This window comes from Cibotium barometz, chromosome 54, assembly GCF_041138505.1.
Source record: "Cibotium barometz isolate CiBa-2024 chromosome 54, ASM4113850v1, whole genome shotgun sequence".
Lineage (NCBI taxonomy): Eukaryota > Viridiplantae > Streptophyta > Polypodiopsida > Cyatheales > Cibotiaceae > Cibotium > Cibotium barometz.
This window is the reverse complement of record NC_141099.1, coordinates 8,575,110-8,719,288: the sequence shown is the minus strand read 5'-3', so window position 1 is coordinate 8,719,288 and position 144,179 is coordinate 8,575,110. Positions and strand designations below refer to the sequence as shown.

At 44.4% G+C, this 144,179-nt stretch overlaps 1 protein-coding gene across 2 annotated transcripts; it reads left to right on the top strand.

The window, feature by feature from the left end:
• Nucleotides 1-39,156: 39,156 nt before the first annotated feature.
• Nucleotides 39,157-132,379, top strand: LOC147607828 (uncharacterized). Of its 2 annotated transcripts, XR_015264638.1 has the most exons (4): nucleotides 39,159-39,835; nucleotides 57,193-57,294; nucleotides 131,258-131,465; nucleotides 132,249-132,379. XR_015264638.1 is itself a non-coding variant. In XM_086790085.1 (3 exons), exons 1-3 carry the CDS (start codon nucleotides 39,358-39,360, stop codon nucleotides 131,263-131,265), a joined length of 588 nt encoding a protein of 195 aa, XP_086646211.1. In that variant the 5' UTR covers nucleotides 39,157-39,357; the 3' UTR covers nucleotides 131,266-131,712. The 2 variants fall into 2 exon arrangements, 1 of the variants encoding a protein (XP_086646211.1); XM_086790085.1 differs by lacking the exon at nucleotides 132,249-132,379 and having other exon boundaries at nucleotides 39,157-39,835; nucleotides 131,258-131,712.
• Nucleotides 132,380-144,179: the final 11,800 nt, after the last annotated feature.

The following is a 144,179-nucleotide window of genomic DNA, read 5'->3' as shown; positions in this document are numbered from 1 at the left end:
AAGAAATCCTTAGCATTCACACTAGTACTAAGAGCATTCACACTAGTACTACGAGCCCCACACAACATGAAATTTTTGATCAACTTTGCTAGTAGACAACTCAATCATGCTGAGCAAAACTAAGAGGGAGTTCCTTACTATGGTGTATGCTATGAAAAAGCTTCAACACTATTTGCTGGCTAATAAATTCATGTGTCAAGACCATCAAGGTCTCCTTTACTTGTGGGGTAAACAAACCTTTTACATGATGAGAGGTCACATCACTAGGTGGCTTTTGATTCTAAAGGAGTTTGCTTTTATAATTATAGTGAAAAACGAATCCACCCATGTGCATGCGGACCATTTGTCAAGAATTACAAATGGTGTGAACCTCCAGTGAGTGGATGATGATCCAAATGCTCGTTTTTTTTCAAGTGGATATTTTTTTGAATGGAGATTTTCCATTGTCAATGTTTCAACCAATGGGTTTCCCCTTGATCTTGAAATGACCAAGGATAGATCACGATAAATCAAGAAAATATCTGATTTTCTGAATCTGAATCGGAATTCTAAATTGTACCTGTTCTCATTTCTTGAATTGTTCTTGACCTCATTTTTGCTTTGCTCTTGGCATACCTATGGTGGAAACCTGAAGAAGAAATTCATATATACAACCTACCTTGCAATCCACACTAGTCTATTTGAAAAAGACCCTTGGATTTATTCAGCAAACTAACAAAGGGCATATGTACAATATGTACAACATTCATAGGGATTAGATTTTCTTACATCAGTGAAAATGCAAATCATTGAAGACCTCATTCAGGCACTACCCTTAACTTCTAGGCAAAAAGGCAAAAACTAACAAACAATATGAAAGAAAGCCAAAAGCTAGGCATGCTTTCACGAATTGGGGCATCAAAACTTCTTATGGGACAATTGACTCTCTAAGAAAACCTCAAAGATTTGAACCACTGAAGCCCCTACACAAAAGAAAATGGTGCTCTGGTGGAGAGCGCTTTCAGTGATTAGGATATCAAAACTTCTTAAGGGATAACTCCCTCTCCAAAAAAAACCTCAAAGTTTCCAAGCAGTGAAACCCCCAACACTCAACAAATAGCTTTCTCTGAACAAATAGCTTAACAGATAGTTTCTCTAAACAAATAGTTTCCAAGCAGTGAAACCCCTAGCACTTAACAAATAGCTTTTCCTAAACACCCATAACATTTTTTGGAGAGCTTAGTCATGTAAAAGTATCTATACACATATGTAAAGCATGTTTACATAGACACTTTTGACTACTTCATCATGCCCATTGGGAGCTACCAATCTCAAGATATGGTCTCGACAAAAGAAGGATAATTTTTTTTTTGTAAGGGGCTTAGCTTTCTATGCCTAGCCTAAAAAGGTTCCTCTGGCTCCCTAATCCATGGTTAGCTTTTGTACCATGTTTTATGTCCCTATGGACTACAAGATGCATGCCAAATTTGACCCTCTTTCTAACAACAATTGGCAATAGCCAGAGCATGGGGTTGTAGAAATGGCCCACTAATTCTAAAAAATTGGACCAAATAGGGCTACTTTTCCATGCTTGAGAGAAAATGAGGAGCTTTTGGCATCACTTAACCCCATGCACATGCACATGCTATCACCCTATTGTTTTCTACACATATCAAGTTTTGGTTGATTCTGACCACCACCACCAGCGGGGGCATGCTAGATGGGTTCCAAATAGACACCTACCATTAATAAGAGGCTAGTTTGGGCTTTTAATTTTCCACACCTAGCCTAAAGAAGACATCAAATGCAATTAGCTGGTTGCATGGCTGGGCAGGCATGAAGAGGTGCTGAGACTTGCTACCTACCCACCATTCCGGCCTCATATTACATACACTAGAGGCTAAATCTTCTCAATTTTCCATATCTACTATTTTGAACAGTCAAAAGTGGTCTGATTTGAACATGGCTTTAGAGCTGTGTAATATGCATCTTTTACCACCTTAATAGATACCTTAATAGATTCTAACCATCGAAAGATAATGTTATCACCAAGGTAGACGGTCTGCGGGACTTTGTCTCTCTACAATGATTTTTTTTTGGTTGCATGCATATCAGGTTTCCATATCTGGCATCTTCCCCAACTCAACATCATGCATAGCTTCACTCATGTGTGCAAAAGTATCTATATTATAGACATTACAAATCACATCTTATTCTAACATTGTTTGGCATGTTTTTAGGAGTTTTGAAGTGACCTTCTAGCTAAGATTGTGCAACCCAAACTCAGAAGACCTAAAATATGTCCACCTGGCCCAGAAGAGGCCTTATGCTCCTTGGTTTTAACAAATGCTCATGCATAGGTCTTCGTCTACCTATAATTCATTGCCATATCATTTTTTGACCCATTCTATTAACTAACCACCTAGGATAGCATAAGGGTTCCTAGTACTTAATCTCAAATTTAAGTAACAAACACAGTTCATGGAGTTCTTTTATTTTTTGCGCCTAGTAAATGAGGCCTAGATGGCATCTATTTTTATTTTCTATGCTTGGTCAGATGACATCTATTTTGAGCATGGCTTCACATAGTGATCAATAGTTGCCTAGCCTACCCACATGTCAAACCTTCGCCCACTTTGGCATAATTTGTCTTTTTATTTTCCATGCAAGTAGTCAAGGAGGTCTTTTTATTTTTCATGCCTAGTTAAATGAGGCCCTAGATGGCATCTGTTTTCGGCATGGCTTTACACAAGGGTGGGGTCAATAGTTGCCTAGCCTACCCACATGTCAAACCCTACCCACTATGGCATAATTTGTCACCTTTTCTAGCTTTCCCTTGCTGCAAAAGTTTTGTATGCTAGACTTAGACATCCATAAATTTCTCCACTTGGAATTTAGAAGGGCATAGATGGGTATAGAGGTCGCTCCATCAAGGCTCATAGGTATCCCCACCCTCAACTAAATTTAGATTATGAATGGTGGTACACCATGCCCCGGCCCATTTATGACACTTTGCTTGAAATTGGGCTGGATATGGTTCGTTGGTTTCCCCACCTAGAGATGGGTATAGAGGTCGCTCTAGTTAAAGTGTACCAAATCCCCTCACATTTTGACATCAACATATATCAATATCGGCAAGTCAAAGGGGCCCATAGTCGACACTAATTCAATAGCCTGGACTCCACTTGAAGATTTTGTACATGTTTTTTTCTCATCTCATGGCTCACAAATATGTCAAGTTTCTACCCAATCTGGCAAAGGTGGGGAGGTGAGGTCCACATAAAGTAGCCCAATAGCTAAAATTGGGTGAGAATGACAAAAAAATCATGGTTCATTAGTACTTTTATGCTTGAACTAAGTCTAGCATACATCTACACTATTCCCTTACTTTTGGAAATTTTTGAGCTTTTGGAGCCTTTTATCGAGGTTTATTTATGCTATTTTGGCTCAATAAGCAAGTTATTGAAAAAACTCACATGTTGACCAATTATTTTAAGCATAGAACTTTACCTTGTCATGATTTTCATGGCTATTCACATTGGATCCATTTGAAGACACCAAATACTTTCTATATATATTGAGAAAATTTGTTTAATGCATATTAATTCATGCCCACTACCATGGGCATGAATTAATATGGAGGAAAACCTTAGCTAAAGCTAAGGAAGGGTACTAAGATCAAGTTGAAGATGGAGAAGAAAAACATTTTCAAAGACATCGAAGGCAAAAAGCACTATGGTTGTCTTATTCCAACGAAGAACACTCATATATATTTTGGGCATTTTATTTACAATGCCATCACTCATACACATGGAAGACGTTTATTGGGTTGCACTCAGCACACTCATGCTATTTGGTACCAAGAAAGCAATGACTACATGAATGCCTTACCGTTGAGATCATGTCGTGGAGGCACAACTATGATGTCATTGCCTTCGTTTTGACAGTTCCCAAAAATTCTATAGCTCTTTCTTCAGACGAGGTTATGTAGGGTTCATTCGGATCGACATCAGTGGGCTTTCTTGGATGATTATGGGATTTGCCTCCCCATCTTCTCGGTTGGTTCCAAGGTGGTCATTTCTATCCTCCAACTGTCCATCTTCTTCCTCTGGTTGGTCGTCTTTCTTTTCGGACTCACCAAGAAAATACCTTGCACATTCTCCTTCTATGTAATGATCTCAAAAGAAAACCTTTCTAATGTCAGAGATATCAACAAGGTTGGGAGTCTTAAAGCATTTCCAAACTGCCCGAGCCCTGCCAGAATCCATGCTATTGGTGGCTTTAGGAATTATCCACTGTGCACTCGGGAAATACTTCCCGCTTCTCATCATTCAGGAGTGTAAGATCCCTATCCCACCGCACAAGAATTCAGGGGTGCTAGCAGCGGAAGTAGCACTTCTTGTGCGGGGCAGGGTCCCACACTCGGGGCCTCGCCCACGGATATCCGGACAAGAGACTAATCCATCGGTTTTTCAAAAACCAAACCCGAAAAAACTTCCTTTTCTCGGAAAGCACGGGCGATTCCACTAGGATAACTTTTGCCTAACGTAGTCAAAAGCCTTAATTAACTGAGCTCATCTGACCGAACCCGTAAGTCCCATAGTTAGATCAGGGAAAAAGATTGTACTTGGATCATAGAGACCAACGCTTTTTTCCTCATTGAGAGGCACAGCCGTTGATTCTTTTCCATAGAACAATTTTTGTCCGGAATTTAATTCATCTATCGAACTAAACGGAAATTTAGTCTCGATTTACGGATCAGTCCAGCCTAACCCCATCTAGTCCCATGGGTTAGCCAACCACCCAACCACTGTAGTGATGGGATCCAATTAGGAATTTGGTTAGGTTTTGTCCCAGGTACCAGGGAAAAGAGTTCCCAGGCCTCTTAGTCAAATGTTCATGCAAACATAAAACTAGTCACACCACTTACACACCCAATATGAAATTGCCTTTTTCTCAGCATCAGCTATCTTTAAAACAATCCTTTAATGAAACCATTGTGTCACTGATCACAATCCTCAAAATCTCTAGTTGAATCCTTATTTCCAATCATTCCTTCATCGGTGTACTTACGGCATCACTGGCAACCAGAACGCTCACCACCTGTTCACACAGGGGCCTTTTCGATAGTTCCTAGTTCATAGTAACCGGCAATATATTCACATAACAAAATGGAATCTCCGTGGAAGATCAGCAAGATCAACCAACAGATCCATATAAAAGAGTCATGGACTCATGCGTTGAGGACCAGCAAGGTCAATCATCCAGATCCATGCTCGGTTTCAGAAAACAACTCTTACTCCTTGATTCAATATCTTCCACAATGCATGTGTGGGTATCTTCGATGACCCAGAGCCCAAGCATCGTATGGTCAGCACTCTCTAGGATCCTTCGCGCAGGTCACCTAGCGCTTCACTCATAGGCCGCTTCCTTGGTCCCTCATCCACCATACCGGAAGCTCACCATTTAAATCGAACCGAGACTGGTCAAGACCTCGATCGACCATGCTACGTGAGACGTCCTCCGTTGACTCTCCGTCAGGTGTTGCAACTTTATCAGTTAGCTCTCCACCCACGACCTTAATCACAAGATGGTCAAAATGCTTCCCCAGCATTCTTGACATAAAACAGTCATTTACAAATAGGTCACAAATACAATTTCTATAATGAACTCTCGTCTTTCCTCATTATCCCTCATCAGTCCACATTACTTATTCCACATTCCATTCATATGTGTACTCATTGTCATCCAATCATATCATTTTCCATCTTATCACCTCAGATTCATTCACATCACATATAATTTATTCACATCCCAATTCTCATGTCATCACATCTCATCCATTCACTCATATCAATGTCACATCATTTCACATACACATTCGCATTCATTATTCTACATACATATCCACATTCGTACATCCACATCCATACATCCACTTTCACATCCGCATTCATACATACACATCCATATCCACATCCATACATCCACATCTCCATTCACATTCATACATCCACATCCACATTCACATCCACATCCACATCCACATCTACATTCATACATCCATATCCACATCCACATCCACATCCATACATCCATTTCCACATCCACATCCACATCCATACATCCATTTACACATCCACATTCATACATCCATATCCACATCCACATTCATACATCCACATCCCCATTCACATTCATACATCCACATCCCCATTCACATTCATACATCCACATCCACATCCACATCTACATTCATACATCCACACATCCCCATTCACATTCATACATCCACATCCACATCCACATCCATACATCCATTTCCACATCCATACATCCATACATCCACATCCACATCATCCATTCATTCATCTACATCAACCCACATCATTCACACATCAAACCACATCATCGATACATCAATCTACATTAACCTACATCATTCACACGTCAAACCACATCATCCATTCACATCTGATTCACATGCCGTCATTCATTCACATCCCTTATCATTTATTCATATCACGATTCACATTCCTTCACATCCTATACCATTCATTCACATCCTAATTCACATCCATTCATCCATCTACATCAACCCACATCATTCACACATCAAACCACATCATCGATACATCAATCTACATTAACCTACATCATTCACACGTCAAACCACATCATCCATTCACATCCGATTCACATGCCGTCATTCATTCACATCCCTTATCATTCATTCATATCACGATTCACATTCCTTTACATCCTATACCATTCATTCACATCCTAATTCACAGGACATCACATCCATTCATCCATTTTCATTTATCTGATTCATATCACTTCCATCCATCCATTTACATCTATCTGATTCCTATCACATCTCATCACATCTATTTATAGAATGTAAGAGAATTCACATTCATTCACATTCATCCATTTTCATTTATCTGATTCATATCACTTTCATCCATCCATTTTCATTTATAGATTCACATTCATTCACATCCTAATTCACAGGACATCACATCCATTCATCCATTTCCATTTATCTGATTCATATCACTTCCATCCATCCATTTACATTTATCTGATTCCTATCACATCTCATCACATCTATTTATAGAATGTAAGAAAATTTTAATTTTTTAACATAAAGATTCTTTACGCATCTAATTAGGCATAAAGATAACTTTAGTAGGAATAACAATTTATAAAAATCCTTTTATGCATCTATTTAGGCATAAATTCAATTTTAAGAAAAATAACACTTTCAAATTAAAAATAAACCTTTTATGCATTTTACTATGCATAAATTCCATTTTAATGAGAATAACACTTTCAAAATAAAAATAAATCTTTTGTGCATTTTACTATGCGTAAATTCCATTTTAATGAGAATAACACTTTCAAAATAACACTTTTATGAGAATAACACTTTCAAAATAAAAATAAATCTTTTATGCATCTATCTATGCATAAATTCAATTTCAATGAAAATAATACTTTCGAAATAAAAATAAATCTTTTATGCATCTTTCTATGCATAAAATCAAAATTGATGAAAATAACTCTTTTGAATTAAAAATAAAATTCTTTATGCATCTATTTATGCGTAAAGTCAAAATTGATGAAAATAACTCTTTTGAATTAAAAATAAAATTCTTTATGCATAAAATCAAAATTGATGAAAATAACTCTTTTGAAATAAAAATAGATTTCGTTATGCATCTTTCTATGCATAAAATCAAAATTGATGAGAATAACACTTTTGGATTAAAATAATTTCTTTATACATCTTTCCATGCATAAATCCAATTTAGTAGGAATTACACTTTTAGAATAAAAGAATTTCTCTTATGCATCTAATTTATGCATAAAATCATTTATGATGAAAATCACACTTTTAATATAAAAATTATCTTTTATGCATATGTTTATGCATACAAATCATTTATGAGATAAAAATCACTCTTTTAATATAAAAGAATTTCTTTTATGCATCCATTTATGCATAAAAATCATTTATGATAAAAATCACACTTTTAATATAAAAATTATCTTTTATGCATATGTTTATGCATACAAATCATTTATGATAAAAATCACTCTTTTAATATAAAAGAATTTCTTTTATGTATCCATTTATGTATAAAAATCATTTATGGTGAAAATCGCAATCATTTATGATGAAAATCACTCTTTTAATATAAAAGAATTTCTTTTATGCATCCATTTATGCATAAAAATCATTTATGATGAATATAACACTTTTATATATTTTTATTTCAAAACTGTTATTCTCATCAAAATTGATTTTTTACATAGAAAGATGCATAAAGGATTTATTTTCATTTGAAAAGTGTTATTTTCATTAAAATTGATTTTATGCCTAGAAAGATGCATAAAGGATTTAATTTTATTTCAAAAGTGTTATTTTTCTTAAATTTGAATTTATGCATAAATAGATGCATAAAGGAATTTTTATAAAAGTGTTATTCCCACTGAAGTTGATTTTTATGCATAAATAGATGCGTGAAGAATCTTTATATCAAAAATTAGAATTCTCTTAAATTCTATGAATAGAGGTGATGAGATGTGAGGTGAATAGATGTGATGAGATGTGATCTGAATCAGATAGATATGAATGGATGGATGGATGTGATGTGAATAAAGGTGATGAGATGTGAGGTGAATAGATGTGATGAGATGTGATGTGAATCAGATAGATGTTAATGGATGGATGGATGTGATGTGAACAGAGGTGATGAGATGTAAGGTGAATAGATGTGATAAGATGTGATGTGAATCAGATAGATGTGAATGGATGGATGGATGCAATGTGAATAGAGGTGATGAGACATGAGGTGAATAGATGTGATGAGATGTGATGTGAATCAGATAGATGTGAATGGATGCGATGTGAATAGAGGTGATGAGATGTGAGGTAAATAGATGTGATGAGATGTGATGTGAATCAAATAGATGTGAATGGATGGATGGATGTGATGTGAATAGAGGTGATGATACGTGAGGTGAATAGAGGTGATGAGACGTGAGGTGAATAGATGTGATGAGATGTGATGTGAATCAGATAGATGTGAATGGATGGATGGATGTGATGTGAATAGAGGTGATGAGATGTGAGGTGAATAGATGTGATGAGATAAGTTGTAAATGTATAAGTGAAGAATGGATGTGATGTGAATAGATGTGATGAGATGTGAGGTGAATAGATGTGATGAGATAAGTTGTAAATGTATAAGTGAAGAATGGATGTGAATGTATATGTGAACGAATTGATGTGGATATGTATGTGAAAGAAGGGATGTGGATGTGTATGTGAAAGAATGTGATGTGGATGTGTATGTGTATGTGAAAGAATGTGATGTGAATGTGTATATGAAGAATGGATGTGAATGAGTATGTGAAAGAATGGATATAGATTGTGTATGTGAAAGAATGTGATGTGATGGAAAGAGATGTGATGTGTCATAAATATATGTGAATGTGAATGTGATGGATATGAATGAATGTGAATGAGAATGTGAATGTGATGGATATAAATGAATGTGAATGTGAATGTGATAGATATGAATGAATGTGATGTGATGGGATGTGAATCGCGAGATAGATGTGAATGAATGAGATGTGAGGTAAAATGAATGAGATGTGATGTGAGTGAATGTGATGTGGTCTGAATGGAAGAGATGTGAATGAATGTGATGTGATGAGATGTGGATATGGGTAGATGCGAGTGGATGAGATCTGATGCGGATAAATGAGAAAAGATGTGATGAAATGGAAAATGATGTGATGAGAATGGGAATACATATGAAATAAATGAGAATTGATGTGGAACAATGTGGAAAGACGAGAGTTTGTTATAGAAACTGTATTTATGACCTGTTTTGAAATGACTGTTTTATGTTAAGAATGTTGGGGAAGCATTTTGACCGTCTTGTGAATGAGGTCATGGAGAGCTAATCTGATAAAGTTGCAACAGCTGACGGAGAGTCAATGGAGGACATCTCGCATAGCAAGGTCGACAGAGGTCTTGACCAACCTCGGTTCGATTAAAACGGTGAGCTTCCGGTACGATGGATGAGGGACCAAGGAAGCGGCCTATGAGTGAACCGCTAGGTCACCTGCGAAAAATCCTAAAGGGTTCTGACCATACGGTGGCGCTCGGGCTCTGGGTCACCGACGATACCCATGCGTGCGTCGAGGAAGATATTGGAACAAGGAGTAAGAGTTGTTTTTTGAATTCGGACATAGATCTGGTTGATTGACCTTGCTGGTCCTCAACGGATGAGTCCATGGCTCTTTTATATGGATCCGTTGGTTGATCTTGGTGATCTTCAACGGAGATTCCATTTTGATATGTGAATATATTGCCAGTTACTATGAGCTAGGAACTATCAAAAAGGCCCCTAAGTGGACATGTGTTGAGCGTTCTGGTTGCCAATGATTCCATAGGTACACCGATGAAGGAAAAATTAGAAATTAGGATTCAATCGGATAGGAGTATTATGATCAGTGACACTATGGTTTCATTAAATGATTGTTTTAAAGATCGCTGATTTTAAAGATTGTTTCATTAAATGATTGTTTTAAAGACAGCTAATTTTGTGAAAAAGGAAATTTCATATTGGGTGTGTAAGTGGTGTGACTAATTTTAAGTTTGCATGAATATCCAGCTAGGGGGCCTGGGAACTCTTTTCCCTTGTACCCGGGATAAAACCTAACCAAATTCCTAATTGGATCCCATCACTACAATGGTTGGGCAATTGGCTGGGCAATTGGCTTAACCCATGGGACTGATGGGGTTAGGCTCGACTGATGGATCCCTAAAATGAGACTCAATTCTGTTATTGCATGATAGATGAAGTAAATCCCGGATAAACATTGTTCTATGGAAAAGAATCAATGGATGTGCCTCTTAATGAGAAAAAAACAACGTTGGTCTCTATGATCCAAGTGCAATCTTTTCCTTGATCAGACTTTGATACTTACGGGTTCTGTCAGATCAGTTCACATAGTTAAGGCTTTTGACTACGTTAGAGTAAAAGTTATCCTAGAGGAATCGCCCGTGCTTTCCAGGCAAGGGAAGTTTTTCCAGGTTTGGTTTTGGAAGAACCAAGGGATTAGTCTCTTTTTCGGATATCCATGGGCAAGGCCCTGAGTGAAGGACCCTCCCCGCACAAGAAGTGCTACTTCCGCTTCTAGTACCCCTGAATTCGCGTGGTGGGGGCAGGGATCTCATAGCTGGTATCAGAGCAAATTGGCTAATGTGGATCAACCAAGAAGCCAAAAGTGTCAAAATTTTATGAAGAAGTAAAAGGTTGTAATTGTGTGATGAAATTCATACAAATTGATATTAAGACTAAAATTCATAACCAAAGGGTCGTACATTCAAGATATGAAGTAATAGTGTCCAAAGCTACAACTTGGGCGGGTGTCCGTAATGGTGTGATAGAGTAATTATGGCGATTCCCGCTTCAAGAGAGTGTGGTAGAAAGTTAGGATGAAGTCCTAAAGTGATGTACTTCATGGATATATTATGAGATTAGTCATTGTAATAGCATTAGGCCTCTTATGAGCCTAAAGTGCCCGGACGGCCACGGTTTAAGTGAGTGTGAACACTAATGGCCATGTATATAAGTGAATTTCTCTCATAATACAACATACTCTCATGCAATTGAATCTTGCTCTTGGTAATCCTCTTGCTAATCTCTCTCCCTAATGCATGCTAGTGAGTGTGTGTGAGTGAAGTGAGGTGAGAGGAGGGACGAGGACCCATAGTGCAATGTGGCGGTGTGACAATGCTCGTGCGAGATGCGGTGGAATTGCTTCCAAGGAGTTGTAGAGCTTGGAGACCTCAAAGGTTACGAGCTCAGCCATTGGAAAGATCCTCACAATAGTTGCGGTTCACCAGGTAATCTCTTTTTGGATGTGTTTCAAGGAGGGTTAGGGTGAGCCATAACATGCGAAGGAGGAAATAGACAAGCTCATTGCTACAGATTTCATCTATGAAATCAAACATACGGATTGGTTATCACCAATTGTAATAGTGTCAAAAAAGAATGAAAAACTTAGGGTATGTGTTGATCCTTAAAAAGGTCAACGCAGCTACTAGGAAAAAGACCATTATCCACTACCCTATACGGAACATGTTTTGGAAAGAGTGGCTAGTGAAGAAGCTTACAGCTTCTTGGATGGATTCTTTAGCTACAATCAGGTGTCCATAGCACTAGAGGACCAGCATAAGACAGCTTTCAATAGGGGACATTTGCATACAAGGTTATGCCCTTCGGTCTCACTAATGCCCCAACAACATTTCAATGATTAATGTGCACAACCTTCAAAGACTACTTACATAAGTGGTTGGAGGTATTCATTGATGATGATCTATGTGCACACTCTCGATGGGCGGATCTAGTTTACTTATTGAAAGTGTTCAAGCAATGTCAATTATATCATATATCCCTGAACCCTTTAAAGTGTCAGTTTTGGGTCAAACATGGTGTGATACTGGGACACATTGTCTCAAAGAACGGTATATCCATGGATGATGATAGCAAGGTCAAGTTGATATTGGAGCTGCCACTGCCTATTAGTTACAAAGATGTGCAAAAATTTATGGGCCATGTGGGGTATTACCACCACTTCATAATTTTCTATGCTGAAATTTCTAGACCTTGTACAAGCTACTCATTGTCTTTGAATGGTCTGAGGAATTCCAAGAAGCATATGATTGACTAAAGCAAGCATTGGCTAGCGCACCAATTCTACGACCCTCCAATTGGGATCTCATATTTCATGTGCATATTGATATATCAAACTTTGCTATTGGATGCGTACTAGCCTGGCTTGGTGAGTTCAAATTGGACTATCCAGTCTGCTTCACCAGTCGTAAATGACGCAGAGGTGAACTACACCTTCACAGAGAGGGAAGGATTGGCCATGGTTTAAACCATCAAGAAGTATCAATATTACCTATTGGCCAACAAATTCGTATTCTTCGTGGACCATCAAGCCTTATTATTCGACTTTACAATCACGGTAAGAAAAGGAACACAACATGTGTTATAGCCGATCATATGTCAAGAATTCCAAATGGGGAAACAGCAAAACTGTTGTTGAAGATTATCTCCCTGATTCTTGTTTGGGCATGGTACCCAAATGGAGCGAGGAAATATTAGATTATCTAGCTCGTGATTTTTTGCAGACCTTTGAACAAAAATAAAATGTGGCGGCTTATCAGCTTATTGCACCTTATCAATTGATTGCGGGAGAACTATAAGCTAAGAAAAGATAATGTGCTAAGAAGATGTGTGAGAGAAGATGAGTTCGTCTCACGATTTTGGATGAAGCTTATTCAGGGATAGGAGGCGGGCATTTTGCTGGAGAGATCACAGCTCGCAAAGTACTTCAAGTAGGACTATGGTGGCCTACATTTTTTGAAGACGCCATAGAATTTGCCAAAAGGTGCAAAGAATATCAGCGTTTCGCTATCCCACAACAAAAGGACAAGATGTCGCTCACCCCTATTATTGTTGTAAGACAACCATTCAAAAAATGGAGAGTAGATTTTGTTGGACCTACTAGTCCAGCAGCACATCCATCCCAAGCCCTATATGTGATCGTGGACACAGACTATTTCACAAAATGGGCAGAAGCTAGAGCCTCAAAGTGAGCTGATGCACGAACAACAACAAAATTCTTATACGAGTAAATTATCTCGAGGTTTGGTTGCCCATTAGAATTAGTTAGTGATCACGGCTCACATTTTATTAATGAGGTGATTGATCATTTACTTGTTGTTGCGGGATTCTTAGTGGTCCATCAAAAATAATCACCTTATTTATTATCCACAGACCAATGGTCAAGCAAAGAGTACAAACAAAATTTTGTGTACTATCTTGACAAAAAACTTAGAAGCAAGTCGAATAGACTGGGAAAATAAGCTGACAGAGCAACCCTATGGGCATATCAAACATCATATAAGAAGGTAGCAAACGGGATACACTCCCTTTCGTCTAGCTTATGGTGTTGAGGCAGTAATGCCTATGGAATACCTAGTCATGAGATTAAGGTACAAGAACGTCTGATGGAGAATGCATTAGTTGAAAGGCTAATTGACTTAGAGAAGCTTGATGAGACCAAGCTAATAGCATCACATGGTCAAGAAACTACGCAGGAAACATTGGTTTGACAAAAATCTAAAACAAAAAGAAGTGGAAACGGGAGACCTTGTCCTCATCTATGGTGTAGGAAGCACCACGAAAAAGAAACTCAAATACAGAGGCTAGGACCATAGATGAGGACAAGGTCCTCATCTATGGTGTAGGAAGCACCACGAAAAAGAAACTCAAATACAGAGGCTGGGACCATTTCGAGTGTCTGAGAGAGATCACACCTCAGGGGTCAGTTTGAATTGAGATGATTGATGGCATACAGATGGAGGGTTACGTCAATGGAGGTAAACTCAAAAAATATTTTGGACCACTGACCCAAGACATGCTCTTGCAAGAACATCTCTTAAAACAACAGAAACAGCTCGCGAAGGAAAAAATCCAGCAAGCTCAACAAGAGGCTAAGGCAAGGGAGGCCAAAGCTAAACAATTACTCTAGAAGAGACTGATACATATCAACATGGCTTCCTTAACTCTCTCAGATGAAGAGGAACTGAACATTGAGCCAGCATAACAACTCAAGGTGGGACTTACTACAGGTAAAGGCCATGCAACAAGCATTGCACTAATAGATACGAGATCAAGTCATATCTTGATCTCATATGAAACTTGGGTAGCATTAGATAGACCACGCCTTGAACCCACTAATGCGCAAGTACACTGTGTGCACTTAATAACTACGAGAGCTGAGGAATTTTTAAGTATTAACATTTCCAACAGAAATAATTCCTTGGACGCGAAGGTGTTTGTCATGCCTGCAGGTTCCATGGAAGAGGAAATGATTCTAGGATGATCTTGGATCTGCGCCAGCAAATGCAATATCTAATGGGAAGAGAGGACAACATTGTTGAAAGAGGGCAACAAGGTCATGTCCATACCCTTATGGAGCTTGACAAACAAATGGAAATAGATCATGATTGATGAAAAAAATAACCGAATACAGTGACATTACCTCATAAAACAGAACAAGCATCAGTCCCACAAAACTCACACAAACAATACCCAAAATCTCAGGGTAGACAAAAGTGGGTGCCCAAGATTCAACTGAAAAACCAACCCCACAAGAAGAAGATGAATAATATGGGGATAGCAAGAAAAATCTATAAAGAAATCAAAAGTCAGACCTGGCTTACACAAACAAATTGGCAGGACTCCAAGCATCCCAATAGCCCACAAGGGTTCCATAAGCAATGAGTCCAAAAAGACTTACTACGAGCACAAGGATACTACCAAGGCAATACGACAATATGGGTACCCAAACCCCACCCAATGGCCAACACCACAAGCAATTCAATTCACAAAGGAAAGAGTAGTGAAATCATACAACATCAACTCCCAACCCATGCGGGAACCTCGCCAACCTTTGTGTGGAGGAAAAAGACAACTCAACAAAATGGGTTGGGAATTGCCAAAACAATAACAGTAGCCACTTTAGTCACAGAACTGAATAGGGAACGTAAAGGTAGAAACAAAGAAGTTCAGCAAAGGGATAGATAAAAGCCCTCAACCACAGGACCCAGTAACAACATTGTTCAGTTGGGTGAAAGGAAGATTTAAAAATTCCCACATAGAACTAATACGACTGCATTAACAAATACCTAGAAGTGCCCAGGTGTCACCTTGGTTTTTGTGGCAATAAAAAATGAAGGTATCCAATGGTTGCACAATGGGTACAAGGTAAGAAGGGTATCATTCACTCATTATGTGCATGTTGGAATGCTTGAGCACGAAGAAAAAATAGAAGGTATCAATCTTGTGCATTCATGATTCAAAAATGTTCACACCATGAACAAGTTCAAAAAAAAAATCACGTCGTGAACCAATTCAAAAATGTTCATGCCATTAACCAGTTCAAAAAGAGTTATTCTAATATTTCTTCATGGTATGCTCACATGCAGTCGGCACCTTAAAACAATGAAAGAAAAAATGAAAAACCAATAAAATAACAATCTGCACCTTCACTAAGGTTTCACATGATTATCACCCTGTAGTTTCACAAAACCTGAGGTTTGCAAAACTATAGTTTCACAAAACATAACTTCACGGAACCTCACTGTTTCACAGAACCTCACCGGTTCACGAAATATAACTTCACGGAACCTCACTGGTTCATGAAACCTAACTTCACGAAACCTCACTATTTCACAAAACCTCACCAATTCATGAAACACAACTTCACGAAACCCAATTTCACGAAACCTCACCATTTCATGGGACCTAACTTCCCGAAACCTCACCATTTCATGGGACCTAACTTCACGAAACCTAACTTCACAAAACCCACTTCACGTAACTGTAACTTCACGGAGCCTAACTTCACAACCTACAGGTTCACGAAACCACTCAGACCCTGCACCTTCATGCCACAGCTTTCACCTGTCTATTAACACACCCTGTGATTATTCCTACACACACACTTCTCATTTCAACTAACCGATTACCCATTAACCAAAAAAAAAAGGAAATGGAAATGGTACTGACCCCACTAGTCAGAAGACTGATGTGCTGTTCATGTACGGATGTCGGCCTTGGAGTAAGAAGCTATCAAGACCCCAGCTTCCCCTCAAGCCAGTGCCACTGGATCCCCAGCAAGTCAGAAAAAGAAACCAATGCGGGTCCCGAAGCTAAATTTTTTTGGGCCCTTATGCCCAAGCCTTCCATGGGGCCATCATCAGCAAAGAAGCCCTTACGACCCATGGAAAGGTAGCCCTATATTACTACAGCCCAGAGTGCCTCCAAATTCTGGAAGAGGCTGAAGTAAAAGTGAAGTTGGAAAAGGTAGGCTTGAGGAGAATGGCACAAATACTCCTAAGAAGCATCGACACGGAACTCTGTGTGTCGAATACATCAAGACCTACAACAAGGGCACCAAACGGAGAACTATCACAAGGCTGACGGCACTATATGATCACAGAAAAGCTCATACAAGATGCTATGTAGCTCCCGCCAGTAGTCAAGGTCCACGCCCACACGTTCGACAAAATGCCTTTAGACGCAATGCTAAAGAAAAGTTCTTACAACTCCAATGGGGCCAAGTACGAGAACATCCGTGATGACGCTACAGAAAAAGCTTGCAGGGCCATGTCATTAATGATGCAGGTCAAGCCCGTGGATAGATATAACAGGGTTCCTTATTGCTAAGGTACGTGAGGAGAAAGAGGAGGACTGGGCCTACTATATCCATAGAGAGATGGAGAACTATTTGAAGGCCCACCAATCCAAGATTTGCAAACCGTACTTGCTCACCCAAGTTCTTAATCACGTGGCAAAAAGGCCTCTCCCAGAGCCTAAACCAGCAGAGCACCTGCAAGCTACTGCCAAAGCAGCCAACACTGACAGTTGAAGACATGCAAGAGGGGCAAGTTGTCTTAATGGAGACCCAGGCAATAATGAAGGAAATCAAGAAGGGGAGAAAGAAGAAGATAGAGAAGAAAATGAGGGGGATCATCCCAGATATAGCTGCCAAATCACTCGCAAAGATTAGAGGCAGAAGTGGCACAGGAAATCCGCACATACAAAGAAGCATTGCAAGAGACCACAATTAGCCAAGCCACACAGGAGCCCATGCAGTAAGTTACTCCCCTGACAAATCACGGACCTATCCCCACTCAAAGATTCATCTCGGGTAGACACACCAATAGAGAGAATGCTCGAACAAGAAGCATCAGTACACAGGCTAAGGAAACACAAGGCGTTGAGGCGGCAACGTCTCAAGTACATGAAACACCAGCCCACGACGATTCAAAAAAAAAGACAAAAAAGTGTAGAGCCCTCAAGCAAGGGCGGAATGGGTAAATTAGCCATTGACCCTGAGGAGACAAGCCAAAACATGCCAGTGTGGGCCCCACAACCCGGATCTAGCCTGTTTAGTCGTCTAATAGAAACCTTTAGTAGAGCTACACGCTCTGAACATGTGACAAGCGAAGTAAATGAGGAAGGAGGGGTAGTAGATTCGCCATTCACATCTTATGTAGACCCTACCCTCCCAAAGAGTGTCCATGTGGATATTCTACCCACTTCGTTTAATGAGGGCCCTACTGAGCTACCACATTCCGATGCTCTTCCTAAAGTAGAGGTCCTTAGAAGCCAATCCATAAGAAGTGACATTGCGTCCACTTCAAGAGAACCGTTTGGCACACCAAGTCTAGATGGGATATTTCTCAATGAAAATTGGGAATATGATCTACACACAGAGACTCTAACGGACCTATACACGGGTTACACATACCATGTAGGTTGGTTAGAAGTCCTACGATCTACATCTAGCGCCACTAATCTAGAGGAGCAACAACACATGATATGTGAGGTGATTCATAGAATTATCCAATTTGAGAGGCAAAATAGGGGAGTGAACCTAGTTTCCACTGGCCCTATGAGATTTTTGGATACGGGCAAGGCCAAACAACCAACCCTATCACAATTGGAGACTCCCTCGGTGAGTCCCATAGACCCTTCGTATGTTGTTTTGCCTAGAGTCTCAATGCAGGTTGAGCCCACGAGTAGTAACTTTAGCTTTCCAACCTTAGCTCAACTTTCCATTAGGGAATCCGCAATGCCTACCCCAATGATGAGCATAGCTGAAAGTGCACCTGTTACCGCTGTAGTTAGTACGACACTGCTACCTAGTGGAACAATACCTACAGCAGTGCATGCCAGTGCCTATCAACCATATGTACCTATCGCTACTCATGCTCATGTAGCTCCTACGCCTCTTAGTATGCCAATGGCATATGCTCCACGACCACCTTATCATAACCATTATCCAAGGGGAGCTAGGCCTAGTCACATATCATGTCCTACGTCATTTGCCAACATACTCAGACCAACGCCAACTCCTATCAGCCAGGCTATCCCAGAAGTGCCTCAACCAGTTATGCCTGCTCACCTAGGTGATCTTGCAGCGTTTGCTCAGACGATCGGAAGATCTATTGCGGAAAACATGCGGGGTATGCCTGAGAGAGAACCTAGAAGCAAGGCAGTACAAGTGGCTAAGCTCACTCAAAACTTCAGTGGTAACGAGGATGTTAGGAAGCACATTGAAGTCTTTGAACACGTGTGTGATTCCTTGGAAGAGCACAATGAGCTGCATAAGTGTAAAGCCTTAGGCTTAACCTTGAGTGGGAAGGCCGGAGATTGGTATCGAACCTTAAGGGTTGAAGAGCGCACTCACTACCCCACTCTCAAGAGATTGTTCTTGAAAGAATACATACGCGAGGGTGTGCTTTGGGGGGTAGCATCTCAACTCCAAAAAGCTGAACGCGAGGAAGGGGAGTCAGTGAGAGACTTTATAAGTCGATTGAAGCATCTAAATTCTCGCTGCACTCCCGACGAGCGCTTCAATAATAACCAACTGCTCGATAGATTCATTCGAGGATTGCGCCACGAGGACATTTACAATGGCCTAGTCATTAGAGGTCTTACAATGTGGGAAGCAGTCACTGCCAATGCAATCCAGTTAGAAGACAACTTGATGATTGCAGGTAAAAAGGTGTCTTCAGAAACAAAATCCGTTAGTTCGCAAGTATCTGGCACGAGCCAATGACGGTAAAACCTATTGCCAAGGAGCCCAAGATATCTGAAATGTCTGTGACCGACCTTACTAAGGCTCTCCAAGAATACTTTAGGGGTAATCGAGCTCCTCAGAATAGCCATATGTACCCAAGGAGAGAGCAACAATGGTGTTCGGTGTGCTTAGGACCACATAGCACGAGTGAATGTCCCACATTCAGAGTTAAATTCAATGGGAATTACAATGCATGTGGTAAGTATGGCCATCAATCTAAGGATTGCCTAGTACTTAAGCGAATGTTGGCAAACCAGGCACCACTAGCTTGGTCAAATACACCTCAAGTACCCGCGCTAATGCCTGCACAACCTGTCGAGCAACCGTCACAGCACATAGTTCTAAGGAATCCGAATGTAGTCCAGTCTGTGCCGTTACCACCGCCAGTGCTAGGACCACAACCTCCACATCCAAGGATTACCCCTGTAAACCAGATGGGTTGTGAGTCACATAGTGCATGTGGGGATTATGAAGAGAAGATAGACCCCACTGCTCCATACGGGATTGATACGTTTGAAATGATTCCCCAGTACTACATGGAGGATCATTTCGGGCAAGTTAAGCCTGTATATCAAGCGGCTGCTCTCGCCACAAGAGGGCAAAACCTTAATACCTTGGCGAGGAGACCATCTCTTCAATGCTACGAGTGTGGTGGACCGCATCGTGTAGCAGAGTGCCCTAATAGGCTACAGAAGATCGCTACTCATATGCAACCAAATCAAGGGAGCACATCGGGAATGCCGGTACTTACATGTAATCATTGTGGCATAGATCATTTGATCGCTCAATGTCCACATAATCCTAATGCACCCAAGATTACGCCACTGAATTTGGTTGAGGTCACCAACCAAGCACGAGGAGCCACACCCGTTGTACCCGCGAATGTAGTTACACGGTCAATGCTTCAAAATCAAAACTACATTCTTGAAGAGAGGGATACTGCATCAATCGCTCAGGCAAAGAAAAAGAAAACATGGCGGAAGAGATCGCTTAATGCCACGAGCTCCAAGCCTAGTTCAAAGACTAACATAGGGACAGGAGACGACCCCGTGTATATGAATGATCCTGAAGATGATTCCGATTCAATAGAAACCATGGGGACCAAAGCCACTACCTTAAGGGAGGAACCCACTCGGGAGCTCAATGAAGGAGAATCAAGCGAGTACATAAATAAGGGAAAACAGAAGGAAACTTCCTCGATCCCACAACCAAGTCAGTTAATGCCCTCTCGACCACCCAAACTGACTGCTGAGACTCCCCAAGACAAGCCACGTGGGCCAAAAACCCTCAAGAAAAAGATTAGAACTTACCCAAACCCAGTTGAGGAGATTGAACAAGTGCAACACTTAAGGGGTTTGGTGGAAGAAACACAAAGAGAACTGGAGCCAAACCCGAGAAAAATCAAAATTCCAGACACAGTGTTTCCTACGCAAGTTCAGCCTCACCGGAACCATAAACCGTTAGCTATACCTAGTATCATTCGGGAAGAAAGTGAGGATAGGACATCCGGAAGTGGGCAAACACCCTTCTTGCTGGAAAGAATGTTTAGTGAGGGAATGCCTGACCCCATTGAAGAGGAAGTGATTCCATCTTCACCAGTCCCTAGTCAAGGGGCGATGTCTCGAAAAGTACCGTTGAATGTGTCTAAGCTAATGGATTTCATGTCCTCTGAGATCAGAACCACGATCATATCCAAATTATACGGAGATCCTGAGCTATTCCTAGCTCTTCGGGCATTTCTCAATGGAGAACTAAAGGCGGGGCTACCACAATTTGCAAATATGGATAGACCCGACACGCTTCAAGATGAAGGGGAGCATTGGGATCTACAACCCAACTTTGATAAAGATTCGGTCGTGGAAATACCTGTGAACAAGTTGGGACAGTACTTTGAAGGTGACGAATCTAATGCTTCCCTCCCCATTACTACCAAGGGATTAACTCTAAAGGGAATCCTTGATGGTGGTGCTGGAGTGAGCATTGTGACTAAAAACTGTTGGGAATCTATGGGAAGGCCTCACCTCGAAGTCACAAACATAGTGGTTAAGATGGCAAATGGAACCATAGCTAAATCTATTGGAATGTTAAGGGACCTTAAGATCAAGGTCCTGGGATACAAGGTAAAACATACCTTCATTGTAATGGATTTCTCCAAGCATCCTATGTCATATCAAATGATCTTAGGACGTCCTTTCATGAGGGAAGCACAAATGGTATATGACTGGTCGAAAAACCATGTCTACCTACAATTCCAGGACTCTGTCATTCGAGTTGATCTTGAGAATGGTGATGCACATCCTTTAGGAAGCAAGGTTATCATTGATAATCGATCGGATACCACTATTCACTCCGCCCCATTAAGGTATTGCTATACATGCAAAAAAGAGACTGATGATGGGAAAGATTCTCCTTATATGGATGTCCTACCAGGTATGACTGAGTCGGATAACGTGGATTGGGTACACCTAGCGGCAACCATAGACACATGGGGGAATAGAGGCACAAGCTGGGTAACGCCTGAGGGGCAAGATATGCCACCGTTAGTGCCAATAAACATGATAGGTGTTATGCACTTGACTCCTGATGGCGAGAACGTGGCAAACTCCACCGACACTGAAAGTAGCGAAGACTCTGACCCATGTAACTCTGAGTATGAATCTCAAGAAGAAACTGACCCTGAGCTTGATGGGGGAAATGAATCAAATATTCACCCAAATGGGGAAGCAAGGTGCTCAAGGCCTAGGACAGTGACCTCCTGCAGTTCATCCGAAAGTGAAGATCGACCAAGTGAGTTCGAATCTGATAGAAACAAAAATCAAAAACTTGGTAAGAAGAAAACGAGACATAAGCGCCAACGCTATCGAGCTAATGTACAAACTGCAATAAACAAGGAGCGATCCACTGCAGAATGGCTTAGTTATGTAGGAGCCATTGATGCTCATCGAAAGATAGCGGATAATTGGGGACAATACCTCCAAAGTGTCATGTGGTGTATTCCGCAAACTCATGACGTCGCCCAATTAGAAATCGAAGACAAGCCGAAACTCAGTCGTACTGCAAGAAGGCGGCAAAACCAAGAGTTGGCTCAACAACAAAAGGAAGCGGAATTGAAAGAAAAAAGCCTGGCACAACAAGAACCAGTAGACTTACACCCCGCACCCGAGCATTTCAAATCATTCACCACAGGGGAACGTAAAGTAGTCTACACAAAAGCCCAACGAACGCCTACCAATGGGAGTAGCGGTGTCTACGATGGCCCTGCGGTAGTCAAGGAGATAGACTTAGCAGATCCGGGTGAGGAGTCTAAACCAGTTTTTATTGCTCAAGACCTCACCAAGGCGGGAGAAGCTGCACTTACGAAGCTTCTTAAGGAATTCAAGGATATATTTGCCTGGACATATCATGATATGAAGGGTGTTCCACCCTCGGTGGTGCAACACACGATTCCAATGATTAGCACTGCTAAACCAGTCCAGCAACGTCCCTACCCATGAATCCTAAGTACGCAAAGATTGTACAAGAGAAAATTGAAAAGCTGGTAAAATGTGGATTCATATACCCAATTGAGCACTCAAAATGGGTTTCTCTGATAGTCATCGTGCCAAAGAAGAATGGGAAACTCAGAGTGTGCGTTGATCTCAAAAAGGTTAATGCAGCCACCAGAAGGGATCATTACCCCTTGCCATATTCTAAACATGTGCTTGAAAGAGTGAGAGGCAAGGAGGCATATAGCTTTTTAGATGGGTACTCGGGTTACAATCAGATCACAATTGCAGTCGAGGACCAAGCTAAAACAGCATTTATCACGGAGTTTGGAGTGTTTGCCTTTTGCGTCATGGCCTTTGGCTTGACCAATGCACCTGCAACATTCCAACGATTGATAAACACGACCTTTAAGAAATATCTAAGGGACTTCTGTGAAGCTTTCTTAGACGATCTTTGTGTTCATTCCTCTTGGGATGAGCACTTGATGTGTTTACGAAAAATATTTGAAAGGTGTAGATTATATCGCATCTCCTTGAATCCTTTCAAATGCCAATTCTGGGTTAAACACGGAGTTATCTTAGGGCATATAGTGTCCAAAAATGGGATTTCCACTGACGAGAGTAAAATCAAGGTCATTCTGGAATTACCCCCACCCACCAACTACAAGGGAGTCCAACGCTTTATGGGCCACGTTGGTTATTATCGAAGGTTTATTCTCTTCTTCGCCGAGATAGCTCGACCATTGTATAAGCTTCTCATCGAGTTTATTTGGACCGAAGAATGTGACCGTGCCTATGAGCTATTAAAGAAGGCCTTGGCGAGTGCTCCAATCTTGAGAATGCCTAACTGGGATTTACTCTTCCATGTGCATATTGATGCATCAAACTTTGCTATTGGGTGTGTTTTAACTCAACCTGGAGAACACAAGCTAGACTACCCCATTAGCTTTGCCAATCGGCCAGTTGAACGATGCTGAGATGAACTACACCACTACGGAGCGAGAAGGGTTGGCAATGATATATGCAGTAAGGAAATTTCGTTATTACCTCCTTGCCACCAAGTTTGTTTTCTATGTAGATCATCAAGCATTGTTGTATCTGGTAAACAAACCATGCTCCATAGGAAGAATCACACGATGGCTATTGATTCTTCTTGAATTTAATTTCACTGTTGTTGTGAGACCTGGCAAAAAACATGTTATGGCTGATCATTTGTCTCGCATACCTAATGGTGAGGCTCCTCTACGGGGGTTGATGATGACTTACCGGACACTTCCCTGTTCATGGTTGAGACAATGCCTGAATGGAGTGAGAAGATTGTTAACTTTTTGGTTAATGGCTTTCCACCCAAGGAGCTTTGTAAAGATCTAGCTCGAAAGCTGATCAAAGAATGCAAACCCTATTGCCTGATAGCCGGGACTCTTTATAAAAGAGAAAAAGATGACGTTCTTAGGCGTTGTGCCCGAGAGGATGAGTATCTATACATTTTGCAAGAGGCACATATGGGCGTAGCCGGTGGTCACTTCTCAGGAGACTCAACTGCGCGAAAGATCTTACAATCAGGGTATTGGTGGCCCACTATGTTCCAAGACGCATCACTCTTTGTGAAGGGTTGCGATGAATGCCAATGATATAAGAAACCCCAGAGGAAAGATCAGATGCCCCTACATCCGATCAAAGTAAACCAACCATTTGAAAAGTGGGGTTTAGACTTTGTAGGTCCAATTAGTCCAGCGGCCCGAAACACACAATCTCGCTATATTATTGTGGCCACTGACTATATGACCAAATGGGCTGAAGCGAAAGCGACACGTAAGGCAGATGCGAGGACAACAGCCAAGTTCCTCTTTGAAAATATAATCACACGATTCGGTTGTCCTTTTGAACTTGTGAGCGACAATGGTACGCATTTTATAAATGAAGTGATTAAGGAGCTCACAACAAATTTCATGATATCCCATCATAAATCTACTCATTACTATCCGCAAGCGAATGGCCAAGCCGAGAGTACCAACAAGACTTTAATCTCTATTTTGACAAAGACAGTTGAAGCTCATCGCACGGATTGGGATCTAAAGCTTACGATAGCTTTATGGGCCTATCGTACTACGTACAAAGTGGCTATTAATTGCACACCATTCAAAATGGTATATGGCCAAGAAGCAGTCATGCCGTGGGAATTTGTCATTCCTAGTCTTCGTGTTGCTACTCAAGAGGGTTGGGATGGTAATCCCTTAGTAGAGCGCCTATATATCCTTGAGCGGCTAAACGAAGAAAGACAATTGGCTGTATACAATGCCCTTGTGGAGAAGGATAGAAGGAAAAAATGGTTTGATCACCATCTAAAGGACAAGGACATCAAGGTTGGGGATAAAGTCCTGATGTATGGAGTGCGAAACGAAAAGAAGAAGCTCAAATATGCTGGTAAGGGACCATAGTATGTGAAATTACCCCGCAAGGTACCATCAGAGTGGAGACTCTCGACGGAGTTGAAACCATTGGATTCCTTAATGGGAGTAAATTCAAACGATACTATGACCCCCTGAGCCAGGAGGAGTTACATGCAATCCATCAAAAGAAGGCAGCTAAAGAACAAGCTGAGCTTAAAAAGATACAAGCGAGAGTTGAAGCCAAAGAATGTCAACAGCGTGCTAGGAGACAACGAGAAGCCAACTTGGGAATTACGCAAGTATTTTTCGAGGAAGCAGAAGAGGATGCACTAGAATCTGACCCACCTCTAAGATACCCAATTGAGTTACAGAGTCCTTACGGGGAGGTGCTGTATAATGCATTATTGGATACAGGAGCTCAACACAATTTGCTATCATATGGCGTGTGGTGTCAAATGGGAAAACCACCTTTCAAGAGTTCTATCCAAGTTCAAGGAATCAACAAGAAGAAAACCCCTGTCTCAGGAATTCTGCACACTCCGGTTGCCTATGACAAGGGAACCATAATTCAAAGCTTTTTGGTTATGCCTGCTGGTACCATGGAAGGGACTGTAATCTTAGGGCGCAAATGGATGATGGCCACCAAGTGCAATATCGATTGGGCAACCAGACAAGTCACAACGCAAGAACCAACACTAGGTCTGACCGCTCAAAATCCCGTACCCAAGTCATCCACTCAAATATTAGATAATGAAAAATCACAAAGTCCAGTGGCAAAACCATCTTTGATTGTAGGCCACCCCTCTAACGCTTCAACGCCAAGAGTGGAAACAGGCAAGGTGGTCCCTAAAGCTTCGCTTACTATGCCAAAGAGTACATACAAATGGGTCCCCAAAGCTTCGTTAACAGCTACTTCCCCTGCTCAATCTCGTTCAGCCACCAAGAAGCCTCGTAAAAGGAAAGCAGCTACCCACCCGAGAAAGGGCAATGTAACATCGCGATGGATCCCTAAAAAATTATTAGTAGCCCAAGGGTACTACGAGGGAAATGACCAGATTTGGGTCCCTAAACATAAGCTAAATCCCTCTACATCACCTGTAAAACCTTGCAAACCAATTGTTGCCACCCCAACGATAATTCAAGATCGTGGTAAGGGAAAGGTAACAGAGTGCTCCACACCACTTCTTCCAGAGTTAGTTTGGATTCCCAAACAATATCGATCATTACCACCTAGCTCAGGAAGGGGGGAGCCACATGAAGCTTCTAGCTCCTCATGCCAGGCACACGCTGATATAGAAGTTTCTACATGCTCTACACCTACTCTTGCCAACACCCAACAAAAAACCGATGAGTCTACGTCTCCCCTTGTAATAGTATCATCGGAAACCATTTCCTCCATTCATCAATGGGAGCGTACACTACCATCTCTGCAATTGGATGTGGCCATAAGGGTCATAAAAAGCTATCTGCCCACATCACAACCTATGACCCGCTGGACAAATTGGTTCCAAGAGGCATTGCAAATAATATGATCTACCCAAGGAAAGAGGGAGCATGTACTCACGCTCGACATTCTAATGCTTCCTCCTTATAACCTTCTCCCCTGACCATGTAATTGCCAAATTCAAGGGGATGTATATATATAGCTTCATACATTTTTTTTTAAAAAAAACAAAGAAAAGAAAACAAAAAATAGTAAAAAGAGCAAGAGCACAAAAACAAGAGAAATATCCGTATACAATCAAGAACTAGATTGTCCTGTCATAAACCTACTGATGCTATATCTGTGTTTGCAGATATGGCAGATGCCCAATCATCATACACTTCATCCACTCCTACCTTTGGTGAGAGGTATCATCTGTACCTTTCTCAGATATTCCACACGTGCTATCCTGTAATTGAAACTGAATGGGATCATATAGATGTACTAGCCAGAGAGGAAAATATTGAGGAATTAGAATGGCTAATTCGCTTATTGACCATGACTGACCCCTACTCCGTAGAGGACATATCCCCGATAGCCCAATGCTTTCCTTTTCCACAAGATGACTATCCTTGCATGGTTACATTTTTGATGAGTTTATGTGGATGGGAAAATGAAAAGGAAATATCTAACAATGATGAATGGACAGATGAAACTCATGGCACTACTGAGGTTGACTTTATTTGTTTGGATGATGCGGATAGAGGCTTAGCCGTAGGGCTAGAGCCAGGACTCTACAACATCCTCTTACCGTATCCTCAGTAGTAGTATGGTGACTGGTAGGTAGGTTAGCGTTTTCAAGTTTTTTCTAGTTTAGATTCCTTAAACAAGTCTTGAAATTTTCACGCTGATGTGCCTCTCGAGGTATAGTGCTTGTTAGTTGATTGTACAGGTTGAAAAGTTTGAGGTGGGTTCGCTTTCAAGTCCTGAGACTGCCGCAACGTTCATCAAAATATATCTACATCAAATTGCAAGCTGTCTCGTCAAATCAAGGAGATCTCCAATTACAGGTGTAATTCTTCCATACCCACTCTCTTTCGTTTTTACTGTTCAATCAATTGCATAAACTATAATGCATGACCACATGGAAATTGTCAATGTACTACTTAGTTTTTGAAGTTGCTTGCATGCTAGTGTAAATCATTAATGAGCTTAACTTTATTGGAAATATTCCTAGGTAGTATGACGTCTTTAGTTAACCTTGGAAGACGATTGTCTTAGGTCTAGGGTCAAACCATCTTAATGTTTGACACCTGGCCATGTGTGTGTTGACCTCTAGGACATAGCTATTACCCCTTTGTCGAAAGGATGCAAGACAAATTATAGTTCAGGAGCGAAGATCAAAAGAAATAGATTATTAAAAAAAAAGCCTACAATAAATGGCAATACAAGTCTATAATGTGCTTTAATGTTGGCCTATCGCCTTATTGATACTTGGTAGGCGAGGAGTATTCTACTCCAGACCGATGCCTTGGTTGGTAGGGGGTAGCCTTGCCTAAAGTGAGCTAATAGATTCCTGGATAATGCCTTGTGTTAAACATGGTACCAGGATCGATGTTAGTTTTGCCTTAGGAAGGTCGCCATTGTGTGTAAAAATTGTCACGTGCATTTTAAAATTAAAAAAAAAGACAAAAAGCTCCTGTAACTCTGATGTTTCTTGTGTCCCTAGGCTTGTGGTATTAACTTGTTCTTAGAGTAGACACAGTGTGGTCATCTGTTTATTTATTAAGCTTGGTTATTTTCCTTGACTTAGGCCAGTTATAAAAACCTTGATTAACCTTTGACACCTTGCTTACTCTTGATTTACTTTCAATAATTTTAAACTCCTGTTAATTTGCTACACTAGCTCATTCATGTGACCCTTAAACTAAGTTCTCATAGCAACATCCATTGTGGTCTAACATGCTTGAATTTATACACTTTATATCTTTTGAATTCCAGCATACTTTCACTCTACTTCCCTGTTTTGCAGACGGTCAACAACAACCCTCTCGAGCTTACCATACCATAGCTTCCGAGGACGGAATCTACATTAGGAAGGGGGGCATGTTAACCTATGACGGACATTGAGACGTACTATGTTTTACGTCATTAATTTAAATATTCTGAGTCATGGGCCGGGCTTGTCGGCACCATATGTTAAGGATGAAGAGATTGGGTGATCGTCGATGAGAGGCGCACCTTGAATATTAGTAGGATAAGGGTTAGGATCGGCCGGCCATGTATGGGCGCCCAAGTGTGAACGGCCAAGTCACCTATAAGAGTCAAATGTAACCCTAAAATCTTCATTCTCATGTGTTGTGAATACAAGAGTGCTCTTGCCTTATCTCCTTGGTTTCCTTCTCCTGCGTGTGTGTGAGAGAGAGAGAGAGAGAGAGTGAGAGAGCGATCGAGCGCACTGTGTAGCGGCACGACGGCGGCGGCGAGGCGGTAGAGCGGCGACGGCGGCTCCTCCTTCACGGCTGCGACGCGGGAATCCTTCAAGGCAGCGGTTGAGCGGTGAGTGACACACCCTTTGGCATTCTGTTTGAGCTTCCTTCCCTGGTTGTATGCTTGTAGCCATTCGTGGCTCGCATACGGTGTCTGGCAAGTCCCCAGCTATCTACGACCTGTGCGGCAAAAGCGCACATAATGCATTGTAGTCACAATTTAGTTTAAGAATATGTAAGGAGAACTTCTAACTTTTGAATTCATAAATTTATGATCTATTGAGGGAAATGTTTCTGTAAGTATTGATGCATATGTGTGTGTAACAACATTCTCATTCAAAATTTGTGTCACCATGATACTAATGGAAATTCCCTAAATTTATACCCGCCAATTGTTGGAGTACCACAAAAAAAAAATTTCCTTTTACAATGCATCAAATGGCTCCAACCAATCTGCTTCCTATTTGTAGAATGATTCTTTTCCAAATTCCCCAAAACTCTCTCTCAATTACTATGGTTACACAGTACATCTTGAATTTCATCCAAGGATGGGAAACTAATGGTTTTATTAAGCCCAAAACTAGGAAGACTTTATTGATATTGAGAAATCGATCTTGCAAAGGCGAAGGGGGGCCATAACTCGTGTGTGTGTGTGTGCGCACGCCTACTCGCACGTCATTTATGTGGTGGTTCTAGGGGCCACAAATCAAAGGTTAAATGATCCAAAGGTGAAAGAGAAACGTTCAATAACAAGGCATGTGGGCAGGTGCATATGCAAACACTCTCGGTAGGTGCACATGCAAACACTATATGAATATCTTTGAAGAAGACTATTCTCCTCTCCCACAAGTAGACGATACTTGAAGGTATGGGTCCTGGTAGGCAACCCATAGTACAAACTCACAAGAACAACAAAAGCACAAAAAAAAACATCAAAACCACCTTCGAAAAGCCCATACAAATAGGGGAGCAAATTGAATGTGTTAGCTTGCCCAATAAGGGCAATGCTAACAAAGGTCAAAAAGTAGATTCTAGAATAATGCAATCAATAAGGTGTCATGATGATGTTTGAGCCCACATGGGGTGTCACGTTGCACAAGAAGTTGAAGGAGTGTGAAATGTGGAGAGATTCACGGAGATGATTGAGGGCTATACTTGGCCCTCTTTGATGTATCCACTTGGCAATTTAAGAGCCTCTAAATGTGTGTGTCTTTAAGTCATTAGAGATGCTTTGATTAGTACCTTGTTGTTTACATTCCAATTAGTCAATTCATCATATCTTTATCATGAAGGAGGTCATTTGCTTCATCCTCCCTAGCTAGGTTATTTAAGTTGGCATCATTAGAGCTTAGGCTAGGTCTAGATAAGGCTAAGGGTGTTTTCAAAAATTAGTAGAGTTTTTGCTTTATTATAAAGATAATCATTTGTTTCGTCCTCCCTAACTAAGTTTCTTAAGTTGGTATTAAAGCTTAGGCTAGCTCTAGATAAGGCTAGGGTGTTTTCAAAAATTAGCACAAGTAATTAAGGTTAATATTAGGTCTCCTTTAATATTAATAAGTGTTTAATGAGTGATTATTAGAGGTCTAATTAGACTTTTTGAGTGTTTGTATACATAGAGAGAGAGAGAGAGAGAGAGAGAGAGAGAGAGAGAGAGAGAGATCTAAGCAAAGTAGGAGAAAAATCTCGCTTGGTACTAAAAACGCTTGGTACTAAAAAGCAAGGACTCATTTGGAAGGGGGTATCTCTGAGATCAGCTCAACAACTCAAAGTGTGGGTTTTCCTTGATCTTCGACATCGATAGTTTGGATAGAAAGAGAACATAACATTGATGCAAGCTTGTAGTGGTAGAAAAACGGAACTTTATCAACAAAGGCACCCTTCTCCCACGGCCGATCACAACATAACAAAGGGGCAACCTCAATCAATGCCAAGACTCTACCCAACACTGTGCTCTTGAAATTTAAATCACAAGGAAGGCTTGAAATAAAGAAGAAATGGATATTTACACCCAGCTTGTGTATACAACTCACACAGACCACCCCTAACAATTTGTACAAGTGTGCACATCCACTGTAGTCATTGTTGAGAATCAAACCTAGGACCTTTGGGATAACACATATCCTCTTCTACTAGCTAAGCTTCTTTTGTGGTTGCACATGTTTATCACAAGGAAGACTTGAAATAAAGAAGAAATGGATATTTACACCCAGCTTGTGTATACAACTCACACCACAGACCACCCCTAACAATTTGTACAAGTGTGCACATCCACTGTAGTCACTGAGAATCAAACCTAGGACCTTTGGGATAACACATATCCTCTTCTACTAGCTAAGCTCCTTTTGTGGTTGCGCATGTTTTCATTTAAACTACCCCAAAACAAGAGGTGCACAATGTATCTTAATGCAACTTCTATGATAAAGTCTTTGGTCATGGATCTTAACGGCTTCATCAACATCGACGACGTCATTGAGATATGAAATTTTTTTTATCAAAGAATTTTCTATCTACATTTTCAATTGTTTTCACAAATAAATAACCTTGTGACTAGAGAGTACATCTCCCAAAGTTTTTGAGTTTCGTGTCTCGACCATGAAAGTAAAAAAAGGATGTAATAAATCATATATATATTTGTGTGTGTAGAGAGTGTGTGGCTCTCAGGCTCACCACATGAGCAAGTGAAGTGGTAAAGCATTGCTTGTAACTCATAGATGTGCAAGAGATAACTCCCACTTCTAGCTCATCACAGTCCTAATTCTCAGTTCTAGATCATCACTAGTTAGGCTAATGTGATGGTGGCCTCGAATTAGTAGGACTTGTGCTCGGTGAGATATAGCAAACACAAGATCAAGGGATCGTGTTGAGAAATTGATCTTACATAGGGGAAGGGGGAGCATAACCCTTGTGTGTAAAAGTGTGCACATTTATGTGGTAGTCTAAAGGGCCACAAATTAAAGGTTAAATGATCCAAATGTGAAAGAGAGATGGCGATTATCAAAGGTCAAAAATTAGGTTCTAGAATGATGTAATCAATGAGGTGTCAGGGGGATGTCGTAGCCTCCATGGGGTGTCACATGACACAAGAGAGAATCAAGGACTATGGAAAGATTCATCGAGATGGACTTAGAAAGATGATTAAGGAATGTACTTGGCCCTCTTTGATGTATCCTTATGACTATTTAATAGCCTCAAGATAATGAAAAATGTGTGTGTGTGTGTGCGCGCGTGTGTGCGTGTATCATCGAGTCATTAGTGATGCTTTGATTAGTGCCTTGTGGTTTATAATGTAATCAATTTCTAATCTCTTCATTATTAAGGTGCTCCTTTGCTTCAATACTCCGCTAGGTTTCTTAAGTAACTGTTCTTAATACCAATAGCTACATAAAGCTATTGGTATTAAAATAATTATTATTTGTTAATACCATTATAATTATTCTAATACCAATAGCTATGTAAAGCTATTGATATTAGAATAATTATTCTAATACCAATAGCTATGTAAAACTATTGATATTAGAATAATTATTGTTAACACCATTTTGGGTTAACTAGACGTTGTTCACTATCGTACAAGAGAGTGAGGAATAAGTGTCATGAAAAGTCACTATAAAAGTTGTAATCTTTCAAAAAAAGAAAGCTAGACACACACCCAAACTCAAATAGTTATTGATATTAGAATAATTATTGTTAACACCATTTTGGGTTAACTAGACGTTGTTCACTATCGTACAAGAGAGTGAGGAATAAGTGTCATGAAAAGTCACTATAAAAGTTGTAATCTTTCAAAAAAAGAAAGCTAGACACACACCCAAACTCAAATAGTTAACTTAGGAGTTGTGAGTACCCAAGTGTGAATAAGGAGCGAGTTGTATATAATTCATTATGTCATAATGAATGAACACAAACCCCCTTTTAATAAACAATTTTCTAAGCTTTTTGCTCGTCTTTGTGTGTGTTTTAGAGGGAGTTAAGAGTAGAGGTTAGTTTACTTAATACATGTCCCTATCTATGCTTTGTGTGAGAGAGGGTTGAGAGAGTAGAGGTTAGTTTGTTTAGTACATGTTCCTATCTATGCTTTGTGTGAGAAAGAGTAGATAGTGAGAAGAGAGAGTTCTCGTAGGAGTTGAAACAACTTCCTTGGTGACAGTAAGGAAAAGAGAGCTTGAAGGAGAGGAGCTAACAACCACCAGATCCAAGCTTGGATGGTTTCAAGATACCCAAGCTTGAAGGCAGGGTAAGTTTTTCGTGACCATTGTGTTACTTGTTTGTGCTCTTTACCTATGAATGAGGGAGTTATGGAGGGAGCTAAAACGGGCCATGACATTTTTTTCGTATTATTACTGGGGAGGAAATCTTGCTTCCTCCACTCTTTTTCTGCTCCCTAATTTCTCTTAGCCATTGTTTTTTAAGCAATGTTATGTAGGTTGATGAGAGGATGAGGTTGAGTGTCTAGAGAGAGAGAGAGAAAAAAACAATGGATGTTTTTATGTTTTTTTTGTGTTGTTTAGTTTTATGACTACTTGGGTTTTAGAGGAAGTGCCCTAGAATTAGGGTTTGCTTGGATTTTCTCCTCAATATGCATGCATGGACACATGCCCATAGACTTCATTGATCATGTGATGCATTGATTTCATAAAGGGAATTGCATATACCAACAAATGGATCATTAAAGTCAAATTGCCCTTCTCTTTTTGGGGTTTCTTTGTGCAGTTGGCATTGATTTGTTTCCACATGAAGCTGTGGGGATTGAAGACATCAAGAAGCTCAATTGTATTCCCAAATAACCTCTTCTACGACATTAGCTTCGTATGTTAAATGATCATGGCATGTAACTATAAGTGCTGATTGTAAGTGGATTCACATATACCTTCAAGTTCATGTTTCACAACTCACACACACTTGTACTCACATCTCAATTCTTAGTAATTAAGTGACGTGTGAGGGTACCTCAACATTTGGAGAAAAAGCCGCGGGGAGCATGTCTTGAATCCGCCTTTTCATGAGTGCCTTAGAAAAGCGATAAGGTGGAGGATTAGGTACTGGTGGTAAAGAAATGGCCCCAACTTGTCCCTAGTTTCGACCTAGGTACGAGGGTGGGAAGAGCTTGGTCGGGAGGTCGGCAAACTTCAACGCTCTTCTTGACTTTCAAGTGCCTATTGTGGATGCATTTTATTGGGCAAGGATCTGGCAAGTAGGGAATTTAGTATTGCAATTAATTTCGCTTAGATTTAATTGCAAAAACAAAGGAGGTGCTGCCAATTTTTTTGCAAAACACTTATGCAAGGCACTTAAGGTTACATGTGGATGCCAAGTTGCAACAAATTGATGAGATTCATATCTTCAAATAAGGGTCTAAGACATTGCCAATGCAAAAGGGAAGTGAGGATTGATTTGGAGAGAAGTTTGACAGTTTTTTGCTGTGGCACTAAACCTTGATTCAGTTTGAGGGGGTTAGGGCTACTTCCAAGATGTTTGCATAGCCTCATTCTGCTCTCCAAGGGCTACGTTTGGAGCCCTCAAGTGTTTGATTTGGACTCCGTTTACTTCTCCAATTGGTAAGTTTACTCGCAGGACAAGAAGGCTGCCCAATCAAAAACAGCACATCATTTTGGCAAAGTGAGCATAGGGCTAGGTTCCCCATACCCTAAGCTTCCTATCTAGCCTTAGATCTTCCCATTCGGACACCGAAGCCATATGCTATATCCATTTTTCCACTGGATACCCTGTTTCTACAAAAATTAGGGTTTTTGGACTTAATCTTTTGATAATCAAGATTACACAAGCCTTTGCTTTCTTTTCATGTTCTAATCCTAGGCTAATCTCTCATGCTTTCCTTAATCCTAGGCTCTTTCATGGGTGAAGTATACCATCAAGGACTCATATCAAAGTAACATGCTCATGCATGAGCCATATATGTTGGAGCCAAAAAAAAACATATGTATGGATGCAAACTGCCCTCAATACCCTCAAATCAAGCCATATCATGTACTCCATAATGGCATATGCACTTCATAAAGATTCCACGCGTATTGCATGCAAAACCAAAAGGTATAGGGCTGTCCAAATAGTGATTTTTAAAAATTCCAGTAACCCTTAATCACTGTTTTTATACACCAATTGATTCCTCAAAGGTAGCACCCGGATCAAAAGGCAAACCAAGAGACCAACAATCAAGCTTCCTCAAGCACAAGTAACCACCCGGATCAAAAGGATAGTTACTATAATTTCCATTCCACATAGCTTGACTACCACATATATCGAGGTCAGGAAAGCGTACCAGTATATCCATCAATCCGGAGCATAAATGTAATGTACCATGCGCAAGAGTATTTCCTCCATCCAAAGACAATACACCAAAACCATGGCGTGCCACATAGTTTTGCACCATGCATCTCATATGACAAGGAATGCATCCAAAAGTGAATGCCCCAATCCCATAAGCCATATAATCACTTTGGCATCCACAAAACCTGAAAAATGCATGCCTCAAACTCCATGTTCGTATGAACTTTATTGTCATCTTCAAAATCCCCTTGAAGATCTCCCCACTACAAAGCATAAAACATGCATCCTCATAATGAATATCTTCATTACCAAGGCTACCATCATCCACATCTTCATAGACATCCTCATCCTTATTATGATGAATGGTAGTACCATGATCATCAAAATCAACCACCAAAATATCATCAAAACATGTGTGAACAATCTCATCATTATGAGAAGATTCTTCTTTATTTGCGTCATGATTCAAGTCCTCTAAGCCTTCATAGTCAAATAATTGATAGTCATATGTCTTCCAAACCGGACTCGAGAATGGTTCATACGATGCATTTTCACAAACCTTCCATGAGCCACTAAAAACATCACCTAATGGATGATCATCCAAAACATGGCCCATCACTTGCAACAAATGAGTTGTCATTCCATTCATCACCAACAAACAAGTACTCATCCAAAATGTCATCAATGACCATGTTCTCATAACCTCGTGGCATCATGTCATAAGCTGAAAATTCCTCAATCAAAGCACTTATGAAAGCTGTCCAATTATAACCTTTTTCAGCTTGTGTATTCCCTTTGACCACGGACACATTGGTGACTTGTCGATAAAGTATTAGCAACCAAGTATCTTTATCTACTTGCTATCCAGAAATTACAGCAAGCATGCCCTCCAATTCAACAGTCATAATATGTGCATAAAGGCCCACATAGTCACACTCCATACATTGGTCAAATTGAAAAGAGATCGGAGGTCCTCCATTGCTTTTGGGCAAAGCCCAAATCTAGTAACATTGAGTGTATAATAGGTCTTCTATCCCCACTCAAAGCAATAGGGAAACCAAGAGTCGGCACCAACAATTCACATACATTGATCCTTCTTATCTTTGCTTTACTTGTAATAGCTTCACCATCAAACATTGTGCATTGCCTTTCTCTAATCATTCCTTTTCAAGAGAAGAGTGTTTGAAAATGTAGCTCATTAATAGACAAGGGTGAAGAGTATCTTTGATTGCACATATGCATTGAAGAAGAACCATAAATAGGCATACTTGATCCATATGCATCAACTTATTGCATTTGCATACCAAATACATTTGCCAAATCCTCGTTGTCATGCACGCCTTCATAAAAAGAATCATGATGACCATGAATATCATAGTCATAGGCATATGCATCATGGTCATCATAGGCATAGGCATGGTTATCATAAGCATATGTATTGCCACCAAAATTCACACCATCCCAATATCCATGAAAATCATAAGCATGATCTGCCCCTGAATCATTGATGAAATGGCCACCCAAGTCATTAGAATGATGACCTTGCAAACTTGGAGAAGTATTCCAGTTGTCCAATTCTTCTCTTAAGCTAGTGAATCCTACCTTCATCTCAACAAATCCATCATGCAAGGTGTCATTGACCTTTCTGAAATTTTGAGCCAAGCGGTTAAAGAATCTTTCCTTTCTTGCATCATCTTGAGATTTTTGACCAAGGCTCTCCATAAGCTTTAACATTTGGCTCATAGTGTTGTGTTGGTCAAGATACATGTTCTCCATCAATTACACAATCCCTAGATTCTCCATGGACCCTTGAGGTAAGTTTGACCCTTGATGCAAGTCAACATTACCTTGCACGTGCTCTTGAACATCTTGCCTTGTTTCCGGAACACCACCCTCATGCTCAACTACTTCCTTGAAAGTAGCCTTGACCTTTGACTTGGATGCCATTGGAAAATGACCAATTTCAAGTTGGATATGTTCTTGAACTCCAATTTACAAGCTCTTTAGCTCTATGGAGAGGCAATGATGTGTGAAACACCCGTGTATGATCAATTTGACCACGGTCAATGTGTAAGTACTCTCTATTTTGACTTCTTTGAAAAGTCACCCAGTGAGTAGATTACCACTTTGACCAAGCAAATGGGGTCCAAATCTTAAAGTTTTTAGCTTGTTGGAACGAAAGAAGAGTGTACTATGTAGCTATGGTGCCAAAATAGGTTCAGTCCAAAAACCCTAATTTTTGTAGAAACAAGGTATCTAGTGGAAAAATGGATATAGCAGATAGCTCCGGTGTCCGAATGGGAAGATCTAAGGCTAGATAGGAAGCTTAGGGTATGGGGAACCTAGTCCTATGCTCACTTTGCCAAAATGATGTGCTGTTTTTGACTGGCCAGCCTTCTTGTCCTACGGGTAAACTTGCCAATTGGAGAAGTAAACGGAGTCTGAATCGAACACTTGAGGGCTCCAAACGTAGCCCTTGGAGAGTAGAATGAGGCTACGCAAACACCTTGAAAGTAGCCCTAACCCCCTCAGACTGAATTAGGGTTTAGTGCCACAATAGAAAATTGTCAAACTTCTCTCCAAATCAATCCTGACTTCCCTTTTGCATTGGCAATGTCTTATACCTTATTTGAAGGCATGAATCTCATCACTTTGCAACTTGGCATCCACATGTAATCTCAAGTGCCTTGCATAAGTGTTTTGCAAAAATTTTGGCAGCACCTCCTTTGTTTTGGCAATTAAATCTCAATATCAAATCAAGCGAAATCAATTGCAATATTGAATTCCCTGTTTGCCAAATCCTTGCCCAATAAAATGCATCCACAATAGGCACTCGAAAGTCGATAAAGAGCATTGAAGCTGGCCGATATCCCGGCCAAGCTCTTCCCACCCTCGTACCTAGGTCGAAATTAGGTACAAGTTGGGGCCATTTCTTCACCAGTACTTAATCCTCCACCTTACCGCTTTTCCAAGGCACTCATGGCAAGGCGGATTCAAGACATGCTCCCCTCCAAATGCCGAGGTACCCTCACACATCACTTGATTACTAAGAATTAAGATGTGAGTACAAGTGTGTGTGAGTTGTGAAACATGAACTTGAAGGTATATGTGAATCCACTTACAATCTGCACTTATAGTTGCATGCCATGATCATCCAACATACAAAGTTAATGTCCTAGAAGAGGTTATTTGGGAATACAATTGAGCTTCTTGATGTCTTCAATTCCCATAGCTTCATGTGGAAACAAATCAATGCCAATTGTACAAAGAAACCCCAAAAGAGAAGGGTAATTTGAAGTCAATGATCGAGTTGTGGGTATATGTAATTTCCTTGATGAAATCAATGCATCACATGATCAATGAAGTCTATAGGCATGTGTCCATGCATGCATATTGAAGAGAAAACCCTAGAGCGACTCAATCAAGCAGAGGCAGAGAGAGAACCTACCCAACAATTGTGTTCGCGACGGCAAGAACAAGAACAAACGCCTGGATCTTGAAGAAGGGGACATAAATTGCACTGTATATGAGGCGCAGGTCTTCCATAAATGATGGCAGCAGCCCGTACAACTGTGGCGAGGAGGGCGGAAACGCTCATCCAAAGGGGCGGCCTCTTTGCATGCTGCCTCAGAACCACACACTCTCAGAGCCTTTGGGAGGAGCTTCTGGGGCGAAAACTCGAGCCCGCTGCGGCGAAACAGCTCGAGGAGGCCTTCTTGGAGTACAGGGTAAAAAAAGCCGTCCCCTCTTGGCTTCCTTTTCTCCCAAATTCCTCCTTCTGGATCCCTTCCTCTGAAGAGACCATCAAAAACCTCCAAGTCCTGGCCGAACGCATCAAGGTCTCCAAGCCTGCCCGCAAGGAGCGAGTTAACATCTACAAATCGCCCTCAGATCAAGGGAAAGGCGGCACCATCTCAAAAATCGCAGAATGGAGCCTGATTCAGCAGACAGATAAGCTCTTGTCTGGTGCAGATTTTGGGGAAGCCCCCGCTCAAGATGCTCTGTTCCAACCCCCGGCTGAGAAAGGTAGCTTAATTCTCTGTTTAATTGTGTCTATAGTGTGGAAATTCTGCATTTAAAACTGTGGTAAGATGGCATTTGTTGCAGCATATTGTATTAAGATGCCACATTTTGCGTATGCTGTTGTATTATGTGATGTATCACGAGATTTTACAAATGTTTTTTAGCTGTTGTTTTGTGCTCAGCTGCCATTCGTGCTGTATATCTCATGCTGAGAGGACTGAGAATGCCATACTTTGCACTTGCTATTATACTTAATGCGTAAAGTTTTTTTATATTGTGCTCAATACGGCTCCCGGCAAATCAATCATCAAACTTGCATGTCATCATGCAATATTATTTATATGCGTAATATTCATTTGTGGTTGGCTGAGCGGCGCGGTTAACTTGCCAAATTTACATGTTATTATACAACATCATCAACATGCATAAGAGGTACATTGGATGTACGTGTGAGGTTACGTGCTTATCCATAAGGAAAATTAGATGTTGATAGTATGCTTAAAAGAGTATCTTTAAGCCTAAAATCTGTACTATATTCTCGTAATGTGGGCCAATCATTTCAAGCCAACTATAAGCTCTAGAGTGTGCATATTTGAACCTTGTATTCTCCATTGTGGTATTGTTGAAGTATTTCTTGCCATGCTTGCATTATGTCAAGCTTTATGTAAACACCATGTTGATGTTTACTAGTCATCTAGACATGCCATTGTGTTTGGTGTTGGGATTATATCATTTTTATTGATTCTCATCATTAACACCAAATCCAGGGAATTCTATACATGCTTGGATTTTTCAAAGGTTAACTTGTTGGACCTGGACTTATTCTACATCTGCACACTCAAGTGGAAAATGAAGACAAACGTCATGTTGATGGAACTATGATGTTTGCTATTCACCTAGACATGCCATTGTGTTTTCTGCTGTGATTATATCATGTTCAACATTAACACCATATCTAGGGAATTCTACAGATGCTTGGATTCTTTGAAGGTTGTCCTAGAGTTATTATGCATCTGCACACTCAAGTGGAAAAAGAAGACAGGCTCTTGTGTTTAGACTCGTTATATTTGCAACTTCATAGGTAGATTAAGAGGGTGAAGAAGCAATTGCTAGAAGTCTGACATGAGGTCCAACTAAAAGGGGAGAGTTTGTTTGGGGTCACTTCGTGGGGTGAGGTTGCCACAATACCTCATTATCGTTCCTCGATGTAGTTTGTTGATCTACCAATACCTCCATTTTTTTTGGAAGGGGGAGGGGGGGGGGGTTGTGAAGGGATGTTATGTTAGGGACTATATTAGGGGTCTCCATGGCCTTGCTTAGGTGATATGAAAATTGCTCAGGGGGGTTCGGAACCTTGGAGGAGTTCAATTTTGTGGTCCTCCGGTCTAGATGGGGGAAGCTTAGGAGGCAGGTTGTCCCAAAGAAAAATCTTTTGGAGCCGGTCATGGAAGGCCTTGTACTTCTCTGAAGCACTCGTAACTGTTTGGGTGGTTTGAACATAGATCACTGTAGAGTGTGCACCTTTTTGAATCTCTTGTTTAGCCTGGATATGGCTAATAACCGGAAAATTAGGTATCCCTGGTTCGCACTTAATGATCACGGGAGCCTTTGGCACATTTTAGATAATCCGGAACGTATGTTGTTCCTAGTCAATGTCTAGGGTAAACTTGTGAAACCACTGGATCCATAAGATGATGTTTGCACCTACGAGAGGGGCAACCATGAAATCGCGCACTAATTTTGTGCCGTGGATGACTAATTTAGCACGACAACCTTCAAACTTGATGCTCATTGTCATACTTGTGCTAAGTCCATCCACTTTCTTATCTACCGAGGTCAACAAACGAGCTCGCTGAGCGACCTATTATGAGACCACGTCCTCTATACCGCGGTGTCAAACATGACGACGACTCTCTGGCCACCTATGTAGTCAAATGTCTTGAGCAATTCATTTTGCTCATGCTCTTGGTCTAGGATTTATATGTATGACAAATTGGCATCTGTAATTCCCTGGACAAGATACGTTGGATTTTATCAATGGCTTTATATGAAAATATGTCAGATTCTAAGTAGTGAGATTCTTGAGTTCTTTCTCGGAATTATATGCTTGTTTCTTTATCTAGTCACAGATGCATGTATTTAGTGGCCAACATGCCTATAACTATGTCTTCTATGAGTGAATGCCTTTACCTATGATCTTTTTGGCCGAAATGCCTATAATTACATTTTTCTTTGAAGCTTGTCACCGTCAAGAAGGGTGTTACACAAAAGAAATCATCGAGTGTCTTACTTTCCATATAGCAAAAGCTCGGGTCTACGTAGTCTCAATAGATCACATGGATTTGTGAGGGTTGATTGAGGAGCCAATGATTTTGTTGGGATTGGGTGAAAGATCATGTGGAGAGTGTCACAAATCCATAATCTCCTCGGCTTCAGATTAAACCTTGTGCATGTACATGGCCATTTATGGGTCACCATTTGACATGTGTGCGTGGCATACCAGGTGTTCTGTTGACATGTACTATGGATGGATCGTGGGGAGCCCATTGACATGGCAGGACGTAATTTTAGGCATCATTAGTAGATGGGACTTCTTTCCTTGATGAGCTCAAATTGAAAGCATAAGTGCTTGTGAATTTGATTTTGATTTCTATCTCTGGTTTTGAATTCTTGGACAATGTTCAAAAGCGTGTGATGTCTAGACAATGTGGCGCCCTGAATGGACAAGTGTTGCATCACTTGTTTGCCTAATGGGACATTTGATGGGTTTGTCCGGCAGACACCAAATGTCCACTCTCCTAGGCGGACAAAACTCGAAAGCCCCAAAATTTGGGCTTTGGGCGTAGGAAATCACCTTATGACTTAAGGATCCAACTCAGGGGACACATGGCACTACTTCCCACACCAAATCACCCCATGCTATCACCACTTTATATTCTCTCTCCTCTCTCTAGAAAAAAGAAAAAAATTCGTATTTCTCTTTTTCTTGGCTAAGAAAACTGATTTTGAGAGTTTTTACTCATATCTTATGAAGGAAAAACCTGTTTGAAGTGCTGAAAAACCCTAGATCTATAGCTATAGGCTACTACAATCAATTATCTTCATCCTACTCTTGATGGGGATCTACTTTTATATCTCCAAAGCTACTGGAAAACTGTTTTTTACAATCCATTACTGGCTATTTTCAGCTGTTGTTTGACATCTTTTTGATTGTGTGTGCCGCTCACATAGAGAGGAACACTATCATGTGCTGCTGTCCAAGAATTAGGGTCTGCAAACCCTAATTTCAGACGTGCAAATTTTGCAACAGCTCTTAAATCTTGAGGAATCACTGCTGAAATATTGGCAAGAATCAAAACTTTAACCTTGCCATTCAATTTCATGTGTTTCAGGTACACGATGAAGGCGAAACAATGATTCTACTCTTAGTTGGAAGAGTTCTTTGGGCAAATGAAATGTATATTGATATGCCTAAGTGCAAAAGGCCATTGACAAGATGTTCATAGGTGTGAAGCTTCACTTGAGCCTTTGCCATGGGTAAGGCGGTGAATGAATTTAAAACTGCTTGAGCGTCTCAGTTTGACGGATTCATACGTGATTATCTGAAAGGTGTTTTGGGTCTGTGTACATATGGGTTGCATGGTTTGCGAATAAGCTTTGCCCTGAATGCCTTGGCAAATGTATAGACCGGATGGTTTCGCAGTGAGCTGGTATGCGTGTCGTTTTTTTTTTGGGAGCAAATGCTGGAGATTTGGAAGTTTTCTATTGCAATAGTGTGGTGTGCGGGTGGTTGCTAAATGCAGGGCACCGATGGCAACTGTCATGTTTGGTAAGTTGATGCTGCTGACTATGAGCTGTGGGCAGATATTGCATTCATCTGGAAGTCATGGGCGCGGCACGTTAACCCGAAGCATAAGGAAGCAAGGGGCTTCTTAGTGTGTGGCCATCCTTAAGGCTTTAAAAACTAAATAAATAATACACCACAAGTGGCCAGCTTGTAGCTACGTGGAGATTTTGTTGGCTGCCAGCTTGACCATCTCGAAGGTTGGCGAACAGAGAGGTGGCCGCTTCGAAAACGTGAAGTCGGGGGTGTAAAGTAGAGAGGGATCGCCTTGCTGAGGCGTAGCAGACCTGAGAGGAGTTGAGGTCGCAGGAGAGACACAGCCGCCTTGTGAAAAGAGGGAGCCGCCTGTGTGCGAGAAGACGAAGTCCTGGTGATAGGCAGAGACAGAGTCGGCTGGAGTGGTCGCCGTGTGAAGAAGGGGAGGTCTCTGGGGTAGCGCAGGCGGAGCCAGTAGAGAAACGCAGAGAAGGCTGGCGAGTATGTGAGCTGGAGTTGCCGCATGGAGATGCGAAGGCTCTCGGGTATGTGAAGGGGGCTCTGGATGGTTCTGTGTGTGGGAGAAGAAAGAATTAGGGTTAGGTTAAGAGTTCATGTGGGAGACATACACAGAGAAACAACAAGGGAGAGAGAGAGAGTTGTGGGGATAAGTCAACTCATAAGGCATGAGTGTGTGACTCCCCTATCACACATGTATATTGCACTAGTACACATAGTGCACTTAGTACATTAAAAGTACTAAGTGTACTATGTACTATAACTTATGGGCTTGTACACACTATAAGGGTGGGCATAACGCCTTTACCCCAACAACCTCCCACTTAAAGGCAAAGTGCCCTTAAGTAAAGGAAAAGAAAAAATCAGCATGTACATGATAATATACAAGGCCAAATCAAGGCTGAAACTGGCCTCATCCAATGCCCATCAAGTGTCTGCAATGAGCAAACCGCTCTGGAGGCAAACTCTTCGTCAACAGATGAGCCGGGTTGTCATCCGTATGAATCTTAACAAGCTGAATTTGCTTGTTCTCTATCACCTCTCTGATGAAGTGATACTTCACATCCACATGCTTCGTCTTTGCATGAAAGACAGGGTTCTTTGCCAATTGGATGGCACTCTGACTGTCACAATGCAACAATGGAATATCCCCTGTATAGCCCAAATCAACCACTAACCGAGATAGCCATAATGCCTCCTTGCAAGCCTCTGTGGCTGCAATATACTCGGCTTCTGTAGTAGATAAGGCAGTGCACTTCTGCATCCTGGATATCCATGACACAGCACCTCCTGTGAATGTAAACACATAACCGGTAGTAGACTTCCGGTTATCTGGATGATCGGCATAATCCGAATCCGTGTAACCATGCACTAATGCATCCTGTTTGCCAAAGCAAATGCACATATCCTGTGTGCCCTTCAGGTATCTCATGACACCTTTCACTGCTTCCCAATGCTTCTTGCCAGGGTTGGCCATGTATCTAGAAACCACTCCCACTGCAAATGCAATGTCCGGCCTAGTAGCAACCATGGCATACATGAGACTGCCACAAGCTGAAGCATACGGAATCTTGGCCATATCAGCCCTGTCTCTATCTGACTGTGGGCTGTCCATAGCACTGAGTTTCACATATGGAGGCAAAGGAGTACTAGTCTTCTTCCCCCCGTCCATATTGAACCTCTGTAAGACTTTGCCAATGTATTCCTTCTGAGACAAATACAACACATGCTGATTTCTGTCCCGAAGTATCCGCATACCCAAGATGTGATTTGCATCACCCAAATCCTTCATATCAAAGGTTTGATGCAGCCTCTGCTTCAAGGCATCCATCTCTTTACGAGATTTCCCGGCAATCAACATATCATCAACATACAAGATGAGGATCAATAGACTGCCATCCAAAGCTTTCTTGGTATACAAGCAGTGATCTATGTCACTTCTCCTGAATTTCTGAGATTTCATGAATGTATCAAATTTATGATACCATTCTCTTGGTGCCTGTTTGAGCCCATAAAGACTCTTTTTCAGCTTGCATACAAGCTTCTCCTTTCCACTCACTGCATAACCCTCTGGCTGCTGCATATATATCTCCTCATGGAGATCACCGTGAAGAAAAGCAGTCTTCACATCCATCTGAATCAAGTCCAGATCATCATGCGCAACCAAAGCCAACACAGCTCTAAGTGTGGTCATTTTGACCACTGGAGAGAAGATCTCATCAAAGTCCACACCATATTCCTGCTTGAAGCCCTTAGCCACTAACCTGGCTTTGTATCTTGGCTTTGCATCTGGTGCAACTTTGAGCCTGTATACCCACTTGCATGGCAAAACCTTCTTGCCTGCAGGCAAATGCACCAACTTCCAAGTTCCATTTTTGTGCAGAGAATCCATCTCTGACTTCATGGCACGCTCCCATAGAGCTTTGTCTGCCCTCTGTAAAGCCTCCTTATAACATGAGGGCTCCCCACAGTCAGTGAGCATCAAATAGTCAACCCCTGGAACAAACCTGTCAGGGGCTCTGGAGGGTCTTGTGGACCTCCGTACCCAATGACCATCATTTGTAGGTTGCTGTCCAGCCTGCATATCACCCATTGGTGGCTCCTGTTCCATGCCATAAGGCTGAAAAATCATGCCCGGTATATCCTCTAACTGTGGTATATCCATAGGGATATCTTCTGCCATCTCTGGCTGTCCATTTGGAGCATTTTCAGCACCATTTAAGGGCTGGTTTTCCTGCTGTAATGGCTGATTTACAGCCCTTGGTTGTTGTCCATGATGTCCATCATCATCAAAGATGACTCTGCCAGGCTCTTGTTGCCTTGCAGGCTCCTTATACATGCATGTTTCATCAAAAATGACATCATTGCTGCGTATAATCTTTCTATTCACGGGATCCCAAAGTCTATACCCCATTTCACCTCTGTCACCATATCCTAGGAATATGCATTTGTGAGACTTAGGATCAAGTTTGGTGCGCATTTCCCTGCGTATGTGCACGTACGCAACGCAACCAAACACTCTCAAGTGCTTGTATGACGGAGGCTTCCCTGTCCATACTTCTTCTGGCACTTTCCCACCAAGCCTCGTGTTAGGTGACCTGTTTATAAGGTGAACGGCTGTCATAACAGCTTCAGCCCAAAAACCATGAGGTAATGCAGCATGTGACAACATAGAACGGACCTTCTCCTGTATGGTCCTGTTCATCCTCTCTGCTGTCCCGTTTTGTGGAGGATCGTAAGGAGTAGAGAGCTTCCTCTTGATGCCTTTAGCATCACAAAAGTCCTGAAACTGTTTGGACATATACTCTCCACCATTGTCGGAACGCAAAGCCTTCAGTGTTTTGCCAGTTTGATTCTCAACATGAGCAACAAACTTCTGAAACACTGAGAATGTATCACTCTTCAAACGAAGAGGATAAACCCACACCTTGCGTGTGGCATCATCAATAAAAGACACAAAGTATTTTGCCCCTCCCAAAGAAAGCTGAGGCATCTCACATACATCTGTATGCACAAGCTCTAACTGAGCATCTTTCTGTCCAAGAGCTTTCTTGTGGGGGCACTGTAGTTGCCTACCATATATACAATGCTCACAAAACTGAAAACTTGAAAACTTTAGAGAAGGCAAGTAACCCAAACGAGACAATTGCTCCATTTCCTTGACACTCATGTGTCCCAACCGGCTATGCCACATAGAGATTTCCGGCAGCTCGGTTGCATTTACATTAGCATGGTGACAAACACCTGCATGCATAAAGTAAAGAGTGTCCACCTTAGAGCCTCTGGCAACAACCAGTGAGCCCTTACTAATTTTCCACTTTCCACTACCAAATGTGGTAACATAATCAGTATCATCAAGCTGTCCAGTAGAAAGCAGATTCTTCTTGATCTCAGGCACATGCCTGACATCATGGAGCATAAGCTGTGAGCCATCTGAAAACACAAGCCTCACATCACCTCTGCCAAGAATCTTGCATGCATGGTTATCACCCAAATAAACCACTCCTTCATTGCCAGCAGTATGCCTGACAAACAAGTCTCTGTAACCTGTGACATGAAAGGAGGCACCTGAATCAATGATCCATGAGTGCATACCATGACCACCTGTAAGAAGTGAATGGGCAGCAAGTGAAGAAGTAAATAGGACCTCATCCTCACTGCCACCTGCATGTGACACATTGATTTCTTCAATCTTGACTCCACTTTTGCCCTTTGGCTTTACATCTTTGGCTTCATCTTTCTCTTTGTCTTTGCCTTTTCCCTTTTCCTTTTGATCATTTTTCCATTTGTAGCATTGCTTTTTAATGTGTCCCTTCTTGCCACAATAATGGCATTCCAAATCCTTTTTGGAGCGAGACTTGCTCCTTCCCCTTTCTTGGCTTTTTCCCCTTTGTTGGGATCTCCCACGTGCATTCATTGCATTGGACTTTCCAACAGAGTTGTTTTTCCTGTTCATCTCTTCTTGAAGAAGAGCATCCTCAACATCTGCATATGACAGCATAGCATGCGAATTGCTAGTGGCTGTCCTGAATGTGTCCCAACTCTCTGGCAAAGTGCATAACAGAAAAGTGGCTTTGAACTCATCGTCCATTGCCAACTTTTGATTAATGACCTGGCTGACAATACCATTAAACTCATTTAGATGGGCTGTCATAGACGCCCCTTCCTTCATCTGAAGACCTATGAGTTTCTTCAACCAATACACTTTGCTTGAGGCACTTTGCTGGGCATACAAGTCCTGCAATCTCTGCCACATTCCCCAAGCTGTCTTCTCTTCTCGAATGCTGAAAAGTAACGAGTCTGACACAGACAACATGATAGTAGATCTTGCCAGCTCATCCATATCTTCCCATTCTTCAGCAGTAAGAGAAGCGGGCATCACACCCCTTTCTTTGATAGTCTTGTGCTGCTTTTTCTGGAGCAACACATTGTAGCACTGGGTTTGCCAAATATCATAATTATGCGAGCCTTCAAGCTTCTTGATGTGAAGCAATGAAGAGCTCTCACCTGTGGTTGCCATAGCAATATGCAACCTGTCAATGCCTGACTCCCTGCAAAATGTGCAAACACTGCACCAAAAGCACACAAAGTGCTCACAGTTGTTCTCCCAAGCTTTATCTCCCACTGCGGAAGCACAAATGTAACTTTTCTCCCACTTTATGTGATGAAAACACCAAAATCTGGTTGCTGCAGATTTTGGACGGCACCTTAAATGTTCTCTTTAGCCCTTCCAAAGTACTGTACAACAGTACCAATTGCTCACAAATGATGTACCAAACCTGTACCGGCAAGTCGCCCAGCGTTTGTTCGCCAACGCTCACTTCGCCGTCTCCACCAACAGCGCTAGAACTCCACGCTTCGACTGCTAATGACGGGCACCCGCCTGCTTCTTCACTTGGTTAGCTACGCCTGACTCCTTATCTGCCTGGCTGCTGTGACCCTGATCCAGGCTGCTCACGCTGAAGGGCCTTTTGGTCGCTTCTGGCTTTTCACACACAGGCTAATGGGAGAGTCGAGCTGCTGGCTGCCTTGCACACAGAGCAGTTGTGTAGGAGAAGGAAGAATCCCCTACGAGTCAATGATTCAGCACTCGAGAACAAACCCTAAACCAGGGCTCTGATACCAGTTGTGTGGGAGAAGAAAGAATTAGGGTTAGGTTAAGAGTTCATGTGGGAGACATACACAGAGAAACAACAAGGGAGAGAGAGAGAGTTGTGGGGATAAGTCAACTCATAAGGCATGAGTGTGTGACTCCCCTATCACACATGTATATTGCACTAGTACACATAGTGCACTTAGTACATTTAAAGTACTAAGTGTACTATGTACTATAACTTATGGGCTTGTACACACTATAAGGGTGGGCATAACGCCTTTACCCCAACATTCTGCAGACAGGCACAAAGCTAGAGAAGCTGCAGGCTTCAGGGTGCGTAGAGAAGGCTGGCTGCAGGCGCCGACCATGGGGACTCTGGAGTGATTGAAGAGAGACGGGCTCGTGTGGGCGAGCTGAGGGCTGGTAGCCGCCAGGTGCGAGAGTAGAAAAAAGCCGCCGTGTACCAGGCGGGTGATCATAGCAGCGTGGAGAGCTCACGACTCAGGGGAGCAGTCGCCTTGTATAAGAGGGTCGCCCTGGTGATAGCTGCAGAGGGAGACAGTGGGGTTGGTACGATGTGAAGAAGCCACCTTTGGAGGGATGGGCAAGCGAATTGGCTACGAGAAGCTGACGGCGACTTGGGAAGAGCTGGATGTGAGAGAGGGCTGCTGTTGGCAGTGACTGAAGTTGAAGGAGAAGCTGGAAGCACAGAGAGGGAGAGAGGGCTCATGTGTGGGGTGTTTTGCTGATTAGCTGCGGTTGGTATCTCAGGGCAGCTCGAGGGCAAAGGTGATGTGTTTTTGAGGAAGGGTGAGAGAGGGATTGGCCAAGATTAATAGGGACAGCTGGGTGAGTATACATCCTTGTGTTGATGTGAGGGTCGTGTATGTGAGAAGGTTGTGTGAGTGAAGCTTCTGTGTCGGAAGAAGCTGAATGAAGTGTTGATTGGGAATCAAAGATGAAAGACACTTGTGATGTGTCTGGTTATGTTGTTGTGTTGGTATCCTGTGTGTGTTGATTTGCAGGAGAAGGCGTGATTGACGTGTTTTGGTGGTGTAGTCCACGGGTTTACACTCTCACAGCGCACTTTGTGCCAGCCTTTGATTACCTCGTCACGCACACGGTGGAAGTGTATGTGTTGTTGGGTGTTTACTTGGTTTATGGTGCCCCTGTTTTGGCTGTTCTTTTTGGTGTGGGTGGGTGGAGAACTGTGAGAAAGTGTTCCAGCCGGTGGCTGGTGGTGCCCCCGTTCGTATTGTTATTCAAAGTTTGGGAGGTGAAGGGCTATAGAGGCAGTGGTTCTTTTTTCTTTTTTTCACCTCACAGTGATCACATGGGGATGGGATCCCATGGTGCTCTCACTGTGATGAAGGGCTGAGGGGTGCTAGTCATTTGGAAGATATTGTTTGCTATTGTCTTCACTTGCCTTTTGGAAAGAATTGGTAGTTTGACAAGGCTAGGCCTTGGGCTGCGCACTGATGATGCTTGATGTATTTCACTCCTTAATGGTAATGAAAATGCTAGTTTAAGGGGGGAGACCAGCCCATCTTCTGGTCCCTAATGTTGTGCAAATGTGTCATGATGGAAAGAAGCAAATCTTCGGGTATATATTTGTGAAATGATGTTTCGATGCTTATGCTGAATTCAGTGGCTAATTACAGTGTTTAAGTGCAAATACTCTTGGTCTATGCTTCTGGTTTGCTACAAAGAGGTTTTCCTAAGGTGTAGCAACAAGGAGTACCAAGGTCCAAGAGGATCCTAGCTCGGGCTTGGGTTTGGATTACCCTAAGGAGATCTCTTGTGATCATTTTCATCAACAAAACTCCACCATTTGGTTATTGTTGGCTCTTGTGTCCATCTCTGGAATATCCTTTGAGTATATGGGCTTGCATTTTGGCAAAAAGTTTTGGATTTATCAGACATACATTTGGCTCTTGTGCCTATGCTCTAGATATCAATGATTCTGCATTGGTCAATTGTAGCCCAATAATTGTTATGTCTTATATCTTGCAAAGCAAAGCACTCTTGAAATGTTATAGCTGTGGCTTCTCAAAGCTATGGTCGAATCTTTAAAGTTGAGGACAACTTTTGAGAAGTTGGGGGGATGTCACTAGTGCAGATGCTTCCTTGCTTTCAAGTGCGGTAGGGCTTTGGAGGACACTGGGATGCCCTTGTGATTGTGGATGTACATGCTTGGGAATGGGGGGTTTATCTAGTACAAGAACCATGGCGCCCATAGCCTGGCATTGCTCTCAGATCAGGACCTTGGACAAAGAGAATGGTTATGCTGGGTTTTGTTCGCGTGGGAGGCAAGGTTGGCAAGCCCTGAAGATTTGGGGGAGCTTTGAGCCTCTTATTAGGCTTTCTACACTCTTTTATCGTGTGGGTGGACAAGTTATAAGTTGGCCCCTTGTATTCTAAAGCTTTCGTGCTCATTTAAGCAGGATGGACATTTCATAAGCTGGCACCCGTGTTTAATGAGTTTCACATTCAAAATTGCAATAAAGGTTGACATCTCAGGTTTGGGTGTCTATGGACAACGAAAAGGCCAAGAATTTAAACATGGGCTTCAGTTTTGGGCACTAGACAGGTTGTCGAGTTTTCTACCAGCCCTCCTAGCACTTGGCAAAGATTGTTGAGCACGGTTTTCTTTAATTGAAGGATAATAAACTTTAGAAGAGGCATGCTTTCATTGTTACTACCTTCTACAGTTCTTAGTGGGCTGCTAAGCGAGGCTTTCATAGGTGCAAGGTGGGATGGAGGGGGCGCAGAAAATGTGCAGGAGGGGGGAAGAGGCCAGGGAGTGCACGCAGGAAGGAGGGAAAAAATTAGCAGAAGTAGGAAGGTGGGTGATGGCTGCTATGCAGGGAGCTATAGCTCGATGTATAGCTGATTTTTTAGTTGAGTCGCCTTCTAACAGCTTCTCTGAGCCTTAGCTAATGTAGGCTGCCAAAGCCTTATATTCTGTGCTGCCATCTGCAGGTACTGGGACCCATAACTCTTCTTCAACTTGGCGTTTCAAAGTTCAACTCGCTCTTTAGTTATACATCATCACAGACACGGTTTCTCTCCTGGCTATTGGGCAGCATTTTCTCTCTTTAGCAAAGAACAAATGCATAGGAGATTAACTCAGTTCGTGAATATTGGGAAGCCATGGACAATAGAAGCAAAAGGCAAACATGCCATTATGAAGTATTTTAACAATCACGACAAGATAGAAGTCCTTAAACAATCTAGATCTCTCAAAGGTACAAAGCAGTGGATTACAGATGAGCTCACACACACACAGTTGAAAGAAAAGAGAGGAGAATTACCTAAAGTCAAAGCTGCTAGAGAAGCAGGGAAATGGGCTGTCTACTTTGAAGGGCGAGCTATCATTGAGGAGTTCTGTACTCCACGGCCTCCTCGATGACCCTAGTTCTACAGCAGTATGCTTGCTTAGTTCATTTTTTGACTTGGTGCCTTGAGCACATTTTAGTGCATATGTGCACAACCTGAAGTGGAATGTATGGAATTGATCATAGTTGTCTGCGGGACACGCACCGCACCACAAGTATGTAAAAACCAACACGAAACAGGACGGGCGTACGGTACAAGATCTAGGATGTTTTTTTTCCTGCTGTCGTACAATCCATTTCGTACTGTGGATCGTTTCGTTTCGTACCTAGTTGGTACGGCACTATCAAAAAGGACTTTTTTCCAGAAATTTTTTTTTGGGCCGCTTTTTCTCACCATTTTTGCCAACCGTTTTTTCTGCCCAGTCGTTTATGGCTGTTTGCTTTGCCATTTGGGCCTTGGCCTTGGCCCTTAAGGCTTGGCTATATAAGCTCTCTCAAGCGCTCTCTCTCTCTCTCTCTCTCTCGCTCTCTCATTACACTCGGGTCCTTTTTGATCACGAGCTTTACCTTGTTTACTCCAACCACATCTACCATCAACTCTAGGATGTGGAACCTACTGTCCCCCTACCCACCCTCACATCACAGCTCACCACCATACTCCACACATCTGCCACCGCTTCTTTCATTTGCACGCGGCGGTCTACCTCCAAGCCACCTTGCGGTTCCACGCCCCAGAACTGTTGGTATGATGAACGAATGTTGGGCCATATGCTCCCGTCTTAAGCATGAGGTACGGATTGGGCAAATCACGAAGCGCCAGGCGCAACGGATTTCTCAACGGCTCACCCAATGCAAGAAATGGGAGTTCTATGCTCGGAAAGAGGATGAGTTAGACTGACTTTTCTTAGGCCCAAACTGCAAAGAGGCATGGAGGAAACTCTGAGAACATCACCCTCCCACACCTATCACTTGCTCGGACACATGGCACTCCTATGCATGTTCTCTCTACCATATCCCCCATCAGCCACCCCTACCTCCACCACCAGATCCTTATCCCACCACCACCACCTTCTTCACAAAGGGCATGGTCCTCAAGGCCATTCGCAGACTACGCGATGGGCGAGCCCAAGATCATGAGGGACTCACTACCCAGTACATCTCGCATGCCGATGATACCCTGGTGCCCCTACTAGCCTACATGTTCAATAGAGCCCTTTGTGAATGATTTCCACCCTCTTGGTCCACCAACACCATTACCCCCATCCTCAGAGCCGGAGATCCACTTGATCCTAATAATTACAAGACGATTATGATTGGCCACACATTGGCCAAACTCTATGGATCAGTGCTAGAGGCGGAGCTTAGTTCATTTGCAGAGAGCCAGGGATGCAGAGCCTCAGGACAGGCTGGCTTTCGGAGGAGCTACTCTACCCTTGACCACATCTTCACCCTCCGTGCCATCATCGAGGAGGGTAGAGCACGACATCAGAAGATTTACTGTTGCTTTGTGGATTTCCGCAAAGCTTTTGATACTGTACCCCGAGCCCGCCTCCTACACTGTCTACAGGTGACAGGAGTCCCATCTAACATGGTTTGGAGCATCATCGCCCTCTACGAGTCCGTCACTGGACGAGTGAGATCCCCAAGAGGTACATCACAAGAGATTTCCAGCACTATTGGGGTGAAACAGGGCTGCCCTCTATCACCCACTCTTCTCGGCCTCTACATTGATGAGATCTCGAGCTTCATTGACGGATTAGGCGGGCTGGTCCCACACTGGTAGGCATATTGATCCCCATACTACTTTATGCAGATCACATCGTCCTCCTCTCAGACTCAGCCGAGGGGCTTCAAAGACAGCTGGATGCCTTACAGGACTTTTGCACTCAATGGGACCTCTCTGTTAACCTTGGTAAAACCAAGGTAATGGTCTTCAATACCTCTTGCTTCTTCACATCTAGATTGAGCTTCACATATAGAGGGGATCGTGTGGAGATTGTCTCACCCTATGTCTACCTTGGTGTCACTTTTAGTGGCCCATGCTTCACCATGCTTCCCGCGACACATGCTAGAGTGACACGGGGATATGCAGCCTTGAGCTTACTTGAGTAGGCACATTTCCAGGAGCCCAGGATGAAGGGCTGGTTTTTTGACACCCTCGTCACACCAGCCTTGATATATGGAGGAGCCTTCTGGGGGCGAGATTTATGTGATGAGGATTGGCAGCGAGTTGAGAGGCCCCAGGTCATGATGTTCTCCTGTATGATCCGTAGCACCAGGTCATGATGTTCTCTTGTATGATCCGTAGCAAACCATGAGTCCCACACCATTATCCAGGTAGAGTTTGCTGTAGCCCCGATGGTAGTGGATGCACTCTTCATTGCATCAGTCACATGGATTTCCATAAGTACCCGTCTCAGTATATGGGCTCCGCATGGACCGCCTACCTCCCCTCCAATACAATTTGGACTCCCCTTTTCTCCAGCTCTCTCACAAGGATATCAACCGGGTTATGCGGGTAGATCTTCTCAGCCTCTACACCTATTGCACATGGATCACACCTCGAGAGCTCTCCCCACGAAGATGCACTTGTACAGAGATCACTTCCTCACACTCACTGAGGATGGATTCATCCAGCAGTTGGGCTACTTGAGTGTTCACATGTCCCATTGCGATTGGCCGGATACGGGTTTCATCCCACCGCCTCAGAGTGGAGAATGGTAGAGCTGAGCGCATCTTCAAAGCTGGGAAGCTCATACGGAGACCCAGAGAGGAGAGGATCTGTTGACTATGCCACATAGAGGTTGAGACAGAGGAGCATTACATATGCCGTTGCCCAGTATACTATGAGATATGCGGGAGGTTTCATTGTCTATTTTGTGAGGGATTTGGTCCACTTTCCAAGATCATTGACTTCCACGACCAGTGTTGCCTAGGCCTCTTCCTGCTTGAGCTCCGCAGACACAGGGACACCTTGAGAGAGCTTTGGCCCCTCCACGAGCTGCTCTGGACCTACCTCGACCGAGAGGAGTTACCTCGGACCGAGCCTTTGCACTCCAGTGTGCCCGACACCCCCGGCCGTCGGCCACGTTCACTCATCAGCTCCAGATCCAAGACATGCTCCACCGCCATCGAGCTACCTTTCCACGTGACATAGCTGAGGGAGACCTCTCGGCCATACTAATTAGCCCCATGCTTGATATTTTGGAGAGTGGTATACCATCTACTCGGAGATGATGCTGCTCTCATGTTTCGATGTTCTTAGTATTCCATGATGACTTGGGTCCCATCTCTCTCTTTCCTCTCTCTCAAGCTCTCTAGGGCCTACTACGTAGGCTCTCCCTCTCTCTGCCCCTCTCAAGCTCTCTATATCTACTACCTAGTCTCTCTCTCTCTCTCTCTCTCTCTCTCTCTCTCTCTCTTTGGCAATGAGGTACGGACTCCAGAGAAAAGGAAAAGGATGAGGCTTTTGCCTTATATACCACCACGGGCGACAAACCTTCTGGTAATTTTGGGTCATGGAAATGGACGAGGGCAATGTCCTTAGTGAGGGCAGTTTCGGGTGGGCCTTTGATGATGGGAGTGCCTCTAGTCCCTAGTGATTCCTCTGAGGAGGAGGACCAGAGTCTAGTCTAAACATTTTTGTACTTAGTGTTGTGAGTAGTCACTACACACTTTTTTGTATGTACTATTGTAGGCCACGAGCCACGTCTCTTATTTATGGCATGCTGCACGCATATGTTCACCATTCATGACTCTTTGTACTAGTGGTTTAACTTGTTTCTAGAATCTAGTTTATGACAACTTCTCTAGACTTTGCATCTCTAAATGTGTACAAATATCTATTTTTCAAGTGTTTCTTAAAGTGGACCTTACCTCAATCGAACTTGTTTTTCAAAATTGAAAAGTTTTGTACCGGTATTGTTTTTTAGTACCTGACAACTATGGAATTGATGTACTTGTTTTGTCCCATACACCATTGGTGGACGTTAACCTCTCTCTCTCTCTCTCTCTCTCTCTCTCTCTCGCTCTCTCGCTCGCTCTACCATATGTGTTTCTTTTTTCATGTCTCCGTATGTGCTCGTCCTTAGTCTCCTAGACCTTTGGGTCTTTTGTAGACGTTTAATACAATCTTTCTCATGGTCGCTCCCCCCTTCCACCCCCGCCTCCCCTCTCCCCAACACACACAACGCGTGCGCGCGCTCATCACGATAGAACACCAGAAGCTATATCTCTTATGGTTAATGGACATAATGAACAAGACACCAAGCTCCCTCTCTCAATTTTGTACACTTCTCCATCATCCCTTGAACGGGCTTTTCCTGATTGCAAAGAAGTTCCACTTCTTAGGAGACACCTCTCTCTTAATTTAATTTATCAGTCACAATATAATCAAAATCCCCCCTTAGGATTTCACATTTTGATTGTCCAAGCTTGTCTCCAAGTTGTTTGGCTGCCTTCGCATCCATGTGTTACCAGTTCTCTTGATCTCTAAAGAGGAAATTGTATTAAAATCTTTTTTTATTACCTCATTTTGTGTCCTATATTGAGAAACTCATAAATATTTGTTAAATTCAAATATTTCCAGGTACGATTGTTGAAATTGCATTAGCGAAGGATGGTGATGACGAGGATGACCACACTGATAGTGAGGAAGAACTTGAAGTCATTGATCAAACAAAACCAGAGGGTAATAGATCTTTGATCTTCTTCACTATATTATGTACAAAGTCTGTGTATCAAATCTACTTTTCTGATGCCAAACTGTACCGATACTCTTATTGCTGAAAACAGTGCATTAATGACAGCCAGACAATTAGCTTTCTGGTGTGTTTTAAGAATCGTGTGCTCAAATCTCAAGTTTTCAGTAACAAAATGTTTGCGGTGGACCCCTTCACATAGATGTAAGTTGATTAGGGTGGGTTCGGAACTGCCCACCTGTCTGGGGGGTGAACGCTGATAGTTTTGTTGAGCTGGAAGGAGAAAATGCAGTAGGTAGATCTAGAATAAGTCACTTTACCGTATAATGTTGGACATAAGCTTCATCGAATGCCTGTACTGGACCTGGACCTATCACATGCACAGCATGTGGACATGCTCAATCCCCAGTTTTAGGCTGTGATTAGGCACTTTTTGGGGAAGTAAACAACTAGGATTAATGATAGGTATTTTACCCAAGGCAGTAAGAAGAAGCTGGAGGACGTAACCTGGCAGTTTGGCATTTTACGGGTATTTTTTGTCATTTATTTGTCCAAGGACTTGGCCGACATGAGTTGCGTTGGCCGACTGTAGCATGGGGGTTTCTTATTTATATGATCCCAGGTTTGTGGGACAGGTCATAGGCTTAGGCGTTTCCTTTTGGAGGCCATGTTGGCTAGGATCTATATACATCTTGGTACGTATATACAGAAAACACTGTTTTGGCAGCATCTCTCTCTCTTCTCTCTGTTCATCTTTGCCATCTTTGCGATTTGCACAGTTTTTAAGACAGGCAGTTCTTCTACATGTTACACTGGTATCAGAGCTTGGTAGAAGTCCTAGAGGTGTTGAGTGCAGATTCATGCAAGGAGGGATCATAGCTGCATTGTACATGGAATGTCCTTTCATCTTGAGCATAGCTAGTAGTCCCAGACGAACAGATCTGGAATGAGGATTGGGGATCAGGCTTTTGCTGCTTAGGGCAAAGGTAAAGGAAAGGTATCCAATGTCAATGGCTACAAGGGCAAAGGTGGGACAGCTGCCTCTTCTCGCAAGGATGTAGACAAGGGTGACAATGGGAAGCCCAAGAAGGGCAAATGTAATTACCACCTGAAGCCACGGCACTACATAAATGAGTGTAGGAAAAGGCTTGCAAAAGAGGAGAAGAAAGATTCCGGCATGTTTGTGGCCGATGCATAAGCACCAAGTGCTGACAAAAAGGAATCAGCTCCTCTTGTAGGAGCAAAGACACAAGCTCATCAAAAGAAAAGGCATTTGCATTACCTTTCATGAGCAACCAAGTGTAGTAGCAAAGCCTCATCAATGTTGGCAAGTTGTTTTCGAAGGTCTTTCATCCTTTGTGAGCTACTCATCCATAGAGTCACCCTCATTCATATATGCAAAATGTCGAGCCGCTTTTTTAGGTAGGCCACATGAGCCTCGTTGCGCACCTGATATAGTGTTGCAAGGGCATCCCATGCTAATTGAGTAGTGACACATGAACGGACGTGTGGTATGATGCTCCTCTTTAGTGAGAGCAATGAGGGCATATGCATGTGCATCTCTAGAATCCCGTTGTCTTTGATTTGCAATAGGAGCTGCGGGTGCTTGTATGACTAATGTGATACAGTGATTGTAATACGTCATGTGGAAGTAGTAGGAGTAGGCTATTGCACTGCAGACATTGGACGTTCTTTCTCTTGTAACTATTTCCAAAAGCCCCTTTGCTACTAGTAGATGCCTCATCATATAGGACCACAACGGGTAGTTAGTCCTGTCGAGCCTATATTCGGCAGCAAGCATCCCAAACACATCATTGCCGGCCATACTGTCTGCAAGTGTACTCAATTCAAAAGATGCAAAACCCCCCAAATACTGCAAGTGTGTTTGCTACTGATTGTAATGTGTAGCGCTCTCTGAAAACGTGCAAATGAATGTATTGAGAGGAGTACAGGCATAGAGGATAAACTTTTTTTTTAAATATGCTTGGTTTAGCTTTGTTTTGGGACAGGCTGCAAAATTTGCAGAGGTCTTTTGGAGGCCCAAACGAACTCTGTTTTTGACGTTCTTCAGCTTGAGATACTCGGGATGATGAGGAATCCAATGATGTAAAATTTTTTAGGCTAGAAAACTGGCTCTGCACAGGCCGTGCCGCCAATTGATCTAGGCGGTAAGGGCAGCTAGTGCTTATTTGGGCCGAGCTGCCACTGTATGGGTGGAGCTGGCCAAATCAAAAATTTGATTTGGGGGGGTCTAATTGGATTGTCGGTGAGCTGTTGTGTGTATACGCCTTCTTAGAGCGGTGGGAGGAGAGGGTGGCAAAGAGGATGATGGGTGGCGGTTTTTCAACAGTTCGTATGCCTCACAAAGGGGCTAGGGTTCCTTGCTAAGGGGCCCTTATGCACCACAATCAAGGCCTCCCAAGAGACCAAGATGGCCCACGTGCAGGATGAGAAAAGCCACAAAGTTTTTTTTGGTACTTGACGAAGAAACGAACTACTCCACTTAGGTTGGTGAAGAAGAAGAGATCCCTGGACGCCAATGCTTTGATACCAAATGTTGGAGTAGAAGATGTAGCCAAGTACAAGAAACCACAGAGAGAGAGAGAGTAAGCCATACTGGTGAGAGTACATGAAGAGGCACACAACTCAATGTAATAGATAATGTACAAAGTAGTAAACCCTATAAGTGAAATAAGGCTGGTTCACATGCATAAGTGCTTGGGAGAAAAAACTCCTCTTATGGAGAGTAAAAAGTGCCCCGGCAAGTCCTAGAGTGTTCACACACCACTCCTCATGACATCCATTGCCTTTGCACAGGTTTGGACAGCGATTGAGCTACCAGTAGATGTCTCAGTCATTAGCGCAACGAATTCTGGGTTGCTAGCAGCGGAAGTAGAACTTCTTGCGCGGGGCAGGGTCCCTCACTCGAGGCCTCACCCACGGATATCCGGACAAGAGATTAATCCCTCGGTTCTTCTAAAACTGAACCCGGAAAAACTTCCCTCGCCCAGAAAGCACGGGCGATTCCTCCAGGATATTTTTACTCTAACGTAGTCAAGAGCCTTTAACTAACTGAACTGATCCGACCGAACCGATAAGTCCCATGGTCAGATCAAGGAAAGAACTTGCATTTGGATCATAGAGACCAACGCTTTTTTCCTCATTGAGAGGCACAGCCGTTGATTCTTTTCCATAGAACAATTTTTATCTGCGATTTACTTTATCTATCGTACCATAACAGAATTGAGTCTCATTTTAGGGATCCATCTGTTACGACCCTGTGTTTTTCTCTGGACAAGATGCAGGTGTGCACGGGGACATGGTGGACAGTGTGAATGGCATCAGGTGGGAGTGAAGATGGAAGCCCATGTGTGGATAACCCCATGTGTGAAAGGGGGCAAAGAGACATTAATTAAAAAGGTTTTATAACCTTTGGTGGCCATAAAGTTAATGTTTTAAAGGTTTCAAAACCTTAGGAGGCCACTAAGCAATATTTAGAGGTTACTCCACTTTTGGAGGCGCTGGTCTCTCTCTTGCTTTTGGGGAGGCGTGCAACTTCTCATGCGTGGAAGGGAGGAGAAGTGGGTCGACTGCATGTTTGCTGCAGGTACAGGCTGCGCATATCAGGCTGCTGCTGGTACAGGCGGCGCAGGCAGGTCTGTACGACTGTACGGACAGCTGTACGGACAGGACAGAAACTGGCGCTGGACAGTTCTGCTACAGGCGGCGCTGGCCAGATTTGGTTGTGCAGGTACAGGCGCATACAGGCAGGTGTACGACTGCAAGTACAGCTGTACGATTGCAGGTACAGCTGTACGACTGCATGCACAGGTGTACAGACAGGTACAGCTGGTACAGGCGGCTGCTGTACGACAGCTAATACAGGTGGCAGTTGCACACTATTGGGTACGGGTGGCTGCTGATGTTGACCTGTTCGGAAAGGTGGCTGCAGGCGTGTGCTTTTTGGAGGACACTGTGTTTCTACAGAAAGCTAGTGCTGTTTTTCCATGAACATAGACATCATGACGATGGCGTTCAACTGATGGAATTTTCAGCCTTTCTATGCTTTGATTCGGGACTGTTTTGGGACAGTTTATGGGCTGTTTTTGCTTGGTTGCAAATTCAGCAATGTACTTGGGTTTTTGGCTGCAAGTACAAGGTCATTTGGTTATGTTTCTTGGCATGGGAGTGATGCAAGCTCGCATGGCTGCGTGCTCATGGAGCAGATTGCTTTCTTCTTGCTAGAAAGGAACAGTGGGACCTACAGTATGGGCATCTCTATGTTGCCAGAAGTTTCAAAGGGAAACAGGCCTAAGGGTTTCATGTGGAAACAGGTCGTAGGTTTCTCGAGGAAACATGTTTTTGGGTTTCTCCAGGAGATAGGTCACATGCAGGCATAAGGTACAGGAATGGACACATGTTTGGTACAGCCTTGCTACTAATTGGGCAAGGGTCAGGGAATCCATGACAGAGATGGATAGTACCTTTGGAAGGTAGAGAGGGTTGGTACAGGTGTGTCGACTGTATGGTATGCTGTGCTGTGATACTCTTTTGAGAGACAGTTTGGGAGTCTGTGATGTGATGCAGAAGCACTGGATGTGTCAGGGTGTGATGCTGTTCATAGTGTGAGAGGCTATGGATGGTTGTGGCAGCCTTGATCATGGGAGAAAGCTTCTGTATGCAGACTCAATGTGAGAGAGTCTTTCGATGTGAACAATGGCTGGATTTATTTGTGGATGCCGTGTGGACAAGAAGCCAGATGCAGGTTCTTTGCAGGCTTCAGGAGTTCTACTGGGACGGCTGAGTTCCCAGCCTTATATTGTAATCAAAGCTCTTAAAATCAATTAAAGAAATACCGCAAGGGGCGCCACTGCGATTTGGGGCCAATCGGTGTCCGTGTACTGTTTGCAGGAGCACTCTAGCTTCCCCTGTTTGTTTTCCTTTTCTAGGTCCTCAATGGTGTTGAAGTGTTTTATGTGCAAATGTTTGTTCCACCGCCCTTTGGTTTCTGAAGGCCGGTTTACAAGGTTCCGTTGCCGGGACACATCGTCGACTTTCTCAAGGAGGCGAGTCCGTGGTTGCTTTGGTCGGGACAATCGCCAACTTTCCTAAGGGGGTGAGCTCGTGGTTGTCTCATGAGAGTCACATCAAAAGCTTCAACATGAGGAAAGTGAAAAGGAAGTGCAGGACACAGTACAGGATTTTGTGTCTTTGCCTATATGAGGTGAAGAGCAAGAGCTGAAGATGAAGTTCAGGAGAAAAGACACCAAGGACAAGAAGTAGTCGGCCAGGAACAAGAAGCAGTTGAAGTGTTATGGTGCAGGAGATGCGCTGAAGGCTATGGCTTTCGACAGTTTGTCACCAGTGGTATCTTCATAGAGGCTTCATGGGTTCGGAAGACAGTTAGTGGTGATCTACTATGCTTCATCGAGGACTTGTGCTTATCACTTGGGTGGATTGCAAGCAGGTTTTGGGTGCCTGAGGATGTATCAGTTGAGGCTCAGATGGGAGTGGAGGAACTTGACGAGGTTCTTATTCCTGAGCATATTCTGGCACATTAGGTACAGGGTAAAGTTTTCGTCGCTATCCTGTGAAGTTCAAGAGCTGTTCACTGATGGATACGAAGCGGATGGAGGAGGTTCACTGATGGATGCGAAGTGGATGGAGGAGGGTGACTTAGCAGATTCACCTCAAGAGTTGCAGCTTTATCTTGATGCCTTTGAGTTGGAGTCGACTCTTGTTACGGCTCATTCAGGTTCAGCAGAGCATAGGTCTGGAGCATTACCTGATGCTCGAGAGGGGGGTTAGCACCTCCGCTCCCTTGTTACAGACAGGCTCATTTGTTATCTAGGAGTCGCTTGGTGACATCTTTGTATTCACCCGAAGGTACTGAGGCTGACAGTACATCTGCTTATGGGACTTCTATGATCTTGTGTTCTAGACACATGAGATGGTAAAGTTGGGTATGGTTCACAGTCGCGCGCACCTTGAACTCTAACTGCAACTATGGATAACTCTATGGGGGGGCATAAGTCTTGCGAGCAGTCCTAGAGTTGGTTTGGTTCATGGAAATATGGATCGAACTCTATTTGCGCATGTATGCATACACTTTTTGAGGTAGAGGTATTTTTGTATTCTGGTGCCATTGGATCCTGGTATCATTGAGAATACATTGGGAAATACTCTGCATTGTGTCATGTGCTGCATGTATGTTGGTATGATACATCAAGTGCTTTATTATGTTCATGGGTGTGACTCCTGCGGGATGGCCATGATACATATGTGGGAAAGTACTTGGTAGATGTAGTGTTTGGATGCATTGAGTGCTTGCATATGCTCATGTTGTACCTTCAGTCTTGGGTCCTGCGGGATGCCCATGGGCGTAAGGCTTGCGAGCAGCCCTTAGACTGTTACTTTGGAATAGGTAGAGCATCTTGAGGAGCATATTGTTTGCGAATGCATATGTGTGTCATGCATATGTGTGCCATATGTAGAATGATGCATGGATTTGTTTTTGGCTAACACAGTTAACGTGTTTCCATTTGGTTTTAGACTTTTGCTGTAGGTTCTAAAGGAACAAGCAAGAGGACAGTGTGGCTTATTGTGCAGGATGATTGTTCTATCATCCAGATGCATTGGAAGGCCATTGTTTTTCCCATATGGGGTATCTTTGCTCATGCGATGCTTTACTGTGCCATTGAGTGCAATCGAGGACGCTTGCCATTTTTCAAGAGGGGGGTATGTTACGACCCTGTGTTTTTCTCTGGACAAGATGCAGGTGTGCACGGGGACATGGTGGACAGTGTGAATGGCATCAGGTGGGAGTGAAGATGGAAGCCCATGTGTGGATAACCCCATGTGTGAAAGGGGGCAAAGAGACATTAATTAAAAAGGTTTTATAACCTTTGGTGGCCATAAAGTTAATGTTTTAAAGGTTTCAAAACCTTAGGAGGCCACTAAGCAATATTTAGAGGTTACTCCACTTTTGGAGGCGCTGGTCTCTCTCTTGCTTCTCTCTCTTGCTTTTGGGGAGGCGTGCAACTTCTCATGCGTGGAAGGGAGGAGAAGTGGGTCGACTGCATGTTTGCTGCAGGTACAGGCTGCGCATATCAGGCTGCTGCTGGTACAGGCGGCGCAGGCAGGTCTGTACGACTGTACGGACAGCTGTACGGACAGGACAGAAACTGGCGCTGGACAGTTCTGCTACAGGCGGCGCTGGCCAGATTTGGTTGTGCAGGTACAGGCGCATACAGGCAGGTGTACGACTGCAAGTACAGCTGTACGATTGCAGGTACAGCTGTACGACTGCATGCACAGGTGTACGGACAGGTACAGCTGGTACAGGCGGCTGCTGTACGACAGCTAATACAGGTGGCAGTTGCACACTATTGGGTACGGGTGGCTGCTGATGTTGACCTGTTCGGAAAGGTGGCTGCAGGCGTGTGCTTTTTGGAGGACACTGTGTTTCTACAGAACGCTAGTGCTGTTTTTCCATGAACATAGACATCATGACGATGGCGTTCAACTGATGGAATTTTCAGCCTTTCTATGCTTTGATTCGGGATTGTTTTGGGACAGTTTATGGGCTGTTTTTGCTTGGTTGCAAATTCAGCAATGTACTTGGGTTTTTGGCTGCAAGTACAAGGTCATTTGGTTATGTTTCTTGGCATGGGAGTGATGCAAGCTCGCATGGCTGCGTGCTCATGGAGCAGATTGCTTTCTTCTTGCTAGAAAGGAACAGTGGGACCTACAGTATGGGCATCTCTATGTTGCCAGAAGTTTCAAAGGGAAACAGGCCTAAGGGTTTCATGTGGAAACAGGTCGTAGGTTTCTCGAGGAAACATGTTTTTGGGTTTCTCCAGGAGATAGGTCACATGCAGGCAGAAGGTACAGGAATGGACACATGTTTGGTACAGCCTTGCTACTAATTGGGCAAGGGTCAGGGAATCCATGACAGAGATGGATAGTACCTTTGGAAGGTAGAGAGGGTTGGTACAGGTGTGTCGACTGTATGGTATGCTGTGTTGTGATACTCTTTTGAGAGACATTTTGGGAGTCTGTGATGTGATGCAGAAGCACTGGATGTGTCAGGGTGTGATGCTGTTCATAGTGTGAGAGGCTATGGATGGTTGTGGCAGCCTTGATCATGGGAGAAAGCTTCTGTATGCAGACTCAATGTGAGAGAGTCTTTCGATGTGAACAATGGCTGGATTTATTTGTGGATGCCGTGTGGACAAGAAGCCAGATGCAGGTTCTTTGCAGGCTTCAGGAGTTCTACTGGGACGGCTGAGTTCCCAGCCTTATATTGTAATCAAAGCTCTTAAAATCAATTAAAGAAATACCGCAAGGGGCGCCACTGCGATTTGGGGCCAATCGGTGTCCGTGTACTGTTTGCAGGAGCACTCTAGCTCCCCCTGTTTGTTTTCCTTTTCTAGGTCCTCAATGGTGTTGAAGTGTTTTATGTGCAAATGTTTGTTCCACCGCCCTTTGGTTTCTGAAGGCCGGTTTACAAGGTTCCGTTGCCGGGACACATCGTCGACTTTCTCAAGGAGGCGAGTCCGTGGTTGCTTTGGTCGGGACAATCGCCAACTTTCCTAAGGGGGTGAGCTCGTGGCTGTCTCATGAGAGTCACATCAAAAGCTTCAACATGAGGAAAGTGAAAAGGAAGTGCAGGACACAGTACAGGATTTTGTGTCTTTGCCTATATGAGGTGAAGAGCAAGAGCTGAAGATGAAGTTCAGGAGAAAAGACACCAAGGACAAGAAGTAGTCGGCCAGGAACAAGAAGCAGTTGAAGTGTTATGGTGCAGGAGATGCGCTGAAGGCTATGGCTTTCGACAGTTTGTCACCAGTGGTATCTTCATAGAGGCTTCATGGGTTCGGAAGACAGTTAGTGGTGATCTACTATGCTTCATCGAGGACTTGTGCTTATCACTTGGGTGGAGTGCAAGCAGGTTTTGGGTGCCTGAGGATGTATCAGTTGAGGCTCAGATGGGAGTGGAGGAACTTGACGAGGTTCTTATTCCTGAGCATATTCTGGCACATTAGGTACAGGGTAAAGTTTTCGTCGCTATCCTGTGAAGTTCAAGAGCTGTTCACTGATGGATACGAAGCGGATGGAGGAGGTTCACTGATGGATGCGAAGTGGATGGAGGAGGGTGACTTAGCAGATTCACCTCAAGAGTTGCAGCTTTATCTTGATGCCTTTGAGTTGGAGTCGACTCTTGTTACGGCTCATTCAGGTTCAGCAGAGCATAGGTCTGGAGCATTACCTGATGCTCGAGAGGGGGGTTAGCACCTCCGCTCCCTTGTTACAGACAGGCTCATTTGTTATCTAGGAGTCGCTTGGTGACATCTTTGTATTCACCCGAAGGTACTGAGGCTGACAGTACATCTGCTTATGGGACTTCTATGATCTTGTGTTCTAGACACATGAGATGGTAAAGTTGGGTATGGTTCACAGTCGCGCGCACCTTGAACTCTAACTGCAACTATGGATAACTCTATGGGGGGGCATAAGTCTTGCGAGCAGTCCTAGAGTTGGTTTGGTTCATGGAAATATGGATCGAACTCTATTTGCGCATGTATGCATACACTTTTTGAGGTAGAGGTATTTTTGTATTCTGGTGCCATTGGATCCTGGTATCATTGAGAATACATTGGGAAATACTCTGCATTGTGTCATGTGCTGCATGTATGTTGGTATGATACATCAAGTGCTTTATTATGTTCATGGGTGTGACTCCTGCGGGATGGCCATGATACATATGTGGGAAAGTACTTGGTAGATGTAGTGTTTGGATGCATTGAGTGCTTGCATATGCTCATGTTGTACCTTCAGTCTTGGGTCCTGCGGGATGCCCATGGGCGTAAGGCTTGCGAGCAGCCCTTAGACTGTTACTTTGGAATAGGTAGAGCATCTTGAGGAGCATATTGTTTGCGAATGCATATGTGTGTCATGCATATGTGTGCCATATGTAGAATGATGCATGGATTTGTTTTTGGCTAACACAGTTAACGTGTTTCCATTTGGTTTTAGACTTTTGCTGTAGGTTCTAAAGGAACAAGCAAGAGGACAGTGTGGCTTATTGTGCAGGATGATTGTTCTATCATCCAGATGCATTGGAAGGCCATTGTTTTTCCCATATGGGGTATCTTTGCTCATGCGATGCTTTACTGTGCCATTGAGTGCAATCGAGGACGCTTGCCATTTTTCAAGAGGGGGGTATGTTACGACCCTGTGTTTTTCTCTGGACAAGATGCAGGTGTGCACGGGGACATGGTGGACAGTGTGAATGGCATCAGGTGGGAGTGAAGATGGAAGCCCATGTGTGGATAACCCCATGTGTGAAAGGGGGCAAAGAGACATTAATTAAAAAGGTTTTATAACCTTTGGTGGCCATAAAGTTAATGTTTTAAAGGTTTCAAAACCTTAGGAGGCCACTAAGCAATATTTAGAGGTTACTCCACTTTTGGAGGCGCTGGTCTCTCTCTTGCTTTTGGGGAGGCGTGCAACTTCTCATGCGTGGAAGGGAGGAGAAGTGGGTCGACTGCATGTTTGCTGCAGGTACAGGCTGCGCATATCAGGCTGCTGCTGGTACAGGCGGCGCAGGCAGGTCTGTACGACTGTACGGACAGCTGTACGGACAGGACAGAAACTGGCGCTGGACAGTTCTGCTACAGGCGGCGCTGGCCAGATTTGGTTGTGCAGGTACAGGCGCATACAGGCAGGTGTACGACTGCAAGTACAGCTGTACGATTGCAGGTACAGCTGTACGACTGCATGCACAGGTGTACAGACAGGTACAGCTGGTACAGGCGGCTGCTGTACGACAGCTAATACAGGTGGCAGTTGCACACTATTGGGTACGGGTGGCTGCTGATGTTGACCTGTTCGGAAAGGTGGCTGCAGGCGTGTGCTTTTTGGAGGACACTGTGTTTCTACAGAAAGCTAGTGCTGTTTTTCCATGAACATAGACATCATGACGATGGCGTTCAACTGATGGAATTTTCAGCCTTTCTATGCTTTGATTCGGGACTGTTTTGGGACAGTTTATGGGCTGTTTTTGCTTGGTTGCAAATTCAGCAATGTACTTGGGTTTTTGGCTGCAAGTACAAGGTCATTTGGTTATGTTTCTTGGCATGGGAGTGATGCAAGCTCGCATGGCTGCGTGCTCATGGAGCAGATTGCTTTCTTCTTGCTAGAAAGGAACAGTGGGACCTACAGTATGGGCATCTCTATGTTGCCAGAAGTTTCAAAGGGAAACAGGCCTAAGGGTTTCATGTGGAAACAGGTCGTAGGTTTCTCGAGGAAACATGTTTTTGGGTTTCTCCAGGAGATAGGTCACATGCAGGCAGAAGGTACAGGAATGGACACATGTTTGGTACAGCCTTGCTACTAATTGGGCAAGGGTCAGGGAATCCATGACAGAGATGGATAGTACCTTTGGAAGGTAGAGAGGGTTGGTACAGGTGTGTCGACTGTATGGTATGCTGTGCTGTGATACTCTTTTGAGAGACAGTTTGGGAGTCTGTGATGTGATGCAGAAGCACTGGATGTGTCAGGGTGTGATGCTGTTCATAGTGTGAGAGGCTATGGATGGTTGTGGCAGCCTTGATCATGGGAGAAAGCTTCTGTATGCAGACTCAATGTGAGAGAGTCTTTCGATGTGAACAATGGCTGGATTTATTTGTGGATGCCGTGTGGACAAGAAGCCAGATGCAGGTTCTTTGCAGGCTTCAGGAGTTCTACTGGGACGGCTGAGTTCCCAGCCTTATATTGTAATCAAAGCTCTTAAAATCAATTAAAGAAATACCGCAAGGGGCGCCACTGCGATTTGGGGCCAATCGGTGTCCGTGTACTGTTTGCAGGAGCACTCTAGCTTCCCCTGTTTGTTTTCCTTTTCTAGGTCCTCAATGGTGTTGAAGTGTTTTATGTGCAAATGTTTGTTCCACCGCCCTTTGGTTTCTGAAGGCCGGTTTACAAGGTTCCGTTGCCGGGACACATCGTCGACTTTCTCAAGGAGGCGAGTCCGTGGTTGCTTTGGTCGGGACAATCGCCAACTTTCCTAAGGGGGTGAGCTCGTGGCTGTCTCATGAGAGTCACATCAAAAGCTTCAACATGAGGAAAGTGAAAAGGAAGTGCAGGACACAGTACAGGATTTTGTGTCTTTGCCTATATGAGGTGAAGAGCAAGAGCTGAAGATGAAGTTCAGGAGAAAAGACACCAAGGACAAGAAGTAGTCGGCCAGGAACAAGAAGCAGTTGAAGTGTTATGGTGCAGGAGATGCGCTGAAGGCTATGGCTTTCGACAGTTTGTCACCAGTGGTATCTTCATAGAGGCTTCATGGGTTCGGAAGACAGTTAGTGGTGATCTACTATGCTTCATCGAGGACTTGTGCTTATCACTTGGGTGGAGTGCAAGCAGGTTTTGGGTGCCTGAGGATGTATCAGTTGAGGCTCAGATGGGAGTGGAGGAACTTGACGAGGTTCTTATTCCTGAGCATATTCTGGCACATTAGGTACAGGGTAAAGTTTTCGTCGCTATCCTGTGAAGTTCAAGAGCTGTTCACTGATGGATACGAAGCGGATGGAGGAGGTTCATTGATGGATGCGAAGTGGATGGAGGAGGGTGACTTAGCAGATTCACCTCAAGAGTTGCAGCTTTATCTTGATGCCTTTGAGTTGGAGTCGACTCTTGTTACGGCTCATTCAGGTTCAGCAGAGCATAGGTCTGGAGCATTACCTGATGCTCGAGAGGGGGGTTAGCACCTCCGCTCCCTTGTTACAGACAGGCTCATTTGTTATCTAGGAGTCGCTTGGTGACATCTTTGTATTCACCCGAAGGTACTGAGGCTGACAGTACATCTGCTTATGGGACTTCTATGATCTTGTGTTCTAGACACATGAGATGGTAAAGTTGGGTATGGTTCACAGTCGCGCGCACCTTGAACTCTAACTGCAACTATGGATAACTCTATGGGGGGGCATAAGTCTTGCGAGCAGTCCTAGAGTTGGTTTGGTTCATGGAAATATGGATCGAACTCTATTTGCGCATGTATGCATACACTTTTTGAGGTAGAGGTATTTTTGTATTCTGGTGCCATTGGATCCTGGTATCATTGAGAATACATTGGGAAATACTCTGCATTGTGTCATGTGCTGCATGTATGTTGGTATGATACATCAAGTGCTTTATTATGTTCATGGGTGTGACTCCTGCGGGATGGCCATGATACATATGTGGGAAAGTACTTGGTAGATGTAGTGTTTGGATGCATTGAGTGCTTGCATATGCTCATGTTGTACCTTCAGTCTTGGGTCCTGCGGGATGCCCATGGGCGTAAGGCTTGCGAGCAGCCCTTAGACTGTTACTTTGGAATAGGTAGAGCATCTTGAGGAGCATATTGTTTGCGAATGCATATGTGTGTCATGCATATGTGTGCCATATGTAGAATGATGCATGGATTTGTTTTTGGCTAACACAGTTAACGTGTTTCCATTTGGTTTTAGACTTTTGCTGTAGGTTCTAAAGGAACAAGCAAGAGGACAGTGTGGCTTATTGTGCAGGATGATTGTTCTATCATCCAGATGCATTGGAAGGCCATTGTTTTTCCCATATGGGGTATCTTTGCTCATGCGATGCTTTACTGTGCCATTGAGTGCAATCGAGGACGCTTGCCATTTTTCAAGAGGGGGGTATGTTACGACCCTGTGTTTTTCTCTGGACAAGATGCAGGTGTGCACGGGGACATGGTGGACAGTGTGAATGGCATCAGGTGGGAGTGAAGATGGAAGCCCATGTGTGGATAACCCCATGTGTGAAAGGGGGCAAAGAGACATTAATTAAAAAGGTTTTATAACCTTTGGTGGCCATAAAGTTAATGTTTTAAAGGTTTCAAAACCTTAGGAGGCCACTAAGCAATATTTAGAGGTTACTCCACTTTTGGAGGCGCTGGTCTCTCTCTTGCTTTTGGGGAGGCGTGCAACTTCTCATGCGTGGAAGGGAGGAGAAGTGGGTCGACTGCATGTTTGCTGCAGGTACAGGCTGCGCATATCAGGCTGCTGCTGGTACAGGCGGCGCAGGCAGGTCTGTACGACTGTACGGACAGCTGTACGGACAGGACAGAAACTGGCGCTGGACAGTTCTGCTACAGGCGGCGCTGGCCAGATTTGGTTGTGCAGGTACAGGCGCATACAGGCAGGTGTACGACTGCAAGTACAGCTGTACGATTGCAGGTACAGCTGTACGACTGCAGGCACAGGTGTACGGACAGGTACAGCTGGTACAGGCGGCTGCTGTACGACAGCTAATACAGGTGGCAGTTGCACACTATTGGGTACGGGTGGCTGCTGATGTTGACCTGTTCGGAAAGGTGGCTGCAGGCGTGTGCTTTTTGGAGGACACTGTGTTTCTACAGAACGCTAGTGCTGTTTTTCCATGAACATAGACATCATGACGATGGCGTTCAACTGATGGAATTTTCAGCCTTTCTATGCTTTGATTCGGGATTGTTTTGGGACAGTTTATGGGCTGTTTTTGCTTGGTTGCAAATTCAGCAATGTACTTGGGTTTTTGGCTGCAAGTACAAGGTCATTTGGTTATGTTTCTTGGCATGGGAGTGATGCAAGCTCGCATGGCTGCGTGCTCATGGAGCAGATTGCTTTCTTCTTGCTAGAAAGGAACAGTGGGACCTACAGTATGGGCATCTCTATGTTGCCAGAAGTTTCAAAGGGAAACAGGCCTAAGGGTTTCATGTGGAAACAGGTCGTAGGTTTCTCGAGGAAACATGTTTTTGGGTTTCTCCAGGAGATAGGTCACATGCAGGCAGAAGGTACAGGAATGGACACATGTTTGGTACAGCCTTGCTACTAATTGGGCAAGGGTCAGGGAATCCATGACAGAGATGGATAGTACCTTTGGAAGGTAGAGAGGGTTGGTACAGGTGTGTCGACTGTATGGTATGCTGTGTTGTGATACTCTTTTGAGAGACATTTTGGGAGTCTGTGATGTGATGCAGAAGCACTGGATGTGTCAGGGTGTGATGCTGTTCATAGTGTGAGAGGCTATGGATGGTTGTGGCAGCCTTGATCATGGGAGAAAGCTTCTGTATGCAGACTCAATGTGAGAGAGTCTTTCGATGTGAACAATGGCTGGATTTATTTGTGGATGCCGTGTGGACAAGAAGCCAGATGCAGGTTCTTTGCAGGCTTCAGGAGTTCTACTGGGACGGCTGAGTTCCCAGCCTTATATTGTAATCAAAGCTCTTAAAATCAATTAAAGAAATACCGCAAGGGGCGCCACTGCGATTTGGGGCCAATCGGTGTCCGTGTACTGTTTGCAGGAGCACTCTAGCTCCCCCTGTTTGTTTTCCTTTTCTAGGTCCTCAATGGTGTTGAAGTGTTTTATGTGCAAATGTTTGTTCCACCGCCCTTTGGTTTCTGAAGGCCGGTTTACAAGGTTCCGTTGCCGGGACACATCGTCGACTTTCTCAAGGAGGCGAGTCCGTGGTTGCTTTGGTCGGGACAATCGCCAACTTTCCTAAGGGGGTGAGCTCGTGGCTGTCTCATGAGAGTCACATCAAAAGCTTCAACATGAGGAAAGTGAAAAGGAAGTGCAGGACACAGTACAGGATTTTGTGTCTTTGCCTATATGAGGTGAAGAGCAAGAGCTGAAGATGAAGTTCAGGAGAAAAGACACCAAGGACAAGAAGTAGTCGGCCAGGAACAAGAAGCAGTTGAAGTGTTATGGTGCAGGAGATGCGCTGAAGGCTATGGCTTTCGACAGTTTGTCACCAGTGGTATCTTCATAGAGGCTTCATGGGTTCGGAAGACAGTTAGTGGTGATCTACTATGCTTCATCGAGGACTTGTGCTTATCACTTGGGTGGAGTGCAAGCAGGTTTTGGGTGCCTGAGGATGTATCAGTTGAGGCTCAGATGGGAGTGGAGGAACTTGACGAGGTTCTTATTCCTGAGCATATTCTGGCACATTAGGTACAGGGTAAAGTTTTCGTCGCTATCCTGTGAAGTTCAAGAGCTGTTCACTGATGGATACGAAGCGGATGGAGGAGGTTCATTGATGGATGCGAAGTGGATGGAGGAGGGTGACTTAGCAGATTCACCTCAAGAGTTGCAGCTTTATCTTGATGCCTTTGAGTTGGAGTCGACTCTTGTTACGGCTCATTCAGGTTCAGCAGAGCATAGGTCTGGAGCATTACCTGATGCTCGAGAGGGGGGTTAGCACCTCCGCTCCCTTGTTACAGACAGGCTCATTTGTTATCTAGGAGTCGCTTGGTGACATCTTTGTATTCACCCGAAGGTACTGAGGCTGACAGTACATCTGCTTATGGGACTTCTATGATCTTGTGTTCTAGACACATGAGATGGTAAAGTTGGGTATGGTTCACAGTCGCGCGCACCTTGAACTCTAACTGCAACTATGGATAACTCTATGGGGGGGCATAAGTCTTGCGAGCAGTCCTAGAGTTGGTTTGGTTCATGGAAATATGGATCGAACTCTATTTGCGCATGTATGCATACACTTTTTGAGGTAGAGGTATTTTTGTATTCTGGTGCCATTGGATCCTGGTATCATTGAGAATACATTGGGAAATACTCTGCATTGTGTCATGTGCTGCATGTATGTTGGTATGATACATCAAGTGCTTTATTATGTTCATGGGTGTGACTCCTGCGGGATGGCCATGATACATATGTGGGAAAGTACTTGGTAGATGTAGTGTTTGGATGCATTGAGTGCTTGCATATGCTCATGTTGTACCTTCAGTCTTGGGTCCTGCGGGATGCCCATGGGCGTAAGGCTTGCGAGCAGCCCTTAGACTGTTACTTTGGAATAGGTAGAGCATCTTGAGGAGCATATTGTTTGCGAATGCATATGTGTGTCATGCATATGTGTGCCATATGTAGAATGATGCATGGATTTGTTTTTGGCTAACACAGTTAACGTGTTTCCATTTGGTTTTAGACTTTTGCTGTAGGTTCTAAAGGAACAAGCAAGAGGACAGTGTGGCTTATTGTGCAGGATGATTGTTCTATCATCCAGATGCATTGGAAGGCCATTGTTTTTCCCATATGGGGTATCTTTGCTCATGCGATGCTTTACTGTGCCATTGAGTGCAATCGAGGACGCTTGCCATTTTTCAAGAGGGGGGTATGTTACGACCCTGTGTTTTTCTCTGGACAAGATGCAGGTGTGCACGGGGACATGGTGGACAGTGTGAATGGCATCAGGTGGGAGTGAAGATGGAAGCCCATGTGTGGATAACCCCATGTGTGAAAGGGGGCAAAGAGACATTAATTAAAAAGGTTTTATAACCTTTGGTGGCCATAAAGTTAATGTTTTAAAGGTTTCAAAACCTTAGGAGGCCACTAAGCAATATTTAGAGGTTACTCCACTTTTGGAGGCGCTGGTCTCTCTCTTGCTTTTGGGGAGGCGTGCAACTTCTCATGCGTGGAAGGGAGGAGAAGTGGGTCGACTGCATGTTTGCTGCAGGTACAGGCTGCGCATATCAGGCTGCTGCTGGTACAGGCGGCGCAGGCAGGTCTGTACGACTGTACGGACAGCTGTACGGACAGGACAGAAATTGGCGCTGGACAGTTCTGCTACAGGCGGCGCTGGCCAGATTTGGTTGTGCAGGTACAGGCGCATACAGGCAGGTGTACGACTGCAAGTACAGCTGTACGATTGCAGGTACAGCTGTACGACTGCAGGCACAGGTGTACGGACAGGTACAGCTGGTACAGGCGGCTGCTGTACGACAGCTAATACAGGTGGCAGTTGCACACTATTGGGTACGGGTGGCTGCTGATGTTGACCTGTTCGGAAAGGTGGCTGCAGGCGTGTGCTTTTTGGAGGACACTGTGTTTCTACAGAACGCTAGTGCTGTTTTTCCATGAACATAGACATCATGACGATGGCGTTCAACTGATGGAATTTTCAGCCTTTCTATGCTTTGATTCGGGATTGTTTTGGGACAGTTTATGGGCTGTTTTTGCTTGGTTGCAAATTCAGCAATGTACTTGGGTTTTTGGCTGCAAGTACAAGGTCATTTGGTTATGTTTCTTGGCATGGGAGTGATGCAAGCTCGCATGGCTGCGTGCTCATGGAGCAGATTGCTTTCTTCTTGCTAGAAAGGAACAGTGGGACCTACAGTATGGGCATCTCTATGTTGCCAGAAGTTTCAAAGGGAAACAGGCCTAAGGGTTTCATGTGGAAACAGGTCGTAGGTTTCTCGAGGAAACATGTTTTTGGGTTTCTCCAGGAGATAGGTCACATGCAGGCAGAAGGTACAGGAATGGACACATGTTTGGTACAGCCTTGCTACTAATTGGGCAAGGGTCAGGGAATCCATGACAGAGATGGATAGTACCTTTGGAAGGTAGAGAGGGTTGGTACAGGTGTGTCGACTGTATGGTATGCTGTGTTGTGATACTCTTTTGAGAGACATTTTGGGAGTCTGTGATGTGATGCAGAAGCACTGGATGTGTCAGGGTGTGATGCTGTTCATAGTGTGAGAGGCTATGGATGGTTGTGGCAGCCTTGATCATGGGAGAAAGCTTCTGTATGCAGACTCAATGTGAGAGAGTCTTTCGATGTGAACAATGGCTGGATTTATTTGTGGATGCCGTGTGGACAAGAAGCCAGATGCAGGTTCTTTGCAGGCTTCAGGAGTTCTACTGGGACGGCTGAGTTCCCAGCCTTATATTGTAATCAAAGCTCTTAAAATCAATTAAAGAAATACCGCAAGGGGCGCCACTGCGATTTGGGGCCAATCGGTGTCCGTGTACTGTTTGCAGGAGCACTCTAGCTCCCCCTGTTTGTTTTCCTTTTCTAGGTCCTCAATGGTGTTGAAGTGTTTTATGTGCAAATGTTTGTTCCACCGCCCTTTGGTTTCTGAAGGCCGGTTTACAAGGTTCCGTTGCCGGGACACATCGTCGACTTTCTCAAGGAGGCGAGTCCGTGGTTGCTTTGGTCGGGACAATCGCCAACTTTCCTAAGGGGGTGAGCTCGTGGCTGTCTCATGAGAGTCACATCAAAAGCTTCAACATGAGGAAAGTGAAAAGGAAGTGCAGGACACAGTACAGGATTTTGTGTCTTTGCCTATATGAGGTGAAGAGCAAGAGCTGAAGATGAAGTTCAGGAGAAAAGACACCAAGGACAAGAAGTAGTCGGCCAGGAACAAGAAGCAGTTGAAGTGTTATGGTGCAGGAGATGCGCTGAAGGCTATGGCTTTCGACAGTTTGTCACCAGTGGTATCTTCATAGAGGCTTCATGGGTTCGGAAGACAGTTAGTGGTGATCTACTATGCTTCATCGAGGACTTGTGCTTATCACTTGGGTGGAGTGCAAGCAGGTTTTGGGTGCCTGAGGATGTATCAGTTGAGGCTCAGATGGGAGTGGAGGAACTTGACGAGGTTCTTATTCCTGAGCATATTCTGGCACATTAGGTACATGGTAAAGTTTTCGTCGCTATCCTGTGAAGTTCAAGAGCTGTTCACTGATGGATACGAAGCGGATGGAGGAGGTTCATTGATGGATGCGAAGTGGATGGAGGAGGGTGACTTAGCAGATTCACCTCAAGAGTTGCAGCTTTATCTTGATGCCTTTGAGTTGGAGTCGACTCTTGTTACGGCTCATTCAGGTTCAGCAGAGCATAGGTCTGGAGCATTACCTGATGCTCGAGAGGGGGGTTAGCACCTCCGCTCCCTTGTTACAGACAGGCTCATTTGTTATCTAGGAGTCGCTTGGTGACATCTTTGTATTCACCCGAAGGTACTGAGGCTGACAGTACATCTGCTTATGGGACTTCTATGATCTTGTGTTCTAGACACATGAGATGGTAAAGTTGGGTATGGTTCACAGTCGCGCGCACCTTGAACTCTAACTGCAACTATGGATAACTCTATGGGGGGGCATAAGTCTTGCGAGCAGTCCTAGAGTTGGTTTGGTTCATGGAAATATGGATCGAACTCTATTTGCGCATGTATGCATACACTTTTTGAGGTAGAGGTATTTTTGTATTCTGGTGCCATTGGATCCTGGTATCATTGAGAATACATTGGGAAATACTCTGCATTGTGTCATGTGCTGCATGTATGTTGGTATGATACATCAAGTGCTTTATTATGTTCATGGGTGTGACTCCTGCGGGATGGCCATGATACATATGTGGGAAAGTACTTGGTAGATGTAGTGTTTGGATGCATTGAGTGCTTGCATATGCTCATGTTGTACCTTCAGTCTTGGGTCCTGCGGGATGCCCATGGGCGTAAGGCTTGCGAGCAGCCCTTAGACTGTTACTTTGGAATAGGTAGAGCATCTTGAGGAGCATATTGTTTGCGAATGCATATGTGTGTCATGCATATGTGTGCCATATGTAGAATGATGCATGGATTTGTTTTTGGCTAACACAGTTAACGTGTTTCCATTTGGTTTTAGACTTTTGCTGTAGGTTCTAAAGGAACAAGCAAGAGGACAGTGTGGCTTATTGTGCAGGATGATTGTTCTATCATCCAGATGCATTGGAAGGCCATTGTTTTTCCCATATGGGGTATCTTTGCTCATGCGATGCTTTACTGTGCCATTGAGTGCAATCGAGGACGCTTGCCATTTTTCAAGAGGGGGGTATGTTACGACCCTGTGTTTTTCTCTGGACAAGATGCAGGTGTGCACGGGGACATGGTGGACAGTGTGAATGGCATCAGGTGGGAGTGAAGATGGAAGCCCATGTGTGGATAACCCCATGTGTGAAAGGGGGCAAAGAGACATTAATTAAAAAGGTTTTATAACCTTTGGTGGCCATAAAGTTAATGTTTTAAAGGTTTCAAAACCTTAGGAGGCCACTAAGCAATATTTAGAGGTTACTCCACTTTTGGAGGCGCTGGTCTCTCTCTTGCTTTTGGGGAGGCGTGCAACTTCTCATGCGTGGAAGGGAGGAGAAGTGGGTCGACTGCATGTTTGCTGCAGGTACAGGCTGCGCATATCAGGCTGCTGCTGGTACAGGCGGCGCAGGCAGGTCTGTACGACTGTACGGACAGCTGTACGGACAGGACAGAAACTGGCGCTGGACAGTTCTGCTACAGGCGGCGCTGGCCAGATTTGGTTGTGCAGGTACAGGCGCATACAGGCAGGTGTACGACTGCAAGTACAGCTGTACGATTGCAGGTACAGCTGTACGACTGCAGGCACAGGTGTACGGACAGGTACAGCTGGTACAGGCGGCTGCTGTACGACAGCTAATACAGGTGGCAGTTGCACACTATTGGGTACGGGTGGCTGCTGATGTTGACCTGTTCGGAAAGGTGGCTGCAGGCGTGTGCTTTTTGGAGGACACTGTGTTTCTACAGAACGCTAGTGCTGTTTTTCCATGAACATAGACATCATGACGATGGCGTTCAACTGATGGAATTTTCAGCCTTTCTATGCTTTGATTCGGGATTGTTTTGGGACAGTTTATGGGCTGTTTTTGCTTGGTTGCAAATTCAGCAATGTACTTGGGTTTTTGGCTGCAAGTACAAGGTCATTTGGTTATGTTTCTTGGCATGGGAGTGATGCAAGCTCGCATGGCTGCGTGCTCATGGAGCAGATTGCTTTCTTCTTGCTAGAAAGGAACAGTGGGACCTACAGTATGGGCATCTCTATGTTGCCAGAAGTTTCAAAGGGAAACAGGCCTAAGGGTTTCATGTGGAAACAGGTCGTAGGTTTCTCGAGGAAACATGTTTTTGGGTTTCTCCAGGAGATAGGTCACATGCAGGCAGAAGGTACAGGAATGGACACATGTTTGGTACAGCCTTGCTACTAATTGGGCAAGGGTCAGGGAATCCATGACAGAGATGGATAGTACCTTTGGAAGGTAGAGAGGGTTGGTACAGGTGTGTCGACTGTATGGTATGCTGTGTTGTGATACTCTTTTGAGAGACATTTTGGGAGTCTGTGATGTGATGCAGAAGCACTGGATGTGTCAGGGTGTGATGCTGTTCATAGTGTGAGAGGCTATGGATGGTTGTGGCAGCCTTGATCATGGGAGAAAGCTTCTGTATGCAGACTCAATGTGAGAGAGTCTTTCGATGTGAACAATGGCTGGATTTATTTGTGGATGCCGTGTGGACAAGAAGCCAGATGCAGGTTCTTTGCAGGCTTCAGGAGTTCTACTGGGACGGCTGAGTTCCCAGCCTTATATTGTAATCAAAGCTCTTAAAATCAATTAAAGAAATACCGCAAGGGGCGCCACTGCGATTTGGGGCCAATCGGTGTCCGTGTACTGTTTGCAGGAGCACTCTAGCTCCCCCTGTTTGTTTTCCTTTTCTAGGTCCTCAATGGTGTTGAAGTGTTTTATGTGCAAATGTTTGTTCCACCGCCCTTTGGTTTCTGAAGGCCGGTTTACAAGGTTCCGTTGCCGGGACACATCGTCGACTTTCTCAAGGAGGCGAGTCCGTGGTTGCTTTGGTCGGGACAATCGCCAACTTTCCTAAGGGGGTGAGCTCGTGGCTGTCTCATGAGAGTCACATCAAAAGCTTCAACATGAGGAAAGTGAAAAGGAAGTGCAGGACACAGTACAGGATTTTGTGTCTTTGCCTATATGAGGTGAAGAGCAAGAGCTGAAGATGAAGTTCAGGAGAAAAGACACCAAGGACAAGAAGTAGTCGGCCAGGAACAAGAAGCAGTTGAAGTGTTATGGTGCAGGAGATGCGCTGAAGGCTATGGCTTTCGACAGTTTGTCACCAGTGGTATCTTCATAGAGGCTTCATGGGTTCGGAAGACAGTTAGTGGTGATCTACTATGCTTCATCGAGGACTTGTGCTTATCACTTGGGTGGAGTGCAAGCAGGTTTTGGGTGCCTGAGGATGTATCAGTTGAGGCTCAGATGGGAGTGGAGGAACTTGACGAGGTTCTTATTCCTGAGCATATTCTGGCACATTAGGTACAGGGTAAAGTTTTCGTCGCTATCCTGTGAAGTTCAAGAGCTGTTCACTGATGGATACGAAGCGGATGGAGGAGGTTCACTGATGGATGCGAAGTGGATGGAGGAGGGTGACTTAGCAGATTCACCTCAAGAGTTGCAGCTTTATCTTGATGCCTTTGAGTTGGAGTCGACTCTTGTTACGGCTCATTCAGGTTCAGCAGAGCATAGGTCTGGAGCATTACCTGATGCTCGAGAGGGGGGTTAGCACCTCCGCTCCCTTGTTACAGACAGGCTCATTTGTTATCTAGGAGTCGCTTGGTGACATCTTTGTATTCACCCGAAGGTACTGAGGCTGACAGTACATCTGCTTATGGGACTTCTATGATCTTGTGTTCTAGACACATGAGATGGTAAAGTTGGGTATGGTTCACAGTCGCGCGCACCTTGAACTCTAACTGCAACTATGGATAACTCTATGGGGGGGCATAAGTCTTGCGAGCAGTCCTAGAGTTGGTTTGGTTCATGGAAATATGGATCGAACTCTATTTGCGCATGTATGCATACACTTTTTGAGGTAGAGGTATTTTTGTATTCTGGTGCCATTGGATCCTGGTATCATTGAGAATACATTGGGAAATACTCTGCATTGTGTCATGTGCTGCATGTATGTTGGTATGATACATCAAGTGCTTTATTATGTTCATGGGTGTGACTCCTGCGGGATGGCCATGATACATATGTGGGAAAGTACTTGGTAGATGTAGTGTTTGGATGCATTGAGTGCTTGCATATGCTCATGTTGTACCTTCAGTCTTGGGTCCTGCGGGATGCCCATGGGCGTAAGGCTTGCGAGCAGCCCTTAGACTGTTACTTTGGAATAGGTAGAGCATCTTGAGGAGCATATTGTTTGCGAATGCATATGTGTGTCATGCATATGTGTGCCATATGTAGAATGATGCATGGATTTGTTTTTGGCTAACACAGTTAACGTGTTTCCATTTGGTTTTAGACTTTTGCTGTAGGTTCTAAAGGAACAAGCAAGAGGACAGTGTGGCTTATTGTGCAGGATGATTGTTCTATCATCCAGATGCATTGGAAGGCCATTGTTTTTCCCATATGGGGTATCTTTGCTCATGCGATGCTTTACTGTGCCATTGAGTGCAATCGAGGACGCTTGCCATTTTTCAAGAGGGGGGTATGTTACGACCCTGTGTTTTTCTCTGGACAAGATGCAGGTGTGCACGGGGACATGGTGGACAGTGTGAATGGCATCAGGTGGGAGTGAAGATGGAAGCCCATGTGTGGATAACCCCATGTGTGAAAGGGGGCAAAGAGACATTAATTAAAAAGGTTTTATAACCTTTGGTGGCCATAAAGTTAATGTTTTAAAGGTTTCAAAACCTTAGGAGGCCACTAAGCAATATTTAGAGGTTACTCCACTTTTGGAGGCGCTGGTCTCTCTCTTGCTTTTGGGGAGGCGTGCAACTTCTCATGCGTGGAAGGGAGGAGAAGTGGGTCGACTGCATGTTTGCTGCAGGTACAGGCTGCGCATATCAGGCTGCTGCTGGTACAGGCGGCGCAGGCAGGTCTGTACGACTGTACGGACAGCTGTACGGACAGGACAGAAACTGGCGCTGGACAGTTCTGCTACAGGCGGCGCTGGCCAGATTTGGTTGTGCAGGTACAGGCGCATACAGGCAGGTGTACGACTGCAAGTACAGCTGTACGATTGCAGGTACAGCTGTACGACTGCATGCACAGGTGTACAGACAGGTACAGCTGGTACAGGCGGCTGCTGTACGACAGCTAATACAGGTGGCAGTTGCACACTATTGGGTACGGGTGGCTGCTGATGTTGACCTGTTCGGAAAGGTGGCTGCAGGCGTGTGCTTTTTGGAGGACACTGTGTTTCTACAGAAAGCTAGTGCTGTTTTTCCATGAACATAGACATCATGACGATGGCGTTCAACTGATGGAATTTTCAGCCTTTCTATGCTTTGATTCGGGACTGTTTTGGGACAGTTTATGGGCTGTTTTTGCTTGGTTGCAAATTCAGCAATGTACTTGGGTTTTTGGCTGCAAGTACAAGGTCATTTGGTTATGTTTCTTGGCATGGGAGTGATGCAAGCTCGCATGGCTGCGTGCTCATGGAGCAGATTGCTTTCTTCTTGCTAGAAAGGAACAGTGGGACCTACAGTATGGGCATCTCTATGTTGCCAGAAGTTTCAAAGGGAAACAGGCCTAAGGGTTTCATGTGGAAACAGGTCGTAGGTTTCTCGAGGAAACATGTTTTTGGGTTTCTCCAGGAGATAGGTCACATGCAGGCAGAAGGTACAGGAATGGACACATGTTTGGTACAGCCTTGCTACTAATTGGGCAAGGGTCAGGGAATCCATGACAGAGATGGATAGTACCTTTGGAAGGTAGAGAGGGTTGGTACAGGTGTGTCGACTGTATGGTATGCTGTGCTGTGATACTCTTTTGAGAGACAGTTTGGGAGTCTGTGATGTGATGCAGAAGCACTGGATGTGTCAGGGTGTGATGCTGTTCATAGTGTGAGAGGCTATGGATGGTTGTGGCAGCCTTGATCATGGGAGAAAGCTTCTGTATGCAGACTCAATGTGAGAGAGTCTTTCGATGTGAACAATGGCTGGATTTATTTGTGGATGCCGTGTGGACAAGAAGCCAGATGCAGGTTCTTTGCAGGCTTCAGGAGTTCTACTGGGACGGCTGAGTTCCCAGCCTTATATTGTAATCAAAGCTCTTAAAATCAATTAAAGAAATACCGCAAGGGGCGCCACTGCGATTTGGGGCCAATCGGTGTCCGTGTACTGTTTGCAGGAGCACTCTAGCTTCCCCTGTTTGTTTTCCTTTTCTAGGTCCTCAATGGTGTTGAAGTGTTTTATGTGCAAATGTTTGTTCCACCGCCCTTTGGTTTCTGAAGGCCGGTTTACAAGGTTCCGTTGCCGGGACACATCGTCGACTTTCTCAAGGAGGCGAGTCCGTGGTTGCTTTGGTCGGGACAATCGCCAACTTTCCTAAGGGGGTGAGCTCGTGGCTGTCTCATGAGAGTCACATCAAAAGCTTCAACATGAGGAAAGTGAAAAGGAAGTGCAGGACACAGTACAGGATTTTGTGTCTTTGCCTATATGAGGTGAAGAGCAAGAGCTGAAGATGAAGTTCAGGAGAAAAGACACCAAGGACAAGAAGTAGTCGGCCAGGAACAAGAAGCAGTTGAAGTGTTATGGTGCAGGAGATGCGCTGAAGGCTATGGCTTTCGACAGTTTGTCACCAGTGGTATCTTCATAGAGGCTTCATGGGTTCGGAAGACAGTTAGTGGTGATCTACTATGCTTCATCGAGGACTTGTGCTTATCACTTGGGTGGAGTGCAAGCAGGTTTTGGGTGCCTGAGGATGTATCAGTTGAGGCTCAGATGGGAGTGGAGGAACTTGACGAGGTTCTTATTCCTGAGCATATTCTGGCACATTAGGTACAGGGTAAAGTTTTCGTCGCTATCCTGTGAAGTTCAAGAGCTGTTCACTGATGGATACGAAGCGGATGGAGGAGGTTCATTGATGGATGCGAAGTGGATGGAGGAGGGTGACTTAGCAGATTCACCTCAAGAGTTGCAGCTTTATCTTGATGCCTTTGAGTTGGAGTCGACTCTTGTTACGGCTCATTCAGGTTCAGCAGAGCATAGGTCTGGAGCATTACCTGATGCTCGAGAGGGGGGTTAGCACCTCCGCTCCCTTGTTACAGACAGGCTCATTTGTTATCTAGGAGTCGCTTGGTGACATCTTTGTATTCACCCGAAGGTACTGAGGCTGACAGTACATCTGCTTATGGGACTTCTATGATCTTGTGTTCTAGACACATGAGATGGTAAAGTTGGGTATGGTTCACAGTCGCGCGCACCTTGAACTCTAACTGCAACTATGGATAACTCTATGGGGGGGCATAAGTCTTGCGAGCAGTCCTAGAGTTGGTTTGGTTCATGGAAATATGGATCGAACTCTATTTGCGCATGTATGCATACACTTTTTGAGGTAGAGGTATTTTTGTATTCTGGTGCCATTGGATCCTGGTATCATTGAGAATACATTGGGAAATACTCTGCATTGTGTCATGTGCTGCATGTATGTTGGTATGATACATCAAGTGCTTTATTATGTTCATGGGTGTGACTCCTGCGGGATGGCCATGATACATATGTGGGAAAGTACTTGGTAGATGTAGTGTTTGGATGCATTGAGTGCTTGCATATGCTCATGTTGTACCTTCAGTCTTGGGTCCTGCGGGATGCCCATGGGCGTAAGGCTTGCGAGCAGCCCTTAGACTGTTACTTTGGAATAGGTAGAGCATCTTGAGGAGCATATTGTTTGCGAATGCATATGTGTGTCATGCATATGTGTGCCATATGTAGAATGATGCATGGATTTGTTTTTGGCTAACACAGTTAACGTGTTTCCATTTGGTTTTAGACTTTTGCTGTAGGTTCTAAAGGAACAAGCAAGAGGACAGTGTGGCTTATTGTGCAGGATGATTGTTCTATCATCCAGATGCATTGGAAGGCCATTGTTTTTCCCATATGGGGTATCTTTGCTCATGCGATGCTTTACTGTGCCATTGAGTGCAATCGAGGACGCTTGCCATTTTTCAAGAGGGGGGTATGTTACGACCCTGTGTTTTTCTCTGGACAAGATGCAGGTGTGCACGGGGACATGGTGGACAGTGTGAATGGCATCAGGTGGGAGTGAAGATGGAAGCCCATGTGTGGATAACCCCATGTGTGAAAGGGGGCAAAGAGACATTAATTAAAAAGGTTTTATAACCTTTGGTGGCCATAAAGTTAATGTTTTAAAGGTTTCAAAACCTTAGGAGGCCACTAAGCAATATTTAGAGGTTACTCCACTTTTGGAGGCGCTGGTCTCTCTCTTGCTTTTGGGGAGGCGTGCAACTTCTCATGCGTGGAAGGGAGGAGAAGTGGGTCGACTGCATGTTTGCTGCAGGTACAGGCTGCGCATATCAGGCTGCTGCTGGTACAGGCGGCGCAGGCAGGTCTGTACGACTGTACGGACAGCTGTACGGACAGGACAGAAACTGGCGCTGGACAGTTCTGCTACAGGCGGCGCTGGCCAGATTTGGTTGTGCAGGTACAGGCGCATACAGGCAGGTGTACGACTGCAAGTACAGCTGTACGATTGCAGGTACAGCTGTACGACTGCAGGCACAGGTGTACGGACAGGTACAGCTGGTACAGGCGGCTGCTGTACGACAGCTAATACAGGTGGCAGTTGCACACTATTGGGTACGGGTGGCTGCTGATGTTGACCTGTTCGGAAAGGTGGCTGCAGGCGTGTGCTTTTTGGAGGACACTGTGTTTCTACAGAACGCTAGTGCTGTTTTTCCATGAACATAGACATCATGACGATGGCGTTCAACTGATGGAATTTTCAGCCTTTCTATGCTTTGATTCGGGATTGTTTTGGGACAGTTTATGGGCTGTTTTTGCTTGGTTGCAAATTCAGCAATGTACTTGGGTTTTTGGCTGCAAGTACAAGGTCATTTGGTTATGTTTCTTGGCATGGGAGTGATGCAAGCTCGCATGGCTGCGTGCTCATGGAGCAGATTGCTTTCTTCTTGCTAGAAAGGAACAGTGGGACCTACAGTATGGGCATCTCTATGTTGCCAGAAGTTTCAAAGGGAAACAGGCCTAAGGGTTTCATGTGGAAACAGGTCGTAGGTTTCTCGAGGAAACATGTTTTTGGGTTTCTCCAGGAGATAGGTCACATGCAGGCAGAAGGTACAGGAATGGACACATGTTTGGTACAGCCTTGCTACTAATTGGGCAAGGGTCAGGGAATCCATGACAGAGATGGATAGTACCTTTGGAAGGTAGAGAGGGTTGGTACAGGTGTGTCGACTGTATGGTATGCTGTGTTGTGATACTCTTTTGAGAGACATTTTGGGAGTCTGTGATGTGATGCAGAAGCACTGGATGTGTCAGGGTGTGATGCTGTTCATAGTGTGAGAGGCTATGGATGGTTGTGGCAGCCTTGATCATGGGAGAAAGCTTCTGTATGCAGACTCAATGTGAGAGAGTCTTTCGATGTGAACAATGGCTGGATTTATTTGTGGATGCCGTGTGGACAAGAAGCCAGATGCAGGTTCTTTGCAGGCTTCAGGAGTTCTACTGGGACGGCTGAGTTCCCAGCCTTATATTGTAATCAAAGCTCTTAAAATCAATTAAAGAAATACCGCAAGGGGCGCCACTGCGATTTGGGGCCAATCGGTGTCCGTGTACTGTTTGCAGGAGCACTCTAGCTCCCCCTGTTTGTTTTCCTTTTCTAGGTCCTCAATGGTGTTGAAGTGTTTTATGTGCAAATGTTTGTTCCACCGCCCTTTGGTTTCTGAAGGCCGGTTTACAAGGTTCCGTTGCCGGGACACATCGTCGACTTTCTCAAGGAGGCGAGTCCGTGGTTGCTTTGGTCGGGACAATCGCCAACTTTCCTAAGGGGGTGAGCTCGTGGCTGTCTCATGAGAGTCACATCAAAAGCTTCAACATGAGGAAAGTGAAAAGGAAGTGCAGGACACAGTACAGGATTTTGTGTCTTTGCCTATATGAGGTGAAGAGCAAGAGCTGAAGATGAAGTTCAGGAGAAAAGACACCAAGGACAAGAAGTAGTCGGCCAGGAACAAGAAGCAGTTGAAGTGTTATGGTGCAGGAGATGCGCTGAAGGCTATGGCTTTCGACAGTTTGTCACCAGTGGTATCTTCATAGAGGCTTCATGGGTTCGGAAGACAGTTAGTGGTGATCTACTATGCTTCATCGAGGACTTGTGCTTATCACTTGGGTGGAGTGCAAGCAGGTTTTGGGTGCCTGAGGATGTATCAGTTGAGGCTCAGATGGGAGTGGAGGAACTTGACGAGGTTCTTATTCCTGAGCATATTCTGGCACATTAGGTACAGGGTAAAGTTTTCGTCGCTATCCTGTGAAGTTCAAGAGCTGTTCACTGATGGATACGAAGCGGATGGAGGAGGTTCATTGATGGATGCGAAGTGGATGGAGGAGGGTGACTTAGCAGATTCACCTCAAGAGTTGCAGCTTTATCTTGATGCCTTTGAGTTGGAGTCGACTCTTGTTACGGCTCATTCAGGTTCAGCAGAGCATAGGTCTGGAGCATTACCTGATGCTCGAGAGGGGGGTTAGCACCTCCGCTCCCTTGTTACAGACAGGCTCATTTGTTATCTAGGAGTCGCTTGGTGACATCTTTGTATTCACCCGAAGGTACTGAGGCTGACAGTACATCTGCTTATGGGACTTCTATGATCTTGTGTTCTAGACACATGAGATGGTAAAGTTGGGTATGGTTCACAGTCGCGCGCACCTTGAACTCTAACTGCAACTATGGATAACTCTATGGGGGGGCATAAGTCTTGCGAGCAGTCCTAGAGTTGGTTTGGTTCATGGAAATATGGATCGAACTCTATTTGCGCATGTATGCATACACTTTTTGAGGTAGAGGTATTTTTGTATTCTGGTGCCATTGGATCCTGGTATCATTGAGAATACATTGGGAAATACTCTGCATTGTGTCATGTGCTGCATGTATGTTGGTATGATACATCAAGTGCTTTATTATGTTCATGGGTGTGACTCCTGCGGGATGGCCATGATACATATGTGGGAAAGTACTTGGTAGATGTAGTGTTTGGATGCATTGAGTGCTTGCATATGCTCATGTTGTACCTTCAGTCTTGGGTCCTGCGGGATGCCCATGGGCGTAAGGCTTGCGAGCAGCCCTTAGACTGTTACTTTGGAATAGGTAGAGCATCTTGAGGAGCATATTGTTTGCGAATGCATATGTGTGTCATGCATATGTGTGCCATATGTAGAATGATGCATGGATTTGTTTTTGGCTAACACAGTTAACGTGTTTCCATTTGGTTTTAGACTTTTGCTGTAGGTTCTAAAGGAACAAGCAAGAGGACAGTGTGGCTTATTGTGCAGGATGATTGTTCTATCATCCAGATGCATTGGAAGGCCATTGTTTTTCCCATATGGGGTATCTTTGCTCATGCGATGCTTTACTGTGCCATTGAGTGCAATCGAGGACGCTTGCCATTTTTCAAGAGGGGGGTATGTTACGACCCTGTGTTTTTCTCTGGACAAGATGCAGGTGTGCACGGGGACATGGTGGACAGTGTGAATGGCATCAGGTGGGAGTGAAGATGGAAGCCCATGTGTGGATAACCCCATGTGTGAAAGGGGGCAAAGAGACATTAATTAAAAAGGTTTTATAACCTTTGGTGGCCATAAAGTTAATGTTTTAAAGGTTTCAAAACCTTAGGAGGCCACTAAGCAATATTTAGAGGTTACTCCACTTTTGGAGGCGCTGGTCTCTCTCTTGCTTTTGGGGAGGCGTGCAACTTCTCATGCGTGGAAGGGAGGAGAAGTGGGTCGACTGCATGTTTGCTGCAGGTACAGGCTGCGCATATCAGGCTGCTGCTGGTACAGGCGGCGCAGGCAGGTCTGTACGACTGTACGGACAGCTGTACGGACAGGACAGAAATTGGCGCTGGACAGTTCTGCTACAGGCGGCGCTGGCCAGATTTGGTTGTGCAGGTACAGGCGCATACAGGCAGGTGTACGACTGCAAGTACAGCTGTACGATTGCAGGTACAGCTGTACGACTGCAGGCACAGGTGTACGGACAGGTACAGCTGGTACAGGCGGCTGCTGTACGACAGCTAATACAGGTGGCAGTTGCACACTATTGGGTACGGGTGGCTGCTGATGTTGACCTGTTCGGAAAGGTGGCTGCAGGCGTGTGCTTTTTGGAGGACACTGTGTTTCTACAGAACGCTAGTGCTGTTTTTCCATGAACATAGACATCATGACGATGGCGTTCAACTGATGGAATTTTCAGCCTTTCTATGCTTTGATTCGGGATTGTTTTGGGACAGTTTATGGGCTGTTTTTGCTTGGTTGCAAATTCAGCAATGTACTTGGGTTTTTGGCTGCAAGTACAAGGTCATTTGGTTATGTTTCTTGGCATGGGAGTGATGCAAGCTCGCATGGCTGCGTGCTCATGGAGCAGATTGCTTTCTTCTTGCTAGAAAGGAACAGTGGGACCTACAGTATGGGCATCTCTATGTTGCCAGAAGTTTCAAAGGGAAACAGGCCTAAGGGTTTCATGTGGAAACAGGTCGTAGGTTTCTCGAGGAAACATGTTTTTGGGTTTCTCCAGGAGATAGGTCACATGCAGGCAGAAGGTACAGGAATGGACACATGTTTGGTACAGCCTTGCTACTAATTGGGCAAGGGTCAGGGAATCCATGACAGAGATGGATAGTACCTTTGGAAGGTAGAGAGGGTTGGTACAGGTGTGTCGACTGTATGGTATGCTGTGTTGTGATACTCTTTTGAGAGACATTTTGGGAGTCTGTGATGTGATGCAGAAGCACTGGATGTGTCAGGGTGTGATGCTGTTCATAGTGTGAGAGGCTATGGATGGTTGTGGCAGCCTTGATCATGGGAGAAAGCTTCTGTATGCAGACTCAATGTGAGAGAGTCTTTCGATGTGAACAATGGCTGGATTTATTTGTGGATGCCGTGTGGACAAGAAGCCAGATGCAGGTTCTTTGCAGGCTTCAGGAGTTCTACTGGGACGGCTGAGTTCCCAGCCTTATATTGTAATCAAAGCTCTTAAAATCAATTAAAGAAATACCGCAAGGGGCGCCACTGCGATTTGGGGCCAATCGGTGTCCGTGTACTGTTTGCAGGAGCACTCTAGCTCCCCCTGTTTGTTTTCCTTTTCTAGGTCCTCAATGGTGTTGAAGTGTTTTATGTGCAAATGTTTGTTCCACCGCCCTTTGGTTTCTGAAGGCCGGTTTACAAGGTTCCGTTGCCGGGACACATCGTCGACTTTCTCAAGGAGGCGAGTCCGTGGTTGCTTTGGTCGGGACAATCGCCAACTTTCCTAAGGGGGTGAGCTCGTGGCTGTCTCATGAGAGTCACATCAAAAGCTTCAACATGAGGAAAGTGAAAAGGAAGTGCAGGACACAGTACAGGATTTTGTGTCTTTGCCTATATGAGGTGAAGAGCAAGAGCTGAAGATGAAGTTCAGGAGAAAAGACACCAAGGACAAGAAGTAGTCGGCCAGGAACAAGAAGCAGTTGAAGTGTTATGGTGCAGGAGATGCGCTGAAGGCTATGGCTTTCGACAGTTTGTCACCAGTGGTATCTTCATAGAGGCTTCATGGGTTCGGAAGACAGTTAGTGGTGATCTACTATGCTTCATCGAGGACTTGTGCTTATCACTTGGGTGGAGTGCAAGCAGGTTTTGGGTGCCTGAGGATGTATCAGTTGAGGCTCAGATGGGAGTGGAGGAACTTGACGAGGTTCTTATTCCTGAGCATATTCTGGCACATTAGGTACATGGTAAAGTTTTCGTCGCTATCCTGTGAAGTTCAAGAGCTGTTCACTGATGGATACGAAGCGGATGGAGGAGGTTCATTGATGGATGCGAAGTGGATGGAGGAGGGTGACTTAGCAGATTCACCTCAAGAGTTGCAGCTTTATCTTGATGCCTTTGAGTTGGAGTCGACTCTTGTTACGGCTCATTCAGGTTCAGCAGAGCATAGGTCTGGAGCATTACCTGATGCTCGAGAGGGGGGTTAGCACCTCCGCTCCCTTGTTACAGACAGGCTCATTTGTTATCTAGGAGTCGCTTGGTGACATCTTTGTATTCACCCGAAGGTACTGAGGCTGACAGTACATCTGCTTATGGGACTTCTATGATCTTGTGTTCTAGACACATGAGATGGTAAAGTTGGGTATGGTTCACAGTCGCGCGCACCTTGAACTCTAACTGCAACTATGGATAACTCTATGGGGGGGCATAAGTCTTGCGAGCAGTCCTAGAGTTGGTTTGGTTCATGGAAATATGGATCGAACTCTATTTGCGCATGTATGCATACACTTTTTGAGGTAGAGGTATTTTTGTATTCTGGTGCCATTGGATCCTGGTATCATTGAGAATACATTGGGAAATACTCTGCATTGTGTCATGTGCTGCATGTATGTTGGTATGATACATCAAGTGCTTTATTATGTTCATGGGTGTGACTCCTGCGGGATGGCCATGATACATATGTGGGAAAGTACTTGGTAGATGTAGTGTTTGGATGCATTGAGTGCTTGCATATGCTCATGTTGTACCTTCAGTCTTGGGTCCTGCGGGATGCCCATGGGCGTAAGGCTTGCGAGCAGCCCTTAGACTGTTACTTTGGAATAGGTAGAGCATCTTGAGGAGCATATTGTTTGCGAATGCATATGTGTGTCATGCATATGTGTGCCATATGTAGAATGATGCATGGATTTGTTTTTGGCTAACACAGTTAACGTGTTTCCATTTGGTTTTAGACTTTTGCTGTAGGTTCTAAAGGAACAAGCAAGAGGACAGTGTGGCTTATTGTGCAGGATGATTGTTCTATCATCCAGATGCATTGGAAGGCCATTGTTTTTCCCATATGGGGTATCTTTGCTCATGCGATGCTTTACTGTGCCATTGAGTGCAATCGAGGACGCTTGCCATTTTTCAAGAGGGGGGTATGTTACGACCCTGTGTTTTTCTCTGGACAAGATGCAGGTGTGCACGGGGACATGGTGGACAGTGTGAATGGCATCAGGTGGGAGTGAAGATGGAAGCCCATGTGTGGATAACCCCATGTGTGAAAGGGGGCAAAGAGACATTAATTAAAAAGGTTTTATAACCTTTGGTGGCCATAAAGTTAATGTTTTAAAGGTTTCAAAACCTTAGGAGGCCACTAAGCAATATTTAGAGGTTACTCCACTTTTGGAGGCGCTGGTCTCTCTCTTGCTTTTGGGGAGGCGTGCAACTTCTCATGCGTGGAAGGGAGGAGAAGTGGGTCGACTGCATGTTTGCTGCAGGTACAGGCTGCGCATATCAGGCTGCTGCTGGTACAGGCGGCGCAGGCAGGTCTGTACGACTGTACGGACAGCTGTACGGACAGGACAGAAACTGGCGCTGGACAGTTCTGCTACAGGCGGCGCTGGCCAGATTTGGTTGTGCAGGTACAGGCGCATACAGGCAGGTGTACGACTGCAAGTACAGCTGTACGATTGCAGGTACAGCTGTACGACTGCAGGCACAGGTGTACGGACAGGTACAGCTGGTACAGGCGGCTGCTGTACGACAGCTAATACAGGTGGCAGTTGCACACTATTGGGTACGGGTGGCTGCTGATGTTGACCTGTTCGGAAAGGTGGCTGCAGGCGTGTGCTTTCTGGAGGACACTGTGTTTCTACAGAAAGCTAGTGCTGTTTTTCCATGAACATAGACATCATGACGATGGCGTTCAACTGATGGAATTTTCAGCCTTTCTATGCTTTGATTCGGGACTGTTTTGGGACAGTTTATGGGCTGTTTTTGCTTGGTTGCAAATTCAGCAATGTACTTGGGTTTTTGGCTGCAAGTACAAGGTCATTTGGTTATGTTTCTTGGCATGGGAGTGATGCAAGCTCGCATGGCTGCGTGCTCATGGAGCAGATTGCTTTCTTCTTGCTAGAAAGGAACAGTGGGACCTACAGTATGGGCATCTCTATGTTGCCAGAAGTTTCAAAGGGAAACAGGCCTAAGGGTTTCATGTGGAAACAGGTCGTAGGTTTCTCGAGGAAACATGTTTTTGGGTTTCTCCAGGAGATAGGTCACATGCAGGCAGAAGGTACAGGAATGGACACATGTTTGGTACAGCCTTGCTACTAATTGGGCAAGGGTCAGGGAATCCATGACAGAGATGGATAGTACCTTTGGAAGGTAGAGAGGGTTGGTACAGGTGTGTCGACTGTATGGTATGCTGTGCTGTGATACTCTTTTGAGAGACAGTTTGGGAGTCTGTGATGTGATGTAGAAGCACTGGATGTGTCAGGGTGTGATGCTGTTCATAGTGTGAGAGGCTATGGATGGTTGTGGCAGCCTTGATCATGGGAGAAAGCTTCTGTATGCAGACTCAATGTGAGAGAGTCTTTCGATGTGAACAATGGCTGGATTTATTTGTGGATGCCGTGTGGACAAGAAGCCAGATGCAGGTTCTTTGCAGGCTTCAGGAGTTCTACTGGGACGGCTGAGTTCCCAGCCTTATATTGTAATCAAAGCTCTTAAAATCAATTAAAGAAATACCGCAAGGGGCGCCACTGCGATTTGGGGCCAATCGGTGTCCGTGTACTGTTTGCAGGAGCACTCTAGCTCCCCCTGTTTGTTTTCCTTTTCTAGGTCCTCAATGGTGTTGAAGTGTTTTATGTGCAAATGTTTGTTCCACCGCCCTTTGGTTTCTGAAGGCCGGTTTACACATCAGTCCAGCCTAACCCCATCCAATCCCGTGGGTTAGCCAACCGCCAGTTTCCAGGCTCCCTAGCCGGATCTTCATGCAAACTTCAAGCTAGTCACACCACTTACACACCCAATACGAAATTGTCTTTTTCTACAGATTTAGCTATTTTTTAAAAACAATCTTTTAATGAAATCATAGTAGTACTGATCATAATTCTCCAAAATATCCGGTTGAAGTCTCATTTCCAATCATTCCTTCATCGGTGTACCTATGGCATCATTGGCAACCAGAACGCTTACCGCCTGTCCATTGAGGGGCCTTTTTAATAGTTCCTAGCTCATAGTACCCGGAAATATATTCACTTATAAAAATCCAGATGGAATCTCCATTGAAGATCAGCAAGATTAACCAACAGATCCATATAAAAGAGCCATGGACTCATCCGGTGAGGACTAGCAAGGTTAGTCAACTAGATCCATGTCCGATTTCAGAAAACAACTCTAACTTCTTGTTCCATTATCTTGCTCGACGCACGTGTAGGTATCTTCGGCGACCCAGAGCCCGAGCACCGTATGGTCAGCATCCTCTAGGATCCTTTGCAGGTCACTAGCGCTTCACTCATAGGCCGCTTCCTTGGTCCCTCAGCCACCGTACCGGAAGCTCACCATTTAAATCGAACCTAGGTTGGTCAAGACCTTGGTCGACCTTGCTACGCGAGACGTCCTCCGTTGACTCTTTGTCAGCTGTTGCAATTTTATCAGTTAGGTCTCCACAACCTTATTCACAAGACGGTCAAAATGCTTCCCCGGCATTCTTGACATAAAACAGTCATTTGAAAACAGGTCATAAATACAGTTTTTATAACGAACTCTCGTCTTTTCACATTGTTCCATATCAATCCACATTACTTAATCCACATCCATTTCACATGTATTCCCATTCTCATCTAATCACATCATTTTCCATCTCACCACATCTTTCCTCATTTATCCTCATCAGATCTCATCCACTCGCATCTACCCATATCCACATCTCATCACATCATATTTATTCACATCTATCCTGTTTCACATCACATCACATCACATTCGTTCACATCACATATCATCCATTCACATCTATCCCAATTTACATCACATCTCATCATATCACATCTCATCAAATCTCATTCATTCACATCCCGATTTACATGACATCACATCTCATTCATTCACATCCCGATTCACATCACATCACATCTATTCACGTCCATCACATTCGTTTACATTACATCCATTTACATCTATCACATGACATTCATTCATATCCATCACATTCATTCTCATCACCATCCCATCACATACATTCTATCCACATTACATCACATCACATCTATCCACATGATATCTCATTCATCCCATCCACATTATATCACATCCAGATCAGATCTCATTCATACACATCTCGTCTCATTCATCCACATCCATTCTTTCACATACATATGCACATCCTTTCTTGCACATACACATCTACGTCCACATGCACATCCCTTCTTTCACATACACATCCACATCCATTCTTTCGCACACATGCAAATCCTTTCTTTCACATACACATCCACATCCATTCTTTCGCATACATATCCACATCCATTCTTTCATACATCCACATCTATTCTTTCACACATCCACATCCATTCTTTCGCACACATCCACATTCATTCTTTCACATCCATATTCACATCACATCCATTTGCATCACATCACATCCTTTCACATCCACATCCACATTCATTTATATCACTTCTTTCACATACATATCCACATTCATTTACATCACATTCTTTCACATGCACATTCACATCCATTTACATCATATTCTTTCATATACACATCCACATCCATTTACTTCCCATCTCATCCTTTCACATATCCTCTCATCTTATTCTCATCTCATCATTCACATCCACATTCATTTACTTCACATCTCATGTTCATTCATTTTTATCACACCACATCCTATCACATCCCATCCACATCTTATCGTATCCTGTTTACATCTTATCACATCCATTCACATCTTATCGCATCCTATTTACATCTTATTACATCCATTCACATCCTATCACATCTCATTTATATCTTATCACATCTATTCACATGCTATTCCCATTTAGTAGCTTTTTCTAATTTGATACCGATAATGGTATTTTCTCTAAATTTCTGTCAATTGCTTTGCCTGAATAAAGGTTCTTTTTCTCGACGACTATTTTCATATTCCTTCTTAATTCTTCAAATAAATTATATTCGATATTCCTCTTTTGAATAAAAGAAGTCGTGGGATTTACAAAAATCAATTCTACCCATATTTTCACTTTTGATGAATAATCATAAATTGAATGATACTAAAAAATTCATCTTCTTCCCATTTGATTTCTAGGATCACAAATACCATGTGAATTATTTGCATTCCAATGGGAATTCCTCTTTTATCATCAAATATTTCTCATAAAATAAATTCATCTAAAATAAAATATCCATTATTTCAATATGCTAGGAATTTCTCTTTTTCCATCTAAATGATGGAATTCCAAATGTTATGAAATTCTTCTTTTATCATTTAAATATTTCTCATAAATAAAATAAATTTATCTAAAATTCATCTTTGAATTTAAATAAAGTATCCATTAATTCCAATATGCTAGGAATTTCTCTTTTCCCATCTAAATGATGGAATTTCAAATATGGTGGGAATTGCTTTTGTATCATTTAAATTTATCTATGCATAAAAATGAATTTAACTAAATTTTCTCTTAAAAATTGGACTCATTCGTTGAGGACCAGCAAGGTTAGTCAACTAGATCCATGTTCGGTTTCAGAAAACAACTCTAACTCCTTGTTCCATTATCTTCCTCGACGCACGTTGGGGTATCTTCGGCGACCTAGAGCCCGAGTACCGTATGGTCAGCATCCTCTAGGATCCTTCGCAGGTCACCTAGCGCTTCACTCATAGGCCGCTTCCGTGGTTCCTCATCCATCGTACCGGAAGCTCACCATTTAAATCAAACCTAGGCTGGTCAAGACCTTGTCCGACCTTGCTGCTACGCGAGACATCCTCCGTTGACTCTCCGTCAGCTGTTGCAACTTTATCAGTTAGGTCTCCACGACCTCATTCACAAGACGGTCAAAATGCTTCCCCGGCATTCTTAACATAAAACAGTCATTTGAAAACAGGTCATAAATACAGTTTTTATAACGAACTCTCGTCTTTCCACATTGTTCCACATTAATCCACATTACTTAATCCACATCCATTTCACATGTATTCCTATTCTCATCCAATCACATCATTTTCCATCTCATCACATCTTTCCTCATTTATCCTCATCAGATCTCATCCACTCGCATCTACCCATATCCACATCTCATCACATCATATTCATTCACATCTATCTCGTTTCACATCACATCACATCACATATCATCCATTCACTTCTGTCTCAATTTACATCACAACATCCATTTCACATCACATCTCATTCATTCACATTTCAATTCACATCACTCTACATCTTTTTTTTTTTTTCCGGAAAAAAGATCCTTCTATTAGTTAATGAGAAAACGCCATAAGGCTACAAAGCTCACCTCGCAAGGAGGGATAAAAACACAGTGAACTCCTGAGCTCCACCCCCGTGGCTGGCCGCTCTCTGGGGGGGCTACCTAGTAGTACATGTGGGAGGTGAGAAAAGCCAAACTGGAGGCCTGTAGTGCCAAGTGACATCCTCGCCCCTCGCGGTGAGGAAAGGGCCAGGCTGCCAAGTGCGGAGGAAAGCCTTGCGGCGCCCTCTCATGCGATCCGAGTCGCCCTGGAGTTTCCCCCAGTGTCCTCTCAAGGTGTGAATGATGTCCACCCAGAGGGCCTGTATGACCTCCGCCGGTGGAGTCGCCTGGCGGTCAATGGCCTCCCTGCATCGGGCTCTCCAAATGTGCCAAGCCGTCATGCTGCTGATCAACTCCCATCTGTGCCCGACCCCCTCCCGAGGGGCTGCCGAAGAGAAGTCTGGCGTCGGAACCACCGCCATCACCCTGTCAGAGACCTGGATGGTCGCACTGCCAGGGACGTCCTCATATCCAAGGGCCGGGCCGCTGTCCGTGGCCCAAGCCACCGCACCCCACGTCACCAGCATCTCACCTGGTGAGCCTGCAAAAACCATCCTGAGAGCGCGCTGCCAGACCTGCTGTGCCTGTGGGCAATCCCATAAGCAGTGCCGCTGCGACTCCTGTGCATGGCCGCACCGAGGGCAGGACGCTGGGTGATTGCCGAAAGCTAGCCAAGCCCCCACAGCCAGTCCTCTATGCGCTCTGAGCCAGAGAAACAGCGTCACCTTCCGGGGCCGGAAGCTGGCCCAAAGGCGCTGCCAGAAGTCCCGAAGAAAGGCAGGGGAGAGCCCCTGTCGCCGCCAATGCTCGGCCGCCGCCGGGGTGCTCGCTATCCTGTGTCTCTGAATCCGCCGCCCCAGCCTCGCTGTGTACTGAAAAAAGGGGATGCCTGGGCTGGTATGGGCCAAGTAGGGATCTCGCCAAAACCACTCACCTGGATCCCACTGAAGGCGAATAAGAGGCCTGCTGTCCCAAGCCCATAATCTCCAAGAACAGTCCTCCCCTATCGAGGCCGGTGAGGGGTCTACATGCCACTGTCTCTGATGAAAGCCGACCACCCGCACCCTCTGAAGAATACATCCCTGGAGCCCATCCAAATCTAGTCGTGTCCTCTGAAGCTGGCCACCCTCTCCCACCTCGAAAGTGAGTGGGGCGACTCTCTCCGCAGTGCCGCAGACCGCTAGAAGGATCTCATGCCGAGTAAAGACACCCATCCACTGTGGAGGTGGAGGGTCCTGTACTGGGGTCCGCCACTCCCTGGGGATGGCCGCCTCAATGTCCTGTCTCATCAACTCTCTGCCCCTCATCCCACTGAGTCTCCTCTCGTGAGCCTCTAGAGGCAGCTGCTGAAAACCTATCCAGTCGTCTAGGGACTGGGCTGGGCCTGAGCTCAGCGGGCCCCACGACACGTGAGACCGCGATCCAACCATATGGCCACTGGGGAGACGAATCAAGGGGTTCCAGATCAAAGGCTGCCTCAGGCGCTCCTCATCGGTGCCCGGGGGAGTCTGGAAGAGTGACGGCCTCAGATGCGACCAGGCCCTCAGAAGGCTAGCTGCAAAACGCTCCTCGAAGCCAAGGCCCACTCCTCTGGATCGCTGCTCTGTAAAGATCCACCTGATGCTGGGGGTCCAGGGGCCGCTAAGAGAAGGGGTGCGGCTGAGCATCCTGGAAACAAGAAACTCCTTCCACGGCTCAGCGCCTGGCAGGAGGCCACGAACTACCAACTTGCCAAGCAATGCTCGGCTTTGGCAAATAGGATCAACAATGCCCAGGCCGCCTCTCTCCCTCGGCTGAGTGATCACCGCCCATGCCACCTTGGCCCTGGCGGGCCGCCCGTCGCCACCGGACCAAAGAAAGTTCCTGATGAGCCTCTGCACCTGGCCAATGCATGCCCGAGAGAAGGCCCAGCAAGAAGTGATGTACCACATAGTAGCAAGCAGAACCTGGGTGGCCACAACTACTCGGCCAGCCAGAGATAAACGAGCGGTACTCCAATACAGAAGCTTCTTCCGAATGCTCAGAAGAAGGGGGGCTATCTGCTGCTCCGGAGATATGTCAATGCCCACATAGCATCCGAAATAACGCACTGTAGTGCCGGGGGGCAGCCACTGAAAACCGTCAACTGGCCTCCAAGTCGGGGGGGGGCATAGAGCTGACCCACAGCCCACACGACTTGTGCCAGTTGATCAAAGCGCCCGAAGCTCTGCAAAACCTGTCCATGGCTAAGGCGAAGCGGCGGAGGTTCTCCTCACCTCTTTGAAGATAGACAGCAGTGTCATCCGCAAACTCCGAGTCTAGGAGCTCCTCCAAGGATGGGAAGCTGGAGGCCCCGCAAACCTGTATCCTGTGCCGTCAAAAAAGTGCTCATGGCCTCCGCCACAAAAAGAAAAAGAAAGGGCGCCAAGGGGCACCCCTGCCGCACCGAGCGCGAGAGCTGGAACCTCTCTCCGCGCACGCCCTGTATTAGCACCTGGCTATGAGCCGATGTGTAGAGTGCAGAGACCCCACGGATCCACTGAGGGGGGGAGCCCATCCTCTCCATAGTGCCTTCCAAGAAGGCCCAGTCCACCCGATCATATGCCTTCTCGAAGTCGAGAAGGAGCACTGCCAGATCCTCCTGTCGAAATCTAGCCAGAGCCGTAGCCTCCCAGAAAGAGAAAATGTTATCCAGAATGCTCCTATCCTGGATGAAGCCAGTGCGTGGAGTGGATGATGTCCGGAAGGTGAGGCTGAAGCCGCCTGCTGATCGCCTTAGCTAGGACCTTGTAGGCCGTGCCTAGCAAGGTGATCGGTCTCCACTGTCTAATCTCCAGTCTGTCTCCTCCCTCTTTGGGGATCAAGTGGATCAACCCCTCTGCCATGCTGTCCGGCATGACTCCTGACTCCATAATCTCCTGGAATGCCAATCTGAAGCCCCTGTGTAAGAGGCCCCAGTACCTCTGGAAGAAAGCCACCGAAAGACCGTCCTCTCCTGGGCATTTGCCCCGAGGTAATGCCTGAAGAGCCTCCTCCAGTTCCGTATCCGAGAAGGGGGAGAGAAGGGAGTGCTGCAAATGGGCCGGCACAACCGGTCTCGTGAAGCTCCAGACTGCCTCCCGTGCCTCTCTCACCCTGTCATCTGCTGGCTCAGCAGAGAGAAGGTCCCTGTAAAAATCTGTGGCTATAGCCCGAACCCTTTGGGGATCCACCACAACCTGGCCATCAGCCTGCCGAAGACGCCTGAGACCCTCTCGTCTGAAGTGAGGCCTTGTCGCCTCGAAGAAATCTCGAGTCACTCTGTCTCCAGCCTGTGTCCAAAAAGAAGCCCGAGCATGGAATCGGAACTCCACCCTCCTCTCCTCGATGGATCTGATCTCCGTGCGAGCTGACTCCATCTGCTCTGAGATCCAAGGGCTCGTAGGATCCCTCTCCTGGAGTCTCTGGAGGGACGCTAGACTCCTCCGTAGGCTCCTCTCCTGCTCTCTGAAGGCCTCCAGCCGGTCCAAGGCAGCCTGTCTGAGCATCTGGCTGATCTCCTGCAAGCCACTGGCAAGATCGCTGGCTGCCGATCCTCTCCTGAACTGCAGCTCCTGCCAGACCTGCTCAACTCTGATCGCAATCTCGGGCTCCTCTATGAGACAATCTGGAATCCGGACGCTCTGGCCCTGCTCTCCTCTCGTGGGGTCCTCGATCTGGAGAAGCACTGGATAGTGGTCTGAAAACGAGGAGCCTGCAAGTATGCCCACTGTGCCACCTCTATCACAGGCCCACTCATCAATGTAAAACCTGTCGATGCGGGATAGGTTAACTCCTGAGGCCCGTCTATCCGAGCGCGAGAAAGATAGACTCCCCTGCAACCTGCCAAACTCCGGGAGAGTCCACGGATCCTGGCCTCTCACCTGTAGCACTAGTTCCTCCCAGGCAGCGAGCTCCGGCCCATGAATGGTCGCCTGGCTGCCCCCCATCCTGTCCTCTGCATCCTCCAGCATGTTGCAATCCCCTCTGAGGCACCAGTGGTCTGCCAAGGGGAGGGACTGCCTAATGGTGCTCCAGAACTCGGCTCTCCCGGTCGCCCCATTAGGGGCGTAGAAGTTGAGGAAGCCAATGCGGTCTTCCCCAACCCGAAGGATGATCCACTGCGCACGACCCTGGACCAGAATGCCAGAGTCCACAACCTCGGATAGAAGCTGCTCGCTGACTGAGATGCATACTCCACCCTGGTTCCCCTGGGAGCCATATGCCGGTGACCAAAAAGTGTGACTCCTGCCTGGCAAGATCTTCCCGCAGGTGCGGGTACGCCCGGCAGAAAGGTGGCGCTCCTGGATGAAAAGGATATCTATGGGTCCTCCAACGAGAGCCCTCTGGATCTCCTGGCGAAGTCTGCCCCGACCAATGTAGCAGCGATGTCCACCGAGACCCTGGATGTTCCATGAGAGGATCCTCATGGATGAGCTATGGCAAGTGAAGCAGCCTCCACTGGCTCACCCCTCTCAGCCGGCCCGGATGATCTGCCCTCCACTCTGTGAGTCTTGGGCGCCGGCTTGGAGGGAGAATAATCACTGTCTGTCCGGGTGCGGAGTCTCTCCAAAAAGAGGGTGACCTGTCTTTGTGTCCAGCCCCACTCCGCCTTCGCCCTGTCCAGGGCATAGGCGTGAGACCAATCCTCTGCATATATGTATCTAAAGGTAGGCTGCACCCTCGGGGCGGCATGGAGGAGAATCAGAAGCACCGCCTCAACTGAGGTGTGGACCGGATCCGCCCGCCAGTCTCCTATACCAAACAAGCTCATGCGGGCTGAGTGTAATCGGGTCTGCAATAGGTCCGTGAGCCCCAAGTCACTGAAGTGGTGAGAAAACTCCAGTATCTGATCACGCAAAACTTCCTCTACAGAGTTGCAATCCCATGCTGTGTCTGGGGCAACACTGAGAGGAAAGGAGAAAGCCACCATGCTGCTCACCACAGAGGGAGAACGAGAGGGATGGCACACCACGCAAACTCGCAAGGGCGCGACCAGTGTCTCGAACGGGCCAGCGTCCAGCTGGAGGCACCTGAAAAAACCGTAATCCACTGGTAGCCCCATCACTCGCGGGGGCCCCCCAGGGGAGGCTGGAGAGAACTCTGTGGCGGGCGAAGCGAGGATCGCCATCTCCACCGGCCCGGAGTGGCGGTGGAACAGCCGCTGGACTGAGCTCTGGCCTACCCGGCTGCGCTGCCCCAGGGCAGTGGGTGGTCTGGCGAAGTATCCTGGAGAGGCCGAGGGAGGGATGGGGGCTCGTGGCGAGGAGGGGGGAGAGCGAGGAGAGGATGGAGAGGCATCTGCCAGAGGATAGGTGTCAGGGGGGGCCGCCGGGGGAGGCGGGAGGGGGGGGGGCTGGGGAGGGAGAGGGGAGGGTGGAAGGAGTGCTCTCCGGGTGAGGGGAAGGGGAGCCGGGGGTCGAAGAGTGCGGCCCAGGATCCTCAGGAATTTGCTCCAAGGAGGGGGCGGGGCCCCCCCGCGGGGGAGGCGGGAGCGGGGTCTCCACGTGGGAGGCTCCACCAACGGCCTCAACGGGCACTGAGTCTGAATCCTCGTCCATCGGGGTGGGACCTGTTGGCCGCCTATCCTTGACAGGAGCATAAGTGCGGATAGGTGCTTGTATGCCAGCCGGAGTCGCCTGTCCGCCAGCCTGTGCTGCCTGCTGGCGTCTGCGACGACGGTCCCTGCGGGCCGGGCGTTTCCGCCGGCGAACCTCCTGCCATCCGCCAGCCTCCTGGGACTGCGCGGCATCCTCCGCCGGGGCCTGCTCGTCAGATGATGGCGCCTGTTGTGACGAGCCAGGGATGTCCGGTCTCTGAAGTGGATGGCCACCCCTCGGGTCTCCTGCAGGGGGTCCGGAGGCGGCATAGCGTGAAGGATGAGCCCCCTTGCGGGGACAGGCGCGTGCGAGATGGCCCATCTCCCGACATATGTAACACTGGCCGGGGAGGCCCGAATACTCCACGCGCTGTATCATATGTCCTCCAGAAAGACAAGGGAGAAGGATCGTCTTCGGGAGGGACTCCGGTGACGGAACCACAACCCGAATGGCCGGGAGTCCTGCTGCCCGAGCAATCACTGAAGCCGCTGTCTGAGGCGTCTCCACCACCTGCCCGAACGCCTTGCCAATGGATGACAAGAGGGGCAAGTACTCCCTACGGAGTCCAGGAAAACAGATAGTGACGGGGAAACCTGTCGCGCCTGCTAGCGGGTCAGAAGCGGGGTCGAAACCATGAGTCCATCGCGCCAGGAACGCCCGGGATGAGCGGAGGGCAATGGGGCTCCGAGCCAGCACCATCTGAGCTGCCTGTGGGGACTCGAAATCCACCTGATAGTAGCCACGTCCCAAAAAATCTACGCTGACGATCTTGGCGGGCACGCCAACAAGGCTGCCTTGCAGAAGGTCGCGAAGCTCTCTCCGCATCGGACAGCTACCCACTATCTTGCAGACCAAGGAGGAGGCTTCAAGAGCGGAAACTGTGGAAACAAACAACTGAAGATCTTCAGCTGTGAACTCCAGACGGAGACCGGAATCGGCAGGGTTAGTCGGAGCGGCTTCCATGGAGTCCTCCAGAGGGAAAAAGCCAGAAACCGGGGTCACCAACGGGAGGGACACAGCCCTGCGAGGAAAAAAGAGAGGCGGAGGGCTACAGGATAGCGGGGGCGGGGCGGGGGGGGGGGGGGGGAGCTGAGGCGGGGAGGAGTTAGCGGTGGGCGGAGGGGCGAGACGGAAGGGAGGAGAGAGAAGGCGGAGGGGGGAGAGGTGGCGGGGGAGAGAGGAGAGGCGGGGGAGAGGGAGGCGAAGGTGGTTAGAGAGGCGGAGGAAAAAAAGGATGGGGGAAGGAAGCAAACGGCGGGGGGAATGGCGGGGAAGGCAGCGAGGAAGGTGGCGAAGGAAGAGAAGGCGGGGGGAAAGAAAGCAGAAACGAGGAGGGAGGCGGGGGAGTGAAGGCGGGGGAGTACGCGAGGCAGAAGGCGGTGGAGAGATGGCGAAAAGGGGCGCGATGAAGAAGGCGGGGGAGAGGGCGGAGGAGACAGCGGAGGACTGGCGGGGGGGAGAGTGGGGCGCGATGGCGAGAAGCAGCGGGGGGGGGGAGAGGCGGAGCTCACAGGCGAGGTCGACAGTTCCTGGACCGCAAATTCACCACCACCCCTTGATGCTAGATTGGATACAATTTTTGCATCACTCTACATCTTATCCATTCACATCCCATATTATTCATTTACATACCGATTTACATGACATCAAAATTCATTCATTCACATCCCGATTTGGATCACGTCACATCTATTTACGTCCATCACATTCGTTTGCATCATATCTATTTACATCCATCACATCACATTCATTCATATCCATCACATTCATTCTCATCACCATTCAATCACATACATTCTATCCACATTACATCACATCACATCTATCCACATCATATTTCATTCATCCTATCTACATTATATCACATCCACATTAGATCTCATACACATCTCATCTCATTCATACACATCTATTCTTTCATATACACATGCACATCTCTTTTTTCACACATCCGCATCCATTTTCTCACATTCATATTCCTTCTTTCACATCCACATCCACATCCACATCCATTCTTTCACACATGCACATCCATTCTTTCGTATACATCTACATCCATTCTTTCTCCACATCCACATCCATTCTTTCACACACATCCACATCCACATTCACATCCATTTGCATCACATTACATCCTTTCACATCCACATCCATTCTTTCACACACATCCACATCCACATCCACATCCACATCCACATCCACATCCATTTGCATCACATTATATCCTTTCACATCCACATCCACATCCACATTCATTTATATCACTTCTTTCACATACATATCCAAATTCATTTACATCACATTCTTTCGTATACATCTACATCCATTCTTTCTCCACATGCACATCCATTCTTTCACACACATCCACATCCACATTCACATCCATTTGCATCACATTACATCCTTTCACATCCACATCCATTCTTTCACACACATCCACATCCACATCCACATCCACATCCATTTGCATCACATTATATCCTTTCACATCCACATCCACATCCACATTCATTTATATCACTTCTTTCACATACATATCCAAATTCATTTACATCACATTCTTTCACATGTATATCCACATTCATTTACATCATATTCTTTCACACACATTCACATCCATTTACTTTCCATCTCATCCTTTCACATATCCTCTCATCTTATTCTCATCTCATCATTTACATTCACATCCATTTACTTCACATCTCATCCTCATTCATTTTTATCACACCAGATCCTATCACATCCCATTCACATCTTATCGCATCCTATTTACATCTTATCACATCTTATTTACATCTTATCACATCCATTCACATCTTATCGCATCCCATTCACATCTTATTACATCCATTCACACCCTATCACATCCATTCACATCCCATTTACATCTTATCACATCATTTCACATGCTATTCCTATTTAGTAGCGTTTTTTAATTTGATACCGATAATGTTACTTTTTTCTAAATTTCTGTCAAGTGCTTGGCCTAGATAAAGGTTCTTTTTCTCGACGACTATTTTCATATTCCTTCTCAATTCCTCAAATGAATTATATTCGATATTCCTCTTTTAAATAAAAGAATTCATTGGTTTATAAAAATCAATTCTACCCATATTTTCACTTTTGATGAATAATCATAAATTGAATTATACTAAAAATTTCTATTCTTCCCATTTGATTTCTAGGATCACAAATACCATGGGAATTATTTGTATTCCAATGTTATGGAATTTTTTCTTTTATCATCAAATATTTCTTATAAAATAAATTCATCTAAAATAAAATATCCATTATTTCAATATGCTAGGAATTTCTCTTTTCCCATCTAAATGATGGAATTTTTCTTTTATCATTTAAATATTTCTCATAGATAAAATAAATTTATCTAAAATTCATCTTTGAATTTAAATAAAATATCCATTAATTTCAATATGCTAGGAATTTCTCTTTTCCCATCTAAATGATGGAATTTCAAATATGGTGGGAATTGCTCTTGCATCATTTAAATTTATCTATGCATAAAAATGAATTGAACTAAATTTTCTCTTAAAAATTAAATTAAAATCTCTATTAATTCCTTTACACTAGAAATTTTATTTTTCTCATTTAAATGGTTGAATTCCAATTATGGTGGGAATTTCTCTTTCATCATAAAAATGAATTACTAGAAATTTCTCTTTTTGCTAATTAATTATTTATGCATAAACATTAAAATCAATTTTTTCATGGTTATGATGGGAATTATTTAATTAACTTAGGATGATTAATCCTAGAATATTTTAGGAAGTCCTCTTTTCATATTATACATGAAATTGATTTATGTGTTAATTTTTCAAAAATTTTACCTTAGCTCTATTGCTATTATTGATAATTTTTAATAATTTTGAGAGCATAAAGTTTTAGTAATACAAAATGATAGAATAACTATCATTTGGATCAATATCCAATTATGGACTTGATTCTTAAGTTTTTCATAAATTAAGTAGCATAAAAGCATTAAAAAGCTACTTCTTTGGCCTTTAATTTGACAAGTATAGAAATTACTTTTAGATTTGAGAATTGTTTCATGAGACGCATTATTTGAATATAGAATAGATCATAGGAATGACCATTCTTTGGGGGAGAGAGAGAGATGCTTAAAAAATATTTTAATTTAAGCATAAATGAAAACTTTTATGTGTTTGATCACTAAAATACATTAGAGAGCTTCAATTGCATTAAAGAGTCATTCAATTAAATACTTCTCAAGCTTGAGAGAGGTTGAGAAGTAAGAAACTTTAGAGATTAAGAAAAGATCATAAAATCACGCTTTACCTCTTGTTTTACTTAATTCTTTAGTCATTGGAAGAAACATTTAGAGATTAAGAAAAGACCATAAAATCACACTTTATCTCTTGTTTTGCTTGATTCTTTAGTCATTGGAGAGGTCCCTAACCAATCAATTGATTTAGTATGTTGATGAAGACTCCAAAAAAGGTTGAAGAGAGAGAGAAGCTCCAATCTCTCCAAATTGTAGAGGATTTTTAGAGGATAATAGAAAATATCATTATTTCAGTATAATACTGGCATGGTATAGTTCACATATTTTTTTACAAAGGGCTAAGGGTCTATTTATAGGTGAGTGAGGCCTCTAATCAAGTCCAACTAGTTTCTAAAATTTTTCAGGTTCAGTTTGGTTGAATTTGGATAAGATTTGGACTAGTTTGGTTTCCTTTTTGATTTGGTTTGATCCAAGAGAGAGAAGAGATAAAAATATCTTATTATTTTTGAGTTTAAACTCTTCCACACATGTGAAATAGACGTCTCCTTGAAGTGTCAACTTTTTCTTACCAAGGTGTAAAAAAGTATCATTATATCCAAAATATATCATTTTTTTAAAATAATATTCATAGTTTTTTTACTAGTAATCCTTGTACTCAATCAACTCTTAATCTTATGTGGGCATTTACTTATTTTTCGGTATTTTTTTTTATAAATTAGATTTATCTCCTCTCCACACTTGGATTGATCCTATTGGCCCATAGGAACCTTAATTGGACCATAATCTAATTTTTTTTGAAAATCTAGACCCTTAGGCTAAGGTCCTTTATACCTATTTTCAATTAATTCCAATTGCACATTGGAAAGTTCTTTTTGAATTTGTGTTTCAGGGAAAACCATTTTAGACACTAGGAGAATTTTTATATCAAAAAATATCTCAATTCTGGACTACCGACATTTTCTCTCTCCAGGCCAAAACAAGATAAAACATGATCTTTCTTTTATTTTAGAGAGGGGAATAACTATAAGATCAGAAGGGGAGGTTTTTACTCCTTTACACCTCAAAAGTTGGAGAGAGGAAGCTTACATCCTATCCCACTTAAAAAACGTGAGATGTCCTCATCTCGCTTGGAGGACAACTCTTTTCCTTAAGATTCAACTGATTTTGGGGTTCTTTTTAGTCTGGTCAACCTAACAGAATCCTGGGATAAAGATCCTTTATATAGAACTCATTATCAGATAACAATTCATTCACATCATATCATTCATATCTTTAACACAATAACGGTCCATTGAAAATTCCATCTGAACATTCCTCCATGGGAATTTCAGTTATGCAGGTTTTTAATTTGTTATCCCTTAACTTGATCCACTGAGTCAAGTGTTAATAGTAGGAATCTGTCAGCACAATCCGCTAATCTCATAGTGATTTGCTGAAGTCACTATTGTCATTCTCGTTACGAACATTATCACAGGGACTCGTCTCATTCATCCTCATTGTGGCTTTGTTCAACTTATCGTTTTTCAACCAAAATTCAAGAATCATGATTTTTCAATCGGAATCCAAATCAACTCGTTAATTCTCAACCAGAATTTTAAAATCATATCAACCACATTCGAATTTATCATCTGGATAGTATTTTTCCTTATAGTTTCAAGGTCTTAGATTTACTCGTATATACTGCCAGTAAAAAGCTGCAGTTATACCCTTGGTATACACGGGTAGTCACGGTCCTTGGAATTATAAGGTAAATACCATCATGTCTAGGCCTCAAGCAAGTCAGGGATTCTATACAATTACGGTACTTCCATCTGAAGACCCAATTACGTATTTATGAATCTTTATCCTGAATATCAACTTGTATGAATTTCATCACACAATTTCAACCTTTTACTGCTACTTTATAAATTTTTGACATTTCTGGCCTCTCGGTTGATCCACTTTAACCAATTCACTCTGATACCAGCTGAAAGATCCTTGTTTCCTCCTCGCAACGAATTTTGGGATGCTGGCAGCGGAAGCAACACTTCTTGCGGGAGGCAGGGTTCCTCACTCGAGGCCTCACCTAAGAATATCCGGACAAAAGATTAATCCCTCGGTTCTTCCAAAACCGAACCCGGAAAAACTTCCCTTGCCCAGAAAGCACGGGCGATTCCTTCAAGATATTTTTACTCTAACGTAGTCAAGAGCCTTAACTAACTGAACTGATCCGATCGAACCCGTAAGTCCCATGGTCAGATCAAGGAAAGGACTTGCACTTGGATCATAGAGACCAACGCTTTTTTCCTCATTGAGAGGCACAGCCTTGATTCTTTTCCAGAGAACAATTTTTTTTTTTCCGAGAAAAGATCCTTTCATTAGTTATATAAAAACGCCCGAAGGGCTACAAAAGATCTCTCCTGCTCCTAAGAGAGAGAAGAGCAGTGAATACATCATGGCAGCCCGGGAGACTCTCCCTAGGTGCTGCAAAATACAAGCATCAGTATAAAAAACTGAGCGGCTAGATCATACAATAGGGGGGGGGGAAGAGCCAAACAGGTGGCCTGTAGTGCCAACGGGGGCATCCCGTGTGTAGGGTGTAGAACGGGCCACAGCGCCAAGTGGTGTGAAAGGCCTGGCGCCGTAAGATCGCCTCATCCGAGTCTCCCCGGATGCGGTCGTACTGTCCTCGCAGGGTGTGGATCAACTCCTGCCAAATCCCTCGAACAGTCTCTGCTGGTGGCTCTAATCTCCCCTCAAAGGCCGTAAAGCACCGGGCCCTCCAGGTGAACCAGATGGTGAGGCTGCTGAGGAGCTCCCATCGTAAATCCCTCTCCTGTGTCCAGCTGGCGGACGAGAAATCCGGTGCCGGAACCAGGCGAGGCTGGCCCCTAATAAATCTGATGGCCTGACTGCCCTGCTCCATCTCATAGCCCATAGCAGGCCCTGACGAAGTCGACCAAGCAGCGGCACCCCACGTAAACATACCCTCTGGAGAGAGGGGGGCCAGAATACGCAGTATCCGCAGCCAAATCTGCTGTGCCTGAGGGCAGTCCCAAAGGCAATGTCTCTGTGTCTCCATAGGGTGGCCGCATCGGCCGCAGGCCGCCGGAAGACCGCTGTAAACAAGCCAAGTGCCAACTGCTGAGCCCCTGTGGGCGACCAGCCACTGAAAAGCCGAGATCCTGCGGGCCTGCCGACTAGCCCAGAGCCGAGCCCAGAAATCCTCCAGGAACTCCTGTGAGAGTCCCTGTAGACGCCAATGCCCCGCTGCCGCTGGAGAAACCGTCCTCCTCGCCGTCAAAATATGCCGTCCCAGCCGAACAGTATACTGGAAAAAGGTGATCTCTGTGGCCTCAAGGGATGCATAAGGATCATGCCACTCGTACTCCCCGGGGTCCCACTGTAGCCGGGCCAAGGGGCGCGCTGCATATGCCCATATGCGCCAATCCGGGAGCACATCAGCAGGGTCGGGGTCAATATGCCACTTCCGAGAAGCGGCAGCCACTACCCGAATCCTCTGGAAGGTGCACTCTGCAACCAAAGGCGACTCCACCTCCACTCTCTGTAGTCTGCCCTCATCCTGAATCTCATAGTAGAGGCATCTGCCATCCTCAGTGCTAGCTCTGACAGCAATCAGGATCTCCAACTGCGTAAAGGCTCCCATCCACCGTGGGGCCACTGGCTCGAGAGGTGTGAACCACTCCTCTGTAAGTGCCTCCTGAATATCATCCCTCATAATCAACCCCCCTCTGAAGTGACTCAGCCTCTCCACCTGGATCTCCTCTGGTAGACTGCAGAAAGCCTGCCAGTCTCCAAAACTACGAGCTGGGCCTGCCGCTAAAGGTCCCCAGGCTAGACGAGGCCGAGAACCCAGCATATGACCCTGCTCCGTACGAACCGCTGGGCTCCAGATGAGCGGCTGCCTGGCCCGCTCCTCAACACAAGAAGGAGGCCGCTGAGAGAGCCCCGGTCTCAGCAGCTCCCAAGCTCTCAGGATACTCAAAGCAAATCTGTCCTCCCATCCTCTACTGAGGCCTGTCCTCCTCATCTCTATGAAGATCCAGCGAATCTCTGGTGCCCAAGTACCCCTTGCAGGGGGCGGCCGAGCCTGCAATCGCTGCAAGAGGAGCTCTTTCCAAGGCTCAGCGCCTGGAAGCAACCCCCGAACAATAAGCTTCCCCAATAAGGCTCTACTCTGATCGACTGGATCTATAATACCCAAACCGCCCTGAGCCAGTGGAAGTGTAATAACTGCCCATGCAACCTTTGCCCGAGCTGGCTGACCGTCCCGCCCAGACCACAGAAAGTTCCTGATCAGCCTCTGTACCTGGCTGATGCAAGAGCTCGAGAAAATCCAGCAAGACGTAATGTACCACATGGTCGCTAACAGCACCTGATTTGCCACCACCACCCTCCCAGCCAAGGATAGTCGAGCTGTACTCCAATACAATAGCTTCTTCCGAATGCTCAGAAGAAGCGGGGCAATCTGCTGCTCACGTGACAAATCGAGGCCAATCTGGCATCCCAAATACCGCACTGCTGTGCCTGGAGGAATCCATCTAAAACCGGGGTCCGGGCTCCATGCCGGAGTGGGAGCACTACTGATCCAAAAGGCCACTGTCTTGCGCCAATTGATCAATGCTCCCGAAGCTGCACTAAAAACCTGGAGCGACTGCTCAGCCCGCATAAGATTGGCCTCTTGGCCATGCAAAAATAAGCCCGTGTCGTCTGCAAACTCAGCATCAAGCAAATCCTCCCCCCGGACTGGGAGCTGAAGTCCTCTCAAACCAACCTCCTCTGCCGTCAAATACATACTCATAGCCTCCGCAAAGAAGAGAAAAAGGAAAGGGGCGAGAGGACACCCCTGACGGACTGATCTGGTCAGCTCAAAACTCGGCCCCCGTCCTCCTGCAATCAGCACCTGGCTGCGAGCTGTGGAATACAAAGCTGCACCCCTCTGATCCATCCTGGCTCAAAGCCCAGGCGAAGCATAGTGCCCTCTAAGAATCCCCAATCAACTCTATCGTATGCCTTCTCAAAATCGAGAAGCATCACGACCAAGTCCTCGCCAAGAAATCTAGCTCGGGCCGTCGCCTCCCAGAAAGTAAAGATGTTGTCAAGGATACTGCGCTCCTTGACAAATCCTGTCTGAGTAGCATGAATCAACTCCCCCAGGAAGGGCTGGATCCTCAAACTCAAGGCCTTTGCTAAGACCTTGTAGACAGTATTGAGGATCGTAATAGGCCTCCAATGCCGAATGTCATCTGATACTCCCTCCCCCTTGGGGATAAGATAGATCAAGCCCTCTGAAAAGCTCTGCGGCATCACCCCAGTGTCCAAAACATGCTGAAAGCCCCTGCGGAGGCCTGGCCCCAAAAGGTCCCAATAGCGCATAAAAAAGGCCGGCGTCAGTCCGTCCTCCCCTGGGCAACTATGTCGCGGCAGGACCCTCAAGGCCTCGGCAAGCTCAATCTCTGACAGAGGCGCACCAAGAACTGTACGCATATGGTCTGTGACCCTCCTCTGCACATGGGCCCACACAGTCTGTCTGCAAACATCTCGATCCTCAGTGGCTGGCTCCGCTGAAAGCAGGTCACTATAAAAAGCAGTGGCAATGGCTCTGATCTCCCCAAGCTCAGTGGCTACCGATCCATCCGGTCTACCAAGCTGGCGGACTCCTGCTCGCGCATGACGGGGTCCAGTGATCTCAAAAAACTCTCCAGTCACTCTATCACCAAGCTGCGTCCACTGAGAGGCCTGACGACGATAGTAAAACTCATGTCTCTGCTCCTCTACCTCTCTAACCTCCTGGCGTGCCTGGCTCAACTGGGACGCCACCCACTCACATGCAGGCTGCTGCTCCTGAAGGCGCTATAGCGAAGCAAGGCTGCGTCTCAGCCGTTGCTCCCGCTCGCGAATCTCTCCCAGACGTGTCAAAGCTGTCTCGTGCAGAAAAGAGCTAAGATCAATGAGTCCCTGGGCACACTGGCCCGCTGCATCCTGGTCAGAGCACTGACTATCATGCCAGATCCTCTCAATATCCTCAGCGAGACTGGGATCTGCAAGTACCCTCTCTGGGATCCTCAACTGCAAGCTGGGCTCCCGTGTCCCCTCCTCCAATGTCAATATAACTGGCGCATGATCTGAAAATGAGGTGCCAGCGAGAATGCCGACGGAGCCCCCTCGCTCCCCTAACCAATCGCCCACATAAAGCGATCAATCCGTGATAGATTAGTCCCTCCCTGCCGGCGATCCGACCGAGAGAAACTAAGACTGTCCTGAGACCGGGAGAAAGCCCCATGCTGCCATGCATCAGTGATCCTCAGTGACATGCAAAACCGGTCCCAAGCTGCAAGCTCCGTGCCGTGCACTGTAACATGACTGCCTCCCACCCTATCTGCCGGGTCCTCAAGCATGTTGAAGTCTCCCCCAACACACCAATGTGCGGCCTCTGGCAATGCATCTGTAACCTGAGTCCAGAACTCTGCTCTAGCACTAGCATGATTGGGCGCATAGATGTTGAGCACACCCAATAGCTCATCATGCATCCTCAGAATGACATACTGTGCTCTACCAGGCACAATGATCCCTCGATCCACAATGGCCTGCCGCCATACATCTGCTATAACCATGCATACTCCTCCCTGTCCACCCACAGGACCAAACCCTGCAGACCAAAAAGTGTCCCATCTACCAGGCATCACCGAACCGTATCTCCGGATCCTGCTCTCACCCAAGTGGTGCTCCTGCATCATCAAAATGTCAATGCTGCCACCAATCAGGCATCTCTGAAGCTCCTGCCTCAAGCAACCTCGATAGCGTATAAAGTGTGCTCCGCCAAGGCCCTGTACATTCCATGAGATGATCCTCATGGATGCCCTGCTGAGGTGGATGCTGTCTCAGCCGTGCGGCGGGCCTTCGCAAGCGGCTTGGATGGAGAGTAGTCCCCATCCGAACGGCTGCGAATCCCGGATCAGGCGCCAGTGGCTGTGGCCCATGGCGACTGCCTCCTGCTCTGACAGAGAAACCTCGTGTATACACACATATCCAGGGTCGCGTGCCAAGTCTGCCACTATGCGCACGACCAGATGCCGAATCCCTGAGGTATCCACACTCCCGGGATCCAAGAAAAAATGAGCCAACTCCCAAAGTCGGCCTATCACATCTGTCACCTCCAGATCGCTCATGTGGTGAGAAAACTCAACTGCCTGAGTCTTCAAAGTGCTGAGAGCGAGCTCTAGAGTCCACTCCCGATCACAAGGTCCACATAGAGGGAACGAGAAGGCCACCGCTGAGTCTAGTGCCTCCTCCCCGCGGGCCGGAGGTATCACTACATGGACTCGAATGGGTGCTGGCTCATGGGGGCCCTCCGCTCCAAAAAGCCGTGTAAAGGTATAATCAAAGGCCTCCGAGCGCTGTCTAATGCCAAGGCGACTCAGCCGACTGCGGATAGATGAAATCCGTGAGGCCCTAATCGGCATAGGTCTCCTCTGTGATGCTCGAGCGAGGTCAGTGCTCAGCGCTCTCCGGACTGCAGGTGAGCGCCAGGGAACTGCCAGGGTCTCCCGGGAAGGTGAGGCGGGCGGAGGGGGAGGAGGGGGAGGCGAAGGAGGTGGAGAGGGAGCCGCTGCCGAAACCGGAGCGGGGGCGGGAGGAGGCGAAGGTGGAAACGAGGCGGTGGGAGGGGACGGGGGTGGGGGGGGTGAAGGAGGGGGAGCTGGCATCTCCTGGTCCTCGGTCGTTGCAGGGGTCTCCTCCTGAAGGGGAGCAAAGCTGTTCCTCACGGGAACCCAGTGAGGCTGAGACTGTGGCTGCTGCTGCAGCGGTCTCTGGGCGTGCTGCTGTGGCTGTCTCCCTCAGCGGCGCCCCTGTCCAGGCTGCCACTCCGAGGTCTCTGTGGCCTGAGCAGGCGTCCCTGAGGCAGCCTGCCGAGCCGAATCTGTGGGCGGGCCATCAGTAGCCTGCTGCTGTGGTGAGGGTCGAGGTCTCCTGCGAGGGCAGGCCTTGGCCAGATGACCGACCTGCCTGCAAATGAAGCACTGGTTCGGGAGCCCCGAGAACTCCACTCTCTGATCTATCCACCCCCCCCCTATCCTAGGTAGCTGAATGACCTTAGGAAGGGAGGAGATGTCAGACACCAACACTCTGACCGAAGGTAGCCCAGCTGCTCTGGCCACCACTGAAGCTGCTGAGGGGCCCGTCTCTATTACCGAGCCCACCAATGCTCCGAGCCTGGAGAGGAGCGGAAGATACTCCCGGCGGAGCCCAGGGAAACAAACTGTAATATGGAAGAGGCGCTCTCCCTGCTCCGCCGCTGCTGGGTCAAATCCATGCTGCCAAGGTCTGAAGAAAGCCCGAGCACCCCTGATGTCCAGAGGACTCATGGCAAGGACCTTGGCAACGCTCTGGGCGGCCTCGAACTCGATCTGATAATGGCCCCGGCCCAGGAGCTGTACATCCAGGATCTTGCCCACATCTGCAAGAAGGCGAGCCTGAAGAAGATCCCTGATCTCCCCTCTGCTGGGGCGAGTGCCGACTATACGGCAGATGGTGGAATGAGCCTGGAGGCGTTCCACCTCTGCGGTGAGGCTCGCTTCCTCTTCCGGCGAAAGAGAAAGCCTGATGGGGGTGTCCTCGGGGGCGGGCGAGGGGGCTGCGGATGAGTCCCTCTGAGGCGAGGCGGGAGGAGTCTCCATCAGAGTCTGAAGCTCAGGCGTAGGCGAGGCGAAAGCGGAAATCCTGCAAGAAGCGGGCTGCACACAGAGAGGCGGAAGACCGGAGGAAAAAAGGGGAAAGCAAAACCCCCTGGGGGGCGGAAAACAGCACGAGAGGGAGGGGGGGTTAAAAAATAAAAAAATAAAAAAATAAAAATAAAAAAATTTTAAAAATTAGAAATTAAAAAAAAAACAAAAAAAACAAAACGGGAGGGGGGGGGCGGCAGCTGCGCAATGAGGCGGGGAGGAGATGGCTGCGCGAATGAGGCGGGGAGGATAGCGAATGAGGCAAGGAGGAGATAGGCGAATGAGGCGGGGAGGAGAACGAAAGAGGCGAGGAGATAGCTGCGAAAGAGGCAAATGCTGGCGGAGGGGGGAGAGATGGGCGCGAAGCACGGGATGGGGCGAGAAGACGAGGAGGCGAGGAGGGAAGGGGCGGGAAGGCGAGGAGGGAGCGCAGCAGCGAGGGATGGGGCGCAGCAGCGAAGCAGGCGAAGGGGGGAGGAGAGACGGGCGGCGGGCAGAGCAACAAGGGGAGGGGCGCAGGAACTACAGCAGGCGGGGGGGGGGGGGGGGGCTAGAGCAGGCGAAAAGGCGGGGGGGGGGCGCTGGTGTGCAGGTCACGCAGGCAGGGATGGGGCGTAGCTTCAGCGAGCTCGAGTCCAAGGCCGGATTATATCAATCTTCAATTGTGGTTTTTTCTCCAGAGAACAATTTTTATTCGGGATTTACTTTATCTATCGTACCATAACAGAATTGAGTCTCATTTTAGGGATCCATCAGTCCAATCTAATCCCATCCAGTCCCGTGGGTTAGCCAACCGCCCAACCACTGTAGTGATGGGATCTATTTAAGAATTTGGTTAGGTTTTGTCGCGGGTACCAGGGAAAAGAGTTTCCAGGCTCCCTAGCCGGATTCTCATGCAAACTTCAAGCTAGTCACACCACTTACACACCCAATACGAAATTGCCTTTTTCCACAGATTCAGCTATTTTTTAAAAACAATCTTTTAATGAAATCATAGTATTACTGATTATAATCCTCTAAAATATCCGGTTGAAGTCTCATTTTTAATCATTCCTTCATCGGTGTACCTATGGCATCATTGGCAACCAGAACGCTCACCACCTGTTCTCTGAGGGGCCTTTTCAATAGTCCCTAGCTCATAGTAACCGGAAATATATTCACTTAAAAAAATCCAGATGGAATCTCCGTTGAAGATCAGCAAGATCAACCAACAGATCCATATAAAAGAGCCATGGACTCATCCGTTGAGGACTAGCAAGGTTAGTCAACCAGATTCATGCCCGGTTTAAGAAAACAATTCTAACTCCTTGTTCCATTATCTTGCTCGACGCACGTGTGGGTATCTTCGGCGACCCAGAGCATGAGCACCGTATGGTCAGCACCCTCTAGGATCCTTCGCAGGTCACCTAGCGCTTCACTCATAGGCCGCTTCCTTGGTCACTCATCCACCGTACCGGAAGCTCATTTTTAAATCGAACCGAGGCTGGTCAAGACCTTGGCCGACCTTGCTACACGAGACATCTTCCATTGACTCTCCATCAGCTGTTGTAACTTTATTAGTTAGGTCTCCACGACCTCATTCACAAGACGGTCAAAATGCTTCCCCGGCATTCTTGACATAAAACAGTCATTTGAAAACAGGTCATAAATACAGTTTTTATAACGAACTCTCGTCTTTCCACATTGTTCCACATCAATCCATATTACTTAATCCACATCCATTTCACATGTATTTTCATTCTCATCCAATCACATCATTTTTCATCTCATCACATCTTTTCTCATTTATTCTCATCAGATCTCATCCACTCGCATCTACTTATATCCACATCTCATCACATCATATTCATTCACATCTATCCCGTTTCATATCACATCACATCACATTTGTTCACATCACATATCATTCATTCACATCTATCCCAATTTACATCACATCTCCTCACATCCCGATTCACATCACGTTACATCTCATTCATTCACATCCCGATTCACATCACATTACATCTCATCCATTCACATCCCGTATTATTCATTCACGTCCCGATTTACATAACATCACATATCATTCATTCACATCCCGATTCACATCACGTCACATCTATTCACGTCTATCACATTTGTTTACATCACATCCATTTACATCCATCACATCACATTCGTTCATATCCATCACATTCATTCTCATCACGATCCCATCACATGCATTCTATCCACATTACATCACATCACATCTATCCACATCATATCTCATTCATCCTATCCACATTACATCACATCCACATCAGATTTCATTCATACACATCTCATCTCATTCATCCATATCCATTCTTTCACATACACATGCACATCCCTTCTTTCAGACACATCCACATCCGTTCTTTCACATACACATGCACATCCCTTCTTTCGCATACACATACACATCCCTTCTTTCGCATACACATACACATCCCTTCTTTCACACACATCCACATCCACATTCACATTCATTTGCATCACATCACATCCTTTCACATCCACATTCACATTCATTTATATCACTTCTTTCACATACATATCCACATTCATTTACATCACATTTTTTCACATGCAGATCCACATTCATTGATATCATATTCTTTCACATACACATCCACATCAATTTACTTCCCATCTCATCCTTTCACATATCCTCTCATCTTATTCTCATCTCATCATTCACATCCACATCAATTTACTTTCCATCTCATCCTTTCATATATCCTCTCATCTTATTCTCATCTCATCATTCACATCCACATCCATTTACTTGACATCCCATTGTCACTCACACCACATCTTATCACATCCCATCCACATCTTATCGCATCCTATTTACATCTTGTCACATTCTATTTATATCTTATCACATCCATTCACATCTAGTAGTTTTTTCTAATTTGATACCGATAATGGTACTTTTTCTAAATTTTTGTCAGTTTCTTGGCCTAGATAAAGATTCTTTTTCTCGACGACTATTTTCATATTACTTCTCAATTCCTCAAATGAATTATATTCGATATTCCTCTTATGAATAAAAGAATTCATGGGATTTAAAAAAATCAATTCTACCCATATTTTCACTTTTAATGAATAATCATAAATTGAATTATACTAAAAATTCCTGTTCTTCCCATTTGATTTCTGAGATCACAAATACCATGGAAATTATTTGCATTTCAATGTCATGGGAATTCCTCTTTTATCATCAAATATTTCTCATAAAATAAATTCATCTAAAATAAAATATCCATTATTTCAATATGCTAGGAATTTCTCTTTTTCCATCTAAATGATGGAATTTTAAATGTCATAGGAATTTCTCTTTTATCATTTAAATATTTCTCATAGATAAAATAAATTTATCTAAAATTCATCTTTGAATTTAAATAAAATATCCATTAATTTTAATATGTTAGGAATTTCTCTTTTCTCATGTAAATGATGGAATTCCAAATATGGTGGGAATTTGAAACCGGCCTGACGGGCGGTGAAACAAACACTCGCACATAAAACACTTCAATGCCATTGAGGACCTAGAAAAAGAAAACAAACAGGGGGAGCTAGAGTACTCCTGCAAACAGTACACGGACACCGATTGGCCCCAAATCGCAGTGGCGCCCCTTGCGGTATTTCTTTAATTGATTATAAGAGCTTTGATTACAATAAGGCTGGAAACTCAGCCGTCACAGTAGAACCCCTGAAGCCTGCAAAAAACCTGCATCATGGCCTCTTGTCCACTCGGCATCCACAAACAAGTCCAGCCATTTTTCACATCGAAAGACTCTCTCACATTGAGTCTGCATACAGAAGCTTTCTCCCATGATCAAGGCTGCCACACCATCCATAGCCTCTCACACTATGAACAACATCACACCCTCACACATCCAGTGCTTCTGCATCACAACACAGATCCCCAAACTGTCTCTCAAAAGAGAACTCGTATCACAGCACAACATACCATACAGTCGACACACCTGTACCAACCCTCTCTACCTTCAAGGGGTACTATCCATCTCTGTCATGGATTCCCTGTCCCCTGCCCAATCAGTAGCAAGGCTGTACCAAACATGTGTCCATTCCTGTACCTTCTGCCTGCACGTGATCTATCTCCTGGAGAAACCCAAATACATGTTTCCTCGAGAAACCTACGACCTGTTTCCACATGAAACCCTTAGGCCTGTTTCCCTTTGAAACTTCTGTCCTGTTTCCATACATCTAGTTACCTGTTCCCTCATGAAACATCTGGCAACATAGAGATGCCCATAACTGTAGGTCCCTCTGTTCCTTTCTAGCAGGAAGAAAACAATCTGCTTCATGAGCACGCAGCCATGCGAGCTTGCATCACTCCCATGCCAAGAAACATAACCAAGTGACCTTGTACTTGCAGCCAAAAACCCAAGCACACAGCTGAATTTGCAACCAAACAAAAACAGCCCATAAACTGTCCCAAAACAGTCCCGGCTATGCGCCTCCTTCTGCCCGCCTCCTTCCAAAAGAAAGAGAGAGAGAGAGAGAGAGAAAGACCTGTCTTGCACTTCCTAGAGCCGGCCTCCTTTCAAGAGAGAGAGAGAGAGCGTGGGAATCTGTTGGCTGGGCGCTTCTTGCAGTCAGCCCACAAGGCTCTCTTCCAAACCAGTAAAGCACGTGTCTGTGCTGCATCTGCCCGCCCAGACCTTCCTGCAAGCCTATCCACTTTTCAGCAGAGGGAGAGAGAGAGAGAGAGAGAGAGAGAGAGAAAGAGAGCAGTACTAGCTGTCCCCTTGTGTACGCCCCTGTTTCTCCTGCAGTCCCCTCTTTCCAAGAGAGCCTCTCATGCCCTGTTCAGTCCAGCATCTCTGCAGTCCATCCACGTGGAGTCCATGCCGACAGTCTCTGCGCCAGCTCTGTCCGTCTCCAGCAACCCTGTAACTGCTTGCGCACAAAGGTACCTTGCAGCCTGCACCAGCACTGTCCGCCTCCCGCAGCCTTGTAACTGCCAGCATGCCTCTTGTCTCCTGCCCTGCCTTTCACAGACACCTGGGAGAGAGAAAGAGTTCAACGTGCTCTCCTGTGTACACTGCCGAACAGCCCTCCTCAGCGAAAAAGCACACACGGCTGAAACTGCAACTCGACTCCCTCTAAAAGAAGTATAGGCCCCCATAAATAGCAGAAAAGCCACGATTATCCCCTAAAAGGGGTTCTTTTATTTTTAAGGGCTTTTAAACCTTTGTCCCCTCCAAAACGCTTTGTCCCCATGAGTTATGAGAGAAGACTTTAATCACTTGGCCCCCCTTCACACTTGGGTTGTCCACACATGGGCTTCCTTTTTCACTCCAACCTGATGCCATTCACACTGTTCACCATGTTCCCGTGCACACCTGCATATTGTCTAGAGAAAAACACAGGGTCGTGACATACCCCCCTCTTGAAAAATAGCAAGCGTCCTCGATTGCACTCAATGGCACAGTAAGGCATCTTATGAGCAAAGACTCCCCATACGACAAAAGCAATAGCCCTCCAATGCATCTGGGTGATAATATAATCATCCTGCACAATAAGCCATACTGTCACACCAAAGTGACAAACACCTCTTGCTTGTTCCTTCAGAACCTACAGCAAAAGTCTAAAACCAAATGGAAACACATTAACTGTGTTAGCCAAAAACAAAACCATGCAGCATTCTACATATGGCACACATATGCATGACACACACATGCATTCGCAAACAATATGCTCCTCAAAATGCTCTACCTACTCCAAAGTAACAGTCTAAGGGCTGCTCGTCGCAAGCCTTACGCCCATGGGCATCCCGCAGGACCCATGACTGATGGTACAACATGAGCATATGCAAGCACTCAATGCATCCAAACACTACATCCACTAAGTACTTTCCCACATATGTCTCATGGCCATCCCGCAGGAGTCACACCCAATGGTGCATCCATGAACATAATAAAGCACTTGATGTATCATACCAACATACATGCAGCACATGACACAATGCAGAGTATTTCCCAATGTATTCTCACAATGGTACCAGGATCCAATGGCACCAGAATACAAAAATACCTCTACCTCAAAAAGTGTATGCATACATGCACAAACAGAGTTCGATCCATATATCCATGAACCAAACCAACTCTAGGACTGCTCGCAAGACTTATGCCCTCCATAGAGTTATCCATAGTTGCAGTTATAATTCAAGGTGCGCGCGACTGTGAACCATACTCAACCATCATCTCATGTGTCTAGAACACAAGATCATAGAAGTCCCATAAGTAGATGTATTGTCAGCCTCAGTACCTTCGGATGAATATAAAGATGTCACCAAGCGACTCCTAGATGACAACTGAGCCTGTCTGTAACAAGGGAGCGGAGGTGCTACCCCCCTCTTGAGCATCAGGCAATGCTCCAGATCTATGCTCTGCTGAACCTGAATGAGCCGTAACAAGAGTCGACTCCAACTCATAGGCATCAAGATAAAGCTCCAACTCCTGAGGTGAATCTGCTAAGTCACCCTCCTCCATCCACTTCGCATCCATCAGTGAACCTCCTCCATCCACTTCGTATCCATCAGTGAACAGCTCTTGAACTTCACAGGATAGCGACGGGAAACCTTACCCTGTACCTTTCTTTCCTTATGTGCCTGTATATGCTCAGGAATAAGAACCTCGTCAAGTTCCTCCACTTCCATCTGAGCCTCATCTGATACATCCTCAGGCACCCAAAACCTGCTTGCACTCCACCCAAGTGGTAAGCACAAGTCCTCGATGAAGCATAGTAAATCACCACTGCTAAACATAGAAAGAAACTGTCTTCCGAACCCATGAAGCCTCTATGAAGATACCACCGGTGACAAACTGTCGAAAGCCATAGCCTTCAACGCATCTCCTGCACCATAACACTTCAACTGCTTCTTGTTTCTAGCCGACTACTTCTTGTCCTTGGTGTCTTTTCTCCTGGGCTTCATCTTCAGCTCTTGCTCTTCACCTCAAATAGGCAAAGACACAAAATCTTGTACTGTGTCCTGCACTTCCTTTTCACTTTCCTCATGTTGAAGCTTTTGATGTGACTCTCATGAGACAACCACGAGCTCGCCCCCTTAGGAAAGTTGGCGATTGTCCCAGCCAAAGCAACCACGGACTCGCCTCCTTGAGAAAGTCAACGATGTGTCCCGGCAACGGAACCTTGAAACCGGCCTGACGGGCGGTGAAACAAACACTCGCACATAAAACACTTCAACGCCATTGAGGACCTAGAAAAAGAAAACAAACAGGGGGAGCTAGAGTGCTCCTGCAAACAGTACACGGACACCGATTGGCCCCAAATCGCAGTGGCGCCCCTTGCGGTATTTCTTTAATTGATTATAAGAGCTTTGATTACAATAAGGCTGGGAACTCAGCCGTCACAGTAGAACCCCTGAAGCCTGCAAAAAACCTGCATCATGGCCTCTTGTCCACTCGGCATCCACAAACAAGTCCAGCCATTTTTCACATCGAAAGACTCTCTCACACTGAGTCTGCATACAGAAGCTTTCTCCCATGATCAAGGCTGCCACAACCATCCATAGCCTCTCACACTATGAACAGCATCACACCCTGACACATCCAGTGCTTCTGCATCACAACACAGACCCCCAAACTGTCTCTCAAAAGAGAACTCGTATCACAGCACAGCATACCATACAGTCGACACACCTGTACCAACCCTCTCTACCTTCAAGGGGTACTATCCATCTCTGTCATGGATTCCCTGTCCCCTGCCCAATCAGTAGCAAGGCTGTACCAAACATGTGTCCATTCCTGTACCTTCTGCCTGCATGTGATCTATCTCCTGGAGAAACCCAAATACATGTTTCCTCGAGAAACCTACGACCTGTTTCCACATGAAACCCTTAGGCCTGTTTCCCTTTGAAACTTCTGTCCTGTTTCCATACATCTAGTTACCTGTTCCCGCATGAAACATCTGGCAACATAGAGATGCCCATAACTGTAGGTCCCTCTGTTCCTTTCTAGCAGGAAGAAAACAATATGCTCCATGAGCACGCAGCCATGCGAGCTTGCATCACTCCCATGCCAAGAAACATAACCAAGTGACCTTGTACTTGCAGCCAAAAACCCAAGCACACAGCTGAATTTGCAACCAAACAAAAACAGCCCATAAACTGTCCCAAAACAGTCCCGGCTATGCGCCTCCTTCTGCCTGCCTCCTTCCAAAAGAAAGAGAGAGAGAGAGAGAGAGAAAGACCTGTCTTGCACTTCCTAGAGCCGGCCTCCTTTCAAGAGAGAGAGAGCGTGGGAATCTGTTGGCTGGGCGCTTCTTGCAGTCAGCCCACAAGGCTCTCTTCCAAACCAGTAAAGCACGTGTCTGTGCTGCATCTGCCCGCCCAGACCTTCCTGCAGGCCTATCCACTTTTCAGCGGAGAGAGAGAGAGAGAGAGAGAGAGAGAGAGAGAGAGCAGTACTAGCTGTCCCCTCGTGTACGTCCCTGTTTCTCTTGCAGTCCCCTCTTTCCAAGAGAGCCTCTCATGCTCTGTTCAGTCCAGCATCTCTGCAGTCCATCCACGTGGAGTCCATGACGACAGTCTCTGCGCTAGCTCTGTCCGTCTCCAGCAGCCCTGTAACTGCCTGCGCACAAAGGTACCTTGCAGCCTGCACCAGCACTGTCCGCCCCCGCAGCCTTGTAACTGCCAGCATGGCTCTATCTTCTGCCTTGCCTTTCACAGACACCTGGGAGAGAGAAAGAGTTCAACCTGCTCTCCTGTGTACACTGCCGAACAGCCCTTCTCAGCGAAAAAGCGCACACGGCTGAAACTGCAACTCGACTCCCTCTAAAAGAAGTATAGGCTCCCATAAATAGCATAAAAGCCACGATTATCTCCTAAAAGAGGTTCTTTTATTTTTAAGGGCTTTTAAACCTTTGTCCCCTCCAAACTCCTTTGTCTCATGAGTTATGAGAGAAGACTTTAATCACTTGGCCCCCCTTCACACTTGGGGTTGTCCACACATGGGCTTCCTTTTTCACTCCAACCTGATGCCATTCGCACTGTCCACCATGTCCCCGTGTACACTTGCATTCAGAGAAAAACACAGGGTCGTGACAGAATTCCTCTTTCATCATTCAAATTTATCTATGCATAAAAATAAATTAACTAAATTTTCTCTTAAAAATTAAATAAAAATCTCCATTAAATCCTTTACACTAGAAATTCTATTTTTCTCATTTAAATGGTTGAATTCCAATTATGGTGGGAAATTCTCTTTCATCATAAAAATGAATTACTAGAAATTTCTCTTTTTGCTTTAATTAACTATTAAGGCATAAACATTAAAATCAATTTTTTCATAGTTATGATGAGAATTATTCAATTAACCTAGGATGATTAATCCTAGAATATGGTAGGAAGTCCTCTTTTCATATTATGCATGAAATTGATTTATGTGTTAATTTTTCAGAAATTTTGCGATACCTCCGTTGCTATTACTGATAATTTTTAATAATTTTGAGAGCATAAAGTTTTAGTAATACAAAATGATAGAATAACTATCATTTGGATCAATATCCAATTATGGACTTGATTCTTAAGTGTTTCATAAATTAAGTAGCATAAAAGCATTAAAAAGTCACTTCTTTGGTCTCTAATTTGACAAGTATAGAAATTACTTTTAGATTTGAGAATTGCTTCATGAGAAGCATCATTTGAATATAGAATAGGTCATAAGAATGACCATTCTTTGGCGGAGAGAGAGGGATGCTTAAAAAATATTTTAATTTAATCATAATTGAAAACGTTTATGTGTTTAATCACTAAAATTCATTAGAGAGCTTCAATTGCATTAAAGAGCCATTCAATTGAATACTTCTCAAGCTTGAGAGGGGTTGAGATGTAAGAAACTTTCAGAGATTAAGAAAAGATCATAAAATCACGCTTTACCTCTTGTTTTGTTTGATTCTTTAGTCATTGGAGAGGCTCCCAATCAATCAATTGGTTTAGTATGTCGATGAAGATTTCAAAGAAGGTTGAAGAGAGAGAAGCTCCAATCTCTTCAAATTGTAGAGAATTTTTAGAGGATAATAGAAAATATCATTATTTCAGTATAATACTGGCATGGTATAGTTTACATATTTTTTTACAAAGAGATAATGGTCTATTTATAGATGAGGGAGGCCTCTAACGAAGTCCAACTAGTTTTTAGAAATTTTCAGGTTCAGTTTGACTGAATTTGGACAACATTTGGATCAGTTTGGCTCTCTTTTTGATTTGGTTTGATCCAGGAGAGAGGAGAGATAAAAATATCATATTATTTTTGAGTTTAAAACTCCTCCATACATGTGAAATAGGCGCCTCCTTGAAGAGTCTCCTGCTCCTTACCAAGGTGTCAAAAATGTATCATTATACCCAAAATATCTCATTTTTTTAGTAATATTCATAGTTTTTTTACTAGTAAACCTTGTACTCAATCAACTCTTCATCTTATGTGGGCATTTACTCATTTTTGGGTATTTTTCTTTTATAAATTAGATTTATCGCCTCTCCACACTTTGATTGATCCTACTGGCCCATAGGATCCCAAGAGACCAAGATGATCCATATGAAGAATGAGATAAGCCATGAAGTTTTTTTTTGGTACCCGATGAAAAAATGAGTCGCTTCAGTCTCCACTTAGCTTGCTGGAGAAGAAGAGATCCCTGGATGTAGAGAAGCGAGTGCTCTGATACCAAATGTTGGAGTAGAAAGTACAAGAAACCCCACACATAGAGTGTAAGCCACAATCGTGAGAGTACAGTAAGAAGTTAAGGCACATGTATTTATAACCCCGTAAGATATGGCGACAATATTATTGGCCAAAGATAAGTCGAGATGTGTTTTCATATGTACAACACTGTGATATTTGTCACAAGGTGAAAGCTCCTCGTGTGGTGGAAAGAAGATAGGGTTATTACAGTCCTTGCCAATTCTTGAGGGACCTTTACAAGATATTTCGATGGACTTTATCAGGAATCGATACTCAGTGCTTGACTATAGTTGATAGATTTAGCAATTTTGTTATGCTTATTCCATGTAGGGCCAATGTGACCGCCGAGGATGTTGCCTAGTTGTTCATTCGGCATTGGTATCCGATTGGCGGGATTCCTAGGACCATAGTGTGAGACCGAGATGCCAAGTTTACCAGTCATTTTTGGAGGGCATTGTTTGATAACTTTAGTACTAAATTGAATTTTTCCAGTGCATTTCACCCACAGACGGACAGCCAAACAGAGATCTACAACCAGTTGGCCTTTGATGCGCTGAAGTGTTATATCCACGATCAACAAGGTAAGTGGGCCTTTAGTTCAAGCTGTTTTGAATGATTCTTTTTCTTCAGCTATTGGCAGGACTCCATATGGGGCAGCGTTTGGAAGACCATTCCAGTCGCTATTGACCAGGACCTCGTCTTCAGTACCTGAAGCGGATAGATTGACGGAGTCTTACCAGGAGATTTTGGAGTCAGTAAAGGATAGGTTGGCTAAAGCGCAAGAGGCTTACACTCGACATGCCAATAAAGACCAAAGGGATATGAAGTTTTCGGAAGGGGATTGGGTTTATCTTCGGATTATGAAGCAAAAGTTGAAGCAGGGGGACAAGCGATGCCCAAAGTTGTCTTTCCGAAGCTTCGGACCTTTTCCCATCTAAAGAAAGTTTAAATAGGTTTCAATGAAGTTGAAGCTACCTCCGAGTTGGACTATGCACGATGTGTTCCACGTCAGTTGGTTAAAGCCATATGCAGGTCCGATCCCTTCAGAAGTTATAGACGAGACGGAACCAGATATTATTGACGAAGCTGAAGTTATGGTTCCAGAACAGATACTTTTGCACCGTTTCAAGCATGGCCTAGGCCGAAGGCAAAGACAGTTCCTCACGAAGTTTCAGGACCGAGGGACCCACGAAGCGGTATGGCTTGACAAAGAGTTTTTCGACGACTAACTGGCGTTATTGACGGATTATTTGGAGGCTCTGCAGCTTCCGTCAAGTTAAGCAGCAAGAGATGTCACGTGCATCCGGCACTTGGATGCCACGTAGACATATCTGTACAGAAGGTGCAGGACCTGGGATGGAAAACTGGTCCCATGTGAGCCTAGTCCGAGACGAGTCAGTGAAGCCGATCCCGTCAAGTGGGAATAGACTCCGTTGGACACCCACACGCGTAATTGCACAACTTAAATATCACAATATAAATGGACAACTCAATAACAACTGAAAATTGAAATGAAATGAAATGATGATCAATGGACACCAGCACTGGGGCCGGAACGGGCCGACCCCCCCCTCAATATATGATATATTATTGGGAGTATTTAAGTGATACAATGCTCCATGGGTTCAATGAACTAGATGATGTCCATGTACAATTGAAATGAATACAGTTACCAAACAAGAGACTTGAAGTAGACGTTCGAAGGAGAGCGATCCACTTGAAGAAGTCTAGTCTCTACGGTCCCGTGCCTTCACTGGAATCCGCAGAGAGCGCCCCACTGGTGTTCCAGGGCCACGCACAAACATGCGCTCTCGTACTAACGCCTGGCTCTCCCGATCTCAGCACCCATGGACGGTGGTTCTCCAGAAGCTTGGACTACCCGGCACCGAATGGGTGTTAGTAGCAGAAGTATCCGTATGAAAAGAGAGAAGTCTTTATTACTGCTGTTGCTGCCAGCTTGAGAAATGGGGGAATGAATTGTCAGCAGTTGCCCGACAGTACGGGGAGCTGGAGTCGCCTGTGCGCAAGCTAGATAGAAGTCCTGTGTGTGCAGCCGCCTGCAAGGTGAGAGATGGGAACCTGTACGCAGCCACGCAGCCGCCTGTGGGCAAGCGACAGAGGAGACTTGCGCAGCCGCCTGTGCGCAGTCGTCTCTAGCAGGATGAAGAGATGGCTAGGCGCAGTCGCCTATGTGCAACCGCTTGCAAAGCAAGGAGAGAGATGGGAGAAGAACCTGTGCGCAGTCACCTGCAAGGCAAGAGGACGGTGGCCTGTGCGCAGCCGCCTGCACAGCAAAATGAAGAGAGATCTGTGCGCAGGAGCAAGCAGAGTCGCCTGTGGGCCAGCGTCGAATCCCAGAAGGTGGTCATGCTCAGCCGCCTATATACAAGAGGAGTATCACGCCTGATTTGCATAGAGGGGCACACGACGAACAGCTGGCCGGCCCACCTGAATCGCATGGAGGCGGCCAGTTCTAAAGTCCCAAGGGGGGGTGGGTAGGTGGCCATGCACCCACCCCCTCACACATGATTAAGTGAGGCCCCACCATGGCCCATACGTGGGTGCCCATAATGGATGCCCACCCTACCAAGGGCACTATGAGATATTGGGGAGGGTGCCCACTCATTAATGAGTGTGAACTTACAACCTTATAAAAACAAAGGTTAAAAAAAGAATGCTATAAAATAAACAAATGCAATACACTTACCACCTGTTCACACGCAACAAAACTCGTCAGAAGACAGAGCAAACTTCATGACTCACTGGCAAGCGTCCTTGCTCATCAGTAAGTGGCACGTTAAACAGGCAAACACAAGAATACAAGTCACGCGAAGATAGTTCCAGGCATGCAAACATGAATGCATGTGCAAACAGTATCATGGACATATCTCCCGTTCATGGAACAAAAACTAAACATTTCTGTTGGGCACAATGATGGCACGATAGAAAACATAAATCCCAGTCTTCCTATGGAGTGACAGTTCCATAGGTAAGACACAGATCCAGGCACGAGCCTCCCTATGGAGTGACAGTCCCATAGGCAAAACACGGCACATATACTGGCTCTTCCATGGCGTGACAATCCCATGGATAGAACACATTCCAGGTCATACACGGGTGGCACCAGTCTGGCTCCTGTCCATACAACACCATCCTGCTAACACACGGGTGGCACCAGTCTGGCTTAGCCGACTAGTATCCTTGAAGGGTACAAATACCCATTGGATGGTTTAGTCCATTCATCACCAAAGTGCTGAAGCTGAACAAAGGGCCAGGACAGCCAAGGACAAGCTAACGCAGAAGGGGTGAAGGATTGAAGGTTAAGGGCAGAGATCTATCTCAGCCAAGAAGGTTCAGGTTCAGTCTTTTATTTCAGTTTTGCATCATTCTAATAAAAGCAAATACACCATTCGTGGTGGGGGCCCTACAGAGGGTATTCGGGACCGAATATTGTGTCCTCTTCTCCCTCTCTCTCTCTCTCTATTTTTCTGCACATCTATATTCAGTTTTGTGCGTTAATTTTCGTCGCGACAAGTGTGCTATTTTTTCTGAGCATTGAAGTTACCGATCTCCCCCAAAGCTTCCGCATGTTACACTCTCTCTCTCTCTCTCTTTCAAGCACAAAATCCACTAGGTTCCATCATGCACTTGATTTGTAAACAAACATGGATATGGTGCCTGGGAGATACTTGGATAGGGCGACTTTGACAATACGTGCAACTTGCAAGACACGCAAACCTTGTAGGTCTGCTGCTTCCGTAATCCGGTTGGGATTGATACCAACTGTAAAGCTCCCTCTATAAGATCATGTGATACACAAGCTAAACACACAAGATTAGAACCACATAGAAGGGTACATGCAAACTCGCCTCCCAACTGTACATTCCTCACGGAATCTCCCCCCGAGCCAGGGGCCAAGGTTCCACTCCCCATAGGCCAAGCCAATAAGCCTTGGCGTCCCATATCACTAGAGCCTGTCCTAAGGGACCCTCAGCAAGACTGCTTGTGTACTGCCATGCCCGTGGCAGGGGTAAGATTACCTTGGTCTGCATGGCTTCTTGTAAGGCTTGTACATGGAATTTGTGCTTGTACAAGCTTTTGCCTGGTTGAGCCTTTCACTCATTGAAGTAGTTCACTTTATTTTTACTTTCTCAAGTGCTTCGCATTTCATGCTAAATTGTTCTTTGATAGGTATCTAAATGCCAACAATGGTGGGTACGAACTGCTAAGCAAGGAGCAATAGTGACCACAGTCCAACAAATGCTGGTTTTAGTTTCATAGCCTGTGCATCTGGCCATGCTTTTGTAAGCTTTTGCAGGAAGTGCCAGCTTCTTGTATTCAGAAGCTGAAGCTCTTGAACTAGCAAGACAGGATGTCTCATGGCTGAGAGTTTCATGATCTACAGCCTCATAGGATATACACCGGAACATAGTTTGATATCAATCTTATGTGACAATGAACTTCACTTTGAAGTACACCCATCCACCATCTAAATTGGATATATTTGCCTTCAAAGCTGCTCTTGTGGAAGGTCCACCCTTGGTGCAAAGTTTCTTCCCCACCAAATATCCATGCCTGCTCAACTGGTTGCTATCTTGATTGTGGAAGATGGTTATCATATCGTATATGTGAGAGTTATGCTGGCTCTTTCAAGTAGTTCACTTTGTTTTGACTTTCTTTAAGTGCTTCACATTTTATGCTGAATCGCTTTTTGACAGGTACCTAAATGCCAACAGTGGTGGGTAGGGACTGCTAAGCAAGGAGCAATAGTGATTACAATCCAACAAATGCTGGTTTTATTTCATAGCCTTGCATCTGGCCAGTTTTCACAGAAAGGGCCAGCTTCTTGCATTCAGAAGCTGAAGCTCTTGAACTAGGAAGTCAGGATGTCTCATGGCTGAGAGTTTCATGATGATGTACAGCCACGTAAGTACACTTGATATGAATCTTATGTGATAATGAACTTGGCTACCTCTGCAATTGCATGGATTCTGTCTAGTTTGGTGGTTTCAGAGTTCTTTAATTGTTAAAGGGCTGACTATCTATGTTTTAGTGATCTATCACAGCAAGCTTACTGATTGTAAAGAACGAAGGTTTTAGTGTCATGTGTCTGTGTTTTTTCTTTAGATCACCTATCTTGGCACGCCACCAGCAATTACTGCCATCATTTTCCTTATGGTTCTTGTTTGTGGTTGAGTCTCCTGGCTTTAAAAAAATTAATCGTATTATTTGTGAGATTAGAGATATACTTCAGGATAAACATGATAAACCCCTACAATTAAAAAACAAACAAACTCGTCAAGGTTAGGATCTGAATTGAAAAGCATATATATTTTTAACTAGACACCCAACCACTATGGTACAGTCCCTCTGTGATACACAAAAGCAATGGCTTTTTTCCAAAACATAGTTATTTTGCTGATCATCTAGCCTATGGGGCATCTATTAATTACAAAATAATATTGCAATGGATTATTGCATAGAAATGTATTACACCTCATATGCATTGAGGATTATAGAAGTATTATACTTGACAAAGTATATTTATTTGTTAGGTATAACAATTCAAACCTTTATATGCATGGGATAATAGCAATTTACAACTATCCGTGGCACACTCCAACTCCAATAAACACATTCAAAATTCAAGTATTATATCAATCTATATGTATGACCATTGGATAATCATGTTTCTCAACTGTTACGCAGGTGACCACAGGCATTCCAATGGGATTCTCGTGTTTGATTTCTGACATGATATAGACATCTCTTGATAGGGGTCCTCGTTCATATGGTGCCTAATGATTCTTCGTAGATGGAACATTTATACATTGATTCGCTTACATTGTAAGCAAACCAATGTTCAAAGAAAGTCCTGTAAACTCTATTCTGTGGACTTGTTCACAAATTTTTTTTATCATTTTCAATTTTTTTTAATCATTTTCAAAAAAAAAACTGAAAAATTTAGTGCATTGGAGTCACAATTTAGTTTAAAGATTTGCAAGGAGAACTTTTTAACTTTTGAATTCATAAATTTTATGATTTGTTGAGGGAAATGTTTTTGTACTCGAATTAGTCAATTTATAATCTCTTTATTATGAAGGTGGTCATTTGCTTCAACCTCCCTAGCTAGGTTACTTAAGTTGGAATTAGAGCTTAGGCTAGGTAAGGGTGTTTTCAAAAATCATTAGAGTTTTCGCTTTATTATTATGGTGGCCATTTTCTTCATCCCCCCTAACTAGGTTTCTTATCAGAGCTTAGGCTAGGTCTAGATAAGGCTAGGGTGTTTTCAAAAATCAGAGTAATTAAGGTTAAGATTAGGTTCACCTTAATCACCATTTAATGAGTGATTAGAGGTTTGATTAGACTTTTTGAGGGTTTACTTACATACGTACATACATACATACATTATATATATATATATATATATATATAGAGAGAGAGAGAGAGAGAGAGAGAGAGAGAGAGAGAGAGCAAAGCTCGCTTGACACTAAAAAGCAAGGACTCATCTAGAAGGGGGTATCTTTGAGATCAGCTCGGCAACACAAAGTGTCGGTTTTCCTTGAGCTTCAACATCAATAGTTTGGTGGACGGAAAGAGAAAGTAACATTGACACAAGTGTGTAGTAGTAGAAAAACAAGGCCTTTATCAGGAAAGGCACCCTTATTCCACGACAGATCAGCATAACAGTGGGGCAACCTCAATCAATGCTGAGACTCTACCTAGCATTGCGCTCTTGAAATTTAAGCAATGAATGCAGTCTCCTCTTCTTAGGTTTTCTTGAGGAAGGCTCGAAATAAACAGGAAATGGATATTTACACTAGGCTTGTGTATACAACTCACACACACCACCATCGACAATTTGTACATGGGTGCACATCAACCGTAGTCAGCAAGGATCCAACCCAAGATCTCTGGGACAACACTTGTCCTCTTCTACCAACTAAGCTCCTATCGTGTGGTTGTGCACATTTTCATTTACACTACCTCAAAGCAAGAGGTGCACAATACAAATGTGAGCTGAAAGTCATCACCATGCCCCCATTGCTACAACTTCTATGACAAAGTCTTTGTCATGCATCTTAGCTCTCATCAACATCGACGATGTCATTGAGATATGAAATTTTTTTCATCAAAGAATTTTGTATCTACATTTTCAATTGGTTTGACTATAAATAACCTTGTGACTAGGGAGTCCATCTCCCAAAGTTTTTGGGTTCCGTGTCTCGACCATGAGAGTGAAAAAAGGATTTAATAAATCATATATATATTGTGTGTGTGTGTGTGTGTGTGGAGAGTGTGCTGCTCTCAGGCTCGCCACATGAGCAAGTGAAGTTGTAAAATTATTGCTTGTAACTCCTAGATGTGCAAAATATATCTCCCACTTCTAGCTCATCGGAGTCATAATTCTTAGTGCTAGGTCATCACTAATTAGGCTAATGTGATGGTGGCCTCAAGTTAGTAGGACTTGTGCATAGAGATATAGGAAACACAAGATCAAGGGGCACTGTTGAGAAATTGATCTTACTTAGGGGAAGGGGGAGCATAACCATTGTGTGTGAGAGTGCACATTTATGTGGTAACGTAAAGGGCCACAAATAAAAGGTTAAATGGTCCAAATGTGAAAGAGAGATGATGAATATCAAAGGTCAAAAAGTAGGTTCTAGAATGATGTAATCAATGAGTTGTCATGGGGATGTCGTAGCCCCCATGGGGTGTGACATGGCACAAGAGAGAATCAAAGACTATGAAAAGATTCATGGAGATGGACTTAGGGAGATGGAGAATGAAGTACCATGGAATATATAACCTTTGCTAAGATTTTGTATATCATAGTGAGAAGAGTGATAGGGCTCCAATGATTAAGTTATACAGGTAGGTTGCTTAGGGATTAACTTAATTAGTCATTCTTTCCAGTCAGTATCAAGCTCTCCTATGGATAAGTCCTTCTTGCAAGTATCCCATACCCAGTCTTTCAGAGAGTCCCAAAATGCAATGAAAAATTCAACTGATAGCCCATCCCACCTTGTAGATTTTTCCCTACCCAGTTTCTGGAGTGTCTCCCAACAATGTCTCTATCAAACCATCTGGCTATATTTGGTTTGATAATAGTGTTGGCCAAGTTAAGTAGCTGGGATTCTGCTTGAACCTCTCTATACATGTATCTTTTTTAAGGTTCAGAGTGGTACCCACGAAGTCCACCCACCTCAGGGCAGTATGTTTTATGTCTCCTAGCTCCTATCCATTCTCATCCTTGATTTGTCCTTGTAGCTCTATGTTCCCTCTCTCCTTGATCAATCCAAACAAATACTTGGGAAGTTCTCTCTTATTGTTATACATTCTCCAGTTATCCCCTTTCTCTCTCTCACTAGCTAATTTAGCATCTTCCTCCTTTAGATGAGTTTGACACTTAGCATATTGACCCATTTCTACCCTGGATAGGCTATTAAGTTGTCCCTTTTTTTGTAGGTTGTCTAGAAGATTCCCCGAGTATTCCATCTTTTGTCTCTTCTGATGAGCTCTCAGTTTCCCAACTTTTGTAATAATGCCTTGCATTTTATTAGCAAATTTTCTTCAAGAACCTATTGCCCCTTCCTTACCTTTAAGTCTATTAATAGCATCCTTAGGTTGGAGTGTGAACAGATCATCTTGTAGTAGACTGTTATTGACCCTCAGCTACCTTACTGGGAAATCCCTAAGTTCACTTTCTCCCCATTGAGTTGTTTGCCAACCCCACATTAAAGGCATGCGGTCACACATGACTGAAGAAGTTTTCACTAAATTGTGTGGGGCACCCAAGATGCTTGTTGACTAAGGAAAACTCTATCTATTCTAGAGGATGACCCCATGTATTACAAGCTAAAATGAGTATGCCCTAGGTCAGAGCTCCAAGGTCCCAATTTCCAACCATTAATTAGGCCCAATTTCCCTCGAGACTATCCCTTTTTTTTTTCTCATGTCCCATCATTACAGTGCTTCCCCCACATCTGTCCAGGTGTCTTTGCACCACATTGAAGTCTCCCATTAAAATTCAAGGGTGTTGGATATCTAGTCTATTGATCCATTCCCACATTTCCCCCTTGATTTTGTGATTATGGGCCCCATAGATATTAATAAGCCATATCTTCTCTTCCTCTATCTACACCTCTACAACTAGGATCCTTCCATTAGGATGGTTGGCTACCATAGAAGGTTTTAAATCTCTTTTTCTCTTTGTTACCCATTAGATTATGCTCCTCAATTTCCATTAGAGACAAGTTCCAATTTTTTACCATCCCCCCAAAAGGCTAAATTTTTCTTTTTATCCTTTAGGCCTTTAACATTCCAAGTACAACCCTTGACCCTATTTACCTTGCCCATTCTAAGGCAATTACATGAACCATATCTCCACCTCCAGTCCCTTCTCTCTTTCTAACTCTATCCTTGTCTCTCCATCTCTAGTTTGAATCTATCTCCAAGTAGTATCTACCTGCTGCTACCTGCTACTTAAACTTCCCCATAGATGATGTTTCATTGTCATCCCTCAGAGGCTAAAGGAATTAGAATAGATAGGTGGACTAAGTCCTTCTACAGATCTGTTTGCTTCGGCACCTTTCCCTACCCCTTTTGACTAGATATTCCTGGCTTCACCTTTCACCTGTGTAAGTGTGTTTTTCCCCTTAGATTTATCCCCGACCCTGGTCCATCCCATATTCTCGGGGTCCCCTTCTTCCTTGTTCATTTGGTCTTTTCCTTTGTCCCCTTTATCAGCTTGTGTTCCTAAGGTTTCCCCTTTTTTTTCCCTCATTTGATCCCTCTTCCTTGTTCTCCTCATTGGTCTTTATGTTTTTTCTTACTCCTTAATCTCTGGCTATGTGGCCAAAATTTCCACACCTAAAGTAGTCTCCTAGGAAGTTCCCATATTTCAACTTGAGTTCCATTTTCCCAAACTCTCCTAAGTCTATCTCAAGCATTTTCAGGGTTTCCACTATTGTGTTCCATGACACACATACTTTATTTGAGTGTCAGCCATTGTCTTCTTCACTGGGGACAAAAAGCACCGAGCCTAATGTGCCAGCCAGCTCTTTCAAGGTCAGCCTCAGCCAAGGGGGAAGACCTATTATATCTACCCAATCAGGGCATTCTCTCAAACTTTTCACATTAAAGGTTAGATCAAAAGGCATTGCATGGATCAACTTCGACCCGAGGAATAATGGGGCCCTTGCAAACAGGTCAACCATCTAGCTTCTCAAAAAGAGTACAATAAAGAACCTTTTTCCTAGATAATATACTTGTGCTACTGCTTTTTCATGAAATATTTCCTCTTGCAACCACCTTCCCGTCTCTGTTTTGTTAGGCGGTTTCCCAAAATCTGTTTTGCTAGGCGGTTTCCCATAGTAGACCTGTGCTACTACTTTTTTGATGAAATATTTCCTCTTTGCAACCACCTTCCCATCTCTGTTTTGCTAGGTGGTTTCCCATAACACACCGATTTGTCTCTTGGCCATGTCAATTTCATTTATGTTATATATTCATAACTTTTATTCGTGTTGCATTAATTAATGCCCGCTTAATGCGGGCATTAATTCATACCATCGTAAATTACTACATTAACCTTAGTCCCTAAAGTTTAACCCTATGCCCCTCCCCACTACCCTGCCTCATCGACCACCACGTTCTCTCCTCTGCCTCCTCCAATGTCCCATATCTCTACTCTTCCTTCCTCATCATGCTACTCTACCAATCCATCCTTCCTCCTCGTCTTAAAGACGGAAGAGAGATAGAAGAGAAGCTTTGGCCTCATTTGTAGAAGAGACCAAGGGAGAAAGATACTTCCTACGCCTCCTAGCATCAGCCAGCTTTAGCTTGATGATTGTGCTAGTGGGAATAAAGAGCCCTCATCATTCAACTAGAAGTTTTCATACAAGCGTAGTGGGAGGACAAGCATAGTCAGAGCCCTCATCATTCAACTAGAAGTTTGCATCGAAGTAGAGAGGACAAGCAAAATGAGAGAGAGAGAGAGAGAGAGAGAGAGAGAGAGAGAGAGAGAGAGAGAGAGAGAGAGAGAGAGAGAGAGAGAGAGAGAGAGAGAGAGAGGTCTCAATAAAGCGAATTGAGTATGGCAGTGGACAAAAAAACTTGTCAAAACCTGTGAAAACGGAAGATTTTAAATCTACCACTTTTAGTATGTAATCTAAGAAGAGGACACCTACCTCCGGACCTTCCATTTTGGTAACTATATGAGGACCGCATTCTCCAAGCAAAACGAGAGAGGACAAGCGTAGTGAGAGCCCTCATAATTCAACTAGAAGTTTGCATTGAAGTACAGAGGACAAGCGTAGTGGGAGGACAAGCAAAACGAGAGAGAGAGAGAGAGAGAGAGAGAGAGAGAGAGAGAGAGAGAGAGAGAGAGAGAGAGAGAGAGAGAGAGAGAGAGAGAGAGAGAGAGAGAGAGAGGTGTCTCAATAAAGAGAATTGAGTATGGAGATGGACAAAAGAACGTGTCAAAACCTGTTGAAAATGGAAGATTTCAAATCTACCACTTTTAGTATATGTAATCTAAGAAGGCTATGTATTCATGTCAAAAAAACCATAGGAAACAACATAAAGCAAATTAATTAATTAATTCAAAGAAACGTTTTGGTGCCTTATCCGTGCCAATTTTGGGGGGATCCAATCCAAAATTAAATTATATAGGTGGATTTGTTATTTCATGGCTTGATACCAAACATGGAATTCTTTGATAAGTAGAGTTGCTCCAATTTGCTAAATTTTAAAAATGGTATAAATGTAGTAGTTAAAGGCATTGTTGTGTCAAAACCTGTTAAAAAGGGAAGATTTCAAATCTACCACTTTTAGTACGTAATCTAAGAAGGCTATGTATTCATGTTAAAAAACCATAGGAAACAAAGTAAAGCAAATTAATTAATTAATTCAAAGAAATGTTTTGGTGCCTTATCCGTGCCAATTTTGGAGCAATTTTGGGGGGATCCAATCCAAAATTAAATTATATAGGTGGATTTGTTATTTCATGGCTTGATACCAAACAAGGATTTTTTTTATAAGTAGAGTTGCTCCAATTTGCTAAATTTTAAAAATGGTATAAACGTATCAGTTAAAGCCATTTTTGTGCCAAAAGAAGAGCAAATAGATATCAAATTTCATCTAATAGATATTTAACAACTCATTGAAATCTCTCTTTTATAGGATCTTGAAAGTTTTTAAGAATGGGTCTTTGATGCACAAAAGGTAGGTCCACTACCACCTTTATTAAAGGGTGCACTCATATTGGCATAGTCACCCTAGGTCGTCATGACTCACAAGTTTTTAGACAACTATTGGCATAGTCACCCTAGGTCGTCATGATTCACAAGTTTTTAGACAACCCCAAGGAGCCGAAGGATTGGAGGAGTATTATTGAGAAAGGATCACTTAACTATGGAATTCAGAAATCTACTTTTTGATTTGGTCTTTGGTTGAAAACGTTGGGTGGGCACTACATATGGTTTATTGAAAAGCCTTCTCTCTCTTAGCGAAAAGCCTTTGAAAAGTTCTATTGGGACACAACATTGCCACTCCCTTTGTAGAGTTAAGGGCACCCCACTTTGGGTAGCCCTTTAGCCGAGAATCTTTAGCAACTGAGTGCAAGTTAAAATGTGTGGTGGCTTGGTCTTCAAACCTCTATAGAAGCAAAATACACACATCATAGAAGCTATCCAATAGAGTCTACTTTAAGGGGCTAGCATTTAGCCCATGACTCCCACCATCTACAAGTCTATTAGTTACTATAAATAGAGTTTTATAGCCCTCAAGATATTTGGGGATTTCACAGATTTAGCATTTTGCAACTTAAGAAATTTGGGGGTTTTCTCCAATATGGAGAAATTCATCAAATTGGAGATCGAGTGCCTAATAGGATTTGGGGTTTTCTCAACATTAAGCCTCCAACATCAAACTGGAGATTCTACATTGATAAACAATTGGGGTTTCCCCTGTATTGCTCCCAATGTGTGCATACACAACTTCTCTGGCTGGCAGGTGAGCCTAAAAAGATAGCCCAAGTGTTGCTTGGCAATGGTATCAAAAGAAGATCTTCATCGCCATTTCACCAACGTGGGAAGTTTTTCTAAACCTTCAAAAGTTCTTCTAATTTCTATTATGTTATTAATCATGGGACATCCCCAAAAATCTAAATATTTTGGGTTTCTTTTTGTAGTGCTCAATCATTCCCTCTTTACCCTGCTTAGAGCGAGGGGGGTCGCTTTTGTATACTAATGTAGGCTATCTTTGTCTCCAAATGTAGGACTTGACCTTTAAGTCTTTCACAAAGACGATGCTTGTTTTGCTTCTGAGCCTTGCTTGTTGAGCCTTTTGAGCCATGCTCGCTAGCCTCTAAGCCATGCTTACTAGCCTATGAGTTTGAATCGGGGAGGACCATATCTTATTTCTTTGCTATAGTGTTGGAATGCAAGGACTATTGAAGGATATTTAAACATTACTGTTGTAAGATTCCTCCTCAAGCGCGACTAATGAATAGGCTCTACTCTTGGGGGGGTCACTCGTATAAATATGTAAGTATCACGTGGGTTCAACAGAAGGACATTTTAAATATTTAAAACTTACAGAAATATATTTACAGAAGGGATTTATTTATTGTATTTTAAAAAAAATTACAGATTTGAATAGGAAAGGATACATTATATTCACTAAAAAGTTCACAGATAAGGGACTTTTTAAATAGGCCTTGAACGCACATGATATAGAGGATTTACATATAGTGACCCCCCCGAGGCTCTACTTCAATCCCCTGTAATCATTTTCTATTTCTAAATACAAGAAAATATTTATTTTCCTTGTTTTTGCCTAGAGAGATGAAAAATTCTAGAGAGTGGTAATTCAATATTGAGATATTTATGGATAAACAAATTCTCCTAATATCAAAAATATGTTTCCTTGAAACAGAAAATCAAAATAAATTTTCCAAGGTGCATTAGGAATCAATTAAAAATTATTTAAAAGACCTTAGCCTAAGGGTCAAGATTTTCTAAATTTTTTGGATTATGATCCAATTAAGGTTCCTATGGGCCAATAAGATTAATCCGTGTTGGGATGAGATAAATCCAATGAATGAAAGAAAATACCCAAAAATGAGTAAATGCCCACATAAGATGAAGAGTTGACTGAGTACAAGGTTTATTAGTTAAAAACTATGAGATATTACTAAACAATTGAGATATTTTGGTATAATGATACATTTTTGACACCTTGGTAAGGAGGGGGGAGATTTCAAGGAGGCACCTTTTTCACACATGTGAATGAGTTTTAAATTCAAAAATATTAATATATTTTTATCTCTCCTCTCTCCTGGATCAAACCAAATCAAAAGGGGAGCTAAACTGTTCCAAATCTTGTCCAAATTCAGCCAAACTGAAGCTGAAAAATTCTAGAACTTAGTTGGACTCAGTTAGTGGCCTCCCTCATCTATAAATAGACCCTCATTCTTTTGTATTCTCATCTGTGAACTAGACCATGCTAGTATTATATTAAAATAAGTATATTTTCTATTATCCTTTAAAAATCCTCTACATTTTGGAGAGAGAGAGAGAGAGAGGTCTCAATAAAGCGAATTGAGTATGGCAGTGGACAAAAAAACTTGTCAAAACATGTGAAAACGGAAGATTTTAAATCTACCACTTTTAGTATGTAATCTAAGAAGAGGACACCTACCTCCGGACCTTCCATTTTGGTAACTATATGAGGACCGCATTCTCCAAGCAAAACGAGAGAGGACAAGCGTAGTGAGAGCCCTCATAATTCAACTAGAAGTTTGCATTGAAGTACAGAGGACAAGCGTAGTGGGAGGACAAGCAAAACGAGAGAGAGAGAGAGAGAGAGAGAGAGAGAGAGAGAGAGAGAGAGAGAGAGAGAGAGAGAGAGAGAGAGAGAGAGGTCTCAATAAAGAGAATTGAGTATGGAGATGGACAAAAGAACGTGTCAAAACCTGTTGAAAATGGAAGATTTCAAATCTACCACTTTTAGTATATGTAATCTAAGAAGGCTATGTATTCATGTCAAAAAAACCATAGGAAACAACATAAAGCAAATTAATTAATTAATTCAAAGAAACGTTTTGGTGCCTTATCCGTGCCAATTTTGGGGGGATCCAATCCAAAATTAAATTATATAGGTGGATTTGTTATTTCATGGCTTGATACCAAACATGGAATTCTTTGATAAGTAGAGTTGCTCCAATTTGCTAAATTTTAAAAATGGTATAAACGTAGTAGTTAAAGGCATTGTTGTGTCAAAACCTGTTAAAAAGGGAAGATTTCAAATCTACCACTTTTAGTACGTAATCTAAGAAGGCTATGTATTCATGTTAAAAAACCATAGGAAACAAAGTAAAGCAAATTAATTAATTAATTCAAAGAAATGTTTTGGTGCCTTATCTGTGCCAATTTTGGAGCAATTTTGGGGGGATCCAATCCAAAATTAAATTATATAGGTGGATTTGTTATTTCATGGCTTGATACCAAACAAGGATTTTTTTTATAAGTAGAGTTGCTCCAATTTGCTAAATTTTAAAAATGGTATAAACGTAGTAGTTAAAGCCATTTTTGTGCCAAAAGAAGAGCAAATAGATATCAAATTTCATCTAATAGATATTTAACAACTCATTGAAATCTCTCTTTTATAAGATCTTGAAAGTTTTTAAGAATGGGTCTTTGATGCACAAAAGGTAGGTCCACTACCACCTTTATTAAAGGGTGCACTCATATTGGCATAGTCACCCTAGGTCGTCATGACTCACAAGTTTTTAGACAACTATTGGCATAGTCACCCTAGGTCGTCATGATTCACAAGTTTTTAGACAACCCCAAGGAGCCGAAGGATTGGAGGAGTATTATTGAGAAAGGATCACTTAACTATGGAATTCAGAAATCTACTTTTTGATTTGGTCTTTGGTTGAAAACGTTGGGTGGGCACTACATATGGTTTATTGAAAAGCCTTCTCTCTCTTAGCGAAAAGCCTTTGAAAAGTTCTATTGGGACACAACATTGCCACTCCCTTTGTAGAGTTAAGGGCACCCCACTTTGGGTAGCCTTTTAGCCGAGAATCTTTAGCAACTGAGTGCAAGTTAAAATGTGTGGTGGCTTGGTCTTCAAACCTCTATAGAAGCAAAATACACACATCATAGAAGCTATCCAATAGAGTCTACTTTAAGGGGCTAGCATTTAGCCCATGACTCCCACCATCTACAAGTCTGTTAGTTACTATAAATAGAGTTTTATAGCCCTCAAGAGATTTGGGGATTTCACAGATTTAGCATTTTGCAACTTAAGAAATTTGGGGGTTTTCTCCAATATGGAGAAATTCATCAAATTGGAGATCGAGTGCCTAATAGGATTTGGGGTTTTCTCAACATTAAGCCTCCAACATCAAACTGGAGCTTCTACATTGATAAACAATTGGGGTTTCCCCTGTATTGCTCCCAATGTGTGCATACACAACTTCTCTGGCTGGCAGGTGAGCCTAAAAAGATAGCCCAAGTGTTGCTTGGCAATGGTATCAAAAGAAGATCTTCATCGCCATTTCACCAACGTGGGAAGTTTTTCTAAACCTTCAAAAGTTCTTCTAATTTCTATTATGTTATTAATCATGGGACATCCCCAAAAATCTAAATATTTTGGGTTTCTTTTTGTAGTGCTCAATCATTCCCTCTTTACCCTGCTTAGAGCGAGGGGGGTCGCTTTTGTATACTAATGTAGGCTATCTTTGTCTCCAAATGTAGGACTTGACCTTTAAGTCTTTCACAAAGACGATGCTTGTTTTGCTTCTGAGCCTTGCTTGTTGAGCCTTTTGAGCCATGCTCGCTAGCCTCTAAGCCATGCTTACTAGCCTATGAGTTTGAATCGGGGAGGACCATATCTTATTTCTTTGCTATAGTGTTGGAATGCAAGGACTATTGAAGGATATTTAAACATTACTGTTGTAAGATTCCTCCTCAAGCGCAAATAATGAATAGGCTCTACTTCAATCCCCTGTAATCATTTCCTATTTCTAAATACAAGAAAATATTTATTTTCCTTGTTTTTGCCTAGAGAGATGAAAAATTCTAGAGAGTGGTAATTCAATATTGAGATATTTATGGATAAACAAATTCTCCTAATATCAAAAATATGTTTCCTTGAAACAGAAAATCAAAATAAATTTTCCAAGGTGCATTAGGAATCAATTAAAAATTATTTAAAAGACCTTAGCCTAAGGGTCAAGATTTTCTAAAATTTTTGGATTATGATCCAATTAAGGTTCCTATGGGCCAATAAGATTAATCCGTGTTGGGATGAGATAAATCCAATGAATGAAAGAAAATACCCAAAAATGAGTAAATGCCCACATAAGATGAAGAGTTGACTGAGTACAAGGTTTATTAGTTAAAAACTATGAGATATTACTAAACAATTGAGATATTTTGGTATAATGATACATTTTTGACACCTTGGTAAGGAGGGGGGAGATTTCAAGGAGGCACCTATTTCACACATGTGAATGAGTTTTAAATTCAAAAATATTAATATATTTTTATCTCTCCTCTCTCCTGGAGATCAAACCAAATCAAAAGGGGAGCCAAACTGTTCCAAATCTTGTCCAAATTCAGC

Excerpts from the sequence above, each read along its gene's own strand:
- LOC147607828 (XM_086790085.1), top strand. The coding sequence starts at position 39,358 with ATGATGGCAGCAGCCCGTACAACTGTGGCGAGGAGGGCGGAAACGCTC. Across the intron at positions 39,836-57,192 it reads CCAACCCCCGGCTGAGAAAG|GTACGATTGTTGAAATTGCA; the intron begins GTAGCTTAATTC and ends AAATATTTCCAG.